Here is a 144,179-nt window from a genome sequence, read left to right as displayed (position 1 = left end):
AAGCGTCAACATGGTTGAGTGGACAGATTTTGAGCGCAGTGCCATCCTTGGGCTGTGGGGAAAACTCAATCCCGATGAAATCGGACCTCAAGCCCTGGCCAGGTATCACTGCATCACTCTCGACATAGACACATAACTGATGATACCAACCGAGTTTATTCATTGCCTTTGCTAATGCTTCTGTTTATTTAGGTGTCTGATCGTGTATCCCTGGACTCAGAGATATTTTGCCAGCTTTGGCAACCTGTCAAGCCCCGCTGCCATCATGGGTAACCCCAAGGTGGCAGCTCACGGAAGGACCGTGATGGGAGGTCTGGAGAGAGCCATTAAGAACATGGATAACATCAAGGCCACCTTTGCCCCGTTGAGTGTAATGCACTCTGAGAAACTGCATGTGGATCCCGACAACTTCAGGGTAGGTTTTGAGTGCGCAGGAATAACAAAAAAGTGCAGGGCAATCGGAAAAACCAGTAACAAAAGGGTGTCAATTAAAGAAAACGGTTGTGTTGTGCTCAGATTAATTAATTAATTAATTAATTGTCATTGGAGGACAACTGTCTAATAATCTGTATCTTCTACAGCTCCTCTCGGATTGCATCACTGTGGTCGCAGCCATGAAGTTCGGACCCGCAGGTTTCAGTGCTGACATCCAGGAGGCTTGGCAGAAGTTTCTGATGGTCGTCGTGTCCGCCCTGGGCAGACAGTACCACTAGAGTCTCATCCCAAATGAACACCAGCTGTATTGCAGAAGATCGCACAGCGAAGAGATATTAACTCAAAGAGCTCATTCTTATAACATAACATAAATACATTTGTGTTAAAAGCATTTTCTTGTTGTTTGTTCCAATTTATTCCACATAACACACTGAAAATTAGCTATAGGCTACTAAAATTGATTTGAATGGTTCATTGGGGCAACTTAGGTTCTGTACAGAACCCTGTTATATATCCACACATTTAGACTATTTTTATAAGCCGAACTTATACTGTGTTGGACTTGGACAGATGTGCAGACTATGGGTGTTAACAGCATGAAGTCATGTTGTAGTTCCATGCTTTACGAAAGTTAAAGAAATGCTAAAAAAATGAGCACCGTTTCTCTTACTGAAGCGGCTCTTCAAAAGAAAGAAAATACGCATTCTACGCAATATCTGTTGCAAATGTAACACTTCCGAAAAAGAAAGAATTAATCGATCAAAAGAAAGAATTAGATATTTCACCAAGACTGAATGCAAATAAATAAATAAATAAATACAAATGGCATCACATAGGAATATCACGTAAGCTTATGACGCTCTTTCAGTGAGCAAAACTTAATAGGTAAAACTTTACAATAAGGTTGTATTCATTAACATCAGTTAATTACATTAGTTAAGATAAACTAAGATTGAAAAAAAATGCTTTTACAGTATTTATTAATCTTTAATAATGTTGTCAATTTCAACATATAACTAATATATTATATTATACCATGTTAACCTTGGTAAATGCATTATGAACTAATAACTAACAATTGTACTTTTATAAATGAACATTTACCAAGGTTAATAAATGCTGTTAAAAATGCTGTTCATTGCAAGTTTATATATATAAAACCTCACTCTCATGCCAAGTAAACAGGGCCTCACACCGACTGTCCAACCATAGATGCACAACTCTAAATGATAACTGCAGACTTACAATGAGCACATCTCGTCACAAAAATGCATTTATCGTGGACATCGTGCACATATTTGTTTAAATTTTTTTTTTATTTGTTTATGAAATTGACGTCTGTTTCTAAACCAGCATGCAGAAGGCTCATTATTACATGTAGAACTTAAGTGCATCGTTATGGGAGCTGTCCAAGTGCTATCTGAGGCTGAAGCTTTCGCCAATATGTTCAGGGACGGAGTGGTCCTGCAAAGCCCTGGGCACCAGAGACCCCGCCCCTTCCCCTGCCCCAACATATGTACCATGATGGGACAGACTTACACAACAAGGCTCAATAAAGTGTGTGTAAATGTGTATTTTGATAGTGAGAACTAAGCACTGTGGTTTCACTTTAATTTAATGTAGACATTAATGTATAATGGTTGGTCATTGCTGGTTTATACACACAGTGTTAATAACATGCAGTGACACAGACAAAGGCGTGCCTACGGGACAGGCAAGGCAGGCAATTGCCTGGGGCCACAAGCTGGGAAAGGGCCCCACATGGGTGGCAATTACAGTAGTTCACAGCAACGACACTTAAAACCAATGATTGGCAATGCTATGTAGACTAAAATGACATTTTCGAAAACACTGCTAGGGCCCCCCATCCATTTAGATATGATCAAATTCAAGTAAGAGCAGGATGCAGGCATCATGAAGAGGACGTCCGATGTACCAATCTGGGAGTCAGAAGAAGGAAAAAATCTGATGTGGAACAGATGGAGGTGATGAGGGCAGAGCACTGTGGGAAATGGAGTCCATGGGGAAACTTCAAAATAAGAGTCCATGGAAAACATGAGGGAGATAGAACGTGACAGAATGACAGGGCTGACTGGTACATAATCTGTAATATTTACTGAATTATGCCTTCTCACAAAAAGATTGCCAACGGCCACGCGAGTCGCGATGGGTATTGTTTACATCAGGAGCACACATCTGACATGCAAATTCACAATAAGAGTTATGGAAATAAACATGTAATAAAGACACACATGCCCATTAAAGCGAGCTCTCGTCTTTTTGACATTGCGAGGCTTTAGCAAACTATGTTCATTAGAAGTTGTTGTCCAAATATGTGTGCATTTAGAGACAATTTTATGGATTCTCATGATTATTTCAATTTTCTTTAGAAAAGATTGGATTGCCATTCAGGGGCAGATTCACTAAGAATGAATTGCGCCAGGTAAAAGCCTTGTTTGCATGTGCTTTTTCGCTTTTAGCTCCCGATTTACAAAATAAGTTATGCAGATCAGGCAACGGCGTAAACACGCCCACAAAATCTGGTCTTGGGCAGATTCTAAGCGCTATACAGCTGAGAATAACGCAGACCACCGTATCTGACCCACCCTGCCGGGACTGTACATCATCACTGTGATTTAGGGTTGCAGAAGGGGGTTGCAAAGGGCCCACTTTATTTTTTTTTGCCTAGGGCCCCCAGAGTCCCAAGAATTGCCTCTGGACACAGATATGAATTAAGGACTTCTTTATGTGTATGTATATTAAACACACATACATCTTAAAACAAGCCATAATACAGACTATTAAATCATTACTCGCAATTATTTGTACGACAATTAAGACACATTTCCTAATTGTGATAGGCTGATAGCCCTACTTCAACTCAAAATAAAACAGATAATACTGAAACAAGATACTTGTACATGAACTACAGCACAGACAGCACAACATGTCAAAAACAGATGTTAGCATCCAACTGTCTCTTATTTAGTTTTTTGTTTTTTACATTTTGTCCCTTTTGACTTTTCCTGCTTTTGTTTTTGGGTGCACCACTACAGTGTTTGTGAACCATTTACTATATATATATTTACTATATATATTTGACTCTGTGAAAGGGATAGCTTATAACCCACATTGTCATGTTGTGCTCTTACTGGCTTTTGGCAACTTTAAGATATTGTAATATAATAGAATCAATTTATATAAATTCATGAACACTTAAGGGGAGCCATATATGACCAAAACACACACAGGCACACACTCATTCATGTGAAGAGATAGACGCTAAGTGTAGTTATGCTAAAATACATCATTGTTTGTCATATATGATTTATATGGTTCATATAGTTTTTATTATAGCATTATATAAAGTTAATTTTTGTTAGGGCCAGTGATTATGGTTTACAGGTCTCTGGAGGCATGGCGTAGCCCTGAGGAGGGGCCCAGGGAACTGTGCTGTACACATTCAAGCTGTTTGTCTATCTATCAATTTTGCATTTGCAGTGCCTTGTTTCTTAGTGTCATGCCTCCGCTGGCCTCTCAGCCTGAGGCCCCGCGAGGTCCCAGATAGTCGACATGAAAATAATGTGAAAATACAGCCAAACATGGAAATGACATGTAATCTTGTCATAGCACTGAAAGTTAGCCCATTAAATATCACATACTGGTCACACATGCTGTCTGTTTAACTTATCTCTGAATATTCCTTAAAGACATGTTCATAAACCACTAGCATGCCCCTGCGTTTTATTCTATGAGCAGGCGGTTATAAGACTTGTGTATCATGGAAGACGAAATCTTTCTCATTCTAAATTGAGCTGTTGTTTATGGGAGTGTTAGATATTTAACCAACCACTACAAATTCATATTCGTTGACCTATGTAATAGAACAATTGTACTAGTGTAACTGGTGTAGTCCACGTTATGAGTTATTATGATGAATTTAGGTAGATACTGAACATCTGTGGTTGGGTCAATTCATGATTTATTCTGATGAAAATAAAAGACCAGTTTTAAAACAGTGTGTAAACTCGCCCTTTGTAACTTTCTCTCCCATACAACAACAAAGCAGAAAGGAGAGAGAGAGAGAGAGAGAGAGAGAGAGAGAGAGAGAGAGAGAGAGAGAGGCATTGGAGTCATGAAATGATTTAACATGGTTAAAATGAGAGAAAGAAAGAAACATACCTGATGAAAATAAAATTAGACTGGTCTTGAAACCATATACAAGATTTCCCTTTGTAACTTTCTGTAAAATAAAAATGGTGTGCTATAGTGAGCATGTGTTTCAAGTTCATATGAGAGACAGAAAATAAAATATTGTTGTAATGTATGGGGAAATAATATCACAAACAGATGAAAACAGATTAATTGTAGCTAAGCATAAGCCTGCTTCTCCATTACTACAAAGCTGAAAAAGAAAAGGAGGAGTTAAGACTGAGAATTGTTCTGCACAGGATTGCAGTCAAAATTAAACAGGCAGAGACACACATAAGGTACACATGAAAATTCTGTGTAATTCTACAAATGACAAATACATGTGTATGTAAAATATACTTTCATACCTGTTACACTAAGTTCTTTTTATTTCGGCCATTTATTTAATCACTGTTTTCACTGCATTTTGTCCAGAAGTTTCTATAGTAATGGGTTTCTTACTGTATTTTTGTTGAATTTTATGTTTTTGTTCTCTGTGGAAAGCATCTTGTAACTCTATACTTTCAATTGTCCTATATGGGTGGGGATCAATAACGTTGTAAACTCATAGGCCTACTGATTTGGTTAATGTTGTCTGAATACACACAGAGAAGAGACATTCTTGGTTGTTATAGATTGTATTAATTGCAACTGCCATTTTAACTTTATGCTCTTAAGTGGCTCAATATGCAGATACATGCAGAGCTGCTGAATGATGCGCTTATCTGTATTTATCAGCAAGAGTGGCAGAGAGAGCTGCAAGGAACTTGTCCACGGCCACGTGCACTTCTGCAGGGAAATTACCTGCAAGAGTCACGAGGATGTTATGGGACAAAGTACGTAGTTAATGAACTATCAATACTTCATGAATTCATAACCTCCAGTATTTCTTATTTGGATGTCTCCTTCACCTCATCAGCCTCTTGAGCAAAATGCTCCATAACAAGAATTGGGTGAGTCAGAAATTAGTGAAACACTAAAGTGAGATGGGAGAATGATTTGTAAACACTGCACTAAAATACATTAGCAATTTTTTGCATAGAACCTCTCACCTTGAAGTTTCCAGGATCTACGTGGAGCTTAGCAGTTTGCGGTACACCATCAGTATGAACAGTTTTACCATGCTTCTTCACTGGGGCAGAGCCGAGAGAAATCAGGCCAATAAACAAAATATGTTTTGGTCTAAGGGTAGACAACAAGCATTCTACAGAAAGAACAAAAAATCTATTTGTGGTATCCTACATAACAGTGATACAAAATGTTTCAGAAGACCAAGACGGTTCAGAAGACCAGAGCGAGGATGAGGCAGCAGGAGACCTGTATGAGAGCAAGGTCAAAGCACCTCTTCGTTGGCCACTGGGGAAGGGACTGACCCAGCGGTGTCTAGAGAGTTCGAAGGGCAGTGGACTTGGATGCCTCAATGCGATCAGCAGTGGACTCAGGCACCGAGACCCATTTCTTCCTCATCAGAGTATTAGGAAAAACTGCTGTGGGGGTCTCTTCTGGTGAGGGAGTATTGTCCTTAGGCTGGGGCAGAGAGAGTGTTCTGAGGCACAGGCTGAGATGAACACACACCACTTGATGGTTCATCTGTTTTTGTATTCAGCTGCCCTCAAGTTCAGGTGTCCTAATCTCAGATGTCGTTCATCACACTACGTATAAAGTGTTAACTTTGAACAGTCTATATATTGTGTTTTTTTAAAAAATATATATATATTATTTAGAACCTAAAAATGTTTTTTTTATTTATTTATTTATTTTTTTTATGTTTTGCTTAAAAGTTTTCTTGTGCTGTCTTTCAAAATTGACACTAGGTTTGATATTTTGTTATCTAATGCATTGACGTTCACACATTTTTAAGTGTGGCATAAGTGTCCATATACTTTTTGGGGGCTCAAACACTGGTGTGCAAAATGTTGAAAGTCATTAAGTAAACCCTAAAACACATTAGCTGTAATCATTAATAAAATATTTAAGCTTCTGCACTTTTTCTGGGTCACTACTCAAATAAGAAAAATTATGACACTGACCATGTTAACTCCTCTAAGGTCAGATTTCCTTGCTAATATTAAAACACACAAGATTGGAACATTCTCAAAAAACGAAAAATATTTTAGCCTATTTTTAAGATGTTTTAATTTCATAACAAAATTCCATCATAAGAATTGTCATTTTTAACCAAATTAAATAAAACTTCAATATTTAGTTGTTTTTATTTACTTTGGTTAAAGATAGCTCAATTAAATCAAAAAACATTTTTTTTTAATGAACACTGGGATAACATTAAGTATACAATTTTTTGCACAAACTTGTCCATGCCAGCTTAAGTGCATGTTTTATTAAAGTATTTTTTCTCTTACCCTTAATGCAAAAACAACACTAAACAGGATCATGGTGGGCAGCTCTCTTTTGGGAGAGGGGTCTGTTTTGGAGACATGAGGGAAAGGAATATCATTAGTAACTAGAATTAAATTCTACTCATTGCTATTCTAAACTGTCATTCAGGAAGGAGACACAAATGAGGAAGATGAATAATTCTAAAGCAATAATATTTTTTTTTTATTAATCTTTTTATCATTAAATATAGGTAAATTAATAAATGCTGTACAAAGAGTACTGAGCAATCTTACAAAAAACTTGGTAGTATTTCTTACATTTATGTAGTAAAGCTTAACTATTAAGTACGTGGAAATAGATTATCTTGCCATTGTCAGTAAAACAGTACAAGTTTTGTGTTGAGCTTTTGTGTTGATAACATCATGATATTCATTATAATTTAATTCATAAATCATACAAGGCATGGTGAATTACAAACTGTAACATTTCTCCCTGTAGCTTAATTGTTCATTATGAATCTGTGTTGGCAATTCAGGTAAAAAAAAAGTCAGCAAATGCAATGCATTTGTCAATAGGTGGAGTATTTCTTTAGACCTAGTGGTAGCCCAGCATTATTTTCTCTCTAACAGAAGGTGGAGCTCTTAGCCTGTGATCATGTTATTCATGGTATCCTGATGACTTATAACCTTTTGAGATGTTTAAGAATAAAGACAGTAACCTAACATCAAGCCTTCATATGCCTTTCTAATGGCGCTCACCATTCTGAACTGCACTGTGGCAGCAGTGGAGTCATTCAGTTTCCTGGGCACTACCATCTCACAGGACCTGAAGTGGGAGACCCACATTGACTCCATTGTGAAAAAGGCCCAGCAGAGGTTGTCCTTTCTTCGCCAGCTGAGGAAGTTCAACCTGCCACAGGCGCTGCTGATACAGTTCTACTCAGCAGTCATTGAGTCTGTCCTCTGCAGCTGCTGAGTGGCTTATTGATTGCCCGCTGCCCTCCCTTCAAGAACTGTACACTTCCAAAATGAGGAAAAGGGCTGGAAAAATCACTCTGGACCCCACTGACCCAGCCCACTTCCTTTTTGAACTGTTGCTTTCTGAACGGCACTACAGAGCACTGAGCACCAGAACCGTCAGGCACAGAAACAGTTAAAACTGCCCCATTAAGCAATAATTATGTGCAATACAGAGCTTAGTCTATTTATATTTATCCAACATACCATACCTCTTCTGCCATTACATTTCCTTGCACTGTCTGTCTATAACAGATTTGTATTTGTACATACGCATGTATATATTGTCTTATTGTGTATTTCTATATATACTTATATTTTCTATTTGCTTTTTACTTTTATTAAATTTTTTTGATTTGATCAAAAATCAAGTCTTGTTTCTGTATTGTATTGTTGTGCACTAGAAGCTTCTGTCACCAAGACAAATTCCTTGTATGTGTAAGCACACTTGGCAATAAAGTTCATTCTGATTCTGATTTATATCGACCAGTTGGTTAAAAGTAATTGCAAAAATGGCTCAGAAATTTTAACTTTACAAATGTAGCATCATTTGTTTGCAGACACCACTTGGTTTAAATATTTTCTTATTTAATACAATGGTATACATATTCAAATTTTAAGTGTGCAAATATAGTTTGGGTCCACTGTATAGTGAGTCAGTTTCTCAGAAAGGGCACTATTGGTGATAAGCCTTGAGCATGCTGTCTATCAGATGGACTGACGGGGGCAGGACCCTGCTGTCTGCACAATCAGACAGTCCATGAGCAGACCCACCCATGTACAACCATGACTTAGCATGACAAAGTGCTGACTCATAGCTCATGCTTCTGATCACGCATGCTCATACTCTTTATCAGTTCCCAGCATGCCCACTCCCATTCCCTGGTACACTACCCCTGGCAGTAAGCCCCCCATTACTCTGCAAATTTAGATGTAGACATACAAAAATGTTCATAAAAATTTTAGTAGTAGTATTTTGAATTGTTAGTGGACACCAAAAATTATTGGACACAAAGTTAAAAATGCATGAAAAAAATATGAAACCAATTGAACATTAACTGTTTGTTTGTCTCTTTCATTTATGTTCAGTTGCTGTCTCCTACAGGCCAATGCAGAAGCTTCAGTCATCAACTGTATGTATAACCTGTCTCGCCGAATTGCCATAGCCCTGCAGCATGAGGAGCGCAGATGTCAGTACCTCACCAGAGAGGCCAAGCTCATGCTGGCAGTGCAGGATGAGGTCACCACCATGACTGAGAGTAATGATCTTATTTCTCTCAAGATCTATAATGTTAATATTTACCAAAGCTGTAACATGATTTTCACCATGCTGTTTACCTGTTACTGCAGCGGATGGTACCTCACAGTCCCCTTTTCGCAAGATCCTTCCCAAGTGTAAATTAGCAAGAGACCTGAAAGAGGCCTATGACAGGTGAGTAGTGTTACCCTTAAAGGAATATCCCGGGTTCAGTACAAGTTAAGCTCAACCGCCAAAATTTGTGACATAATGTTGATTTCCGTAAACATTATTTCGACTCGTCCCTTCTTTTCTTTAAAAAAAAAAAAAAGCTAAAATCTGGGTTACAGTGAGGCACTAACAATGGAAGTCAGTGGGGCCAATCTGTAAACATTAAAATACTCACTTTTTTCAAAGTATAACCACAAGACACAAAAAATATGCTTTAACATAATTTTAGTGTGACAACGTAATGCTGTAAACCCTAAAATGCCTGTAATATCGACGATTTAAACAACTTTACAGCTCAAATAATACATGAGTTTTAACACAAGAATTAATGTAAATGCTTTTATAAAATTATAAGCTTCAAATTTCTGCCTTAAAACCCTCCAAAAATTGGCCCCATTTACTTCCAATGAGGGGAAAGTCAAAATAAATTTTTGTGGTAATCAACATTAAGCCACACATTCTGTCAATTGAGCTTAAATTGTATTGAAGCCAGAATATTCCTTTAACATTATTTACCTAAGTAGGATGTGTTCCTATGTCAAAATCCCTATCAGCCCTATTATCATATAGAAGGGTTAGGGCTGGAGCTATGGGCTTAAACAACATTCTTAACTTATAAATTCTCCCTTATTTTTACGGGTAAATTATGGTTAGGGTTAGAGATATAATTGTTGAATAAGAAAGGTGATACAGCAACATGTGCTATAAACATGACATGATATAGCAAAATAGTGTAACTTTTACATAAATCCTTAAACCTTGAAACTGATAGTATTTTTTTTTTTTAGTGTTCATAAATGTGTTGCAGACAAGTTTGCTTTTGCCCATATTCTAGACTAAACAAAAGACTGAGGCCTATTAAATAGCATTATTACATTAAATAACACTAATGATAATCAGATCATTAGTATGGGCCCAAACATGCGAATTGCCAACACATGGCCAACGCGTGGTCCTGCTGTACATACTTATGGGGCTTTTCCACTGCAAGGTCCAGCTCGACTCGAATCGACTCTGCTCGCTTTTTGGGGCTTTTCCACTGTGGATAGTACCTGGTACCTGGTACTTTTTTTAGTACCACCTCAGTCGAGGTTCCAAGCAAGCCGAGCCGATACTAAATGTAACGTCAAAAACCCTGCAGATCACTGATTGTTCAGAGAAAATCGTCACTACCAGCATCACTGGATTTGCACCATGGGACATCAACCCGCTAGTTTTAAAGTTAGCAACAGCGACAGCAATATCATTTGTTCACACGACTTTCGAATTGTAAAAAGAAATGTCTGTGTGCAAATCCATGCCGTGGTCAATAAACGAGGTGCAGATGTTTCTCTCGTTAGCGACGAACGAAACGACGCGAAACAAAAAAGTCTTTCAGTAAGTTTCTCAGCTGTTGGCCGCACACGGCTACCACCGGACCTACCAACAGTGTAGGGAAAAGTAAAAAAAACTTAAAAGTGACTACAGAACCATCAAGGACCACAACAGCCGGAGTGGTTAAAACAGAAGAAAGTGGAAGTGGTTCGACCAAATGGACACTATCTATGGCAATAGACCAGCAAACAATGGGAGGGAGAGTGCCCTGGACTCGGCGTTGTTGGAGTCCACGATGGAGGATGGTATGTTTTGTTACGTTAACTCTATATTCTGCTTGAAAGCTTCACTTTATTAAGTTGACCAGCTACTGGAAAGATTGCTTCTAAAACAACCAGGCCAATTTAACTGTTACACTTGTGTAAAATTACCATGCAAAAACTGCTTTATGCAGCACAATGAGCTAGTAGCTAACAGCTAGCAGTCGTGCTATTGTTTATGGTCAGTAATGTTTGTGTCATGTTTAAGATGATGTCATGGCAGTAGAGGAGGCGCAACTATGACGATCAGCCTATAATCCCACCCAAGTTAAGGCGGCAAGAAACTGCAGTGGAAAAGTGCCATTAATGTTACGTGCGCTCTTGCGTTGCTCTGGCGGTTACAAACCTCGGACCACAAGGAGGCGAAAGAGTTTTTTAGGTGCCACGAAACCAGATATGGTGGAGTCAACATGTTGACAGTTGAGGAGTGTGTGCTTTTGTATTTGCTAAAAAGACGACAGAAAAATATGTTTGTGTAATCTAACTTGTTCGGCAAAATTCTCCTCAAATTGCTGCTCCGCCATGACAGTTGTTGATTGAAAAAATTAAATCTGCTGTAGCGCCCCCTTGCGGCAACGCTGAGAATACAGCGCATACTTGCATTAGGTTATGAATTGCGCTGAATGAAACAACACAGAACCACCTCACTGTCACAGAAAGGAATTTTAAAATTGTGCTTTTCATGTCTAAAGAAATATATATATATATATATATATATATATATATATATATATATATATATATTCGTTAGTATGTATATATGAAGTAACAGAAATTTGTTTATGCTAGAAACTGCTCTTTGTGATTGAATTTCCTGTAGTAATGATAATAATTTAAAACAAAATCCTTATCCAGTAATCATAAATGACTGGAAAAATCATGGAAATTCATTTGTCAGAAGGTGTGGTCACCTTGCTGTGAGCTTTGGCACTGCATTCCTTCCTCTCTCTCAGTCTCTCCTGTTTCCCTGCATTATCAAGCGCGTTGTTCTACTCCTGAAGAGTAATTCGGACTGCGAGTAGAGTTTACACATTGTGCACTCTGCAGGCCGTATCATGCACTGCTGCTGCTGGACGATGAGAAGGTCTTGTTGGCTCAGCTCTCTCTGGACTGCTCTCCTGCTCTAGTGTGTCTCATCAAAACCTGCTCAGCCGTGAAGAACCTGCAGCAGTTGGCTCAAGACGCTGAACTAGCTCTCCTTCAGGTGAAAGACTATATTCCACTGTCCACTTGTCCATGTTTGATCACACACAGAAAATAGTTAGTTGGTTTGACAAGGACAAGCTGCATTTTTCAGCTTGCAAAAAGGCTGTTCTTTCAAATTTGATGCTGCACTGACATCTACAGGACATTTTTACAGCACCCTTTTAAAGTAATTATGGTGGCTTGATGAAGCCAACATACTGTTATTCTACAAACTTTGTTTATTTATTTATTTATTTTTTTATCCCTTAACGAAGGCCAACATTTCTGATGATAGCTCCTCAAGCTTTTAAACTACATCCACCAAACTTGGTACTGTTCTGAAATAGTGTGCTATGTCTTTTATAACTGATCAGACTTACGGTTTGTGCACAGCTGATGATCAAAAAATCCCATAGACTTACATTGACGGAATGTCCAAATGGAGCAATGGAATGCTTGTTAATTCAAACTCCAACAGTCAAAATTCAAATGTAAACAAACCCGCAAAAAGGCCTTTGATCTGTTTCTCTATCTCTATCTGTCTGATGCTTTATCAGACTATATTTGTGACAGTCTGTCTATCTATCCAGCTAGCTTGCTGGCTGTTTGTCTTACTATAATTTCTGTATAACCATCAAACTTGAAACTTCTAAAACTATTTCAAACTTTCAGGCAAGAATTTGTCTAGCCGGCACTAAAATTTGTGTTGACAAAATTGACCTATCAAGTAAAATTTTGTTTTACATTAATTTTTTCTCTAGAGTCCAAAATGCAATGCATATAACAGTATCAATTTATTCATATAAAGTATAAAATGATATTTAAGCATTCATCTTTCACTGTTGAGTTGTAGTTGGTCCAAGACAACATTAATAATTAGTCTCACACTACCATCTAGTGGACAGATTTGATTAAATCCAAACAGTATTGTATTAAAAGAATGTTATGGGTTCAATACAAGTTAAACTTTAGCAACAGCATTTGTGGCATCATATCAGTTACCACAGAAAATTATTTTGAATTGTCCCTCAAAAATTGCAGTTACAATAAGGCACTTACAACTGAAGTAAGGCCAGGTGATAAATATTAGAAAACACAGTTTCAAAATTATAGCCACAAGACTGTACACATGGATCAAACTCCACTCACTAGAATTATATCTGCAATGCATAATCAGGCCTTCATCCATCTAAAAAAGTATTCTCACTTCAAAAGGGACGATTTAGACAACTTTACAAGACTGTTGAACAGGGAGACAAGTAAAGCAGGTAGACAAGTAACTATATCCACAGTAAAACGAGTCCTTTATTGACATAACCTGAAAGTCTGCTCAGCAAGGAAGAAGCCAATGCTCCAAAACCACATAAAAAAGCCAGACTACAGTTTGCAAGTCAACATGGGGACAGAGATCTTACTTTTTGGACAAATGTCCTCTGGTCTGATGAAACAAAATATGAACTTTTTGGCCATAATGACCATCATTATGTTTGGAGGAAAAAGGGTGAGGCTTGCAAGCTGAAGAACACCATCCCAGCTGTGAAGCATGGGGGTGGCAGCATCATGTTGTGGGGGTGCTTTGCTGCAGGAGGGACTGGTGCACTTCACAAAATAGATGGCATCATGAGGAAGGAAAATTATGTGGATATATTGGAGCAACATCTCAAGACATCAGCCAGGAAGTTAAAGCTCGGTCACAGATGGGTCTTCCAAATGGACAATGACCCCAAGCATACCTCCAAAGTTGTGGCAAAATGGCTTAAGGGCAACAAAGTCAAGGTATTGGAGTGGCCATCACAAAGCCCTGACCTCAATCCAATAGAAAATTTGTGGGCAGAACTGAAAAAGCATGTGCGAGCAAGGAGGCCTACAAACCTGACTCAGTTACACCAGTTCTGTCTGGAGGAATGGTCCAAAATTCCAGCAATTTATTGCGAGAAGCTTGTGGAAGGCTACCCAAAATGTTTGACCCAAGTTAAACAATTTAAAGGCAATGCTACCAAATAATAACAAAGTGTATGTAAACTTCTGACCCACTGGGAATGTGATGAAAGAAATAAAAGCTGAAATAAATCATTCTCTCTACTATTATTCTGACATTTCACATTCTTAAAATATAGAAGTGATCCTAACTGACCTCAGACAGGGAATGTTTTCTACAATTAAATGTCAGGAATTGTGAAAAACTGAGTTTGAATGTATTTGGCTAAGGTGTATGTAAACTTCTGACTTCAACTGTATGTTGGTAAAAATAATGAATTCATGCACTTGCATCCAGGGGAGCGGGAAGATGTTTTGGGGCAGAAGCGGGTGGGCTGTTTGGGGGCGTGTCATATTTATCACATCGTAAAAAAACATATAAAACACAGCAAAACTCCAAAAAGAAGAACAAACAAACATATCGCCCAGAACACTCATTTAAACTGGAGCACGCACACTGTTACATTTGACTATACGTTACAGAAAATATTGAGACAGCTAGCAATTGAAACGTAATGGTCCACCTTAACACGTGAAGTCAGCACAAATTGCTCTGTTTAAAATCGACTGGTGGGCTATTTTACACTTTCATGTAAAAAAGCAAGCCTGTACGGCAAAAAGAAATAAACTTTAAAAATGTTTTTATAAAAAATGAACTCTTGTATACATTGCAGTACACCGAAGGCAGACTTGCAGTCCGGAGTACAGCAGATGAATTTCATTAGGGTCTGAAAGTCTATTCTGTTTGGGAGATTTTAATTTGGATGAATACTAAAAACAACAACAACAACAACAACAACAAAAAAACATCTGAAGTTCATTTTTGCTCCATTAAACTTCTATGATATGCTTATCCCGTTTTTGAGAAAGAAATCATAATATGTAAAATGCTAATAAAAGCATAGGTTTATAGCCTATATAAAGTTATATTAAGTTCTATTTAAATCCTTCCTGAAAGTGTTCCTTTGAAAAGACAATTGAGTAAATGCACACCTAATAAACTTAGAAGGTTTTGCATAAATATATGAAGGAATCATATTTAAAACACAACTCAAAATGCAAGCTTATTTATTGAAACGTTGGCCAGTAAATAAGCTTGTATTTTGAGTTGTGCAGTTATTCATGTTTATCAAGGTGTTTTTGTATTATTTTATTATTTGTGAACCTGCAGAGTTGCGTTCACAATGCATGTTAAAGAGATAGTTCACCCCAAAATGAAAATTCTCTCAATTCTCTTTACTCACCCTCATGATATCCCAGATGTGTATGACTTTCTTTCTTCTGCTGAACACAAAGCTTTTTAGAAAAATATCTCAGCTGTGTAGCTCCATACAATGCAAGTGAATGGTGACCAGAACTTTGAATCTCCAAAAAGCACATAAAGGCAGCATAAACATAATTCATATGACTCCAGTGGTTTAATCCATGTGTTCAGAAGTGAAATGAAAAGTAAGTATTTAAGTCCTTTTTTTTTATTTTTTTTATTTTTTTTTTAACTACAAATCTCCACCTTTGACCAGCCCGACCAGTAGGTGGCAAATGGAGATATACATGAAGAATGGCCACAATTCTAAAAAAGAAGAATGTGGATGTAGAAGTGGAGATTTATAGTAAAAAAAGACTTAAATATTGACCTGTTTCTCACCCACACCTATCATATTGCTTAAGAAGACATGGATTTTACCACTGGAGTCTTATGGATTATGCTGCCTTTATATGATTTTTGGAGATTCAAAGTTCTGGCCACCATTCATTTGCATTGTATGGACCTACAGAGTGGAAATATTCTTCAAAAAATATTCATTTGTGTTCGTCTGAACAAAGAAACTCACACATCTGTGATGGCATGAGGGTTGGGAGGTTATTTTTGAAATGTATTCCACTACAGATTACAGAATACATGCTGTAAAATGTAATTTGTAACATATTCCGTTAGATTACTCAAGGTCAGTAACGTATTCTAAATACTTTGTATTACTTCTTCAGCACTGGTAGATTTTTCCACTTGTTTTGACTATAAAAACTCTGCCAGTTCAGTAAGACAAAATACACATGTTAAAAATACATTCTCTGAAAAACCTTTATTTCAAGTTTATTTCTATTTCTTCTGCTCCAAACTTACTTCAAACTTACTTCTCTGTCTGCTCGTATGAATGTAACACATCATAAGAAAGTGTTTCCCCGCTGTTCAAATGCACTTTGGATCGCTTCATTTATATGTATAAATGTTTTCCATCTGAAAGGACTAAATATTAAATGAAACAAATGACAATAAAATGCAAAGTAATCTCTTCAGTAATTAAAATACTTTTTGAATGTATCTATATTCTAATTACCAATGATTTAAATTGTAACTGTAGTGGAATACAGTTATATTTTGTATTTTAAATACGTAATCCCGTTACATGTATTCCATTACTCCCCAACCCTGCATGAGGGTGAGTAAATGATGAGAGAACTTTCATTTTTGGGTAAACTAAACCTTTAAGCTCAAAATGTTCCATGGAAAAAAGCAAACTAAACTTCAAGCACCTCCTGAGAATATCTTAAGTCATTTGCAGAATTCTCATATACAGTACAAACTATTCTTGCAAACTGTTTTCAGACAACTGAAATATAGAAGAAAGAGTGTGAACTTTTTACATGCTCGTGTTCCACAAGACACGGTCTAAACAAACAGCGAATCAAACACGCGCATCGATGGCTTTTCTGTTCCCTGTTCTTAAAAATATTAAAAAGTGTGTTTCTTAAAGCACGTGTCTTTGTGTCTAACAGCATTTCTTGTCATGTGTCACTCTGAAACATCTTGCAGGTCGCCTGTCACAGTGGTGGGTAGAAGAGCAAAATTACCTGCCACTGCGCATGAAATGCGCTACGCGCATTTGTCCGGTCGTGACTCGCGGGTGCTGATTTCAAACCCTGGGCCACTATTTAATGTATTTGGTGACTTCCCAGCTTCATTGTTTTGTCATTTCCCAATATTGTCGAACATCAGTCAGTGAGCTTCGATATCGGCATCAGGATATTTGTCAGATATCGTCGATATCCGATTACATCGTCCTATCTCCCAGACCTATAAAACAGTTATCACTGCATTTACAGTCCCGTGAATACACTTCCTGTGTCCCTGCTTACATCTTTAAAGAATAGTTCACCCAAAAATGAAAATCATGTTGTTTAAAACTCATATGACTTTCTTTTATTTTAATAAAGTTTTAATACAGTAGCATCTGATAGTGACTCACTTAAAGGGATAGTTCACCCAAAAATTTAAATCCTCTCATAATTGTCTTACCTTTAAGTCATCCCAGATGTGTATGACTTTCTTTCTTAAGCAGAACCAAAGTTAAGATTTTTATAAGCAGATTTCAGCTCAGTTTGTTCATACAATGCAAGTAAACAGGTGCCATCAGGCTGCTGGCTGTTTGACAGTCCAAAAGGCATTTTTAGGCAGCATAAAAGTAATCCACATGACTCCATTCGATCAATTAATGTCTTCTGAAGCAAATTGATTGGTTTGTGTAAAAATTAAATTGATAATTAAAACTTTATTAACTTTAAAATATTGCTTCCTGCCAGCAGTCAATGCATCAGTGACGTAAGTGCAATGGTGCTCCTTTGTACACAAGAGAAATGAACGTCACGTGAGACAAAAATTCAGCGCTGGGTGGAAGCAACGATTGAAATTTAAAAATGTTTTAATTATCAATTTGTTTGTGGGGGCCTGGGTAGCTCAGTGGTAAAGACGCTGGCTACCACCCCTGGAGTTCACTAGTTCGTTCTCGGTGTGGCACATGGTGAGTTGAGCGTGGATGCCGCAGTGGGTGGCATGAAGCCTCCACACGCGCTATGTCTCTGTGGCAACGCGCTCAACAAGCCACGTGATAAGATGCGCGGGTTGACGGTCTCAGACGCTGAGGCAACTGGGATTCGTCCTCCGCCACCCGAACTGAGGCGAATCACTACGTGACCACGAGGACTTAAAAGCACATTGGGAATTGGCAATTCCAAATTGGGAGAAAAAGGAAAAAAAATTAAAAAATAAATAAAAATTATCAATTTGTTTCTTATACCAACCTATCGGGTAAGCCCAAAGTATACTTTGATTTTGACACGAACGCTTAGCGTCTGTACTGTTTAACACAAGCCTGTCAAAGTATACTCCATTTGACGGTGCGCGCTACAACTGTTATAAGACACTATTTTTCTTCAGGAGTTTAGACCCATAAAGGTGTCTTTATAGTCCTTCAGACTCGAGTTATACAAATGCAGGTGCCTCCTGACCTCCACACACATGCACTCACTCCTGACATGCACATCCACTGTTGTTGTTTTTACCTTCGTTTCCTGTTATTAACAGGCGATTACATCTAGCGCTTCTTCGTGACAGCAACAGCTCAAATGCGAGTTTTGCCACCCTGTGGACACACTAATTCATGCAAATAATTTCAGGCGCATACGCATTCTGCGTGTTCAAAGACACGCGGTTTTAAAAATCGGTCTGCACTCACTCAATGCTCGAGCACTCTGCTGATGACAAGATTTGTGCTCAGTGTTCGCGTCTGTCCAAGGTATACTTTGGGCTTTAGACCCAGCCTGAAGCCCTTAAGCCACACATGCAGCGACTTCCAGCAACAAAGCGACTAGTTCTCATTCATTTTCAATAAGAGCTGGCGACACCGACACGAGTGACAGTGACCTCTGGTGATTAGATGTGGACGTGACGAGCGACACAACAAAAGTTTGACTTTATGCAAATGAGGAGTGACTTTCGGGAGCAACAACCAATAGGAGTGAAGAGGATGTCAGTAGAGCTCATGTCATCCGTCACTTTCGAGATAATGGAGTCAAGTGCAGGCAAGACAGAGAAGTTTCTGTGATCGATTTCACTGTTCTATGTAATTCACCTGCAACCACATGCATGGATATAATAAAAACGATGCATTGAAAAGAAACTGTCTGCAATCGGAGTGAGTTTAATTTGTACATTGATAGATCGTTCATCTTACTAATGATATGATGCATTGAGCACTGCTGCAGGTTATATGAAAACATTCTCCCCTGCAGAATCAGCATTTTTAGGGACAATAAAACTGAATCCTTGTCAAATTAGAGTGATATCTTGGTTTTACTGGCAAAATGCCTCATCTGTGATCAGTTTTTCAAAAGACATGGCCAGACGTGCAGTCCACCAATAACGTTAGAGCAACAGCAGTAGAAATGCCCACTAGCGAGTAGCGACTTCACAGTACAGAGACTAGCGACATCAAGCGACTAAGTCGCTGCATGTGTGGACAGGAATTTAGGCAAGTCGCGTGTACTACTTTTTATGATATACTTATGGGTGTTTTTTCAAGCTTTAAAAAGAGTCACTATCAAGTTCTTTTGTATTGAAATCAGTGAACAGAACATCATTTAAAATATCTGCGTTCAGCAGAATAAAGTCACACGGGTTTGGAACAACATGAGGGAGTGTAAATGATTACAGAATTTTCATTTTTGGGTGAACTATTCTTTTAAAGGTGTATTTAAATGTGTTATGTGAAAATGCATCCCCCTAACCTACACTGTAAAAAAAAAAATCTTGTTGTTTAAAAAAAAACAAAAAAAAAACTGGCAGCTGTGGTTGCCAGAATAATTATGTAAAATAGCTTTACAGAACAACCTGTAAAAATTACAGTTTAAAACTGTTGTAATTTACATGACCACGCTGGCACTATAAAAATACATTTACAGTAAAAAAAAAAAAAACATCGTAAACTTGATATTAACTTTCTGAAATTGTAAAAATCTGCTTTTTACTTTATAATGCATTGTTAATCACCGTAAAAGAGCACATGACAACATGGATTTCATCAATAATGGCTCTTCCAGGAGCAATGACCGATAAACATGTAGAGTCAGCGCTCAGTGTCACTCACACAAACACTAAACACCATCAGGGTAACACATGTGAAATTAAAATAATGCAATAAACATGAACTAAACTACATCAAATATAACACAGAACACCCCAATGTAGATAAGTGATATTAAAAATAAGAAGAAACATAACTATTCCCATAAAATATAATGAAATATGATGGCTCATGTAGGGAATTGTGGGAATGTCCGATTATTGTTTTTTACTGTAATTTTAACAATAATTTACAGTAAAAAGTACATGTACTCTCTTGTTAAACAATGTAAAATTTTACCATAAATTTTACAGGAAAATCATACTTTTTACATCAGAAATTCTTTTAATTTTTTTACAACATTTTATTGTAAAATACTGTATTTTCTTTTAAAATATATTTAAAAATAAATTTACTGTGTACTTTACAGTTAATACTAGTTAATCAATTAACATTTATTTCTGCTGCATGTCTTTTACCATTTAAATTACAGACATTTTTTACAATGTACAGTAGTTAAAATCGCATAGAAAACTATAATTATGTAATTTGTACGTACAATTGACGTGCAAAGAGTGTAAACACTTCGGAAAGCCTGTTTGTAAAAAGTGTAATGCCTATTTTTGCAATTCTGTTCCATTATATACTTGACCTTTGAGGATGTATTTTCCGTTCTGGTTTTTAACAAGGGGATTTGACCTTGTGTGTGTGTGTGTGTGTGAACAGGCCCAGCTGATTCAGATGGTGGTGTGGATGCTCCAGCACCGACTTCTAATTCAACTCCATACATACGTTTGTCTGCTTGTCCTGCCTATTGAGGAAGAGCCACCCATAGTCACACGAGTCACAGGCCGAAGTCTGAGCACACCCAGTGCCCTGAGTTTTGGTTCTCTGAGTATGTAGCCCAATCAACTCCAAGTAGCATCAAAGTAACATTTTACACACATGTGAATATGAAATGAATTCTCAGGAGTTTCTCTCCATTTCTCTCTGCAGCAAGCAGCGATGACATGACTCTGACGAGTCCCAGTATGGATGACTCAAATGCTGAGCTACAGACCGGAGGAGACTCTCCTCTCAACAAGAGGAAGACAGAAACTGTGCTGGTCAGCCTGTCTGAACACGAGCGGCAGGCCGTCCTCCGTGTCCCAGCTGCACAGAACCCAGAGAACCTGCGCTTGTTTGCCAGGTGACGGAAATCTGACAAAAAGGCTCTCTTATAGTTTGTGCATTTAACTAATCTAGGGCAAACAAGTAAGAGTTGGTAAATTCAATTCATGTCTGTGAATCAAACTGTCCATTTTAACAATTTGACATAAATAACGAATTTCAGCTATTTGATGGCTATATCACTCAAATCTGATCAAGTCCCTGTGTGGCATTTTTCATGTATTAAAATGTTTGAGTAAAAAATAAATTTTATGAAGTTAAATATTGCTGTTTATTACTTTTAGCGTTACAATGGTGCATATACAGCACCAGTCAAAAGTTTGGAGACACTTATTCTTTGCTGCTTTTCCTTCATGGAACCCGTTTACATCAACAGCAATACACTGATTACTCCCCAAAATCAGCTTATTTAAAAAAGCAGACAAAGCAATAAAACCGCATTTACATTAGATTTGAAATAATTGCGTTATCTTCTGCTTTTGACGTCAAACAATGAAGAGGCATGCACACAACACTTGTGTAGATTGGATAAGCCAGTAAGAATGCTGGTTAAGTTGTTTACAATAATGCAAAATCAGGGTAATGGGCAAAAATCAACCCGTGTCTATTGATTTATTCTTACACCAGTAATGACCTTACACTGATAAAGGAACACAGTTTAATGCATTTATATGACCGCACATGTTTGGCTTATTAAAGGAATATTCCGGGTTCAATTCAAGTTAAGCTCAGTTGACAGCATTTGTGGCATAATATTGATTACCACAAAAATGAATTTAGACTCGTTTCTCCTTTTCTTGAAAAAAAAAAAAGAAAATGCAAAAATCAAGGTTCCAGTGAGGCACTTACAATGGAAATGAATGGGGCCAATTTTTAGAGGGTTTTAAGGCAGAAATTTAAAGCTTATAATTTTATTAAAGCCCTTACATCAATTCTTCTGTTAAAACTCGTCTATTATTTGAGCTGTAAAGTTGTTTAAATTGTCATTTTTGCAGTCATTTTAGGATTGTAGGTTTTGTTGGTATTACATCATCAAAGATGTAAAATTGGCTATAATTTTACACAGAAAAGGTTAGTAAGTGATTTTATCAACTACAATCATGTTAACATGCATATTGTTTATGTCTTGTGACTATACTTTTGAAAAAGTGAGTATTTTAACGTTTACGGATTGGTCCCCATTCACTTCCATTGTAAGTGCCTCACTGTAACCCAGATTTCTGCTTCTTTTAAAGAAAAGGAGGGATGAGTTGAAATTAATTGTTGTAGTAATCAGCATTATGCTACAAATGCTGTTGATTGAGCTTAACTTGTATTGAACACAGAATATTCCTTTTAGTATAATTGGTGTAAAAATGTGCATCTAAATGTGCCACTATCATGAAAATTATTAAATATAGTTATTCTTCCTTGTGCTCATTTAGTAAAAATGTTTTATTATCATTGTGGCTTTTGGGTCAAAATAATGATTCTGTTGTTTTCAAGAAAAAGTTTTAATTTAGGCCTTTTCAGAATAAATTTAGATAAATATCAAAATGTATATTAAATATCGTCAAGAAGGGTGAAAAATAAAGACTTTACAGCAGAAAGACTTCATATCTGAATGACAATTCACCTCTATTCTGTAGTAATATTTTAATGTGTATGGTTTGCAGTACAGCTGAACACTCTCATGTTCTCTCTCTTTAGGCTGCTGCATTACTTCAGAGGTCATCATCACCTGAAAGAGATCATGTACAATGAGAATATGCGTCGATCCCAGCTAAAGACATTATTTGACAAGTTTCGCAGTGTTTTAGTCATCACCAACCACAAGGATCCCATAATCTCTTTGTTCCAATCTCCACTAGAGTAAAAGGATCATTCGGCTTGCTGTGGGAGTGCTGAACCTAGACCAGACGACTGTGTGATGTGTTTGCTTATCTACTGTGGGTTTATAGCTGATTTAGGCTTGAATCATTTGTTTAACCTACTTCAGTGAAATGGCTTAGGCTGCAACAAATGAATGATTCAGTTTCATAAGATGCTTATTCAAAAATCAACGCATAATCTAACGTAATGTATATACACCGATCAGCCACAACATTAAAACCACCTGCCTAATATTGTGTAGGTCCCCCTCATGCCACCAAAACAGTGCCAACCTGCATCTCAGAACAGCATTCTGATTTGATCCCAGTGATGTGGAGCGTGGCATGATTGTTGGTGCCAAATGGGTTGGTTTGAGTATTTCTGTAACTGCTGATGTCCTGGGATTTTCACACACAACAGTCTCTAGAATTTACTCTGAATGGTGCCAAAAACTAAAAACATCCAGTGAGCAGCAGTTCTGTGGACAGAAATGCCTTGCTGATGAGAGAGGTCAACAAAGAATGGCCAGACTGGTTTGAACTGACAAAGTCTACAGTAACTCAGATAACCGCTCTGTACAATTGTGGTGAGAAGAATATCATCTCAGAATTCTATTCTGAGATGCGGGTTGGTGCTGTTTTGGCGGCACGGGGGGGACTTACACAATATTAGACAGGTGGTTTTAATGTTGTGGCTGATCGGTGTAGCTTTGTTGACCAAAGATTTGCCTAATGTCACAGAATGTTGACTTTTACCTCTTGCGTGGTTTATTTGAATAAATGATTCAAGGGTTGTGCTGTGCGGTTTATCCTTGGACAACCATAAAATGGGTTGTTTAAGTATTTACCAAAGCGTCTCCTATTTGGAGGCTTTTCTCTAAAGAGATAGATCATTTCCTCAGACAAACAAGATTATGCCGTGATGATAACTTCAGACCAAAAGACTGTTTGGCCTGAAGGCTTCAGAGCAGAGAAACAAGGATAGGGAAGAGAAAGTGAAAGAGAAATGGAGGGAGGGTGGGTAAGGATACAAGATGCCAAAGGCTGGACGGAGGTTGTAATTGCCTTAAGGTGTTTTCCAAACATCTGTAAAACCAATGAGATCCAGGAAAAACTATATGTTGAAGTTTTAAATTGTTACAAAAACCCACATGCTCGTTAAACATGTTAAAGGAATAGTTCGCCCAAAATCGATTAGATCGCTTCAGAAGACACAGATTAAAACAATTATGGATTACTTTTATGCTGCCTTTATGTGTTTTTTGTTGCTTCAAAGTTCTGATCACCATTCACTTGCATTGTTTGGACCAACAGAGCTGAAATATTCTTCTAAAAATCATCATGTGTATTCAGCTGAAGAAAGAAAGTCTTACACATCTGGGATGGCCTGCGGGTGAGTAAATGATGCGAGAATTTTCATTTTTGGGTGAACCTTTCCTTTAAAAGAGGTAGTTCACCCAAAAATTAAAATTCTGTTATCATTTACTCACACTCGTGTTGTTCCAAACCTATATGTCTGACTTTCTTCCATGAAACAAAAAATTAGATGTTAGGCTACGTGTTAGGGACTTACAGCCTTAGTCAGAATTCACTGTCATTACATCTTTTTTTTATACAATGAAAGTGAATGGTGACTGAGGCTGTTCAGTCCCTAACGTTCTGCCTAACATCTCCCTTTGTATACCACAGAAGAAAGCCAATCATTCAGGTTTGTAACGACTTAATGGTGAGTAAATTATGACAAAATTAAACAATTTCTTACATATTTTATCACTTAACAGCAAAGAATTCGCTATTTCAGCAGACTGTCCTTTCTGTCTTAACCTTTTGGGGCCCAAAATCGGACGAGGGTGTGCGGGGTTGTCAGTGCATCTGGCACTATGCGTCTCTGTTCACCACACTCACACATGGGTGGCCTTTGAGGTAAAAGAGCAGGCGTTTGATGGCTCATTCCCCATGAGAATCAACTCCGATCCGAGGGGCCAACACCACCTCTCCAGCATTAATCGTGTCTCTCTCTGGGTCTCTTTCAAGCCACACCTCAGTATCAGTGGCCAGATCCCTGCGGTCAAAGCAGCATTGTACATAGTGCTTGGCACAACTTGGGCGGACCATTGCAAGGCTCTTTGTTCTTAAGTGTTTTTGCTCCTTCCTTGCATTTGGCTGCTCGCAGCCCCCTCATGACATCTCGACCGCTCAGAGGTTCCAATAAGCGCAAAAGTACTGCTGCCCCCTCCCCTGCACACACACATATACACTGGCGAATAATGGAATAATGTACAGATTTTGCTCTTATGGAAAGAAATTGGTAATTTTATTCACCAAAGTGGCATTCAACTGATCACAATGTATAGTCAGGACATTAATAATGTGAAAACTTACTATTACAATTTGAAAAAAATGTTCAGAACTTCTTAAAATACTTCAAAGAGTTTTCATAAAAAAATCCTCCACGTGCAGCAATGACAGCTTTGCAGATCCTTGGCATTCTAGCTGTCAGTTTGTCCAGATACTCAGGTGACATGTCACCCCACACTTCCTGTAGCATTTGCCATAGATGTGGCTGTCTTGTCGGGCACTTCTCACACACCTTACAGTCTAGCTGATCCCACAAAAGCTCAATGGGGTTAAGATCCATAACACTCTTTTCCAATTATCTGTTGTCCAATGTCTGTGTTTCTTTGTCTACTCTAACCTTTTCTTTTTGCTTATCTGTTTCAAAAGTGGCTTTTTCATTGCAATTCTTCCCATAAGGCCTGCACCCCTGAGTCTTCTCTTTACTGTTGTACATGAAACTGGTGTTGAGCGGGTAGAATTCAATGAAGCTGTCAGCTGAAGACATGTGAGGCATCTATTTCTCAAACTAGAGACTCTGATGTACTTATCCTCTTGTTTAGTTGTACATCTGGCCTTCCACATCTCTTTCTGTCCTTGTTAGAGTCAGTTGTCCTTTGTCTTTGAAGAATGTAGTGTACACCTCTTTATGAAATCTTCAGTTTTTTTGCCATTTCAAGCTTTGTATAGCCTTCATTCCTCAAAACAATGATTGGCTGATGAATTTCTAGAGGAAGCTGTTTCTTTTTTTGCCATTTCTCACCTAATATTGACCTTAAGACATGCCAGTCTATTGCATAATGTGGCAACTCAAAAAAATAAAAATAAATAAATAAATTAATTTAAAAAAAACCACAAAGACAATGTTAGGCTTCATTTAACGAACCAAATAGCTTTCAACTGTGTTTGATATAATGGCAAGTGATTTTCTAGAACCAAATTAGCAATTTATCATGATTACTCAAGGATAAGGTGTTGGAGTGATGGCTGCAGGAAATGGGGCCTGTCTAGATTTGATCAAAAATGACTTTTTTCAAATAGTGATGGTGCTGTTTTTACATCAGTATTGTCCTGACTATACTTTGTGATCAGATGAATGCCACTTTGGTTAATTAAAGTACCAATTTCCTTCCAAAACAGCAAAATCTGTATATTATTCCAAACTTTTGGCCGCCAGTGTATATATATATATATATATATATATATATATATATATATATATGGTAGTTAGCAAGGCTCCACGCTGTCTCCCTCTCATCGGCTTTTGTCTGTGTGTGTATGCTCCAACCTTTCTTTAGTTTTGAAAAAGGAGTTAATGTAATGTGCCAACTTGAAATTTAATGAGAAACAGTTGGAGAGAAAAAATCACCACAACAAAACAGTTTCTTGTAAAGCTAGCGGTAGGAAATTGTGATTACAGACTTCCGGCTCGAGCTCCTGTAAACCTCTTAGTTATGTATGTGAATGTAAATTAGAGAGGTTTCTGGACTCTTACTTTGGCTTGAGACGTTCATGCAGAGGTAGATGCTGTAGATGGGATAGACGTAGATGGTTCCAGGCTCCATGAACATAGCAGTGTTCCTCTCTGAGCGTTTACCCCCTGCTGAGTGGGACGCTTTGTCCTCCCCACCTAAAATGCCTCGGTTTCCACAAACCTTCCTCTGAGCTCAGTGCCATCAGATAGATTCCTCACCAACACCTAATGAAAACAGAAACGAGAAATAAATAAAAAAAACTAATACTTGACCACAAAAGTTGTCCAGCTTTTCTTTTTTTTTTATTATTTCCAGCAGGTGGTGCAAATGTGCCAATAGATAGAGATTCAGATCCACTAAATCACAAATGCTAAGACAAGCATCACCTTTACTGTTTGAACAAACCATTATTTTATCCAAACCATTAAGTATTAAGATTTGATGCATAACTTCCCCACACCTGAATGTAGGGTTGCCAACTGTCTCGTATTAGTCGGGACGTCCAGTATTTTTAGCCTCAGCAAGCATTTTATTTAAAAAACATTATAAGTCTGATTTCCATCACCATAATTTCCACCACAGATTTCTATTAAATACAATATAGAATTTGAGATGTACTGGAAAGGACACTGTCATGGGGATTTTCATGACTCTCAGTAAAAAAAAGAAAAAAAAAAATGTGATGCATGTACTTACACAGCTGGACATTGTTAATAGACAAATACAATCTGAATTTTTTTTTTTTAGCAAGACATTCTACTTTCTAGAAGTTCACAGTGCTAAAAACGCCAGAAGATGTAGAAAGAAGCAATTACTGGCCCTAGTTAATATGACAGTACAATGTAAATGGGTCCATATTGGATTCACAATCAGATGAAATGTGTGCATTTTGCTTCACTCACTTAACCTTTCAGAGGATGGTACAAACGATCGTGCAGGGAAGTAGAGCAAATACCAGGCTGTTGTGAATGATGTTTGTGTTATGAGCTCAACAGAGTGTGAAAGCCACAAGTTGCGCCTCCTCCATACTGACTGCAGGCCGACATGCTGGAGGAATGTTTGGTCATACAGAGGGGGGAAAAACTGCCTATTACCGGTCAGGCCGAATGCCCTTCAACAAGATAATTGCATTCATGCTTCTCATTACACCCATTCTTCTAACAGACCCAAGTAAATTGCAAACAAACAACGGCTAACTGAGCCTGAAATGGAAACTCTGCAGTGTCATACAATGGTTTGGCTAATTTTCTGGTATTTTGGTGGCCTTAATGTTTCCAACAGCCTTCTTTCCATTTAAAAGTTCATTTACATGGAAATTAGGCCTACCTGGGTCCAGTTGACTGTAGTCTATTCAAAAACTTCCTGTGTTTAGCTCCTGTCATTCACACTGTTCAATGGGGCTCTGCATTACTTGGGATTATCGTGACTTTAGTTCCTACAGTGTGTTCACATTACTGAAGTGATATGCCGTCTACATTGAAAATGCAGGTCATTTAAAAACTTTAGAAGCCAAACTGATTCACAGCTCTATATTTGATTGAATAGCACCACATGAACACATTACAATTTATCAGCATTACTTCACTAGTTCCAACAATATTTTGTGGCATTACAGTATATTCAGAGACATTTTCTTCCTCTGATAAATCAAGTCAGAACTGGGATGCTGAACACTGTATCTCTTGCCAAAGAATGAGTATGTGCTTGGGCTATAACTCATTTCTGGGTGTCACTTCGTGACTTCAACACACAGTTCCTGCTGTGAATAATTTTTTAGTCACAGGGTAATTTTTGTTTCTTTTCACCAGCTCTGGATTGCACTCTCAACCCTTTTCCTTCAGACACATGACAGAAATGAAAATACATAATTTCATCTAAATAAATAATTTCAATGAAAATATAACGACTTCGAACAACTCCGTTCTATGGACTTCATTCATTAAAATTTCGTAAATATACGAAATAACTGGTAGCAATTTCTCCCGAAAACTTAGCGGTTAAGAGCGTTTTCTACGAGCAATTTTACGAACGTTCGTTATTTTTTACATGCATTTCCCAAAACTGCACTTAACTGCACTGTGAAGTTAGTGACAACGAACGAGAAAAATTGACCATGGATCATTCAAAACGGCAAACCTCCGGGGAATCACCGGTTGCAAAAACAAAGAAACCCTGAACAGAGCAGAGTCTACAAGCAAAAAGGGAAAGCGACAGAGTCCGTGTCTCATTATATGTCCGTTTGGGACACACTTCACTAAGGGAGCAATGAAAGAAAACATCACTTCCTCTAGTTACTGTAATGGTAGCCAACTGGTAGGTAGCTGTGCAGTGTGTATACCTCACTCCCCTGGCCTCAAGAGGCGCACTAGCAACTGATGCTAGAACCTGTAGCCTTTGGCCTCCTCGTTAGCATGCCCGCCTCCCATGCCAGAGATGCCGGTTCGAGTCCTGTTCAGAGTGGGTTGAGTAGGACCGGTTACAGTGGTGCCGTGACCCAGATGGGAGTGAGGTTTAGCGGGGTGAATGTAATGATAGCCAGCTGGTAGGTAGCTGTGCAGTGTGTAAACCTCACTCCCCTGGCCTCAAGAGGCGCACTAGTGATTGATGCTAGAGGCTGTAGCCTTTTGCCTCCTCGTTAGCGCACCTGCCTCCCATTCCAGAGATGCCGTTTTGAATCCCGTTCGGACCATTCAAGCAGGACCGGTTACATTACCATGACAATGCAGTGCAGCAACTTAGTCATAGTTGCAAAATCGGTCTACTTTCAACTTTATAGTCTTCACTGATCCCTACATGTGTTCACTACTATAGCTACTATTAAACACACTACGAAACTTATTTAAATTACATATTAAATATATTCCATGCATGATGAAAATGTGTGTAATACATCACAACAAAACAAAACAACATTAAAGCTACACTATGTAACTTTTTTTGTTAAAAAATAACTAAATGTATTAATGAGAGAGTGCAACAAAAATCCATCTTCCAAATGCACTTTGATAAACCTATAATAATGATTTATATTTTAGAGCTGTCGGGACGGATTTCACTGGAAATTGCACACATGCGTCATTCGCCCGTGCGTGCTGACGTCATATCCGTGCACAGAGAAAATAAGATCCAGGCTACTGTAGTGCGTGAGTGGTGTGGGAGTAGCGTGAAGCTGAAAGTTAGTGACAACAAATGAGAAAAATTGACCATGGATCATTCAAAACGGCAAACCTCCGGGGAATCACCGGTTGCAAAAACAAAGAAACCCTGAACAGAGCAGAGTCTACAAGCAAAAAGGGAAAGCGACAGAGTCCGTAATAAAACCCGAATCAACATCAGCTTGGCTTTTCAGAGGTGGCGACAACTCCGAGATCTGAAAGAATTTAAAAGCGACCCAGAGATGGCTTTTTTCTTACTCAACAGGTAAGATATTTTATTGATATGTGTGTGTGTGTGGGTAGTGAAATACAATAATTATACTGTAAGTGGTGCAGAACTTTTCACTTGCTAGCACACGTGTGTATTTAATTTTATACGTGTGCAATCATTTTATATATCCTTTAGTCATAGGCTTGCCAAGGACATGCGAGTCTTGAAATGATGTTGACCACTGGTTGGTAACAATGACGATCTCTAAATTAGTTACTATCGTGGTCTATTTGGCCAGAATATCCTGCAGTTATGAAAACTTTACAATGTTTGACCTTATCAGACTAGCAATCGTTATGTCTAATGTTAATGAACATTGCCTTACTTTTGTAACGTCATTTATTTCAAAACATCAATGTTTCTAATAAGTCAAAACAACAGCAGAAGATATGGCACTTACCTGCTCAGATGACCTGTTTTCAAATATCCGTCTTTTCCTTTCTTTCGTTATTTATTTGTCCATTCGCTCTGATAAGATATCCTGTATCCCTGTGTCAGGGTTGGGAGGTTATTTTTGAAATGTATTCCACTACAGATTACAGAATACATGCTGTAAAATGTAATTTGTAACGTATTTCGTTAGATTACTCAAGGTCAGTAACATATTCTAAATACTTTGGATTACTTCTTCAGCACTGGTAGATTTTTTCACTTGTTTTGACTATAAAAACTGTATTTAGTAAGACAAAATACACATGTTAAAAAATTCATTCTCTGAAAAACCTAAATATCTTATGCAGTGTTGTTTCTAAAACAAGATTAATCAAATTGATCTTGTTTTATGGATTTTTAGATATTTTTACAGGAAAACAATACAAAAATTATTATCAAGAATATGATTTTTGCCCTAATATCAAAGGTCTTACTAGAAAAAAAGAAATTATGATCCAACGTGAATTTCCTTGATAAAAAATATGATCGTGCCTGGTAACATGTGCATGTAAAATGGCTAGAAATAGCATTTTAGCTTAGCATAAAGCTGACAATTTACACAAAGTTTATTTCTATTTCTTGTGCTCCAAACTTACTTCAAACTTACTTCTCTGTCTGCTCGTATGAATGTAACACATCATAAGAAAGTGTTTCACCGCTGTTCAAATGCACTTTGGATCGCATCATTTATATGTATAAATGTTTTCCATCTGAAAGGACTAAATATTAAATGAAATGAATGACAATAAAATGCAAAGTAATCTCTTCAGTAATCAAAATACTTTTTGAATGTAACTGTATTCTGAATTACCAATGATTTAAATTGTAACTGTAGTGGAATACAGTTACTTATATTTTGTATTTTAAATACGTAATCACGTTATGTGTATTCCCTTACTCCCCAAACCTGCCGTGTGTACACCAGTGCCTCAAACCACATTTATCCACACAGAGGAGCAGAACTGAAGCACAACCAAAACAAGACGCATGCAGTTTTATTTTTTTACCGCTAGAGGGCCAAAAGTTACATAGTGTAGCTTTAAATTAAATTTCTATAATATGTAATATATTCTATAATATATTTATATATTTTATATATTTTAATATTTCTACTTGCATTTATACATGAACTCGAACTCTCCCGCCATCTAGCTTTAAAATGAAGCTGCGAGGACTCACCACCCTGGGTCACGTGATCATAAACTGTAAAATTATTCCTTGAATTGTCCATCACATGTACTCTTCGCTAACGGCCTTGTGGAAGGGCCCTTCGTGCAGGGCTTGAGTTGCTCACTTTCATTTGGAACACCCCTTTGTGTGGTGTCCCCTTCCCGCAGTGCCCTTCAAGGGCGCAAAAATGCCGTTTGGAAAAAACTATACTTTGAAAAAATAAATGAAAGCAGCATAGAAAAGTTTCTAAAGAAAAGCATTTTTCTTTCTTTTTTTTATTTTTATTATTTGTTATTTTTTAAGGTTAATTTCGCACATTAATTATTACTTTTTTTTCAGTACTTCTTTAATTGTACTTCTATTAAAATGTAGTCATGGCAGTTTGCCTGTAAGAACACCTATGAAGTATAGGTCTCTGCAGAACAGTAAAGGGTGTTTTAAAATCTGTGGGCGTTTCCAAACCAGGATGGGTGTTTTTAAACTATCCAATGAAAGTAGGGTATCTCAGTGTAGAAATCAGTGGGCGTTTCCAAACCAGGATTGGCGTTTCTAAACTAACCAATGAAAGCAGGGAATCTCAATGGTTTGAAAACGCCCACTGATTGGGAAAAGCCCATTTTTGTTCCGCAGAAATATAAGTCCCGGGAGCAGGTGTACATTTTTTTCTGTACCGACTAACGGTTTGAAAAAATTTCATGAATCTGACATTGTACATCAGACCGGCTTTACGAACGATTTACACTAAAATTTGTACTGCTCGTGTTTCATGAATGAGGCCCAGTGACCGTTTGTACTGTAAGTGCCTCACTGTATCTCATTTTTTTTTTTTAAAGGACGGATGAGTCGAAATTAATTTTGTGGTAATCAACATTATGCCATAATTGCTGTCGATTGAGCTTAATATGTATTGAACCACGAATTTTCCTTATGCATTAAGTATACACTGCAATATGCTCATTCTCAGGAAACAGTGTCCCCATAACTTACTATAATTAAAAGGAACAATCACAAATACTGAATATATTATAGATTAAACTCTGTTAAATGTGTAATGCAAATGCAATTTGTATATACTAAAACAGAATAATAAAAATAATAATAACAATAATTAATGTAGTACTTTAGAGTAACGCTTAGAGTTTGTAACAGTAGACAACTATTGGTAGTGGTACTTTGCAAGGCTGTAGGGCAGGGTTCCCCAATTAGTTTTCACCAAGGGTCATATTCTGTCACAATAAAAAACTAAGGGCCACCGCCCTCGATGTTATGAAAAAGTGTTTGTGCTGCTGCTACTATTATTATTATTATTACTATTGTTGTTTTGATTGTTTTTGTCAAAAGAGTCGTGACATAAATATCCTGATATTTTTATTAGTTATTTTTCTCAGTATTAATAGCCTGTTTTATTTATTCAAACAATAATGAACATTTTGTTTGTATACAGAAAAACAAAATTACACAACTTTGCCTGTTGATAATGAATAATGAAAAAAAAAAACTTTAATGAACAATCTGGATCTCCGTGTTCTCCATGCAAGTCAACCATTCCTGCTCATCTCCAGACGGGATCTCCTGCACTTTCCCTAATTGCAAATTCAATTATTAGACCTGTAAGCATTAATATTGTTATTGTTCTTCCTTAGAATAATGAGGGTCAAACTATATCTGTATTAATTGACATATACTCCCCATTCAATGAGAGAAGTGACAGCGACGGACTGAAGCAACCTCTGATGTTGGGACTTTACTCTGCTGTAGCAATCCTACGACACTGATCGAGATGTGCACTTTCCTGGTTCATGATGATATTCATTGTAGAAAACGATGACTCACAGATGTAGGTGCAGCTGGTACCCTGGAAAATTATATACTTGAACCCTTTGTACTGCAAACATGAACCTGGTCTGCTTTTGAAAGTCTGCTTATGGTGTTTTGTCTTAATATACACTATTTAATGTGTATCATATTCTCCTAGCATTAAAAACAGCAGCGAGGTTCGGTTCGGCAATTCGTTTGCACTAAGCTCGTAGTAAAAAATATCCCTGTGATCGTTTCTGAGTTCATGGGCAATGGAGGAGTCAGGAGACAAGGAACAGTCAATGTGAGTATTTTTATTACTCTCTCAACATCGTACAAAACTTAAACAAAAAGGGCTCTTGGTGGCCAAAATACATGTGGCAGCAGGGGCGTGGTCAAGCGTTCGTCCGGAGAGAGAGAAAGCAGTAAGGGTGCATATACCTGAGCCAGATAATGACTACAACAATGACTGTCGTACAGTCGGCGTTGACGTTCTTGTGCTTGGAGCATATTCTCCTGTGTTACCTGACCCAAAGTGTGGAGTTTTGCTCTAAGGTCAAGAACGTATTGAATTTGGTTTTTGCTGTTCGAAGGTCCTTCCTCCCAAGCTTCCCATATGACGTCAAGCACGCCGCAGGGGAAAACCCTGTGGAGGCTTGCGGGACTTCTCGTACTGCAAACAGCAGGGGTTCGAGCCACTTATCCCAATTTTTATCATCTTCGTGTATGAACTTACGAATCATGTTTTTCAAGGTCTTATTAAATCGTTCGACCAACCCATCATTTGCGGGTGATAAACGCTGGTGCGAATCGATTTAATGCTTAATAATTTGTACAGTTCGCATAGTGTACGTGACATGAATTTTGTGCTTTGATCAGTGAGGATTTCCTTTGGAATCCCCACTCGGGAGATAATTTTGAAGAGTGCCTCCACAACACTACGTGCTGAGATGTTGCGCAGGGGCACTGCTTCCAGATATCGCGTTGCACAGTCCACCAGAACTAATACAAAGCGCTGCCCGCATGTAGTCCGCTCTAATGGCCCGACGAGGTCCATGCCAATTCTCTCAAAAGGAATCTCGATCAACGGCAGAGGGCGCAATGGCGCTTTTGGGGTGGCCAGTTGATTCACCAACTGACATTCACGGCACGCCGCACACCATTTGTGTATGCCGCTGTGAATGCCTTGCCAAAAGAAATGGGCCACTATAAAGTTCAAAGTCATTTTGTGACATAAGTGACCAGCCATTGGGTTATAGTGAGCCGCCTGGTATTTCCCGACGGCTCTGTGGTACTAATAGCTGAACTGTATTCTCTTTGGTCTGAGTGTCCTGTGCCACTCGATACAACCACTCTTTGATAATAGAAAAGTACAGGTATGTGAGCGCAACATTAGGCTGGAGCTGTTGACCATCAATTACTTTCACTTGGTCAAAGGTGTGCTTGAGGGACTCGTCACGAGACTGCTCCAGAGGGAAATCCCTGAGTACGGGAATTCCCTCATCTGCATCATCATGATGCTGAGCAGGCCTCTCCAGCCATAGGGTCGCATGTCACACACGACAACACCACTTTGCAGGACCCATCCACGCACATTACCCTCAATAAATTTTTAAAGCCAGGCCAATTGGTTCCCAGAATTAGTGGATGGGTGAGGCAGGAATTAATTGCGGCCTCGTCTCTATGCCTTTTCCCCCTGAATCATATCTCAATGGTAACCACCAGATACTTGCGAATGTCACCATGCACACACCTCACCCTCACCTGTTTATTCTTATCCAATGCCCCACTGTTTGGGAACAACAGGTTTGGGAACAACCCGAATCCAACAAAGCTTGATGTGTATCCCCTTTTACCTTTACCGGAATCCGATACGCTCCCGCCCGATCAGGGGCGGCATGCAGAGCATTAGGGATCTGGATCAGTGTCCCCACCTCCATCACCAGACAATGATCCTGGCAGTGCCCGGCTTCCCCGCAGCTCCTACAGATCGGCCCAGGCTTTCCTACCACACTCATGGGGGCAGTCTCGCCAACCTGGAGAGGAGAGCAGAGGGAGGCAGGGGGAGTAGAAGGGACAGACAAGGGGAGGGGTTTGGGTGGAGCTCCTCCCCTCTTCCGGAACAGGGCGGAACTGGGAGGGATGGGGGGGGAGAGAGAATGAGACACAGGGGGTGGAGAGAGAGAAGAGGGAGAAGAAAAAAAACACTGCATTACTGCCTCCTGGAAACGCCGTCATGTAGTCCTCTGCCAGCTGGACAGCCTCCTCCAGTGACGGCGGGCGGTGGCACTGGACTCACTCAGACATTCCTTGAGGAAGCTAGGAGATTAACTGCTCCAGTACCACCAGATCGACGACATCCATGGCGCCGCGGGTTCCCTCGACCAGCAACCATTTCCGGCAGGCATCCCGGAGCTGTTGTGCAAAGGTGAGCGGATGGCCATGCCTCCCGAAGCTCAGCGATCTGAAGTTCTGGCGACTCTGCTCGGGGCTATGACCAACCCGTTGCTGGATGACTTTTCTCAGGTGTTAGTAATCAAGGAGGCTGGTGGTGGGGAGTTGTGGTCCTGCTATCTGCGCTTCCCCGGAGAGTAAGGGCACTAAGCGGGCTGTCCACTGGTCAGGAAGCCACCTCCATACCTCAGTGGTCTTCCTGAATAGATCAAGGAAAGCCTCCGGATCATCGTTTGGACCCATCTTCATCAGGGTCAGGGGTGGGGTGGGCTCTGGGGGGGTCACAGCACCAGCTCCCTCTCTGACGATCAGGCTCCAGAACACCTGCCGGTCCTCCGCTTGTGCCAGGAGCAGGGCCTGGAATCATTGTTCCAGCTCCAGGCGTAACTCCAAGAGGGCTTGGTGTTGGTCTTGCTGGATGCTCGCGAGGGACTTGATAACTTCGTCCAGCAGTGTAGACTCCATAACGGCGTTATCCTCCAAATCCAGGTCACAGCACCACTGTGATTGTTTCTGAGTTTGTGGGCAATGAAGGAGTCAGGAGACAGCAAACAGTCAATGTGAGTATTTTTATTACTCTCTCAATGTCGTACAACACTTAAACAAAAAGGTCTCTTGGTGGCCAAAATACACAAATGAGTCGACAATGTTTGTAGCACAGCTACACAGGAACAGTCTCTGGTCTCTCTCTCCCATACTGACGCTCTGGTGTGCCTTTTCAGGTCTCCCTCCGCCATCACTATAATTAGAGACAGGTGTTAGAGTTCTCACAACCCAGGTGAAGAGCCTTACCACACTCCCTCTCCCTCAGACTGACACATGACCACGCCTCCCATGCCACAATCCCATAAAAAGACGCTTTACATGCAATAATTTAGTGTACACAAACTTCAGAACCACACTGCTATTTTTATTGCAAGGAAAATATAACAAAGTATTGCAATAATTTAAAAAAAGTAAAGACCGTGAGCCAGTGATTTCTTATTTTTAATATTAGGCCTATGCATCTTATTTTATACTGTACTATACGTGTTATTCTTAATGTTCACTATTGTGCATGTGTATTTGTATCACAGTACCTTGTGTTATATTATCCAGGCATTAATCCAGACATCATAAAAAGAGTAGTTGGGTTCGGGAGTCCATTTACTCATAGCAAAATATAAATATAGTTAAAATATAAATGGGAAAATGTTTATGCAACAGTGCTTTTTACTCATCTCACTTGCATAAAAACACAGATTATAGTCCTCAGAATGCGTCAACACCATGGAAAGAACATAATGAAACAGTTATGCCAAATTAGGTAAATAAATGCTTTAACAGTGTTCATCTAGCACTCAGAGCTGGGCAGGGCAGGAGACAGGGAAAATGTTTGTAGAAGAGCAACAGACATTATTCACACTAGTGCAATCTTTGATTTTTAACGGGAATGACAACGAGGCTGTGCGGGATAGACTCACAGACTCTTCAATGGGTTGTACTGCAGTTAAAAGTGTTTTTTGATGGACAGAACATTGATAAAATATCTGTACAAGATCATTCAGTATACAAAGAACTCCAGACAACATGAATTGTAGAAAATCAGATGTTATCTAGGAGCAGGGATGTGGGGGGGGAGATAATCAAAACTAGCAAGTCCAACCCCCCAGTATTAAAACCATGATCAATGGAAAAATGCAAATGCTTCACGCTGCCAAATCTACGCCCTTGTCTAGGAGCTTTATACAGCTTTATACCATTTGTGCCATTGAAGAGACTGTGGCTGTGTCTCGTTTCGAAGGCTGCATCCTCTAGAGGTCGCGTTTGCGGCCTCAAACGTCATCGAGGCTGTCTAGTTTCAGAAAAGCGAGTAGGACACTCCAAATGTGACCTTCTTTCACAGTCTATCCCTCACAGCCTCGTTGTCATTCCCATTAAAAATGATGGCATTGATCTAACAATGCTAGTGTGAATAAGGTCTACAGTGCAGGGGTGAAATTGTTTTTGGTTTTTATATTTCACGGACTCTTTGAATTTCGTCTGAGGTTAGTCTCACAAAATCGTTACAGATTTGGTGTGAACAGGCCTTTAGTGCGGGCCAAACATTTGCCTCTCACGGGCTGGATGTGGCCCGCAGGCCGCCTATTGAGGAACACTACTGTTGGGTGTTACCTTAAAGGGATAGTTCACCCAAAAATGAAAATTCTCTCATCATTTATTCACCCTCATGCCATCCCAGATGTGTAAGACTTTCTTTCTTCAGCAGAACACAAATGAAGATTTTTAGAATCAGCTGTGTAGGTCCATACAATGCAAGTGAATGGTGACCATACATTTGAAGCTCCAAAAAGTACATAAAGGCAGCATAAAAGTAATCCAAACTTTCTAACTCTTTCTGGGGCTTTCAAGCAACAGCTACCAAACTCGAAACAGATCTTGAGGTTGTTCTGTACTATTTATTTTCTAACTGATCAGAATTATTCGTGTGGATCGGCCACATTATGCTGACTCAGTGACAAGTGGCAACTCCTATCATACATTTTTGCATTGGCTCCAACGTGTTTACCTTCCCTTGTGGCATGACCAGAAGCGTTAAAGGGGTTCAAACCAGGAAGTAATCGTGTTTGCATAATCACTGACCAGTGCGATTTAGAGGTTGCATTTTTCCTTATAATATTACATTTTTACTTCACTTATGGTTAGGTTTAGGTTTAGGTTTGGGGTTTAAGTTTGCGGGGGTGCAGTTTATTAAATATGCATTCTTCTTCAACAGCTACAGCTGAAAACAACTTGCTTCACAACCTGCTTTTGGCACTCCATGGATATTACAACCAGAAATTGGAGTTCACATGCGTCCATACACCCAACAACAATTACCACTTTGGCCACTGTGGGCAGTGTTTAGAATTTCCATAAGCACAGACCGATTTTAGCTAAAGAAATGTCAAGTTACTGTTTCCAATTTTACTGTGCCTTCAGTCTGTTTCATTATAGTCGGTGTTACCGCTGTCTTTGTTCTAAATTGTTCTGCAAGAAATTAATTTCTGTACAGCAATAGTTAAGTATTTTGCTGTTATTATTAACAAAACTTCACATAGATACATTTTGGCAAATGAACATTGCCATAGAAACTAATAATTTCTGAGTCAGACAGCATGAACAGCTCAGAGTAGATTTGCTGAGTTGTCATCTTGTAATTGCAGTAAGACATTCCGAGACTTTATGAACACAGCAGAAGGCTCCAGTCATATCACTGGTCTGGAAAAGCTTTTAATCTATAAAGAGCTGGTCCACTTTCATGCTGGTCACCATTTTGAGATGAAATGAGTTAATAAATACCAACTTAAGACAAACTTACCTCAAACTCTGACAATTTCCAGATAGTGGTATAAGACTATATGCACTCTTTAAAAATACTTCCCATACTCTCCATTTCTCAAAATTATTTGTGTCAGACCTCCATGCGAGTGTCTGTGGTGAGGAAGCACTCAGAATACAAAGTCTAATGTCCAACCACATGAGGATGCATTACATTGCTTAACACGATTTACACACATAGGATTTTTTTTTTCATTTTTTTTTTTCAGGATCAACATTCTTTGTGGTCCTGGAACAACATTACTGTCAACCGATCAGTTTTAAGGGTTAGTCTTAGAGTTAGGCTTATGGACTTTCTTATCAACCAATAATTTCCCTTTGATTATATGGGTAGGTTATGTTTTTTTCCTAGGGCTATGATTGTTGAATTCTGTTCCTGGACCAACAAAAGATTGTGCCTTTCAGACACAAACAAAGTTTTCAATAAGTGTGAAACATTGATCCTATACTTGTGTCCTTATCCAATATCAAATCAAAAGTGCATTTTTCAATGAATGGATGGGAGAATTGGCATGACTTTAAAGGGACAGCATGACGCACAGTGGCTTTAATGGGACTTAAAGATTCAGGTTCTAACTGAGCCTTTCTCCGCAGTCCCAGCTCGTCTGTCATCGGTAACAGCAGGCTGACTCCTGAATGCCTGTGGCTGCTCCCAGAGGACATGACCACCAGCTGTAAAGTTCAGTGAGATTGAAGAACAGAGGACAGCATTGACAAAAGCCTGTCCCAAGTCTTTGAAGCACTCACAATATATTACTGGGCTTCAGTGAGGTAGAGGAGAGTGCAGAGTATGACATTATTTCATATTGTTTTACAGCTCTCTGGGATACTTGATTCTGATAGGTCAATGGTGCCATCTAGTGGTCTGATATTTCTGAGTAACAACCGCACATCCACATATATAACCGCTCATCCAGGTATTGCGAATTTGTGAGTCTTCTTTCAAACTTCTCTGATCACTGTGCGATCTCTGCAAATAAGCTATTAAAATAATTTCAATTCAAATTAATGTTTCATGTCCATTTATTTGTTTATTTGGCAAGTAGTCTTGTAATAGGCTGTATAATGAGGAGTCAGATGGCTATTTTCACAGAATAAACACCAACAGAACTACGATGCAAACCAGAAGTGGAATTTAGCTGTTCAGCTATTTCATTCTTTTCACATAATTACATAATTTCGATGCAAATTAATATTGTAAATCCATGTATTCATGTATTTGGTTAGTAGCCGTGTAATAAGCAGGATTATGTACAGTCAGCCGGTTATTACAAAATAAACCTCTTCAGGGTGATACAAGACCCCTCTGCTTTATTTTTTGATAACAACTGGCTGACTGTACATTATCCCTTACTTATTATACGGAGACCTGGAATACTTGATTCTGATTGGTCAAGGGTGCCATGTAGCGGTCTGATTTTGCTCTGTAATAACTGCACATCCACATAAAACCACTCATCCGGCTATTGCGAATTTGTGAGTCATCTTTCCTGCTTCTCTGATCATTGTGTAATCTCTACAAGTAAGCTAATAAAATATATTTCAACTCATATCATTGTTTCATGTCCATTTATTTGTTTATTTGGCAAATAGTCTTATAATAGGTTGTATAATGAGTAGTCAGATGGCTATTTTCACAGAATAAATATCAACAGAACTATGATGCAAACCAGAAGTGGAATTTAGCTGTTCAGCTATTTCTTTCTTTTCACTAATTACAGTATTTCGATGCAAATCAATATTGCATGTCCATGTATTTATGTATTTGCTTAGTAACCATGTAATAAGCAGGATAATGTACAGTCAGCTGTTATCACAAAATCTCTTCAGGGTGATACAAGTCCCCTCTGAATTATTTTTCGATAACGACTGGCTGACTGTACATTATCCCTTACTTATTATATGGAGGCCTGGAGTACTCGATTCTGATGTGTCAATGGCGCCATCTAGCGGTCTTGATATTGCTCTGTAACAACCTCACATCCACTTATCAGACCGCTCATCCAGGTTCTGCGAGCCATCTCTCCTGCTTCACGTAGCACTCTATGATCTCTACAAGTAAGCTAATAATAATGTGCATTTATTTACAACGTATGAACAGTTTTCTTCTGTAAGGTCAGAAACGTTTAAGCAAAACATTATTGGCACACACAGATTTTTGCCTATTACCCTGATTTTGCATTGAATCTAAACAATTTAACAGTATTCTTGTTAGATTATCCAATGTTTGCACGTGTTGTGCGCATGACTGTTTATGTTTTGAAATTACAAGCCAATGATTTCATGTCCCATCTAAACACTTTGTTTGTGTAAGTACACTAGGGTTGCCTGATTGAATGGTTAGGGTTACTCTCACTGCAGGTCACCGGTCTGGAAGCAACTGAGAGCTGCGTGCTCACACATTGCTGCTCTGATGTGTAATGGTAGCAGAAATAGCAAGGGGCATACTGTTAGCTGGCAATGTGTAAATGAATATGTTTAAGTAACTCAAGAATGCCACATTCCAAGGAGAAATGTGCTCATGGATAATTTTTATGGTGCTATGGCAATTGTCCAACAGTAACCTTCACCAGCTCCACCTCCACCTCTGCTCTTGTACAACACTGCTCTTCAGAATAATTCTGCTCATTAAGTTTTTAGCTCAGCCAGTCAAAAATTATATATTGATGGTTAATAATCCTGCTCTGTTCCTTGAAGCACCCAAACCTAAAAGATCAGAGTGCTAGAAGTGCTAGAATGCACTTTAGAGGATAAATATAATATTTTTTTTATTGCAGCTGTGTATTATGTTGCCATTTTTGTGTATTTTTTTCCCATGTTGTTTCGGTTCCTGAAAACACAACCTGTGTGTTGTGTGTTTGTGTTCTGTGATTTGATTAGGGATGTCAAGCGATTAAAAAAATTAATAAAATTAATACCATGAAATGCTGATTTATTAATATAGCAATATTAGCTTCGAAGAGCATTCTTAAAAGACATTTTTTAAAGATTCAGAGACATAATTGAGGCACACAGTTAAAATGACAGACATTGTGGCAGATGAGTAAGCATTGAATAGACATATTCACAGATAAAAAGTGGCTTTAGAAGTCTATGTGAGTGATTCTCACAAAACCTCTCAAGAAAATGTCCTGGTCCTATTTTACTCCAAAACTGAGTTAAGATATTATTTGAATTGTAAAGTACTAATACAAAGTAGTTCTCCCTTGGTAATGCCATTAATTTTTGCAAATTTTTATTTTTTTTTTAAATCATAGAATAACAACAGCATCTTTTTTTTATTGTAATACAGTAAAAAACATGACTGTGTTACGGTATTGACAGTTCACATTGAAAACAATGGGAATAATAAAAGTAAAACGTCCAAACGCATTACGGTAATGAGAATGGGGGGGTAAAATATACATAAGTGTCCTGAAAATAATATCACAATGCAAATAATCTAAATGTCCTAAATGAAGGCTTCATTTTCTTTATGCAAAATATAATTTCATATTTTTTCCCGTATTGATTTGGGGTTAAATATGACCAGGACATTTTCTTGACTGGTTTTATGAGTATCACCCATATATTGTTTGTTTTATTTTTACGTAATTTGTATGCTTATTTTTATTGTTTTTGAATGCAAGAACGTACCCTGTGTGAATGGCTCTTTACTCTTTCTGTACTGCCTGCTCAGGTGCGACACATTGCTTGTAGAAGCAGTTGGAGCTGGGCTAAAAACATGCTTTAGGGGACATGATTAATTAATTTTTATTTTTTTATATAATAAATTAATTGTACTAAATGAATGTGTTAAATTGGCAGCCCTAGATTTTATATATAAGCACAGTAATAAGGTAATACTTGAAAACAGCCAGGTGATGTCATAACTGGGCCCTCAAGAATAAATTTAGATATAACATTAAAACATAGCATCTGCTGCACAGATGGATGAAGCTTGTTCTGATTCATTCATTGTCATAATGAACATAAATGTATTTTATTTTGCTGATTTCACCTCTGGAAGTTCATAAGGAAAAGGAACTGAAGAATGTGTTATATTATGAACTACACTAGCCTACATTCGTTTTGCAGGAATTAGCATGAATAAAAGATACAGCACTTTTTCTATTGAGAGTCATCATTCATGCCAAAGGTTATTATGTAGTACATTGTACATCTATTTAGAGAACAATGAGAAGGCTACTTGTTACACAGTATCTCATTATATGCTGAAGTGTGCTGGGGTGCATGCTGTCTGCGGTGGATCACTGAGAATGTACACTGATGGCCAGACAGATAAAAATCTGCGTACACAGCAGACTCTACACAGCTGTCTGAATTAGAGTTAAATGAATGGACAGCATTTCAAACAGAGTCCATCCGCATTTATTTTCAGTATAGAACTGGTGCTGTTAGAAAATTAGTGCGCAGAAATGCAGCGCTGATTTATTTGCAAGATAATAAATGCATCTTCGAGCAGGACAGAGATCTCAAGTTAAAAAGTGCACCAAAGGGAAATGAACTAGTGTTTTAAATCTGCAGAAGACATGCAATTAAATGCATTTTTGTTTTTCTATTTTCATGACTTATTTTTCTCGTAATCTCGAAAAATCTTGAGTTATCATCAGAAAAGAAGTAATGCCAGCAAGAATGAATACAAGCAACAGTAAAACATGTCTTTTCCCATACACAATTCTCTTTTCCCATACAGATATCTCAGAAATGGCCATATATGAACATATTATTAAAATTATAGTTCATATTTTGCATATTTGTACATATTCAAATTCCACAAGTATTGGGGAAAATGTACGTTACATACAGTATGTATATGAAAAAGGCAATTTTTGAAATACTGTATATGTTGCATATATGTACAATTATGTGACTTTTTATGATAGTGAAAACCATATATTAATAATGAAAGGCAATGGGGGTCCAAAACAACACTGGACCCCATTGACTTTCATTGTATGGACAAAAAACCATTGAGACATTCTTAAAAATATATCTTTTGTGTTCCACAGAAGAGAGAAATGCATACAGGTTTGGAGCGACATGATCATTTTTGGGTGAATATCCCTTTAAAGAATGAAAGTGGTCTACCAAAATGTGATAAACACGTAATAAAGAAATGAACTGTTCTGCATTATTATACCGTTTCTCTGTAAGAAATGGCACAGTGAACACTGACTGCACAGGTCTGATGCATGGGGTGCTTCTGCTCAGGTGTAGTAACAGGTTTTGCTCAGCAAGAACAAAAATGAGGGGGAACATTGCTGAGATTAATGTTTAACGACATGTGTTCCCACACTTAAAGATGTTAGGGCAGTCCGATATATTTATGACTCATTTTAGGGAAGGAAAACTTGAACTTGTTGGTGCAGGTGTCTGTTTATGTGACATTCATATAAAGATTTACCTACTAAATATTTAAACAGGCAGATCGTTCCCCTCTCTAGTTTCAGAACAGCACCTGCTTAGTGCAGTGGTTCAAAGCGGGAAAGTTGGCAAGATTTTTTGGTATAAGTCTTAAATCATGCATGGCTTGCATCCTGCTATTCCACACATCTGCCTCTTTGTTCTGTGCACCATCCTGCAGTTAGGACTTAAAGTGATAGTTGAGATAGCGCCACTGTGTTTAAGGAAATCAGCCTATTCAATGGCTTACTTATAGCTGTCTCTGGATATTAAGTTGGGATAGGAGGAAGTAACTTCACTCTTAAAGCGCAACATTTACAAATTCCTTCTGTGTTGATACAAAAGCAAAGAACAAATTAAAAATAAATAAATGATCAGCTTCAAGGTCTCTTGCTGCATTAATGAGTCTCGTCGAAACAAAACACTTGACATCCTGCCTATAAAGTAACATAGATGCACCCACCAGACGTTATTTCCTTTAGGCAATCCCATCACTTTTGTGTCAAATGGAAATGGTTATCAATGTTATGCAGTGTGGGAAAGCTTCTCTAGACTCTGGCTAAATTATCTCAAACAAATTCTGTGCAATATATGAGTTCAGATAATAGAGACTGTGGGAGTGTTGTTTTCTCTGGCATACTCTACTCTGTTTGCCTTACTGAACCTCTGCTAAATTTAACCTGATATCTTTGTCTGCTGATGTGGATCCTGGCGTTACTAATCACCGCCTCCATAGTTTCTTTAGCACTGTTTCTTCATACACTTTCTCTCTCCTTCTGTCTCGCTCTCTCTCTCACTTTTACTCTCGCATTATTTTTTAGATACTTTGAAAGTTCTTTCTGATGGCTCATATTGTGTTTTTGTCATGGTTTTATGTGTTTTGTTCATGTTTTATGTTAATGTCTTTTATTTTGGAAGTTTAGTTCCTGTTTTATTGTCATGTGTTCCATGTCATGTTACTTCCTGTTTCCCTGCCAGGTCATGTGATTCCCTGTTTCATGTCATGTGGTCCCCTGGCCATGTGATTTCATGTTTCCCTCCATGTTCATATGTCTTGCTTTCATTGGTTTATTGTCTTGTTACTTTGTTATCAGTTCTGTCTTGTTATTGGTTATCATTGTCATGTTTCTCCCTTGTCCATGTATTTAAGCCTCATGTTTGCCATTGTACATTATCAGGTATTGTAAGTGTAACATTGTTGGATTGGTCAAGTCAAGTCAAGTCAAGTCTATGTTTCGATTTACAGTTGTTGGATTTCACTTATGTAAATAAACCGCACCTGGGTTCTAACTTCATCATCGTCTTCGTCAGCCTATCTTTGCCAGCAACATTACAGAATACCTGACTGCAAAATGAACCCAGCAGTTCAGCTTCTTCATTTATGCCAGGGGAATCGTCCCCTGGAGGAATATGTAGAGGACTTTTGTGCTCTGGCCAGCAGGGTCGATTTGAATGAGATTGCCCTCAAAGACTGTTTTCGCTTTGGGCTGAATGAGCCAATCTCCTCCTTGATGCCAGATGGCCGGAGTACCTACAGCCTGACTCAATATATCGACCTTGCCCTACTGATATGTGGTCCATCGTTCACTGTGGGGGAGGTGGACTCCAAGCCAGAGTTCCATGTCATGGTTGCCAAGCCAGAGTTCCACATCATGGCCGCCGAGCCAGAGTTCCACGTCATGGCCGCCAAGCCATGGTTCCCCGTCATGGCCGCTGAGCCAGGGTCCCACGTTATGGTCGCCGAGCCAGGGTCCGCGTCATGGTCGCCGAGCCAGGGTCCCACGTCATGGTCGCCGAGCCAAGGTCCACGTCATGGTCGCCGAGCCAGGGTCCCACGTCATGGTCGCCGAGCCAGGGTCCGCGTCATGGTCGCCGAGCCAGGGTCCCACGTCATGGTCGCCGAGCCAGGGTCCCACGTCATGGCTGCCGAGCCAGGGTCCGCGTCATGGTCACCGAGCCAGCGTCCCACGTCATGGTCACCGAGCCAGGGTCCCACGTCATGGCCGCCGAGCCAGCGTCCCACGTCATGGTCGCCGAGCCAGCGTCCCACGTCATGGTCGACGAGCCAGCGTCCCACGTCATGGTCGACGAGCTTGCGCCACCTTCTGCCCTTGATCCTGAGTCTGCTCCATGCCATGTCACAGCCACGCCAGAGTCTGCTCCATGCCATGACATAGCAACGCCTGAGTCTGATCCATGCCATGTCACGCCTCGGCCTGCTCCATGCAATGTCACAGCCACGCCTGAGTCTGCTCCATGCCATGTCACAGCCACGCCTGAGTCTGCTCCATGCCATGTCACGCCCATGATCACATGGGAAATCGACATGCTGCTTGTCACATGGGAAATGTTTACGTACCCTGAAATCAACCCCATTCTCCTGAAACACAAACTAGTCTAGTGTCATACCCCATCAAACATTTTTGCATCAAGTTGGATGTATTTACCTTTCCCTGTGGCGCATGAAAGCAACCTCTGAGGCACGGGTTCAGGTCCAATGTAAATCAAAAAGTAATCATGCTCACTTGAACATTGGTGAGCGTGTCTCGGGGGTTGCATTTCCCCCCTAAAATGACATTTTTACTCAACTGACGGTTAGGTTTAGGGTTGGGGTTTGGGTTAGGGTGTAGGGTTAAAAAAAATATGCATTCCTGTTTACTTTATTACATCATTTACTAAAAATACAACTTGCTTTTGGCACCACACTGTGTATATTTTCAACCACTGGGGGCAGTGGTTCAGATTTGTGTAAGCACAGAGCGATTTCAGTAGCAGACCTTGTTGACACACTGCACCTTCCTGGTGTAGTTTGTAACTATTTTCCTTTCTAAGGTTCATACTAGCTGATCCACTGTGCCTTTAGAGGATCTGCTCTCCAAATTGATGGGTTGGGTGGGAAATTCATTTGGCTTTTGAGATTAGAATAAGGGCTACAATGAATTCAGCCAGTGCTAAAACTTAAGCTTCACTGTTGCTTCAGTAAGCAGTCGATTACGTTCTCCTCTACTCCCAGCAGTTTCATCACAGCTGCATGCATTTTTGTTGCACTGTAATAAATTGGAGGCAGATTTAGGATCTCTGTTGATAGTTGCAAAACCCTCCACTGTCCACTGCCATAATATTCCTTCTTTGTTCCAGGTCATCATGCCAAAAGATTCTTTCTCACTCTCACCACCTGGCATTGTGGCATAACTGTACTTTGCAAACACTCTCTATTGAAAGCCAGTTAAGAAAGCAGTATAAGAGGCCCCTCAAGGGAAATATACCTCCCATATCAACTGAATTTATTTAATTAAACCCATCCTAATTTAAAGCTCATTAATGTATAAAGGGACTCTGGCGGTGTTGTGTGGGAAGCTGTCAGATTTTGTGCGGATAGGCAGGCAGCTCTGCGGTAGGGATAGGTGGGGACTACACAGGGTGGGATTTGCAGCTCATGTGGTCCTACTCTGAAACCAAAACAGCTGGCAGACACACACATGCAGCTTATTCATGGGGTGGGGGGGGGGCACCTAAAAAAAAAAAACATCGCAAGAATGTGGGGTCATATATAACATGCAGAAATATGAGGTGAACATGACCAGAAAGGTGAGCTTTGAGGAGTAGCCTTGAAAGGAATAGTTTGACATTTTTGTTATTTTTTACTCATGTTCACATCATTCCAAATCCGTATGCTGCTGTTCCTCTGTGGCAAACCAGAGGATACGAAGAATTTTCATGTCATGACTGCCAAACTCCAAAGAGGATTTTTCAGTGAATGACGTCCTAAATTTTGTAGATGCCATATAAATTTATCAACATATAAAAACGCGTCTTCAAGTGAATTTCAAATTTAAATTTGACCGCCTTACAAATGCATGCCACTGGAATGTTAATATACATTGCAGAATCATTTAGAAATGAGATTGCGCGGGTGTCTGAATCGAGATCGCGGTCCTTTAATACTCCTGAAGTCTCCTGACATGCAGCTGGAGAAGATTATTTATAGACTGTATTGACTGAATTAGACCACAGTATGCACACTGACACAACAAGGCCTTTCTATCTGACCGTGCTGTGTTATGTTTCTGATAACAGCCTCCTTGACCGCAGTCACATCTGAAGCTGCACCATTAGACAGCTGCAATTAAGCCGGAAGGCAGAGCAGTCTGGAGTTTACTGATCCTTCTCTTATCTCAGTAAGGAACTGGAGGTTTGTTTAACTGACACATCAGTCACACCTTAATCTTTAACCTGTTGTTTGCCTAGTTTCCAATCCTACACTCATTGTGCAACTTTTTTAACTATTTCTATTGTTCTTAGTGTTAGAGTAAGAGCTAAGTATTAAACTTCAGCACATAACTCAGTCTGTGTGACTCATTGTGGAGAGATGTACTTTTACTTTTCTTAGTGATCAAACTTACAATTTTTGATTTGCAGACAATAAAATGGGTGAGAAAATCCCATAGACTTACATAGAAGGAGGGATTGAGCCACCTAGAATACCTTAGCAACCACTTAGAATCACTCTATAAACCACAAAAGACACATTAGCAACTGTATAGCAAAATGCATGCAACAACCGCAAACCACTTTTAAAGTTTTAAAGCACCACTATCATTTTCCTTAAAAAAAGTAAAAATCAATTTTTTTCTAGGTGTCTTGGTTGTCCTTTGCCTACAAATTGAGACTTATTCCCTTGTTCTACAGAAACAAATGTACAAGATTTATTATTCATGACAACAGACTGTTAAATATGATAGTTCTGTTAACCAAACTAGGGTCGGGTTACAATGGGGGTTAATCTCGCAAGAGTTTTACAGCATGATGGTTTGTTCACACAAATGCCAACTGACCACAGAAATAGTTCATCACATTAACTTTGGACATGTTCAACTATGTTTGACAACCAGAAAATGTCCAAATAGGCCAACTTTCTTCTTAAATTTAAAGAAATATTATTTTATAATTTAAAGCCTAACAAATGTATTTTGTGTTAGCTTGAAAGGTGTTCTTTTGCTCTCTTCCGTAAAGGGATAGTTCACCCAAAAATGAAAATTCTCTCAACATTTAATCATCCTCATGACATCCCAGATGTGTATGACTTTCTTTCTTCTGCAGAACACAAATGAAGATTTTTAGAAGAATATCTCAACTCTGTAGGTCCATACAATACAAGTGAATGGTAGCCAGAACTTTGTAAAAATCACATAAAGGAAACATAGAAATAATCCAAAAGACTCTAGTGGTTCAATCAGTATCTTCAGAAGCGATCTTCAGTCAATCTCCACTGTAAACTTTCACATTCTTCTTCTGGCCATTTTGGTGATTTGCATTATTCAGGCATATCACCCTCTACTGGGCAGGGAGGAGAATTTATGTTAAGAACTGACTTAAATATTGATCTGTTTATCACCCACACCTATCATATTGCTTCTGAAGATGTGGATTAAACCACTGGAGTCATATGGATTACATTTATGTTGTCTTTATGTGGATTTTGGAGCTTCAAAGTTCTGGCCACCATTCACTTGCATTGTGAGGACCAACAGAGCTGAAATATTCTGTTCGACAGATGAAAGAAAGTCAAACACATCTGGGATGGCATGATGGTGAGTAAATTATTAGAGAATTTTCAATTTTGGGTGAACTATCCCTTTAAACTAAATCCACCTGATTTGAAATGTTGTCACATAATGCAATAGCATTTGTTCTCTTTAGTTTGTGACTTTAGTGTCCATTTACATTTTGAGGTCAGTGGATGTAGCGCATCAAAATATACATTGGTGTTTGTGAATTAATGGCAGATCATTAAACTTCACTTTGTCGCTCCTTGAGGAAAAGTGCTGAGATGCTGTACTGTTAACTAAATCCAGGTTTTCTCATTTTGCGTCAATTTGTTTTTAATGTCTTTAATGCAGAGCAGGGTCTGATTGAAATTACAGCTGTAAGATTTATTTTGGATTATTCTTTTTTTATGAAAAGATCATTTATGATGTGAATAATTGCACATTTTTGTTTCTATGATTCCTTTTCATTTTAACATTATTCAGATTTAATGATTATTGCATTGTAAATGTGATTGAATTGGCACAGTGGCCCATGCACAGAGAGGAAATGAGAAAAATGGAGATAGAGGGTTGAAGTCATGTGTGAATGGCATGATTGAAAGTACTATGAAATTATATTTTGCTTAAAGAAAATGCTATTTTTTGGATAAAAATAAATTTTTCCATTGTGACAATTAAGCACAGTCTGTTAAAAAGAAAAATCTGTATTACATTAATATGAATCTGATGATAATAATTTTTTAGAATAATGGGAATTACAAATTCCCAAAAAGTAAAACTTATTATCTTCCTGTGCATGTGCAAGTGATGCAAGCTCTAAATTGTTATGGAAAAAAAAATAAAATAAAAAAAATATATATATATATATATATATATATATATATATATATATATATATATATATATATATATATATATAATGTCACAATGGAAAATTTCTGAATGCAAATGCAATGCAAAATACTGTATATTACTTTATTTTTAATTTTAATTAAGGGTAAAATTGAGCCTGGACTTGTTTGATTTGCCTCGTGTTCTGTGACTGCACATGCACGCTTTTATTTTGTGCTATGACAGTAAATTATTCGTGTCTGCATGCATGACTCAAACCCTTCCGAGGTCTGGAGCCCTTCATCTTACTCTTTCACCTTTTACACAGCTCTTTTCTTCAATATCTAAGTGCCACATGGATGTCTGATTAATACTGAGTTGTCACTCTTCATGCCTCCTTCCTTTGTAAACCAAGACCAACGGTAACTTCAGTAGGACAACGTTCTTTATGTACACTTCAGAACTGAGATTTGCTCCTGCAGTTTTCAGGAAGATTAACACCAGAGGAAATCCTTTATGGCTCGTCTGACTCTGTTCCTTGTGTTCTTGTGTTCAAGCCTTTTATCTGGGACTGATTGATGGGGCTTCAGCAGAGCTTGAGTGCTCTCCCAGCTTTGCTACTGGAGTCAAATCAGATCCCGTGCCCTGGCCTCAGTCCTCCCTTTGCATCTTGTGCGACCCACAGGAATATTTCAGAATCTATTCATAACTGCTGGCCCATGGTAGAGCAATCAGATGTTCCCTGTGAGCCTCCTACACAATGCATGTTTTTAAGGGGCACATGTACTCTATTTTGTTAAATATTTGTTCTCCCAAAAATTTTAATTCATCATTTACTCCCCCTCACACTGTTCCAAACCCATATTTTTCTTTCTAACATGGAACAGGAGATGGTTCACAGAAAGCCTGAGCTGCTCTTTTCCTAAATGGACATAAAAGCACCATCAGTGTAGTCCATTCAACTTGTGTGCTATATTCTAAGTATTCTGAAGCAATATGACAGCTTTGTGTGAACAACAGACTAAAACAAAGGTCTTTAGTAGATGAAAATCTCCCCTTCTGCTGTAAAGTTTCGAGGTGAAATTTCCACTGTGTGGCGCTAAAAGCGAGTGAAATGTTCTTACAAATGAGTTTCAAATCAACAACACCGACCTCCTTATCTAAAACCTAAACCAAACCGATAGTGTCATTAAAAGCAAATGTGAGGTGAAAAACGCAATTGCTGAAGTGCTTCTATATGACATTTTTGGCTCATATGTTGACTTGTGTGCTCTTCTGGATTTGTACCCCGGCCAAAATCAGTTGTGCTACTGTGCAACTTGATCACACTCAAATAAGCTTGTAAATATAGTTGGCTATTGTAACAGGTAAAGGACGGGCAAGGAGGAGGCGGGAACCAGCTGACCAGTCAACATAAAGTTTTAACGCAAAACTCAACATAAAACATAAACAAACACACACATATAGCGCGGCTGCGTGCATCTCTCTCTCTCTCGAACTGGCGTCTCCGGCTTCCCTTTATCTCGCTCTCCTGCTGATCAGCTGATTCAGCACCAGCCATGCACTCTCATGGCCTGGCCACGCCCTCCTCCTTGTCACACTCCTCCCCCTACCCGATTCAGGCCGGGGCACCACCAGACTGACCTACACCTCCACGATCCCTGGTGGACGGAACCACTCCTCCCATTCTCGGCGGACGAAAGCAATTCTTCCGGCTCTCGGCGGCCGGCAGCAACCCTTCCGTCTCCAGGCAGATGGCCGTGGCTGCTCCTTTGGGTGGATGGCATCGGCGAGGACTCCGCAACAGCGCATCCCTCCTCCCTCCCAGGTTTCGGCACCACTGCAACAGTTAAAGGATGGGCAAGGAAGTGGCGGGAACCGGCTGAACAGTCAACATAAAGGTTTAATGTAAAACTCTACTTAAAACAACATAAAACAAACATGGACACACACAACGCATGCAGCGCTGTCGCGTGCGTCTCTCTCTCGAACTGGTGTCTCCAGCTACTCTTTATCTCACTCTCCCGCTGATCGGCCCAGCCACGCCCTCCTCCTTTTCACAGTTATGTAATGCAATTCAAATATATCACCTTACAAGTCATGTGCTAAATTAAGTGTTTAGACGTCATAACATAACATTGTTTGAGCAGTGCGCAAAGTGTTTATGAATCTGCTGTTTTACTCATGATTTGTGTGAAAGTGAATTAAAGTAATTGTTATAGCATCTCTAATGGTTATTTCTCCAGGAAATTGTTGCCATGCACGCAAGGAACCATGCAAAAATCATTTGGCAAAATTGTAACATGATTCTGCGAGACCAGGTTGGATGTTTAATATCATTGACAACAAACCTGACAGAATGCTAATTCTCAAAATGGCCAAATATAGGAGAATTGTCCGATTAATCAACCCTCACTAGAAGTCACCCAATTTTATTTAAATTTTTTTAAGATGTACTCCTGCTATTGCTCTCGCACTGAGTGGAGTGAGGCAGCATGTACCCCTGAGGCTTTGAGTAATGGCCAACATGCTGATCAGCTCATACTCTCTGGCATACAGTACAGGTACATGCAGCTCCTCTCAAGACTTTGAAACTTGCCTCCTGCTATGAATGTAACTGCATCCTGTAATGTAGTAGCGTAGTAGTGCATGACCTGTCACCCACTGGCAGTACAACAAAAGTTACACATGGGATATTTGCCCTTGTGGTGCCAAAGCCACAGTGCATTAACCTGCTTGTCACATTGAATGGCTGGCCCAAACCCAACTCTAGACTTTCAGTGACACATGGAAAACTCCCGCTGTATGTCCCTCTGAGGATTAGTGTTTGTTGATGGACTTGCTGATACCTGGCAGAGTCCCTGTGGTCTCGGTTAGAGGGTATTCTTCAGCCAGGAGCGGAACAGAAACTCGTGCCAAACTGCAATATCCTGAGAAACCTACCTGGCTCCCACACTTGTCATCACCCTTTGAATCCAAAGCATTTCAATAATTGAACCTTTCCACTCAAAGGCCCCTTTGTGAATATGAACTTGCACAGAAAGTATTCTACACCCTAAAGAAGCTTTTTGTGCTGTAAAATCTCAAATTCAGAGCCCTTCACATAAAGTACAGTACTAATCAAAAATGACATTCATTATTAGTGTTTAGTAGTTGTGTAGGTTGTAGAGTTGAAATCAGCAGGAACATGGTGACACAATATAATATCTAAACGGGTCACGATAAAACAATATTGTGATTTTTTTTTAATGTTTAGTGTATTACTATTCAAAATTGTGATATAAATTGAGCCCTTTTAATCGCTTATTTCTCATTCATCTTCTTTAAACACTTGTGCTTTCTGCAGTATTTCATTGTAAAGCCATAGTACCAAAGGTGCGTAGTGCAGTCAAGCTGTTCGAAGGATCTCTCATTCAAAATGAAAAAGTTATAGACTTTTGATCGAGGAATAGAAATAATTGAGTGACCATTGGCCTAATGCCACATTGTGTGTCATCTCTCTTTTTTCCCCCAAATGTATTAATCTAAAAAATGAGTGAATTGCACAATAAACTGTATAAGCAATAAAGGTTCTGATGGCAGGCACTGATCATGATAAGATACAGATTTCAAATGTCACGAACAATCTGATTTTTCTCAGTTCATACTAGATTTAATGTGGATGGACAATCAGGTCATGAGGCCATGTGGATAAATGAACACGCAAGCCTTATAGCCATTCTGGAAAGTCCCCGGAGGCAAATACGGGAAGAATATCAACAATGTCCAATGAGAAAATGAAATGCTACGCATGTCAATGCAATCTCTGTTTCTTGAATTTGAACTCTGCACTTGAGGAGCAACCTGCTGTCCTGAATTAATAACATCTCAACTTCATCCTCCTGCTCAGGAACCCAACATCAGGGTAGTGATATCAGAATGAATCTTTTCCAAGAAGTCAATAAACTTGAACAACCACAAATGCTTCTTTACTTTGTGTTTAGTCAGTACTCATTGCAGTCATGAAGAACTGAAGATAACAAAAGTCAGTCTGTGAATTTCATTAATGCTGCCCTGATTAATCATTTACTAAAACATTTTACAACAGCAGTGAAGTGTGTGGCTTTGCTAACATTAGTTACATTTCAATGTGTCCCTTTAAATACAGACCATACTTTTTTAAATCAACAAATCTCCCTGATGACTTTGATAATTTAATGTCATATTTTAATAGCTACAGTTTGACAACTGCAGTAATAAGTGCTGTCAGCCAGTGCATGTTGTTACATTTCACTTTCACAATGCTGTAAGAACAGCATTTTTCAAAATTACTTTGTTTTCAAACAAAAGAGATAGTCCCACCCCTAACTCACGCCATTGGTCAAGTCAGTGTAATTATGTTTGTATTAGGAGTGCACCGATTTATTGGCCACCGATCTAAATCAGCCGATCTTTGTCTTAAATCTGTGATCGGCCACTCGTGCCTAGATTCAGGGTCAATCTTTTTTGCAGCACACAGGGACTCTATTGAATGAGCGCTTGCTCAGCCCTTGAAGCATACAGTGTGGCCAAAGTGTGAGTTGTTCTCTAAGCATTTGCAATTCTGTGTGCAATTCTAAGCATTCGCAAATGTAAACTTTCAGACATGCTGTAATTTAGATGAATCTGCTAGTTTGTTTTAAAACATGTGTAAGAATAACATGTGTATGAATATTTTCTAGAGTCATTATGGTAGTAATTCTGACTCACAGCACAGTGAGCATGGAGAGTATAAAGAGACTGCAAACGGGCATAAAAACAAATTAAACAACAAATAAACATTCAAATACAAATCTGTGTTTACGTGATGTAATGTCAGTTGTGACAATCAAATGTGTCAGGTAGGTATAGCAGCAGGCCAGAGATCTCCAAATGGGGGTGAAATCTCCAAAATAGGTTGTGGGTTCCCCAAAAGGGGGCGGGGTTACTCCAAAAGGGGCGTGGTTACTCCAAAACGGGTTTGCAGGAACTCCAAAAGGGGGCGACACCTCCAAAGAAGGTTAGGGCTAGGGAAGGCATTAGGTGGGGCTCCCTATATCTTTGCTGGCAGTTCGGAGCTTCCACCCCTTTTTGGAGCTCTGACTGCAGCTATACTCTACTCCACTGTGTGGAGCGATAGAGACTGTTTGAGCGATCATGAGCACTTTCAGCTTCACTCCCTTCAGCATGAGCGCTCTCGGTGTCATTTAAACAAGTGTGCTCTCCAGGTGCTCCCAGATGCACCTTTTCGATACAGACATCGCCTGCCAGTCCACTCAAGAACACACATTAGCTGAACCAGCCTGAAAACGTATGTTTTTTTAGTGCGATCTGAGCTAAAGAAGCACAATTTATGATACAATTTTTTCCGATTTTTCTGCTGATCTGAAATATGTTCTTTGATCGTAATCTTGACTAACCGTTTTGGAGACTCTTTTCCTACTCAAGTATACAGGGGCTGTACTTTTATGCCGCTTGTTTACATTGAAAATAGCTGCCCGGTAGTGTTCTAAAGATGGCCGCCGAGTGCACAAACTTCCCTTTAAAGGGTCTTTGGTTAAATCAATAAAAGCTGTTTATAGCAACCTACCAGAATAACACATTCAGTTTAAAAGGATAGTTCACCCAAAGATGAAAATTCCCTCGTCATTTACTCATCCTCATGCCATCCCGGATGTGTATGACTTTCTTTCTTCTGCAGAACACAAACGAAGATTTTTTAATCTCTGTAGGACCATACAATGCAAGTGAATGGTGATTAGCACTTTAAAGCTCCAAAAAGCACAGACAGTTATAGTAAAAGTACTCCAGTGGTTAAATTGATGTCTTCTAAAGTGATTGCTATCGCTTTGGGTGAGAAACAGATCAATATTTAAGTCCTTTTCACTATAATTGTTTACTTACTGATGCTCCAATGTGCGTTCATGAGAGGACCGAGTTCACACAGTCTCTCGTGTGACGCAGGCATGTTGGCATGTTCACGCATGAACTGACATGATACAACCAGAAGTGCAGCTCGATTTGTTTACAAGAGAACGCTGTTCACAAACTTCATTGGTTTTGCTTTCATTTTAACATACCATCACGTGAGAGGCAGCGTATCGGAAGTAACCAATTATAGTGAAAAGAAATTAAATAATGATCTGTTTCTCACCCAAAGCAATCGTCTCTTTAGAAGACATTAATTTAACCACTGGAGTCATATGGATTACTTTTATGTTTACTTTATGTGCTTTTTGGAGCTTTAACGTGCTAATCACCATCCACTTGCATTGTATGGACCTACAAAGCTGAGATATTCTTCTGAAACTTCGTTTGTGCTCTGAAGAAGAAAGAAAGTCATACAGATCTGTGATGGCATGAGGGTGAGTAAATGATGAGAGAATTTTCATTTTTGGGAGAACTATTCCTTTAAGATGGGAAAAATATTCAATTCTCAGAATAGTGTGAAAACAAAAAAAAATTCACTCACTGGAACTCCTTTACTGAACACCATTATTAGATAATTAAAGACTTTACACTCTTATTGGATGGATCAAATTAAAATAGCATGCTTTTTAGTGTGTTTGATGGAGTTATGGTAAGATGTAATTTATGAAGTGAATAAATGTAAATTTTCAGGAAAAAAAAGCATTTTCATTAAAACCTGTTCCCTTACATAGTTTGTTAGCTGACACCTTTGTCTACAAATATATGTATTTCAAATTAATTTAGTCTAAAAAAAATAAGATTTAAAAGAATGTTCCGGGTTCAATACAGTTTAAGCTCAATCGACAGCATTTGTGGCATAATATTGATGTAATGAGTAATGATTGTACGGTGAGGTAGGCCTGTTTAGCTTAAGTATTTGAGATTAATTGTACATAAAATAAGTACATATATGTACATATATATGGCCATAATTATTCTGCGCGGTGGGCACTGCCATTGAAACTGACTGCAGCGGAAGTTGTTTTACACGAAGGCCTATTCACGCTGTCAGCTAATGTTTTGGCAGTGCAAGACACACTGAAATAAGTGGGTTTATTGTGAATTAAGGTAGCTGCCTGGTATAAAGGAAGAAAGAAGCATGTGGGTAATTTCACAAGTGTATCATGTGGTCTCTGAACTTCTGATCATGAGCTCATCCACGCCCCCTCAGCGGCTGACAATACAACACGCCTTATCTAAATCTAAGTGAATGAGTATATTTGCATCACTGTTTATGATCAACGTATTAAATATTAAACTCAGACAGTAACTAAAACTTCCCCGTAACAATATCTCACGACTTAAAGAAAGCTGAGAGGAATTCCCGTGTGTCTTTAACAGACCGTCCTCGAGACTTCCCTCTGCTTAGTCACGCCTGTGCGGTCACACACACAGATACTGCCGACTCTCGGTCGACACGGGCGGGGCTCCCGGTCCATGAAACTGAATTACCGGCAGACCAAAACTTAACTTACCCCCCCGAGCTGGTCTCTGTCTGTGTGTCGTGCGTGCGTGGGAATGTGGAAATTCACATTGAACAATCACACGAACTACTCGAGAATGTCTTCTCATTGGATTGTATCACCGAAAGACTGAGATACTTTGACATCTGCGGCTGTATATTCTTTTGCGTATGTTGGCCGCTTAAACGTCGGGCAAAATGAAATAAACATAAACACCTTCGATTATTAACAGGCATCTGGAGATTTCAGCTATTAGGCTTTTCACGTCAATTGAAGTGCTTGTGAATCGAATAAGGGTATGTAACCATCTCTTTCATACCGTTTCATTTTCAGTTTTTGCTCTGTTGGTGATTAATGCATGCCAATGCAATGAACAGACCGGCGTAATTCACCGCAGAGCGTCGTGATAGCAACGCATCTACAGTATCAGCATCAAAATAATGGTTTTTTTTTTTTTTTTCTTCTTCTTCTTCTTCTTCTTCTATTTAACACGCGTGTTATTACGCGTTTATCCGTCCGTCTCAACGCCAAATAATTTTACGGATACTTAACTGCATAAATCCATGAACTTGAACTTGACGGTATCGGTGCTGTTTTTAATCACGAGGCATCTCGTGGAGGCGCGCGCTGTTCCGTGTCTACATACGTGCAGTCCAGTTAACGTGAAATAAGCTTCACGGCCGAAGGGTATTTCATATAGCATGATTTTACAGAACTCTTGGTGTTTTTGCAGCTCAGATATGCGTTTCAAAATGCTGCCATGGATGCATTTGTTGTCGTAGGGGTGTTTACAGTGCTTAACATATGTTTGCCTTTTCCCACACGTATGTAGTCTTGAGTTGCCTTGAGTAATGCAATACTCGAGTAATAGCAAGTCACTTATTTCCTGCACTGTCCACTGTGGCATTATAACGTCATCTGACGTTTATTGATGCCCCTCCTATATTTTTATTTTTTATCAGCAGATAATGTAATTACCAATATTTCAGATGCATGCAGTCTGTTTGCCTTTTAGGGGATCTCTGTGGCTTCGGGCCCTTCTTATGAGACATTTACTGGCCTGCATCTAAATCAGTACCACTGTGAAACATGATCTGTCATGTTTATGCATGCATATTTAAAAGAGATAGTCAAAAATATAAGCAGTCTTAGTTTATTTGGAGAGTGGGAGCTCCTGTTCTGACTTGTGCTGCATGTAGTTGTGCGAGGTGCCCCTGGCTCATTTCCACATCCCGCTCCAGCTTGTGTTCGCAATGCTTTCAAAACATTATCTCACTCTGGGGATCATCATTCATGGTGATGTAACAAGCCAGATTAAGCAGGCCTCGATTGACTGTCGTCATTATGCATCGCAGGTGTGCTCCAACTGGGCTCTAGGTCGGCCCTGTATTGCAGAAAGACAGGGGAGGTTGGTGCTGGAGCAGGTACTGTACGTGCTGCAGGTGCCTGGAAGAAATTGAGAAGAGTGATCATGTGTGGATGAGTCACAGGGCTGTGTGTGTGTGTGTGTGTCTGTCTGAATGACTGTCTGTCTGTCTAGCCAAGAGTGGATCACTTTCATGACATTTCTATCAAGCTTCCCCTTTTAAATACATCTCTGGCATAGAAAAAGTTTAAAGACCCTATGAAATCAAAATTGCAGTTTTATGCATTTTAGTTAGGGGTGGAAATGAGAACCAGCTCTTGATCAGAATTGGACCCATTGGAGAAAAAAAAAAATCTAGGAACCGGATGATGCTCACGACTTTGACAGTTGACGGTTCTCGAATGTGCATTGTTCTGCCAATGTGGACGCAACACTGATACCATTCAGCGGCACTGCAACACCGCTACTAAATCAGCAATGCAAAACATATGATACAGTGTAGAGACTACATTTGTACTACAACCAATGTAGTCCGATTCACGAACAAATGAATATTATGAGTCGGTTCTTTTGAATCTATAGTGTGAAACATACAGCGAGACCAACGTAGCCCGTTTCCTTAATGAATGACTCTTATGAGTTGGTTCCATCAAATCTAAGGCGCAAGACGTACAGCGAGACCAGTGTAGCCTGATTCCCAAACAAATGACTCTTAAAGCCTCAATATACCTCCGTAGAAGTTCTTCTTCGTTCTTTGTTCAGGGGTAAAAAGAAGTTCTAAACAGCCAAGCAACGGTATACTGTTTATCAGATTCTAGGCTATACATTTATATTGAAATAATGTGTACTTACAGGTTAGTGTTTCTTTACAAATTAAAGAGTACTCCAATTAGTTGAGGTAAAGACATTTAAATCTGATTATGCAAAAAAACAACACTGGTATCAGATCTGGATCGGTATTGGCCGATACTGAGATTTCAGACACCGGAATTGGAACGGAAGAGAAAAAGTGGTATCAATGCATCCCTTACCCTGATACCATTGCAAAGATGAGTGTATAAAAGTGTTAATGTGCAGAACAAAGATAAGGCAATGATGATAGAGGCATATCTTACTTTAGACAGATGTGTGAATGGCTTTTGCTGCAGATGGAACATGAATGAATTGGCACTTGAGAAGATTTGAGATTTGATTCCTTTAGTAGACTAAAAAATTTTTTTTTTACATGACATGGTCTTGAAAAATGTCTCTAAGCAAATCATCGTACAGATGTAGGTACATTTGCACCAGCTCGCTAATAACTCTGCACATCGATGTGTTCATGTTGACTCATTTTCACTCACTGAACAACGTAAACAAAATTAGCCATCGGCCTCAAGGTAGGTGGAGCTCCAGGTCACACCTACCAATGACGTGGACCAATGACAGTAAGAAGGTTTAGCAGCCGATAACATTTTTTCCTAAAAGTTTGCCCCAACGAGCTGTTACGAACCACCAAAACGAAATAAAAAAAAAAAAGTATTTTCGGCCAGATTTTCTAAATGACATCACACCCGTTCTTTCTTCGATTTCGTAGGAAGAATATCGAGGCTTTTATAAGTTGTTTTTTTTTAATCTAAACAAAAACTTACAGCGAGACCTGTGGCCTGTTGCACAAAGCTAGTTGAAAAAACTCAAAGTTTCAGAGTAAGTTTCAGGTTGACAAAACCAGATAGATCCAAACCGGTTTAGATTGGGTTCTGCGATCTCAAGACTCTCACTACAAACGTTCTCTGTAAACTCAGAGTTAGGGTTTGCCACGAACAGCCAAAGGGTGAAGCTTTGAGAGAGTCTGCGCGATTTACTTCTCGCGAGACATTCAGTGTGATTTACGTCTCCACTGAAGATCAAGAGATCATTATGAAAATACAAAGAATTTGAAAATGTCCTCAACAAGAAACCCAGCTTCTGCCGCAAAAGAAATGAAAAGCTAAATATGATGTGTAATTGAATTTATATGGTTCTCAATAAGAACACACAAGCAGCATAAAAATCTATATATTTATTTAAAAAGTAAAACCTTTTATATCCATTGAAATTAAAAGCCTAATATAATTTAATAAAGTGCAAGCCATGTCACTTTGTGTGATAGTCTACAATATAATTTTAACCAGTAGGTTTGTACTCACAATAAATGCATATCTAAAGTGTGAGAATCACCTAATGAACACCTCTGCAAAAAAACTTTTCCAGTATTCTCCAGTACTGTATGTATTTGAACAATCGATGGGCAAAGACAGTAATTGTGTGTAAGGAAGTATGTTTCTCAGATATAGAACTGTTGGCTGTATCCATCCGACCCTTTTATCTGCCAAGAGAATTTCAACAACTTTTTATTTCTATAGTGTATATATACATCCGAAGTCTGATGTTCAGAAAGCAATATCAGTCAAGTGGTGCATCGGTATCAGTCACGTTCACCTGACGCTCCTCATTTTATCATGGGTGATTTTAACAAGTGTTCATTGGAGGGAGTTTTAAATTTTCAGCAGTACATAGACTGTGCTGCTCGATATCAGAGTACATTGGATTTATGTTATGGGTCGAGTGAGAGACCAGTCATTAGGTCGGTTCAAAAATGGACTGATGAAAATACTTTACAGCTACATGGCTGTTTTGATTGCACCGAATTGGACTTGTTTAAAAGTTGTTGTTCAGATAATGATGAGTTGGCTGATGTAGTTAGCTCTTACATCCACTTTTGTGAAGAGTCAGTGATATCAAAAAAGAATGTAAAAATGTATCCAAACAATAAGCCATGGGTGACAAAATCACTCAAATATGTTTTAAATAAGAAGAAACAGGTTTTTTTTTATTTTTTATCAAGGTACAGCTTTAGAAAAGCAGCAGGTAAATAAGGAGGTGAAACGAGAAATTAGAAGGGCAAAAATGAAATATAAGACAATAGTAGACGAGAGGTTTATTAGGGGAAATATTCAGTTGGCTTGGAAAGGGATAAAAGCTATGGTGGTGGTAAATAGTAAAGAACCAACAAAAGTAAATTCGGTACAGTCTTTGACAGAGAGTACAGATATAGCGAATGAATTCAACGACTTCTTCAGGCGATTTGGTACATATGATCAAAATGATAAGTGCAACGATTTTTATTTTAGTTTAAAAACAGGGGAATATTTTCAGATTGACAAAGCCTCAGTTTTGAAGGCTGTGCAAGCCACCCAACAAAATAAAAGTCCTGGGCTTGACGAAGTAAGTGGGAGAGTTTTAAAAAGTTGTGCTCATCAGCTCTGTGAAATCAGTCATTTTATTTTTCAAACCTCACTGAAAATACAGAAAGTACCAGCTGTGTGGAAAAAATCTATCATTGTACCCATTCCCAAAAAGCCAAATAGCAGACATATGACAGATTTTAGACCAATTTCACTGACATCATTATTAATGAAGTGCTTTGAGAGAACTATTAAACCTTGGATTATAGAGTACATGAACAATTTAATGGATCCATTACAATTTGCCTATAGGAGAAATAGGAGTGTGGAGGATGCCACTTTGACACTTTAAAATTTTATATATAAGCATGTAGATATAGGTAGAACTCATGCCCGTTTTGTTATTTATAGATTTTTCGTCAGCATTTGATACCATTCAACCACTTCTTTTAGTGGAAAGATTGTTGTTTGAATTTGACATTCCTAAGAGCTTAGTTGGCTGGATTTTAGATTTTCTTACTAGTAGATCTCAAATAGTAAGAGTAAATGGAAAATATTCCCAGGAGCTTCACTCCTCTGTGGGCTGACCCCAAGGTTGTATACTTTCACCCTTATTATTTATCCTATATACTGACAGGTGCAGAAGTCAATATCCAGACAGGCGTATATCAAATATGCCGATGATACAGTGGTGCTAAGTTTGTTAAGACAAGATGAAACAGAGCATGGGTCCATTTTGAACTATTTTCTGGACTGGTGTAAAAATTCCCGTCTAAAAATGTATGTCTCTAAGACTAAAGATATGATGATTGATTTAAATAAATGTTACGGCTAATTTGGTTATTGCTGGTAAAGTAGTAGAGAAGTTTAGCACATATAAGTATCTTGGTACAGTTATAGATGATAAGTTAAACTGGGTGGAAAATACAAATCTTGTATCAAAAGCTCATAAACGGTTATATATACTGAGGAAGCTTAAGTCTTTTGATGTAGACAAATCCATACTGATCATGTTTTACAGATCTTTTATTGAATCAGTTTTAACCTTTGCTATGAACTGTTTTATGGATTACGTGTCAAAAGCAGATCACAATTGCAGTGAGTTGTTAACCTTGGGTCAAAAATTACAGGCTCTCTACAGTTAAGTCTGTCTGCTCTGTGTGAGAAAAATGTTCTTAGAAAGTCGTTGGTAAATGATACATCTCACACCTTGTATTCAAATTTGAACTCCTCCCTTCGGGAAGACGATATAGAGTCCCCAAGTGGAGGACTTTTAGAGGTTCAAGATCTTTTGTGTTCAAATGCAATTTTGATTGTAAATACTTACTTGAAGCATAAGGATACAAGTGTTTATTAAAGTTGTTTTTTTCTTCTGACATCCTAAAGTTATGAGGAAAATGGAAGTACGTAAATACTCAGGTTTTTATGGTTCATGCATGTTTGTGATGTTTTGTGTTATGTTAGTTTTTTGTATTTTAATGTTGATGCTGCAGAAATTGCCCTGTGAATGGACAAATAAAGAGTATTACTTAAAAAGTATTCCTAGGTTCTCAGCATCACGCATTGCATACAGGTACAGTATTTAAAGAAATGCAAAGAAACACAATAATACAGTTTAATATGCTGCTCAAAAGATACAATGTTCCAGGATCTCTCAAATAAACAGTCTTATAAAATCTTAATATGTAGGTCTAATATACTAAAAAGTAATTTATATAAATCTTTTTTTTTTGGGGAGGGGGGGGGGGGATTTTTCTCCCCAATTTGGAATGCCCAATTCCCAATGCGCTCTAAGTTCTTGTTGTGGCGTAGTGACTTGCCTCAATCGGGGTCGCAGAGGACGAATCTCAGTTGCCTCCAGGTCTGAGATCGTCAATCCGCACATCTTATCACATGGCTTATTGAGCGCGTTACCACAGAAACCTAGTGCGTGTGGAGGCTTCACGCTATTCTCCGTGGCATCCACGCACAACTAACCACGCGCCCCACTGTGAGGGAGAACCACATTATAGCGACCACGAGGAGGTTAACCCAACGTGACTCTACCCACCCTAGCAACCGGGTCAATTGGTTGCTTAGGAAGCCTGATTGGAGTCACTCAGAACGCCCTGGATTCGAACTTGCGACTCCAGGTGTGGTAGTCAGCGTCTTTACGTGCTGAGCTACACAGGCCCCCTGTAATTTATCTAAATCTAAATTAATTAATATACAGTATACATTTCCCTGTAAAGGGCACTTTAATTTGGAGCGAGAGATTCAGGGGGAGTGACATTGCGTCAGAGATGTCACTTTACTCACAGCTGATTGGTTAAGTATCAGTTTGCGATCTGTAATCCAGAATAAAACCTGCTCTGGAGCAGGTTAGCCATGTAGCGTAAATTGCTATGTTAAGTTGCTAGGGAAAACTGACCCGTCTTCTTGAGACCGAAAAACCAGAGTTTGCTCAAACTAAACTCAAACTTACCTGGATAGCCACTTAGGGTGTACTCACACTAGGCAATCTGTACTGTGCCTGAGCACGTTTGACCCCCAAAATCCAGTTCGTTTGGCTAGTGTGATCGCTTAGTACCGGGCACAGAACTCGAAACATGACATAAATGATGTGACTGTCCATTTATCAAACATGCCTGCAAAGGGATCACTTTGGTCTACTGCATAGGTGCAGTTTTTACTGGAAATTTGGGCAGACGAGAGTATACAGGAACAACTGGATACAACACACAAGAACTCGGATATATTTGGTAAAATTCACGACTATCTTCGTGCTCGTGGATACCAAAGAACCATTGAGCAATGTCGTGACAAGCTGAAAAAACTGCGGGTTCAGTATCTGAAGGTAAATCTGGCTGCTTATGACAAAAAGGATAAATTCCAGCAGTATGATGCTGTTGACAAGTAGGCATGTGAGAGGGCCTTGTGTCACCGCGCCCCAAACGACTCCAAATAAGCCACAAAGAAAGTAACATTAGAATGATGGACTCCATTTTGCTGTGCGAGAGCACTTTTCTTCCTGTTTTCTTAAAAACAAAAAGTCACATCGTAATGATGTAAGCGTGCTCAGGCCCGGAACGTTAAGTGCAATGTGAGTGCAGGCAAGCGGGGGAGTGGGGAGGGGGGAAATCGTGCTTGGGCACAGTACAAGGCAACCGGGCCTAGTGTGAGTATGCCCTTAAACCATGCAACAGTCCTCATCTTGTAAGACTTCAATCAGAGTAATTACTATGGTTACTGAAATGACAATGTGCTGTTAAAAATACACACTGTAATTTGTGTTTTATATAAAAAGGAATTAATAAAATATCAAAGTGTTAGTGTATGTAAACACCATTTGCAAGAATCGGTTCTGTTAAATGTAAATATTTTAATATGAAATGATCTCATCATTTTGGAACAGGATGGTAAGGGCAGTAAATCCAATAATAATTGTATTTATTGTTTCCAAATATGTCTTCCTCAGAAGTACTCAGACAATTCTTACTTTTTAAAATAAGAATGTCCCCTACCCCAATACTGAAAACCGACTAGTAAAATAAAGTAGCAAATCATGGTTATTTGCTGTAAAGTAAACTAATGACTATTGGCTACATAAAGCAAGGGACAAGCCCTTCAATATGTCCCGGCCAAACGTACTGTTTCATTGGGAAATACGTCGATACAAAGAAAATTGCACGCCTCAAGCAGTTTCATGAGGTCTTAAAAACTCAGTTGCTATGAAAAGCTCTTATCGAAGAATCAAGCTTTGTGTTAGTGTAACAGCGGTCTGGCCGTCTGTCTAAGTGGTGTGACTCTATTTCACTTTGTGAGATGATCATACATTCATGAGCTCTATACGGAACAAAAACAAAAAGAGACACAGTTAAGTTCTTCTCAAGCAGGGCTGAAACCATTAGTCGACATTATCGACAAGTCGACAATAAAAAATTGTCAACAAAAATTTTAGTTGTCGAATAGTCGTTTGATGTCCTTTAACTTAACATGAGATTACATTCAAATCTAATGATGATGCGCGAGAGCAACACTGCCAATGTGATCTCATGAGAACTCGTATGTGCTCTTACATAAAGTTTGGTTCTAGCAAACGTACATTCTCTTACATTTGCATAGACACCGAAACGTACAATATTGGCGTATTGACAGCATGTAAATGTCATCATTTTAGGTATTAACACCTATAGAAATGTACAGATGTTTGTGTACTGTTTGAATGGATTAATATTGAATAATTCATAGAATGAATCAGTTAAATACATTTAATTTATAATCAATGAGATTAGTTAAATGCCATCACATTTATTTAATGCAGTTGACATTATAATATGACATTTTAACGGTTTCATTCAGTTCTGCTGCCCTGTACAACGTTTTAAAGGATTATATCACTTTAACCAAAAATACCCTTTAAAATGTTCAAATGAATAAAAACTCTGTAATCGTTTAATCATTAATTAAACATTTCATTAGAATTTTGTTTGCCATTGGACACAAAATAAATTTTCAGAATATGCCGAAAACAACAATAAAATTAATCCATACATTTGTTAGCTATAATCCAAATCATCAGACTGTTTCTGTGAAGAACAGACCCAAATTCAAGCCTTTTATTCAACAATCTCCATTGCAGCTCACACGTCGCATCCGCCGTAACTGGTTTCTTTTTCAAAATGAAAAAAATGCTGCCTCAAGCATTACGACCAGCGGTTTTATGGCAGTGATGTCGAATGTTCATTGGCTCTCTAGTGTCTCGTGACCGTTTGCAACATGCCGTATTCTGAGATGGATATGTTTGAATGAGGTATCACGGCGGCGTACTGGAGTGCATCAGGAGAAGATTTACAGCGATTAATAATTTAAATTTCACTCTCCACCTCATACAACGCTATTGTATTCCATCAGAGAGCACATCGGATGCAGCGCATCGCCTTTTGGACTACTTTTGTACTGAATTTTGCTATTTTTCTGAATAAATTATTGTGATTAAATTGATCTGCCTGTTATGTGTTTTATGGTTAGGTTTAGGAGTAGGTGTGGGATTAGTGGCTGTAAAATATATATATAAATGAATACATTTTAACAAAAATTATTGCTACTGTACATTTAATCTACTTGTTACATGTTTTTATATTGTTGAAATATGGTTATGTTTAGAGGTTGGGGTAGGGTTAAGTGATATCTATAAAACAATAATAATGTACAAATATATTTATAATCGATTAGTGTATTCAAATATAGTTGTAAAGCATTTTCAATATTCTACATTTCTAAAGCTGTAAATATGCAAACATGTATACGTTTTGGATGCTTTCAAACGTCCATATTGTACGTTTTAGTGTCTATTAAAACATAAAAACATGTACATTTAATGTTACAAATATTAACGTACAAATAGCTATGTATATTGTGATCAGGCTGGCACTGCAGATCACACCTGACTGAGGAGAGGAAGAATTACACAGCTCACAGACCAGATACACTCTAAACTTTCACAGCTTCAGGTGATGTAGATCGCAAAGAATGAGGGAATTATAATGCAGAAATACAAAATAAGTAAATACAGAAGCACTCTCATTGTGGAATAAGTGGAGCTGGAGCTGCCGCTCCGTTGAAGCAAAACTTGCGTGTCGAGCGTCTTTAAAGGAAACACCACGGTGCTACATCTTAAATGCAGTTATATTTAATGCGTTATTGCTTTATTGTTTTGTTTAAGTAAAAACAAATGCAGAAGCATTTCATGTAAATAACTACAAACTCCAAAACTGGCATTTCTCTGTGCGGTCAGCACCTCTTCTGTGAGTTGTGCGAAGTGTCCCGATCTAAGGGGGAGAGATTGAAACTGCACCCGGCTGATGCACACACAGTCACAGGGACGCTCATCTCTGCACGCTTAATGCAGCTAAATTATAACGTGATGGCTCGCGACTTATTTAATCATAATATACGTGTCACTGTGCGTTTTTTATCGTGAAAATGGCAATACACAGCTTTATTAATGAGAGAGTTTTGTTTTTTTGTGAGTTAAAGATGGATTGAAGTGAACAGAAAGGTGAGAGAGGGTAGTCTTCGCCCCATTATACACTGCAGCAAAATACGTTTTTTAATTTGTTTGTTTTTTTGGCTTGTTTTCCAATATAAATATCTAAAACTCCTTTAAAACAATATACATTTACATTAGGAGCAGTACTGCAGAAGAAAAAATTGTTATCTGAGAATGTTGAATATAAAATTAAAAATACAAATATTTTAAAATATCTAAAAATGGAATGACATCAGGACCGTGCTTTCAATGATGCATAAAAAACATGGCAGGTCAAACAAATCGCAAAACAGCTATTAGGAAGGTTTGAATGGAGTTTAACACACTGATATTCAAATATAGCAGCTCTCTGATATAACTACTCAATTCTTCCTTGTCATTTGTGGTTGGACACATTACGTAAAAAAAAAAAAAAAAAAAAAAAAAAAATGTCAGTGCAACAGTAACGTTTAGAGAAGACATGCTAACTAACTTGTTTGGCAGCTGAAATGTCCAGCGGAGGGCGCCAGAAGCGAGTGACATTATTTTGTTATTAGAGAAGTATTTTAGTGTAAATATTAGATGGAGGTTTTAATGAGTAAAACAAAACGTTATAGTGATCTAAAATCAATTGAGTGATAGACACAAAACAAATATCCTTTACCTTAACCAACACCTAAACCTAACCGATAGTGTCCAAAAACAAAATGGAAATTAAAAGTTCATTTTCTGAAGCAACCACGTCATCTTGTGTTGTTTCTATGACACTGTTGTGTAACATGTCACCTTGTGTGCTTGACTGTTCTCGAAACACAGCCTTCTGAGTCTGAAGACCAACATTCTACCAGGTGAGCTACCACGCAAGCTAATCAATTCGGAATACGTTTGTAAATGTAGGTGAGTCTGTAATGCAAGCGTTCAAATTAATAGTTTTTCAAATGATGCGTTACGTTATAGTAAAAGTGTTTTGATATCATAACATAGCAGTGCGTGAGTAATAGTGCGAAAAATAAGTGTTTATAAAGGCATAATCAGCTGTTGTCGTGATTTGTGTTAAAGTGAATAAAACACACAGGTGTTGTAGTGCCTCTAGTGTTCATTTTGAAAATGCACAACTGGATTCGTAAAGGCAGTTTGCAAAAATGTTGTTATAGTAACGTACATTCTACGAGATTAGGTTGGTCATTTTAGTAGACTATTAAGACACAAATACATTAGCAATTAGTTAAAAGAGGCCGTGCTAGCTAAAGGGCGTTGAAGTTTTATAAAACTGTTACTACATAATAAAAATATTACGGACACCATTTTTCAACATTGTTTTATGAATCAAATGTATGTTTCCACTAGAAGACATGACATATACATAATGTATATAACATTCATAATATAGAGCATCATAGCTGATACTGTACTGTGTATTTTAGCTTGTCTAAACGATTTACTGACCAATCAGCATCCAGGACCAGAACTATCATTTTATAATGTACTTTTCAAAGACAAAATGCTCTAAGGCAAAGTCATATGCTTATTCTGGGTGTATAGGTAAAAAAAAATTCACATATCCATTTCTTGTGTTTGTGCGTAAATCCTTTTTCTCTAAAAAAATAAAAAAAATAAAAAAGTAACTTCATCTGTGTGTCTTGTCAGTTTCAACTGACTGTGGTTTGATTTTGTGAGCTCCGACAGATTGTGGGTCACCGCACCCATTGCATTTTTGAGAAGGCATGCTGTTGAGCATTACTCTGTTAGTGCAAATATGATGTAATCCTGCAGGGCTATTTTAGCTTAACCACTAGCTGTACAGGAGTCTCAGGAGACACCTTTACATCTGCCGACAGTCTTATCCTACGCAAAACTACAGGCGTAATTAAGTGACTACAGGTTCTCCAACAAATCAACATGACTTAAGAGAGCTAAAAGGGTTTTAGAATATCGCATCTGGAGTGCTGTTTTCTAAATGTGTTTTGAGAGGGTAGTTTTTCTACAGTTCTTCTGTCTTTGGGAGAGTGTTGCAAAAACAAACTGTGCAATCTTTGGTGTAGAGTTTTATTAAATCCAGAAGCATTGTTGCTGGTGTGAAATGATGTCTAAGTGTGGGGTGTGTGTAGTTTGGAGGGCTTTGGGAATGTTTTGGGTGTTTCCACAGGAAGGACTTTAATAACTCTTGCATTGGGTTTGGTTTGCCCTCTAATGAGACTGCAAATCACTCTATTAAAAGCTGCTATTGTTGGAGAGAGTAGTCACATATTTTTAGGTTTACAGACCTGTTTCAACATGCTTTTTGAATATTGGCTTTTGCATCTATCATACATTTTTGCATTGATTGTTACTGTCTGAGATGTGTCTGGTTAAATTAGTTTAGTTTCTTCACATTTACCATATTTCTTTCTCATTTTATTTGTCTTTGAAATATCAAACCCTTGCTCCCATAATCTTATTGCTTCAGAGGCCTGTGGAGCATTAAGTAAAAATACAATGATTTAAAGGAATATTCTTGGTTCAATACAGGTTGAGCTCAATCGATAGCATTTATGGCATTTAAAAAAAAGTCTGGGTTACAGTGAGGCACTTACAATGGAAGTGAATGGGGGCCAATCTGTAAACATTAAAATAGTCACAGTTTAAAAAGTATAGTAACAAGATGTAAACCACATGTGTGTTAACATGATTTTGGTGTGATAAAATCACTTACAAACCACTTCTGTGTAAAGTTTTATCTAAATTGACATCTTTGTTGCCATGACGACGAAAAACTATAAACCATAAAACCCTAAAACGACGTAAAAACGAAGATTTAAATAACTTTGAATCTCAAAAGATTTACAAGTATTAACAGTAAATTTAATGTATATGCTTTTATAAAATTAATAAGCTTCACATTTCTGCCTTTTAAACACTGCAAAAATTGTCCCCATTCACTTCCATTGTCAGTGCCTCACTATAACCTTGAAATTGTTTTGTGGAAATCAACATTATGCTACAAATGCTTTCAATTAAGCTAAACTTGTATTAAACCCAGAGCATTCCTTAAACATTAATAGAGATTTATTGTATATTGCTATTTAATTCCAATGCCTTTGGCAATCTCAGAGTCAGACATGTGAAAATACAGTGAGAACTGTGAACTAGATAATGCAGCAGGCAACAGCATTAGTTTCCAGGCTGTTTTTTTAGTCCCAGTCCAACTCTGGGTAGGCCTGTGTGCTAATATTATTGCAGTGAGGATGAAGGATGGGTTTTAAATAGGTCGGCAAGCTCCTCCATCTCTATCTTTAGTATACAATATGGCATCAGTCTAAGGAGGCTGCCGACCCTGTTTGTCAACTCTCGACAGAAACTTGATGTCATGTGCTTCACATTGGGGGCGAATCAAACTAGTCTAGACTTTTAGCCAAAACACTTTCCAAAAACTGAGAGTGTTTTGTGCCACTGTGTGTGGCTTGGCCTTTAATGGCCTTTTGGCAGTAGGTGGCTGCATGATGACTAATAATAACTGTCAAGGAAATCCTTTTAAGGTCAGTTTGAATACGTTTCACAATCTGTGCAAACGTACATGTTTTGTTCTTGGAAAGAGCACCTAAAAAATGCAAGGTAATTTCCAGTGAAATATTCTTTTCCCTTTATTCTGGGAATAATCTATCTAACATGATGTCACCATACAATTGCAGATGTGTTGTATGGGGCGTTCAGCATACTTTGTGGATGCCACAGAGCAGCAAGCAGCAACACTCCCTTTTATTAGTCACAACTTGGCATTGCAGTCTGCCCACCAAATGATGCAGATTTGGGAGATAAACACAGAAAATATCAATCGAATGCTTGCCATGTTGACAGTGAGAATCGTGATGCACAATAGAAACAAATCAATGACAGAGGCTGTTAGCTGCTCTGGGATGCAGCCCATTTGCACACTCTTGGAAAAATGTGGCACGCACAACTGCAAACTCATCAAAGCGCATTCCCTGCTTACTTCCATGTGGAGAGCTGACGAGAGCACTTTCATTTTGCTATTGCCTTTCTGTCGAAGCCGTCTGTGTGTGGAGTGTCCCACTTGCTGCCTCGAAACAACTCGATTCTGGTTGGGGGACGTCACACCTACCAAAAATTCTGAAATCTTGCACTCTTCTATCAGAGGTCTGTCATTCACTGATTTTGAATATAAGAGGGGTGACTTACTAAACTACTGCCTCCAACATTTATCCCCAATTACGTGACACAGATTCACGAAATAAGAACAGGATGTGTTTGGAAGATGCTTTTAACCAAAGCGACTAACATTCATGGTATACATTCTATTAAAATGTGTTACCTGAGAATCAAACCCATGATCTCGGCACAAACATAAACAGTTGTGATAGACTGAACTAGGATGCAATTCACAGAGTAACCGTATCCTGTGAAAATGTGTGTAATTGTGTCTTTGTTCCTTTGGGGGTTGCCATAGAAAGTATGTTTATGTGCAGCTTCACTTAAATAAACATTTGGGTCGTTGACAAATAAGGTTTTCCGAGATTATAAAAAGTAGAAATCTTTCAAAATCTAGTTTAAAACACATGTATCAAGTTCATAATTCTTTTTTTTTATTTGTATCCATGTTGGTTTCATAATTTTTTTTTTAAAACATTTATTTAATGAATTAAAAAATCTTAAGTGGTGTAATTAAAATACTTTTCTTGCTCCTGAATACATGTGAGTGTGCACAGCTTAATCATTCATTTAAAAAAAAAAAGTTCATTTAAAAAAAAGCAATACATACACACTGGCGGCCAAAAGTTTGGAATAATGTACAGATTTTGCTCTTATGGAAAGAAATTGATACTTTTATTCACCAAAGTGGCATTCAGCTGATCACAATGTATAGTCAGGACATTAATAACTTGGAAAAATTACTATTACAATTTGAAAAAAAAATTCAGAACTTCTTAAACTACTTCAAAGAGTTTTCATCAAAAAATCCTCCACGTGCAGCAATGACAGCTTTGCAGATCCTTGGCATTCTAGCTGTCAGTTTGTCCAGATACTCAGGTGATATTTCACCCCACACTTCCTGTAGCACTTGCCATAGATGTGGCTGTCCACCTTACAGTCTAGCTGATCCCACAAAAGCTCAATGGGGTTAAGATCCATAACACTCTTTTCCAATTATCTGTTGTCCAATGTCTGTGTTTCTTTGTCCACTCTAACTTTTTCTTTTGGATTTTCTGTTTCAAAAGTGGCTTTTCCTTTGCAATTCTTCCCATAAGGCCTGCACCCCTGAGTCTTCTCTTTACTGTTGTACATGAAACTGGTGTTGAGTGGGTAGAACTCAATGAAGCTGTCAGCTGAGGACATGTGTGGCGTCTATTTCTCAAACTAGAGACTCTGATGTACTTATCCTCTTGTTTAGTTGTACATCTGGACTTCCACATCTCTTTCTGTCCTTGTTAGAGCCAGTTGTCCTTTGTCTTTGAAGACTGTAGTGTACACCTTTGTATGAAATCTTCAGTTTTTAGGCAATTTCAAGCATTGTATAGCCTTCATTCCTCAAAACAATGATTGACTGATGAGTTTCTAGAGAAAGCTGTTTCTTTTTTACCATTTTTGACCTAATCTTGACCTTAAGACATGCCAATCTATTGCATACTGTGGCAACTCAAAAACAAACACAAAGACAATGTTAAGCTTCATTTAACAAACCAAATATCTTTCAACTGTGTTTGATATAATGGCAAGTGATTTTCTAGTACCAAATTAGCAATTTAGCACGATTACTCGAGGATAAGGTGTTGGAGTGATGGCTGCTGGAAATGAGGCCTGTCTAGATTTGATCAAAAATGACTTTTTTCAAATAGTGATGGTGCTGTTTTTTACATCAGTAATGTCCTGACTATACTTTGTGATCAGTTGAATGCTACTTTGGTGAATTAAAGTACCAATTTCCTTCCGAAACAGCAAAATCTGTACATTATTCCAAACTTTTGGCCACCTGTGTATATATATGATGATTTTTTTTGTCATAAATATCAAGAAGTGTTCTTGGGGTTATTCCAGTTGGCCTGAACAAAATGTGTCTTTTCATTAAATCGTCGAATTCGTCGAAAAACTTCACACATTCATGAAGGGAAAGGGGTTTCTCTCTGTTTTATGTTTTTCTTGTCACATGACAAAATGGCTACCTGCATGTTGGTTTCACCACCTCACTTTGTTGTTTTGGAAGTTTTTCAAATAATAGTTTAACCTCCTGAGATGCGGACGAGATTGGTGTGTGCATTTTCCACTTCCCTTTATGATTTGAAACTAGTAGCACCTGATAACCATGCAAGCAAAGCAATTTCTTAGAACAGGAAATAAAAATGTATGTCCTTATATGGGGACAGCGGATCATGTTGTGCAAAATGTCATCTGCAGCCTGGAACTGAACTCCTAACCTGATGTCAAGAGTGAATGCACTTGGCTGCATAGGAATGCTATAGGCAGCTGTATTGCTGCCTAATCAGATAATGGCTTTACCTACAGTGTTTTATATGAATGCACTGATCTCAGAATAGATTGAAAGTCAATTTATTTTCCAAATAATTCTTCTGCCTCCACTTATTTTAGTAATTTTAAAAAAACAAAAAACAGTTAAACAATCACATGAATAACAATCTGCATTTGCGATATGTTCCTTTGTGCTCGGAAAGGATGACGTTTGGATCAGATTCTAGAAGGATGTGTCAGAAGTTGTTTTTGAGTCGGCAGGGCCATTAATTCCACGGGGAGTTGAGTCGTGTTGTTACTGTTTCCATGCTGAGAGACGTGATCGCTGTCTTCGTTGTTTACCAGAGCCGTATGGAGATTTTCTGCCCAGGGTCCCACTGGTCTCCTCTTGCTGTTTTCTTGATGGTTCTCTCTCTCCCAGCCCAAACACTACTTTTGTCCCCCTCCATAATTGTATGTTGTCAACACAGTTCAAGCTCACTTTCAGCTATTCACCCTGAGCACTCCCAAAATCAGTAGAAATTATTCTTACATGGAAGTGATCACTTGCTCAGACCACACTAATGTGAGTGTGGGACTGAAAATGAGCAATCTTTCCAAGATACCATCAGCTTTCGAAACTGGACGACTATAAAAGAGATGACAGACTTAATGGAAGCCGTGTGGCTCCTGTAGTATTCTGCATGCAATTGTAATAGTCTAATGCACCAGAAAATCACCCATTTACTGAAGGCAAAGACTGAAATCGGGTCAAGTCACGCTACTGTTTGGCAGCAAGACTACAGGATTTAAAATCTGAATACATCTGAAAATGTAGACCTGATTTAAAATATTCAAAGACTTCTGTCGCCCACTGATGGTCATTAAATTGCAAACGTGTTTGATATTTCAAAGATATTTCATCTGCAGAAAGGTTCGGATGCAAAAACCATTCTCCTCTTTTCATGTTAAATCCTTTTAAGAGGCCCTGTGTTTTTATCCCATGAGGGTTAGAAACTTCTACAGATGGGATCAGTGGATGGCTGTTTAGCCTTGCACAAAGCAAACTTTCACCTCCATAAACTCGCTTTGTGGTAGAATTGAAACCGTAAAGCAGTGTAATCGACTCACATGCTAGTGGCTCAAAATAGACAGCCTGTCTTAACCACAAGAACCAGATAGAAAGTCAAGCCCTGCTGCCTACTTCCCACAGTTTCACTTTCATGATAACGAGCTTCACCTGTGTTCACCTGTACTTATCACTGTGCATTTGCAAAGTGCCCATGAAAAGGATTGCCTTGACTCTGATAAGGTCATTCCCTTTCCCATGATCTCTGCCATCAGGAGTGGGGGAGGGAGGAGGGGGGTTTGTCTACATTCAAAAGGGAGTAGAGGTTTTGGGTGATACAGAAAACTGCAGTGGGCCCAGATGTAATGTTTCAGCAACCCTACCCACACAAACACATATATAGAAATACAAAGGACTAGGATCACATGTTTTGTACAAGGAAATTAGTTACAAACTAGTAAAATAACAGCCTTATGTCCTAAAATGTGAAACATTATATAGCTACATTTGCTGTTTGAAGTGATGAGGCATAATGAAGTTGGCTAAAAGGTCTCACCATGTAGCACACTATGCCTAGGTCGAAAGAAATTCCTGAAATGATGAGGAAAAAGGTGTTTAAAACACATCAGTCTGGGAAGGGTTACAAAGCTATTTCAAAGGCTCTGGGACTCCAAAGAACCACAGTGAGAGTCATTATCTCCAAATGGAGAAAACTTGGCACAGTAGTGAACCTTCCCAGAAGTGGCCGACCTTCCAAAATGCCTCCAAGAGCACAGCGACGACTCATCTAGGAAGTCACAAAAAAGGACAACATCCAAGGAACTGCAGGCCTCTCTCGCATCAATAAAGATCACTGTTCATGACTCCACTATCATGGAAGTGTGGAAAAACCACTGCTAACCCAGAAGAACATTAAGGCTCATCTGAATTTTGCCAGAACACCTTGATTTTCCTCAAACCTTTTGGGAGAATGTTCTGTGGGCTGATGAGTTGAAAGTGGAACTGTTTGGAAGACAGTGATCCCGTTACATTTGACGTAAATAAAACGCAGAATACCTACAGTCAAGCATGGTGGTGGTATTGTGATGGTGTGGGGATGCTTTGCTGCTTTAGGGCCAGGGCGACTTGCAATAATTGAGGAAAACATGAATTCTGATCTCTACCAGAAAATCCTAAAGGAGAACAGCTGGTCATGAGTTGAAGCTCAAGCGTAGCTGGATTATGCAGCAAGACAATGATCCAAAGCATAGGAGTAAGTCCACCTCTGAATGTCTCAAAAGAAGCTAAATTAAAGTTTTGGAGTGGCGTAGTCAAAGTTCTGACTTGAACCTGATTGAGATGCTGTGGAAGTTCATGCTCGAAAATCCTCCAATGTGGCTGAACAAAAGCAGTTCTCCAAAGAAGAGTGGGCCAAGATTCCACCACTGCGTTGTGAAAGACTGATCTGTAGTTATCGGATGCGTTTGGTTGCAGTTGTTGCTGCTAAAGGTGGCGCAACCAGCTGTTAAGTTTAAGGGGGCAGTAAGCTTTTCACATGGGTGATGTAGGTGTTGGATAACTCTTTTGGTTCAATAAAAGAAATATAAATTAGAAAACTGTATTTTGTGTTTACTCAGGTTGCCTTTGTTTTGTTAATTCGTTTGAAGATCTAAAACAATTTAGTAGGAAAAATACACAAAAAATAGAAAAAATCAGGAAGTGGGCAAATACTTTTTCACAACACTGTACTTATATACTACATATAATGAACATGGCATTTAACATATATTTAATTGCATAATGGATGAACAAAAATATTTGTATTACAAGCGTATTACCAGTTTAATTATATAGAATACCATAGTGAACACATACAATAAAACTAGGGGTTGTGACGCAAACTCCCTTGTAATTAAAAAAATATTAAACTAAATATTAAAGGAATATTCCCAGTTCAATACAAATTGAGATCAATTGACAGCATTTGTGGCATAATGTTGATTTCTAAAATTCTCTCTCTCTCTCTCTCTCTCTCTCTCTCTCTCTCTCTCTCTCTCTCTCTCTGTCCGTCCATCCATCCATCCAAATCTGGGTTACAGTGAGGCACTTGCAATGGAACTAAATGGGACCAATTTGTAAACATTAAAATACTCACTATTTAAAAAAACTATAGCCACAAGACTTAAACAAAATGCATGTTAACATGATTTTAGTGTGATAAAATCAATTACTAACCTATTCTGTGTAAAGTTATCAAATTTTACAACTTCATTGCCATGAAGATTTAACACGTTTAAGCGTGTAATCCTGTTGAACAACTGGGGGGAAAAAACAAAGACTTAAACAACTTAAGAGCTCATAGTACATGAGTTTTAATAAGAATTAATGGAAGTGCTTTTACAAAATTATAAGCTTCACATTTTTGCCTTTATTTTTTCATTGTAAGTGCCTCACTGGAACCTCGATATTTTTATTATTTTAAGAAAAATAAGATAAATTAAGATACATTTTTGTGGTAATCAACATTATGCCACAAATGCTATTGATTGAGCTTAACTTATTTAACACTGATTCACTAAAGGATCAGGTTTTCCAATGCAATGAGAGAGAGCACTTTGTAGCAGAGCATGTTTGAATATTGCCACTCCATGCAAAAACAAAACAAAAAAAACAATGTGACCGACAGCCGTGTAGCATTTTGTACTTATTGGAAAACCAAATTAAAAAGACTTGAAAAGGCTACACTATTTTGAAAACAGATAAGCTACTGTCATGTTACTGAAACATGGAGTTAGTTCTGACAGTTTGCACTTAGTGTACTAATTATTGTACAGTATGTGCTAATCATGTGATTCCCTACACGTTTATATGCAGTAGAGATTTGCACAAAGTATTTTTCAGTGTGAAGTGGGCAGATGTGGTATTTGCTGCTGCTCGGCACACTGAGCATTGCTACACTGGAGTCAGGTGAGCGCTTGAGGCCGAGGCCAAAGCCAAAGCCAAAGCCATACCCAGCTCTGAGTCTGACACATCCTTTTTTATGCCTTACATACGGCTCATGTTGTTTCCGTGGATGTGGCTGACGGCAACATAGAAGAGTTCCAGACATGAGTGCATTTCCTTCTTCCATTTGGATCTCATCAACTCCTCTGCTCTGCACTTCCTTCCCTCACTTCTCAAAAAAGCAGAACTCTGACCTCTGGCCCTCAGCTCACTTGAGGCAGATGTGATGTGATGGAACCTTAGCTGTCCTTTGTGGACTATTGTTTCATTTGTTGCTTTTTTGGAGGCAGATAAAATAAACTTTGAAGTTCAGAGGCTAATACAGTCCAGAATCTTCTGTTTATTTTTAACACAGCAGTTTTTTGCATAAAGCTCACAGAATGCAAATATGTTTGTTTATATTGTAGTTTAATATAATATAATATAATATAATTAGTGCTGTCAGTAGATTACATTTTTTAATCATGTTTAATCTCATGATTTTTCATAGTTAATCGCGATTAATCTCAGATCTTAGAAGTGCTGAAATTTGACTCTATACAGTATATACTTATTTCCTGTCAAAATGCATTTATTTGTTCTTTGGAAAGAACAACACAATAGAACAAAACAATATGTAACAATAATGCTTTATTAACATTTTCCAAACTCCACAGTACAAAGACAGAAATGCACTAAAATAGCAACAATTCAAGTGACATTAAACATTTACCAAAGTCTAACTAAGGATGTTGATTGATAGAACTACTATTCATTGCAATGTGCATTAAATCTCTTAAACCCTCATCCTCCACAATATTTGATGTCATCAGGCTGTCTTTTCACTTTGGATATGAATGCCCATGATTTGTTTCAGGGCAGCAAGCACCGCGTTGAATATGAAAAGCGCGTCTAGTTCTGCTTTTAGCGCTGGCACTGCCGATGGAAATATAATTCATCCGAATTGTCTGGTAATCAACAGCTGACACTTCAGAAGCTCAGCGGCAATGGGTACAAAGTTGAAATTGTTAAATTTGAGCAGAGCGTCAACAGACCCTCCACAGGAGAACAAGCTGTGCAGCAGGCTTTTAAGAATTTACATGCTTATGTGGTAAAATGCTAAATTACAAAAGGGCAAATAACTTAAGGTTTGTCACAAGTCCCATCAGCGTTTGTTTTATAAGTTGTCTATTTTCCAGCACGGACGCACTGTTGTGTGTTTGTTTGTAGTGTGTATATGAGTGTAATGTCCCCGATGAACACATCGCAAGGGTTTCGCCCTCTAACGAGTGTTCAGAACTCACACGGAGCTGAATAAAATATCAGAATCTGTACATGCCTTAATCACAATTAAGAAAAAATTACGCGTTATACATTTTAAATTAATCACAGGTGTTAACGCGTTACAGCTGACAGCGCTAAATATAATATAATATAAAATAAAACAAATTTAAACCAATTAAAAATACTAAATTTTAAATTGCCATTCACACAGAACCTTCCTCCCTAGCTCTCCTGAAGGAATCACCATACTTTCACGATACAAATCATGTTCCATGTTCAAAATACGTGCAAGAACCAATAAATTCTTGTGTGCGATTTCGGGTGGATCATTGCGTATCATGCATGTATTATGAACATGCATATGAAGAATCTTCTCTTCTGATACCTGAAATCTCAATATCGTCCAATCCCCAACCGATACCAGTGTTGTTTTTTTCATAATCAGTTTAGAATATCTATACTTAACTTTGTGATACTATTTGGGGGTACTCTCTTATATGTAAAGAACTACAAACCTCTAACTACACATTATTTCAATATAAATGTATAGCTTATTGAGAAAAACTTTATTGTTAACTAGTCTACTGGATAATGCAGCATCAAAATTAACAGTAATTCCAGAAAAGTCTTCATTAGTCATGCACCTTTAACTTTAAAACACTTTGGCTTTTATTTTGACAGTCGGAACACTCCAGAAAGTCCTGTAAGTGTCTGAATCTGGGCTAGTTCACAGTAGTTTAATTAGCTTAATATTTACAATCTGGTGAAATGCTAGTGTGGTGCCATTTTCAATGCATGTTATAAGTAAACCAAACTATTGAGCTCCTACGTCTGAGATTTTGTTTGTGTGTGACGCTCACATATTGCGCACCGCTCTGAGAGCTTGAGCACATCACCAGCCTGCGGGTGCTATGTATGAGTGTCAACAGAGTTGCATCATTCATTAACACTGCCTACATATTTAAAATCATATCTATGAATTTCTGCTTCCCATTCGCTGAATTATGGTACATATCTTATATCAGAGACAGTGGCTTTGAATAAAAAGCACAAGTCATATGGACTACTTAAATGTTGCTTTTATAGTTCTTTTATGTCATTTTTGGAGCTTGACATTAACAAACATGACTAACACATGGAATCGGATTTACACGATCCGTCTAAAACGTCAGTATCGAAGACGATACCGATCCAGGTATCGTATCGGTGCATCCCTACTTTTCTGTCATTTTGGAGCTTGGCATTTGAATTTGCCATCATCTTTTGCTGTTTAGAAAAGAGTAGCCGGAAAATTCTGCTAAATTACTCCTTTTGTGTTCCACAGAATAAAATTATACAAGTTTTAAACAACAGGAGGTTGAACAGATGATGACAGAAATACAATTTTTGGGTGAACTATCCCTATAATTCCTTTCTTGTTTTTTTCTCCTTGCAATGATGGGCTGTCCCATGCAATGCTGACCTTCTGTTCTGCTTGATGCTCATCAGACTCTTCCAGAGAGCACAATAAGAGCTTGTGTGGCCCGATTTATGCTGATATCATGCTGGAAACTATTAAATGGGAATCGCATGTTTTTGGGCACGATGTGACTGAGAGTCCCTTCTTAGCTCACTTAACAGTAAAGCGTCTGACACACCAACACACAATCAGGCACTTGTTTAGCATGTTGGAGATGTAGTTTAGAGCCGCTCTGTCAGGGATCTGGTTGAAATGTGCCTTGTTTCCCTGTTTGTGAAACTGCTCTCCTGAGAGAAAACTCAACACAGCGGATGAGTCAGATGGAATGGGAAGAGGTCAGACCTCCTGTCAAAATCCTGACACAAACTGAAATGTTAGTGCTACTGAATTGATCCTTTTGACATCCATAGTGAGAGCTCCAGCTCTAAGATGTAAGGTGGGCAGTACAGTTAGCACTAACAAAAATGAACCAGGATATTTCCCTGGGTTCTTTGGACATAGTGCCTTGTTAATACTTTGGTTTTCTTCAAAGCATCTTGAACTACCTTGTAAATACCATGATACATGAGTGATATTAAAAGTTGCTGCCATCATTGTATGATAGTACCATCCCAGTATTGTATCACCTGTAATAATGGACCATACTCAGAATTGGGTGGAGCCCTTGTGGTGTTGGGCCTAAATGTGGGAGTTACCTTCATGTGCATTGGGTTACAGAGATATTCTGCCTCAAGTCATTGGTTTGTTCAGGGGATGGCCTTGTGATGTGTATTTAATGTTAAAATAAACGTGCCCTGATTTGTTTAAGAACGCTGGTTGTCACCTGCTTGTGATTGCAAAATGCATTGTTCTTCAGTTATGTTTGTTTGAATAAGATCTTTTCTCTTTGTTTTCTTTACCTATATGTCCAAGCTAGTTTGGATTTGCAAAAATTATACAATGTTTGCAGCACATATATATCGAATGTCATGTATGAGTGATCCCTGCAATATATGCTGGTTGAAAAGTATATTTTAATTGTTTTATTTATATAAATCTTAAATTGTGTATGACTTTCTTTCTGCCATGGAACTCAGAGGAAGACATTTAGCAGAATGTCCTGGCTGCTTTTTTGTTACTGTGAAAGTAATAGGGGACATGGCCTTTCAAGTTTCAAAAAATTACAACATACATTACAGTATTGTTACAGTAAACATACAAGGCACGGTGGCCCCCTTAAGCACACTAGAGCATAAGGGAGGGGGTGGGGGGGGGTGTGTGGAGGGGGGCATTGGCCTACCATTAATCAAGTGCTGAATCTTTGCTTGGTGCAGGACAATTCTGAATAATGTGAAACAATGTATTGGTCACAAAGTCCTCTTTGCTGCTTGAACTTGTTCAGAACATTGAATGTGACACCTGCACTAAAAACAAGCTAGAACAATGAATTAAACATAAAGTCATACTTGGAAAAACTGACCCGAACCTGGCCCGAAACCTGACGTTTTCTCAGGTTCCTTCAGGCCCAGGTCGGGTTGCAGACCTCGACTGTTTACTTTCATCAACAAAAAAGAGCAGCTAGGTCATTCTTCAAAATATACTTTTTTGAGTTCCATGGTACAAAGAAAGTCAAACAGGTTTGGAATGGCATGATGGTGAGTAAATAATGAAAGAATTTTCATTTTTGGGACTATTCCTTTTACCATAATGTGCACCACAAATGTGTATTTACTATGTGATAAGGTGTATCAATCTGTAAACTGAGTGTAATGGAATTCTGGTCTCACGACAATGGAGGTCGCCTGCCCTGTTATATATCTGACACGTTGAGCTGCAGCTTTAGGCAGTGGAGGAACTCGGGTGGAGCTCATGATCTTACACACTTCAGACACTCTCTAGTCGAGTACACCCACTGTCTTTAAGAAAGGAAGAAAGTCTAGACACAGAAATAGAAGATAAGGCTTTTAAAATGTCAACCTTGAATTCCCTCTCTGTCATCTTGAGGGGGTTTTCCAAAACAATGCTCTGATGTCTAATTTCTGCTGCTAGATTTCTTTGCATCATGGAGCTATTGCTTGTGTCAGTGGAATGAAAGTGTTTTCCATATTTGAGAATAATAGTAAAGTCATCCAAAATTATAAAATTACGCACATAGGATAGGATTATGGGATATGTTATAATAGTCTGGGTTAACCCTAACCCTAATTTTATCTGTCTCAAATCAGCCTTATCTTTTAGCCTCTTCAACCCTTTGCCAAGATTACTCTTCTCTGGCATTCTCTCAACCAATTTCAAAAGGTGCATCCTGGGATGCTTTTTTAACAAAACTCTAACTAGTTCTCATGTATGCTGACCACTTGTTGACTGCTTTTCCTTCACTTTCCATTCCAACCCATTTATTTTCCATTAAAATAATTTTTATAAAATTTTAGTTTAGCAAAAATACTCACAGAATACAGTTTAAGAGCATGAGAAAAAATTCTGTCAAATGTGTCCATACTGTGACTTAAACTTACATTTCTTTGAGTTAGTTCTGCAAACACTGGCAGTGATCCAGACGAGATTTGTTTTTCCATCAGAGTGAACAGTTGTCCAAATCTGTGCTGTATGTTTCTAGAGGAAGCAGACTCTTTGGTTGGCCTGACTGCACTCTGCTTATGTAGCTTAGTCACCAGAGGGAAGACTTGTATATAGAAGATCCAGAGGAAAAAAGGGTGGTGAATTATTCAAGGATTTTGAGTCACTAAATAATTGATCAGGTTGATTATTCGCCCTGCCCTGCAATAGTTTCAAAGTAGAACCAAATTCCAAAACACTTGACATCTTAGATTAACCTTATTCTTACACCTGCCATCCTTAGAAGGCTAGAAGGAATCCATATGTGTTTGGAACAACATGAGAGTGAGTAAATAAAGAATAAGTTTTCATTACTGGTTGAACTAATATTCTTAATCAGGAAATTACTTTGTAAATTTATTGATATTGTTCTCTGGAGTCTTTTACATTAATTACTGAAGTGCTGTGACATTTATATGTGGTTTTGAGGTGAAGCCGAACAGTATGATGTTGAGTGGCACTTATGCAGGGAGTCATGCCTGTTACTGCAGTTTAAGGCCTCCTGAGTGATTGTTAAATATATATGAGGCTATTTCTGGAAGGGAGTGTTGAGAACTGTAAGTCTGCACAATGCTGCGAGCAGTGAAAGGTCACTGAACAATATGGCCTCGAGTCTCACAAAACCAGAGGTGGATGTTTCAGTAGTGATTCTGGATTGGATCATAGTGAGTAACAGCTGATGATGCTTAGTATGTGAGTAATTTGCTTGTGATAATGGAATCAGTCCTGCACAAGGCTAATGCAGCCACCGTGGCATCGCTTCAGTGGAGCGTGAGATATAGAGAGAGAATGTGGGTGTTTACGATAGTTAGCTATTTGTTCCTTCTGTTCAATTCTGCATGTTATTAAAAACAAATGTTGTCTTGTTTTGGTGATCTTTAATCAAAATGTAATAACTTGCTCTTTTTCTGAAACAAATTTCCTTTTTTGCTGATGTAATCACGGCTGGCCTTGCTATAGGATAATAACTTTATAGCCGAATAGCTTTTGATGTGTGATTTTATCAAATTTGCATTCAGTCAGGCTTCAGTCTGGTATGAAACTCCACAACCTAGTCTCATAGAATCACGTTACTATACCTACATGTTTGCAAAATTATTTTCACGTGGCTCGTTGTATGTATCACAGCACATTCCTAGTGAGATGAACACTATAGGCGCCTCAACAGAAATTTATTTTATTCCCTTTTTACACAAATCACGAGTAAAACGTCAGATTATCAGCTTGTATACACTTACTTTTCACCCTGTTCCTCATATTATGAGAGCTAAACTAACTATTGTGCATGACTTTAAGATAATGTCATTCCTGCGACACTAGCGACACAAAACGGAATTACAAAAATACACTTTTTCAAAACAGCTTTCTGAATACGCCCCTCATCTGCCGTTGGACGAACAAAGAGATAGTCGAGAGACTGTTGGTGTGGGTCTAAGCGGGTCGCTCTAAACAAACAGAGAAATTTTCAAAGTGCCACAGAAAGAAGTTTTTGAAAAAAATGAAACTAAGAATGGCTTACTAATAGTTGTCTCTGCATATTAAGCAGGAATAGGAGAAAGTATTTTAACAGAAAAAGTTACATACATCAGCTTTAAGGCAAAATATTTTAACATTGGCATTACAGAACCAACTACATTTACAATCTTGTTTTGGTTGTTATTAAATTGCACGGTGACTTAACTGATAAAGTAGTGCGGTTGCAATGCAAAGGACTGGGGTACAAGTCCTGAAGGCCACGCAAGTTGACACGTGAGCCAGAAGTATCATCGAAGCACCACAAAATTACGTGGTTGCTTCAGCAACTGCCCTTTTCATCTCACATTTGCTTTTTATGATGACACTATCAATTAGGTTTAGGGTTTAGGTAGGGATGCCAGTTTAGTTTATTTAAAACGCGATAGAGCATTAACCTAAAAAAATAATCTGGTTGGCAGAACATTTAACTCGCTTTTAGAGTCACACAGTGGAAATTTATAAAAGTAATAACATTTTGCAAAAATTTTGCCACAGTCATGTACTGTAATTTTCAAGAGATCAGGCTGGAAAAATATCACATTACAGAAGTAAAAAGGGTTGTGGACAGGGTTTCACATTGACTTTAAATGCAGATGATTATACAATTAACTGACCATTTGGTATTTTTGAATGTTGTTTTAGATTTGAATTATTTGAATGCTCCCTATGCGTGCTTTAATTTCTTGTGTGGTGCCTGCTGTCATTTTGAAGGAGGCTCAGCATGCTGTGCCTATTGCACACACACACACACACACACACACACACACACACACACACACACACACGTGCTCTTCATAAATCACAATCGAACACTTTGAAGTGTTTACTTTCTCCTATAAAGAGACTGATGTGCTGGTAAGGCACGCTGAGCAAACTTGGGCGAGGGCAGAAGCTCTGCTCAGCCCAGAGACACAGACAGTCCTGCCCACCCCTGCCCTGATACATGATCAGAGTGTCAGCTGCAAAGGATATTCCAGTGTGTGTTTGTATCCTTAATGTAAGATTAAATGGTTTGGGCTGACAGACTGTCACATGTCACAGTGTTAGTCTGCTGTGGTTGCACGCAGAATTGTAATGGGCTCGAGGAGCTTGGGAGTGTGCAGCCTGATGGGTTACTATGTGGAGTATTTCCATCCATTGAGAAGGAGTGCTGTGTGCTGATGGCCTGCTGTGCAGACCCTGGAGGGATGAGTGATCAGCCTTGCCCCTTTCATTTAAAGACAACATGAAAAAAAAATTGCAATTAGATGGCTTTGGTATTATAAATAGTGCTTGCAAAGGCAAGTATCACTATTATTATAAAACAAACCCCTATGTGCAATTACTTTTCAAAGCGATTAAACTTATGATTTTAGCCTGGTGGATAAAAAAGTTTTTTGCTTGATGACATGTTCTTACGGGTGGGCTTTTGTGACTTGGGACAGTAAGTAATCACCTTGCAAACACTTAAAACACCCTAGCAATGGCCTAGCAACCACCAAAAACATCCTTTTCTGACTTTAGCCAGATACTAATCTATTAGAACACTTTATTGACCACTTAGCAATGCCTTAGCAACCACCAAAACAACCTTTTTTGATTGGGACAGCAAGAAATCACCTAGCAACCAGGTAGAACACCCTAGCAACCACCAAAAACACCCTTTTTGGCTTGGGACAGCAAGTAATCATGTAGCAAACACTTAGAACACCCTAGCAAGCACCTAGCAATGCCCTAGCAACCACCAAACGCAACCTTTTCTGGCTTTAGCCAGATACTAATCCCCTAGCAACTACTTAGAACACTTTATTGACCACTTAGCAATGCCCTAGCAACCACCAAAACACCCTTTTTTGATTGGGATAGTAAGAAATCACCTAGCAACCAGGTAGAACATCCTAGCAACCACTTAGCAATGACATAACCACCAAAAACACCCTTTTGTGACTTGGGACAGTAAGTAATCACGTAGCAAATACTTAGAACACCCTAGCAACTAAACAACCACATAGCTTTGTGCTAACAAACACACAGAACACTTAAGCAACCTTAGAGCAACGCCCTGGTAACCACCCTCAAAAGCCTAGCTTTTGCATAGCACCAGTCGCATTTTCTTCGGTAAATGGAAAGATCTTGCTGGTTAATTTTCTTAACAAAGCCTTGGCTACGTCAGCGGAAAAGAAATGTCATCTCAGAGGCTGAGCAAATTATAACATTTTGATGAAAGATTTTGAAAACAAGTTTGAGAATAACATTCCAAGTAATTTATTAAGAAAGTAAATGGGGTCCATTTTGACTTTAAACCTTTCAGAAAATTCTTATTTCTGCTGTGTGTCTGAGTAGAATGTGTCACTTGTTTATCCTTCACAAGAAGAGACAGCATGTGCAGAAGCTTGAGTGAGCTCAGCGTGGCACTGTACCCTTGATTATGTCATTCTGGCAGCAGTGTGCAGTAGCGGCAGAGTCACCTGGCTCTGTTTCGCTTTCTCTCCTCGCAGAAGATGGTCTTTATTTTTAGACTCTGTTTCAAAACTTGTCCACAATCCTCCAGCAAGCTCCTCTGTTGTCAGCCTCGTAATTGGTGAGCTATAAAAAGATGAAAAAGCCTGAATCTGCACTTTATGCACAGAAATACTGCCTCAAGATGGGCTCCAGTAACACAACAGCATGCATGGAAACAAATTTTATTGCTCAGAGATTACTCTTTCACAGTGCAGGAGACTTAAAGGAATATTCTGGGTGCAATACAAGTTAAGCTCAATTGACATAATTTTTGGTATAATGTTGATTACTTTTACTCTTCCTTCCTTTCCTTTAAAAAAAAAGCAAAAATTGATGTTACAGTGAGGCACTTACAATGAAAGTGAATATAGAATTTGTGTTCTCAAACCAAAATGTGCTTCTTTTATAGTGTGACTATCACAACTGTCTGTCTCGTAGCAGTCATGATTACTTTTAATTGTGCATGTAGAGATATTTGAACAGTAGATGTTTACCTGACACAGAATTCCAATCAATACAGGCTTATTCAAGCTGTCTTATTCAGATTTCTAGAAACCGGAATATTGCCTTATTCCAGTTAGGACAATAATACTTTAACATGGCAACTGCATAATCAGAATATGACTAAATTTTTTATTAATCAGAATGGTCATGTTCATGTCAACATGGTCATTGTTGAAACTCTAAAGAGATTCCTACTGTAAGATCTAAGATTCCTAAGGAGAAAACTCGGAAGAAAATTTTGAGAAACAGACTTGAACAACGACTCCTTTTATTCTCCCTTCAGTCCCATTGCTGTCTCGTGGAAACAATTGGAATATTAAAGAGATCTCATTTGTCACTGCATGTTCTTTCATACAGGACTGTTAATTTTAATATGAACTGTGATTTGCATGAATTATGATCTCACTGATTGTGCACATATCCACATGTGCTCTTTTCTTCAGGACCATTGATTTTGTAAGGTCTCTGTATAAAATATATTTATGAAGCGCTAAAGTTTAAAGTACAACTGTCAGTCTTGTTTGGGTGTACAGGGGGAATTCCTTGATTTGTTGTTGGGTGATGTGTTGAGACTAGGCAGATCCACTCGACACACTGCTGGTAGTGTGTGAGAGGAAAGGAGGAGTCAGCCTGGCATGGGCGGAATAACAGCGCTGGCTGCTCTGCAGTATGTGTGCAACTGTGGGAGTTTTAATTCTCTGTGACTTGGGAAAAAAGACATTACATTATAAATGTTGCTGCATTTGAAAGTGGAAGAACTGTGGGTCTAAGAAATTCAGCAGGAATGGGGAGAGAGAAGAGCTTTGGGCCAGGATGTGCTGCCTTTAGGAAGGAAGTGTCCAGTGTTTCAAACACAAAAATAAATGAGGTCATCCATCACTGTGTTCACTTGCTCCCTCTCGTTTAATCTCTTCCTTCAACCCCCAGGGCTCTCTCACCAAACCCTGCTATCCCACATAAACACACACAGAGTTGCACACCTGTATCCATTAAAATCAATGCTCAGTTGGTCACAGGAGCCCCTGTTTAAAAAGTCCAGCTTAGACCCGTAGTAATTTCCATGCTGGTTTATGCAGGATAGTGCTGGTCTAGCTGGTGGACCAGTATTGACATGATGTTCACCAGCAAAGCTTGGTTAACCAGCATGATTTTTCTCGTGAAGCTGGCTGACCTAGAAAGTCTTGCTGGTTAAGCTAGTTTAAAATCCTGTGGGGGCACCAGCACACTATCATCCAGACCATTACATAATGTATGCTGGTAACCAGCTATGCTGGTCTTTTCAGCAGGGTGTCAGTTTGCTTTCTAGAAATGTCTTGGAATTTTCTCATGGGTGTCATGACAGTTGCAATTATAAATGTAGATCAGGCTCCACATGGAGTATCAAGGAATACAAGCATTAGTTCAAAAGAGAGGACGGCAATATAAACTAGGTAGGTAAGGTTTTAATGTTGGCTTGACAAAGCCTTGTTTGAAAGTTTAAATTCTGGAGTTTTGACAGTTGAAATTTGAAATCATGAATATTCTGTGACAGAGTCTTGGCCCATTTGAATATTCCGTCAATGTAAGTCTTTGGGTTATTTCATACACTAAAATGATTATAAATGACAGTAAAAGCAGATGTTACAACAGTCAGATGAAACAGTCGGTTTATTGAACGTAACTCATTTTCTTACTGAAGCTGTGTATGGACATATACTTTCTACGACAGACCTCAAGGGGATAGTACACGATCACACACATACACAGGACAAAGTTACTTTATGAATCTCATCAAAATTCAGTCTGTTGCCATTTTTTATGTTCACGCACTCACGCAGTACTCTGTTGTTATTTTGTTGATCTCCATGTGACAGGGAAGTGGAGAGAACTTTTGTGTGTTTGTGTGTACTTGTGAGTCTGTGTGTGTCTACAGAGCTCCGGTTGAAGAGAATGAGATCACAAACACAACATTCCGTAAGTCTGTGACATCCTCAGCGAAAATAAAGTTGTTTTGAACCGGCTAGTGTCACCTCGGCTTTAATATACTGTTATGAGAAGGATTGTGTGTCGCAGTGTCGAGTCGGGTCTGGTTAGGACACGGTGTGACAGTGGGAATTAGTTTTCTTTCACGGTTTCTTTTCATTAGGATGTGGTATTAGCAATACGATCATAGTAACCAAAGGTAAAAGTAAAACCATGATAACATGGAGAGTAACCATAAAACAAATTATGCAATTTTCCATTCCAAGAAAAACACATCCCAGAATTAAATTGTATTCCCTCATTACACTGATATATTGATTTAAGTTCATGGTAAATATGTTTTAATGTCTGTGGTGTGTGGATTGAAAGCCTTAGATACAATTTCTGTCTGTTCATGGTACAGATTCCTCCTTTATTCCTCTTCAATGCTTTTTAGAATGTCTGGTACATTTTATACCATTTTAAACTAGTTTAATCATCAACACATAATGGGTTTTCATAGAGGTTTTAAACAAATAATCAATGCCGAATCCACCTTGAGCCGCGCTGACTAATCAGGGTAGAGCTGTTTCCTTTCGTGTTTTGAATGTTTGCCGTTTAATTTTTCTCATGCACAACAAAAAACGACAGTGCACAATCAGAGAGTCGGGCAACTTTGTAGTCGCACCAGTGCGACCTTTTGCAAAGTTTAATTGCACTGTTAGGAAATTGTTAGGATTTAGTCGCAGTCTAGAGCCCTGGCACTTCTATCGGTCAATTTTGATTTTGAAAAATTACATTTATTTACTGAAAAATATTTCTAAATTCAAATTACACTTAAAACTAAGTGGTCAAAAAATTATACCAAATCCAAACATTTTACTCTCTACAAATTCTGCCCCTTTTGCAGTGACTTAAAAATCATGATTTTTTTGGTCATGAACTTTATTAATCTCCAAACTGCATATGTAGGATCTAAATTTAGACTTTGTGCTGAAAACAGATGTGCTTCTAAAACATCTTAGCGGATTTACCTATTTCTCAGGAAAATAGCAAATTGCGCGTTGTGCCACTTCATTAACATACAATACACCTACAGTTTACGTGCATCCACCCACAGATAGACAAGTGCAAACACTCCCACCCACGGCAAGAAAATTGTGCTCATAATAAGCGCTCCTAGAACATAGCTCTTAAATCTCATTCACACTTGCATACATTCAAACGGGTCCTTCAAGACACATCACTCCTGTGGTGTAGTGGTGGCTGAATAGGTAGGCATACTGTGAATTTCACAATTCACTCAGCGGAGCTGCGGCATTGTGTCAGTAGATTGAAAAGTACGGGACAATAGCCTACTTGTTTTTCTGGCGGCCATTCGTATCATCGCTCATTTTAGGTGAGCATACGCAAAATTTATAGAAAGATAGGTGCGCATACAGCGTATGCTTGCCTATGCGCTAGACTACACAAGTGCAACACAACAAGTTTGATGTCAGCTAATATTTGGGTGAACTATTCTTTTAACTTTGAATGTTTTCTGTAGATTTTTTTCAAGAACAATTGTATCTGGTTTGCCTGATTGTTCTATATTAGGCCCAAATGGTGGAAATTCTCAGAAAGGAAGTTTCTATTAGTTAGACCTGCTGGTGTTGAGGGTCTGTCCTGAGATGTGGAAACAGAAGGCCTGCTGAAAAGTGCACAATGTGCAGTTCTCCACCTTCCCTCCCCAGAAAAACACACCACACACACACACACACACACACAGACACAGACACAGTTTTTGTGCTACATTGCATGCTACTGTTGCCCGCTTGAACCATGAGCCTTTTTGTTACTACAAAACCTGTCACGCATGACCATCAATTGCCACTCATTCATGAAGTTATTTTATTGAATTATGGCGTGAGAAGATCCCAGACATCACAAAAGAGCACAAAGCCAAGTATACAAAAGACAGCTGTGTCGTATTGGCGGACAACTCAACAGCCATTCTTTCTTCTTTCTTCTTCTTGCTTGTTAACCTATATCTTGAATTCCTTTTTTAATTAGGCAGACACAGCACCTGCAAAGGCATTAGTCTGACTAAATGTTGAATAAAGTACCTTGGTCTTTTGTAAACATCAGTCAAGTTTAAAATGTATCTAGGCCTATACTTTTGTTTTTCAATGGATCATGTCTCGCAACAGGAAGTTTTAGCTTATGGCAGGCTTTCGCCTGTGGTAATGTGAGGGCAGGAAGCTAGTCATGAACAATGTAATGCTGAGAGATGAAAGCTGATATTTTCTTTCTCTTGATGTAATCGGACAGTCAAAACAAATCACTCCATGTCTATACATAAAAAGCTTGGATTTTAAAGAAAAACAGGTTTGCGACACCACATGTGGTCCATCCAGGAAGAGAGAATTGGAAAACTCTGATGATCCCTGCTTGAAAAACAACTTAAACCAGACTAAGCTGGTTTGCTGACCTTAGTTGGTTTAAACTGGTCTTAGCTGGTTTAAGCTGCTCTCCGAGTCTGGCCATTCTGGTCTTCAGCTGGTCTAGACTCCCAGCCTGAACAGCTAAAAAGTCCCCAAAAAAGCTCTAAAACCAGCCAACAGAGCTGATCATCCAGACCAGCTAAGACAACCAAACCATTTTAGGTTGGTTTAGGCTGTTTTTTTTAGCAGGGATGTTATCAAAAGCTTTCTCTCTAGAGCAAATGAAATATGAGTTTTCTCCAGACAAGTGTTCCCTTACAGCTGTCTTAAATGTTTGACATTGTAACATTCTCTACTTTCTTCGTAACTTTGATGCAAGTGACCTTTTTTAAGCTTTTGAGTAGGGCAATTTCCTTTTTTGTTTGGGAGCATAAATCTGCCTGAGAACCTTCAAAGAAGTCTTGTATCCTTTGGACAGCAGCCATGTGTAGAAATCAATATGCAGAATCCCTCCACAAGGATATCAGTCTCATTTAAGGAAATCCTCCCCATGACCTGCCAAACTATCTCCTCAGCTGTAGAGGATATTGAAAAATCCTTCATAAAATGTCCTAATTAATCCAAGTATTAACTAGCAGTACAGTATATCACCCATGGTGTAGATCTGAGGTCTTCAACCTTTTTCAGGCTAAGCACCCCTTGGTGGATAGAGACTGTAAGTGTTGCATTTTAAGGACTATAAGGCGTATAATAACATATGTAGCTTAGAAATAAGGAATTTGTGGAATTCTGTTAATTCTTCAGAGCGAACTTAATGCTGTTTTCCTAAGTATGCTCATAATGTGAAGGAAATGCTTCATAAAGAGAGATTTATTTGCGCATCATACAGACAAGCTAGTATGAATATTTGTAACTGTACTGTATTAGACAGCCTTTGTTGTAGCATACAAACTACAGGACTGCAACTCAAATTGTTTATGACATGTTCAGAACTTCATTGGATTTATGGCAAAGGCAATTAATTGCCCGCCAATGAGCATGTCACACTAAGCAACCCAAGACTTAGCTTGTAGCAGTGTAGACCATGATTTAGCCCAAAGTACAAAAAAAATAATAATCTTTTACCAATTCCCAAAATGTGACTCAGACAGCACAATTGTGGCCGAAACCACTCAGTGTGGACTAAAAGCTCATGATGATGTTTGATGCAGAATTTAGATATGAGAAGAAGCAGATGTGCTATACGATAGCCTGCAGGAAAGGCCTCGGGCACAAAACATGAAATCTTCCTGTCAGTCCTTGAGCGAGAACAGAGCACCATGACCGTTTAATGTCTGTATCAGTATCCATGTTCACCTCATTAATATAGCCACTTAATCAAACAACAGGGCTCCTGCAGGCTGAGTGGAGCCCACCAGCCCCAGGTCTGCACATTGCATTGTGGAATTGTGATAATTATCTTCTACACCCCTGTCATTTGACTCCAGCCCCTGCAGCAGTGCTTCTTGAGAAGCTAACATGCAGAATGTGCCACTGCCTCTCCCACCGGCTGGATTTATGTTGCAGATGCCTAAGGTTAGTGTGAAAGGGGCTGATGTTACATTGCTAGCAATTAATTCCCTTGGTTTCTCTTTCACATCTTAAACATTATAGCACCTACCTATTATAGAAGCATGCTTTTAGGCAAGACTTAATGTCAGTTTCTCTAGCCTGTGCGTGCACTGACACTGTGGCATCTGTCACAAGGCTGCACATGTCTGATATCCCCAGGAGAATACAGTGGGCAGAAGCTCAACAAGGCCAGCTGTGGGTTATGGAACACTCTCCAGTGTTTGCATCTTCTCCCATAAATACAGTCACACACTTTTTAGCTGTGTAAACAGCTGGGCAACTGCAAACACGATGACATGTTTACATTATGAATTTAGCTGATGCTTTTACACAATGTACACTTACTGTATTACAGGGACAGTGCCTGCGGAGCAACCCAGAGTTAAAGAGAGAGTTTAATAGTCCCTTCCACATGTTCCAGTCAAATTAAAATCTAAAGTACATGACTGTACATCAATAATGATTAAATTAATGGTTTTGCAATGTAAGCTTCTTAAAGTACTGTATGTAAATACATTAAGATAGTACTATATAGACTCCAGACACTCCAACTGGGGCTGTCAGCAGGGCTTAGAAACTAAATTAAACATTTTTACTTAAATATTACCGATTTCAAAATAAAGTTGAATTTTAAAGGCATTATTTCAGTTAGGGGAAAAAAGTCACAAGACATTTATTGTTTGTATTGCGAAGAACATACCTGGCTGTTAACAAAAGTGTACTCCATTTGAACTTAAAGTGCATAAAATTGTAAAATCAAAAGAATTAACCACTTCATATTCTCAAATCTTTAGTAAAAAAAAAAGTAAAATGAGAAAAGAAACGCTTCAATAAACTCTGTTAACTTAGTGTTGCAGTGTATAATGGTGTCACAATACTAGCGCAGTACACATGCTTCAATACACTGGCGTTACCACCGTGTTTTTCATTGATTACAGTTGTATGTATGGTAGTAATATTCCCTGATAGTTGTGGTTCTTGGTTGAACTCAAGAGACGCGTTCGAAATTGAACTTTTTTCCTGTGTTTTAAAATGAATTGTTTATGTTGCGAAACGCACATAAGACGCAACAGCAAGACTCAACAGCCAAAGACTTCCACCTGAGCCATTAGTCGGTGCTTGGCATACATCTAAAAATTGAATGGGTTTTTGCATTCGAATGTGCATTGTTATCCTAAATTCAATGAATATTAGAATTTTGAATTTTAATTTCACTGCTTTAACTCCCAACTTCTTTTTTTACCAGGCAAAAGTTTACACATTAGTACATGGGTTTGCTCGAGTTTGTGTGATACAATTAAAATTTTGCGTATAAATGAGGATGTCAGAATGTGACACCATTGATCAAAGACCATTGATGTGGCACAATCTGCCTTGGCTTTTTTGCAAAATCTCACAAGGGCCATATCATACAATCTGACAAGCAACCATTATAAAAGACCTCTTTTAACAGTTGTACACAGCTTAAGGCGATTTGGGTTCTGAAGTACTTGAATGTCAGGATTAGATTTCTTTAATGGTTCTGATGGGATATTGAACCTGGCATGTGGTGCCTTTAAGTTCTCCACACAGCTCTGTGGTGGCAAACCAGTGGCATGACCCGACAGGGGTGTCCTTAAAGCTGAGGCTTTGTTCCTGTCTGCTCTGTAATCCTGCAATCATCACAGTGCATGCAGACTGAAAGGCCAGTAATGATATCAGACCACATTCCTCTTCAGTAGGCAGGCACTTTCTCATAGACAAGGAGAGCGTTTAACCACGGCACAGATGCAGGAGTTCTTTCTTGACTGGGGGCCTGTTGATAAGCAACTAATACATTTTACAGTAAATTTACAGTTTAAACTTACACTCTGATTCTATGAGATTCAGGATTTATGAAATTCTGTGTAACTGTTAATTTCTGTGATTTGATTTGTTTCACAGTGGCTTCCATCATCACTCCATCATGAGGGCTAAATAGATTAGTGTTGTATTAAATCTGTTTTGCTAAGTGTAACCAAGAACAGATTTAGAGGCCTTTCTGAGGGGTGAACATATAGCTCAGAAAGCCTTTGCTTCTAGATAACTCCCTTGACATACATACATACATACATATATATATATATATATATAATAAATGGGTTTCAGAAGACTAAGTTGTGTTTTGAGTATTTACACAGTTAATTATGATGGTTCTAACAATCGTTAATCATTCTCTCCATTCTTCTTTTTAATAAAGGCAATTAAATCTTGCAATCCAAGGCCTTGCTGCACTGCAAATGATCCCCTCTAGACAAAATGAGTTCTGAAAAAGAACTCTGTGTGTTCCAGATGATTACAAGAACTTTAAATATGTGTAGTGGAGCCCAAACCTAGCAGACCTCTATTGAGCTGCCTATGTAGGCAGCATTTCAACACAATAAGTGCTTTCTCAATGCAATGACTATTCCAAATGGTGAGCAGCATACAGAAGTTCTATGTATATATGTAATTGTGTATGCCCCATTAGCTTAGTAACCAAGTTCCAAATCGGTCATTTATGAGATTGTATTTCAGTTACGATGCAGCATTAGATCATGCCCACACTAATTTGATTTCTATTGAAAGCTTTGTTTTCAGTTTCCTATCGTCATCAAATATGCAGTTATGAAGAGAGTTTTCGAAAGACTCGATTTTCGGTGGAGGAAAATGCGTTTCGTAACAGTGTGGATGAGAGGCTGGAAACTGGTGGTTTTCTTAAGCTTTTATTGACAGTTTCTGTACTGATTGCACACTGTGGTGTTCTGGAACAGTCCGCACAAGCTGTGTAGACTAAAGCATGGGAATATGCAGCAGGAACACAAAAATGGTGGCCTCTCTCAAAATTCCTGCTCAGCCACAAAGCAGCACTTTTAATGAGAGGGTGGTATAAAGTCAGTAGCTTTAAACTTAATCTACTGACAATAAACCGTTCCACCCCCACAGCAGAAACATTTACTTGTCAGTTAAGTGGCTCTGAGTGTGAGTAAAAGCAAACATATGAGAAGACTGTTATTTTTACAGTTTGTGGTTTACTCCTCGGCAGCAAAATGGTTTACTTTTTTTGTCTCAAACTTTATCTTGTGGTTATTTCAGACTGCCATCTTGTGGCATAGCAAGTGCCTTTACTGTAATTAGACAGTAGACTATATTAGAATTAGACTTTTACTGTACTGCAGTATGCAGTGTGTGTAATGTGAGTAGTATGGAAATTTTCTCTATGCATGCATGCTCTGGTTGTACACTTGGATGTTGACATCATCTGTGTAACTTGCAACATGCAAAAAAATGAAATTTTTTATTACTATTTGATTATTTGACTGTCAAAAGGTAAGAAGCAACATTGCTGTCATGACTGCTAAAAGTTTACAATTTCACACAAAATTGGATTAAAATGACCATTTAAATGGACACCACTCATTGTATTAAACATGCAACATAATGAGGCCAAATGGCAACAATGTAACATAAATGTTAATCATACATATCATATACAGGTGCATACTGTGTCACATACTATTTAAAAAAAATATAGTAGGCAGTATACAGCATATGCTATGCAGTAAGCAGTATGTTAATATTCTATTATTCTGTGTAACTATAGTCTTTCATAGGCTTAACTTTGACAGATTAACTGCTTGAACTCTTGAGAATTCACATCTCTTTCTTTATCTCTGTGTCTGTCATGTAGCTGGCAGGTGTAAGGAGAGGTAGGCAGCATGGCTGAACCCAGACGAGACAGCACCAGCAGCTTGCAACGCAAGAAGCCGCCCTGGCTTAAACTGGACATTCCTGCAGCTCAGGTGTCCCTGGATGAACCACACACTTTTGTCCAGGTACGAGAGGTGTTGTATACCTCCACCTTCTTTTTATCTCGCACTCCATACTGTTCTTTCCTAGCCTAAGCTGGTTTGATGGTCTTAGCTGGTCTCCCAATCTGGACAAACTTGTCTTGCATTTGTGAGTTGCTCAAGCTGGGAGACCAGCTAGACTAGCTTAAACCAGACTGACAAACCACACTTTTTTTATGCTGAGTGAAGCTCTGATTTCCAATCCTGTCAATGTCCCTCTGTTGCAGCCAGTGAAGAGGCATGGTTTCCATCGCAGTGTCAGTATGCCTGTGGAGACGTCCCATCTCCCCTCCCCTCCACGTGACCTCTTTGACCCCCGGCGAGCCGCTTTCCAGCGTCAGTCTTCAATCACTCAAACCATCAAGAGGTAAGTGAGGTATTACGTCTGGTTGTTATGGACCTTAATATACTCTTTCAAAAGTTTTAGAGGTCCCGTTTTTATGGCACTATTCGAAAACCTTAAGAACTGCCTACTGTCTACTAACTGGCATTTTAAGGCATCATAGCAAACGCTGTTCCAAAAGGTAGCTGCCTTCTAAGATACCTGTTTCCAATCAAGGTACAAAGTATAAAGCAAGAGAAAGGTCAATTTTCTAAATACAGTTTGTTCAATAAATAAAATATATATAATAAAAAGGATCTAATGCATTCAAATTTAATGATTCATTTAATTACAAATATACTATTTTACCTAATGTTGGTGTATGCTGTTTACTTTTATGTTATCAGAGTACTGCGTTGTTAGCTTTGCATTATAAGCCAAACCCTAATGAAGTCAACTGTTGAGTCTACCATTCACTTGGAGAAGTGCTTTTTGATTGATGCCTATGAGTTGCATTCCAATTCTCTCATTTATAATGTTCCTTATAATTTAAGGTAGGACAATGTCTTAGAAGGCAGCTGTATATGTAGGTAGGAAACAGAATGGCAGCTCGCTACACTCAAAACAAATTACCGTTTTTCTGAACATGATTCAGTATATATAGTGGTTCCACATGTATGAAATTAGTTTTCTTAAATTAAATTTACCATGTTATTTCAACTTAATACTTCAAGAAGAGGGAACCTAACTGAATTAAATAAACCCAACAAAATGTAACATGTCAAAATAACTTGAATCAAAATCTTTTAGTGATATGCTAGCTAGTGACCGTAAATGTTAGCATGCTAAGTACATACCAGGGGGGAAGCACTACTAAGTACAACTTTGTGACTATGCTATGGTTAGCTCAGTAATTGCTCAGTGGATAAAGCAATATGCCAAATATTCCAAATGTATTGGTCCTCATTCTAGGCTCAAGTTCCACTTTTTACCATGATGGTAACCCCCAAAACAACAACATAACAGAAAATCTTCTGTTATGTTCTGTTATAACAAAACATTAAAAACTAACAAGTCTCCCCCTCATATTCATCACAACCCAAATAGATTAAGTAAATCTGACAAGACACTTTTTTAATTTAATCAAATCAGGTAATTTCCCTTTACTAATTAATTTTGTTTTAACCTTGTTACAAGAGTTGTACTTGGTGAAATGTGCATAAATTTAGACAATTATCTTACATTCTTTGTTTCCATCAGTGATTTGTGTGTGTATTTTGATTCAGTAGTATTAGAGAATGCTGTGGCACTTTTTTGGTTGTAAGCTGATTTTCCCTCTTATGATTTGTTTGCTGAGATTGTTTTGGCCTGAGATGTAATGAATGTGCATGTGAGTCCATGTGCTGGAGGGTTTGAAATTCCTCATTCCATGGCTCCATTCTTCATGATAACCAAATCTGAAAAGAACCAGTGTCTGTGTACTTGCTGTTTACATGGTTTCTTTTTGGACGATGCTATTTTTTCAGCCTTGTCCTGTGTATTTATGCTCACGTGTGTGTGTGTGTGTGTGTGTGTGTGTGTGTGTGTGCGTGTGACTAGCACATGTCTCCAGCATTTTCTCGCTTATTATCTCCGCACACTCTAATTAAAGGAATAGTTCACCACAAAAATTAAACTTCTGTCATAATTTACTCACTATCTTGCCATTCTTAATGTGTATGGATTTCTTTCTTCCACTGACACAAAAGGAGAACTTTCTAAGAATATCCTGACCGCTCTTTTTCATATAATGAAAGCGAAGTAGACATGAAATGGTTTCATTGAAACAGTTCATTGAAACTGCAGTATCATTGAAACTCAGTCCCCCTTTGCTTTCATTATGTGGAAAAGAGTGGTCAGTATAATCCTAAATTCTCTTTGCGTGTTCCATGGATGAAAGAATGTCATATGCGTTTGGAATGACATGAAGGTGAGTAAATGATGACAGAAATGATATTTTTGGGTGAACTATCCCTTCAGGTCTGCACGCTCTAAATAATAAGCCCAATTGTGGACCGATAACCCTCCAGCTAGAATGCTCTGTTTCTGCTTACCTTGCTTTCTGGCACTGTTAATCTGTCTTCCAGCTGTTCTCACACTCCTTCACTCTTTTCTTTTTCTCTTTTTCTCTCCTTTCTTTCATTGTCCTGTTCTTCCTCTTCACCCACCCTCCGTCCTCTCGCCTGTCCATAGCAGCAAGAGGGTGCACTTTGAGAGGATTAACACTGTGCCCATTAAGGGTCACCGCGCAGGGCGCCATGGGTTCAGAAGGCATCAGTCCCTCTCCAGAACCCTGCTCAGGTACAGACTGCAGGAGGCCTGGCGAGGAACCTCGCACACACAGGACACACAATGAGGGGGAATATAATTCACACGTCACAGAATGGTACTTAGTTTGGTTTAGCTTTTGAAGTTGTAGTTGTAGTAGAAGTGGTTGTCATATGGAAAAGTAGGGCCGGGGACCACTAGGGGACCTCAGCACACTTCCAAAGAGGCCTCGAATTTCTTTATCGGCATGTATGGTTCCATGAAGGACCTTTAATATCCATGGAACTTTCCCATTGCACAAAAGGTTCTTTAGACTATAAAATGGTTCTTAAAAATTTTTTCTTTTAAAAACTTTTCACTGAAAGTTTCTTTGGGGAACCGTAAATGGTTCTTTTATGGCATTGCTGTAAAAACCTCTTTTTGGAGCCTTCATTTTTAAAAGTGTGGAAAAGTCATGGACATCAAAAGATAGGTCGAAAGGAAAGTCACCCTGGAGTAGAGATCTGGGTAGGGTTGCACCAGCTGTGCGAAAGGTTTCGCTTAAATTTGGGCATAAAGTTCAAACTAGAGCTTAGGAATTACTAGTTAGTTAGTAACTAATTCAGTACTTAATTTGCACCACCTGTTCTTAATGAAAGACTTAGCTAGTATGTCGTAAGCTCTCCGTAAAGCAACGCATAGTTGTTTACCTTTATTGATCCAATAAGCAGCCTTCAAATTTCTCAACAGAAGTGTTGAAAAGACGTGCTTTTCGGATTTATCTTATCACGGTTGATGTTCAAACCTTTTTTGTCTCACATAACTGTTAATGGTAATAAATTACACTTCACTTGAAATACAATATATAAAAAATAAGTAAATAAGCCTAAAAGAAATAATAGGCCTATAATTAAATATGTAAATAATATGCAGGTACTGTATCTAACAAATAATATCTAATCAATAAGAGGTAGTACATAAATAATTAACAACTGGAAAAATGTAACATTTATTTAATTGAATATATTTTGTATGTGTTCTTTATAACCGTGCATCAAAAAAAGTGCATAATTTAGATCATTTTCATGCTGAGGAGTCGCCTAAGAAGTCGAACGAAATGAGTATAAATGTCAGCATTATCATGTGTGTCTAGAGGATTGAAGTCTGCCGTGCAACACATGAGCTTATTGGTGTAATTTAATCCGTTTTTATTTTCATTCTAACCGTTACTGGTCGGAGGCTTCTGTAAATTTTTACTTAATACATAGGATTAAGTTTCACATAAGTTTAATGGTGCAACACTCAAATATATAGTAGTGCATAAATTGTAGCTTAGTACCCATTTACGCTACAACTAGGCTAAGTTGTATGTTACGCAGTGGTGCTGCCACCTGCCCCTGCTACCCGACTTGAACTCCAGTGGGACCCGACAAACTCTGGCTAATTTTGGTCAGTTTTTGAATAACGCTGAGTTTGCATTGGGTTTGGGTTTGTAATTAATGGGGAAAAAATCACATCCCCTCAAGCATTAAATATGGGAGAAGAGGCATCCCATACGGGATATCTTCATTTCAGCCCAAATATGGAATGTCTCTGCTAATATGGGAAAGTTGCCAACCCTAATTTCACCATAGCACAGAAAGACCCATCAAATGAAACATTTTCTAGCATTATACCTCAATGGATGACAGTAGGGACAAGGATGTAACCAAATATTCAAGACTGGGATTAGCAAATGTAAAAGTTTAAGAACCGGCAATTGAAAAACCCATGTTGATCGACCACTATACTGAATATTGAAGGGAATGTGTTTCCCTCAATTGTCTATACAGTGATTACAGCTCTGGGATGGGTTCATTTTGTGGCATTGTCCAAAATCATTGAACATGTTTCAAATGTTTTTTTGCATGGTTTGAATTCAGTTGTCATGCCTTACATAACTCCAACCTTCTGTCTTTTGTTAGAGAGGAATTAGGATTCTTCTCTCGACTGTTGCAAACTGACAGGCTTTCACTGTCTCTGACCGTTAAAACAAAAAAATTCAGCTCAGCTCATTGTAGCCATTCTTCTCAAGTGAACTGAGCTTATCACAGAATCATCCCAAGCCTGTCAATAAAACCTACATACTTCAAATTGCTTTATGAGCCCACGGCACATTAATCTATATTTTTACACACTTTGACGCTGTGCCCGGACTGGCAGGGTTTATTTGTTTTCCTTCAGATGAAATAGAGTAAGCCGCAATTTGAGTTGTGTTTGTTGACAGAGCGTCAACTCTCCAGTGAATCAGAGATAGGGAGATTAGATTAGATTCCAGGTGTTCCAGTGAGTTCTATTAATAGCCACCCAAGCATGATGTGAAAACACACTGGTAATGTTCCAGGACGATGGTAAGCATTGGGAATCTTAATGATACAAAAATTAAGGCCACATCCACATATACAAAATGGGAAATGCATACCGCTACATTACTGTAAGTTTAAGTTGCATCGAACGTCATACAGTACTCAACCCCTCTGGAGGTTGTTGTGACTTTCATTGCACATGTGGGTCTAAAATATGATTTGTCTAAAATATGGTTTGTAAGCATGTACTAAATATGTACCATAGTTACTTTGTTCTAAACCCTTAACTGTAATAACTTCAGTGCTACATGAATGATGCCTCAAATTATGTGGCTTGTTGAGAATTGTCATAGTGATTGAAAAAAAGCCAAATCATGGTCATTGTAAAATGACTCACTATTTTACTCTAGTATCACATTATTTTGTAATGTGTCGTAAGATATGAGATAAAAACACATGTTTTTTGTGGAGGAGGCTGTATTTACTGAACGTCTAGCTCAGTGTATTTACGTCATGATTGCATCAATTTATCTGTTTGACTGGCACATGAATCATATTTCAACTTGCAAAATGTGTCTGCAGTTAAACCATGAAGATGTGCTTCAGATATTAACCTAGTTTATGTAATGGCAATGCCAAGTAGCTGTGCAGAAAGGGCATTAGTCTAGCTGAAGCATTAGTTTGCACTGAAGCATGTCTGGGCATGTCCCTACCCTGTTTCCTTAGAAGTTTCTCACAATTACCTCACCCAACTTTCGTAAATGTCATTTATACACAGCTGGGAGGAAGCTTCCATTGCAGTGTGCACAGTTATTGTACAAGGACACATCTGAGTGTCTACAAGCACAGCAGCAGGGATGAAAGCGAGTCAGGAATCACATGCGTGTGTGGTCTCTGTCTCCGGGTCAGTGTACTGAAGCTAAACGCATTGTGTTGATTGCTCTCAGAGGCACGGCAGACTGGTTCGGGGTCAGTAAGGACGGCGACGCCACACAGAAATGGCAGAGGAAGAGCCTGCGGCACTGCAGCCTGCGATACGGCAAGCTGAAACCTCAGGTGATCCGTGAGATGGAGCTGCCCAGCCAGGACAACATCTCTCTGACCAGCACAGAAACACCTCCACCTTTATATGTACCCTCATCTCAACATGGCATGCAGAAGGTACAGATTGCTACACATCATCATTAGGATTTGAGTACCAGTCAAATGTTTGGACACACCTACTTACTCTTATGTGATTATATTATTATTGTCCACATTTTTGAATAATAGTTAAGTCATGGTAAGGATGAAATAACACAAATGGAAGGATGGGAATGTGAAATGATCACTCTGGAGCTGCAGGAAAATGATGTCCTGACAGTGCTGACTATCCTGAGCTGTGACTTGATTTCACTGATACTTTTGATTGGCCATCAATGGAGAAAGGTGCTTTTTGCAGCTAGATGATGTAGTTATGTTCCATTTAAAAATATTTTTTATAGAAATTCCTTTGTACTAGGCACAGTTTATTTCGCCTACAAAACTAATTTCATGCATTTAATCATAAGCCTTTAGATTAAAAGGTTTTAAAGTGTCATTTTGGGCACTATGCTGTATTGACCTGTTTCATGTGATGTCACTGTATGATTGTGCCGCCATGTTTGTGACCAAAATTCCATATACCTTCAAGGTGCTGTGCTGTGGGATATGACAAAAGCGTCCTGCAGGAGTTAAAAGTAGCTCTTACATTCATACAAATGGGATCAACGCAGAGGTATTGTAATTTTGTGACCAAATCAGATCAGAAAACAATACAAAACATTTGTAACATCTGAACGAGAGATGTTTATAGTGATGTACCAGTGGGCGTGTGTACTCACCGGTCACACATCGGACTTGCCGACGTACAGTGATGAATCGTGGATAAAATAAATTTAAATGTCTGCAATCCAAGTCCAATTTGACAATATTTGGGCTGTCTTCAGACCTGTATGAACTTTTCCTGGGACTTGGCATGGATCAAAAGCAATTTTTTATGTTTTTCTTGATATTGTTTTGTGGTTGTTTTTCCATTCATCGGCATCAATTCCTCCCGCTGATGGTCACAAATATGGCAGCTGCGTGGGAAAAGTGACGTCACTGAAACAGGTCAATATCAATCATGTGGCATATGTGTGAAGAGTGAAGACGATAGAACAGTTTGCAAATCTGCAAAAATATATATATATTTTGTTCAAAAACAACGGTGAAGCAAGGCACATACAATAAAAGTAAATGGGTCCAGTACACAAAACATTATATATACGCTGTTTCAAAAGTATAGCCACAATACTTAAGCATAATACGTGTTAACATGACTCTAGTGTGATAAAATGGTTTACTTACCTTGTTTGTGTAAAGTTATCCAGTATTTTAACTCCCTTTTTATGTTGATGTAACGGCGGTAAATGTTGGTGTAAATCCCAGAAATTTTGGCATGATGTAAAGTATACCAAAAAGAGAGCTGACATGAATTTGAGTTTTCGGTTTTCATCATTTTCTTGTTTTTGAACAAGCCATCATGTTATCTGATCCATTATCAGATGCAGCATGAGAAGATGCGATGGAATATGTGCACCGTCAACTGAACAGCTTCCCCAAATACACAGCTGCTTCATGTTTGGAGCACAACAGCGGGCGCCCAATGGAATGTGGTTCATACTTACGAGTGATTTCGATCTTACCACGGTGTTTCGTGTAAAAGCCCCACGCATTTCTGTTACCCGAGTGCCTGCCCTGGTCAGCTGCATGATCATTAATGAGACAGCGCAGTGATTGGATGGAAGCATACCCTCTCATGAACAATGTGGACAAACGCTCAGAATGTGTACTGTCCTACCAATCATAACTCAGAGTTTACGCATATACCTCATTTTTGAGACACAGACATTACTTCAACTTTTGTTTTTAAACCCGAAGAACGAAATAGCTCAATAAAAGAAAAAACAACAAAAAAAAAAACACTTTCTTCTTGACAATAAACATAATGAGTGATTTCATTGTTTTCAATGATGTGTAACTTGTACATATCTGTTAACATTTAAAAAAAGAAAGGTGTTTGGGGTTTCATGACCCTTTAAAGATTCTGAGAAACGTAAATTCAGTCAAGTGTGTCCAAACCCAACTGGTTTGTTTGTGTGCACCTGTTTTTTAGTGTCTTATGTTTGATTGTGATTAATCACCAAAAATGTCCAATTCTTTTGAGAAAGGATTCTTTCAATCATAATTCCTCTTTCAAAAAATGCGTTGAAATGCTTTTGTTCAGATTGTGGACCCACTGGCACGAGGGCGTGCATTTCGCATGGTTGAAGAAGTGGATGGCTACAGCGTCCCTCAAACTCCCGTCACACCCGGCGCTGCGTCCCTCTGCTCCTTTACTAGCTCACGATCAGGCCTGAACCGCGTCCTTTGCAGACGCAAACGTGAGTCTGTGGCCAAGATGAGCTTCAGAGCAGCTGCAGCACTGGTCAAGGTGAGCAGGGCCCTTGGTAGGTTATGGTCAATTAAGTTATTAATTTACCTTGGAGCAAATGTCCTTATGAAATTATATATTGTTGTTTAATCCACAGCAAACACCGCTCAAGACTTATTGTAGGATTTGAAAAACAAGTATCCAAATATATATCCTTTCTGGGTTCCTAAAGTAACCCTGCAAGAGCATTTTACCATATTTTAGTTAATTTCTGTAAAACTGAAACACACAGGACATCCATAGACTTGCTTTACATTAGAAAAGAGCAAAGCTTGATCAGTACTGGTTTAATGCAGGGCTTAGTGAAAGGTCAACTGAGGCCATTTAAGTTTAAGAGAATCTGTAAAAGAGGTCGGAGACGGAGCTGGTATTCAAGTTACCACAAAACAAAGTTTCTCTTTGCATTCCTCATCATTTTAGTGATTTATTCCAAGTAAATAGTCAGTTTCATTCAGTGTTACTCAGGAGTCTATGCTGATTGATTATGTGGTTGTTTATGTGTATTTTCTAGGGTCGCTCACTGCGAGACGGCACAATAAGGCGTGCTCATAGACGCAGCTTCACACCTGCTAGCTTCATTGAGGAGGATGTTGTGGACTTCCCTGATGAACTGGATACATCTTTCTTTGCTAGGGTAATCAAACCATGCTAAACACATCAGTATATATTCACATTACTATGTGGCCAAAAGTATGTTGACACCCAAACACCTCATCCATATGTGCTTGTTGAGCATTTAATTTCAGAACTTTTGGCATTAAGAATAGGTTTGTCCACTACAAGCAGCTTTCACTTTTCATGGAAGGCTTTCCACTAGATGTAGGAACATGGCTCAAAATCTGTGTTCCACTTCAAGCCAAAGGTGTTCAGTGGGGATTTCAGGGGGAGGCTGAACTCCTCTACACCAGACTCCACATTAGAAATCATTTATAGACCTTGATTTTGTCATACTGGAACAGAAAAGGGCACTTCCCAAACTGGTATTAACTATTAACTGTTGTTAATTAGAAGCGGGTGTTCACATACTTTTGGCCATGAGGTGTTTATTTTTTGTAATTATTAATAAGCCTAATATTTGATTATTCTGTGTGGCCACAGGACATTCTGATGCAGGAGGAGATGTCCACCTTTCATGATGAGGTGTTTGAGTCTCCATCAGACTCCACCATGAAGGACATAGATAGCAAACAGCTGGACGAGTCTGAGCTCACTGGCAGCGTGCTGGACAAAAGCGAATTAGAGAAGAGCCACTTAATGCTGTGAGTTTCACACCACAAGGATACCACAAGGCATTGGAAGACCTGTAGAGATAGAGCTATTTTGTTTATACTGCAATATATCTGTGGTACGATTTTAAAGGGATCGTTCTCCCAAAAATGAAAATTCTCATCATTTACTCACCCTCATGCCTTCCTAGATGTGTATGACTTTCTTTCTTCTACAGAACAGAAATGACGGTTTTTAGAAGAATATCTCAACTCTGTAGGTCCATACAATGCAAGTGAATGGTGGCCAGAACTTTGAAGCTCTAAAAAGCACATAAAGGCAGCATAAAAGTCATCCATAAAACTCCAGTGATTAAATCCACATCTTCAGAAGCAATATGACAGGTGTGGGTGAGAAACAGATCAATATTTAAGTCCTTTTTTATAATAAATCAACACTTTCACTTTCAGAATGTGAAATAATGTGAAAGTGGAGATTTATAGTAAAAAGGACTTAAGTATTGATCTGTTTCTCACCCACTCCTATCATAACGCTTCCATTTTTGTGTAAACTATTCCTTTAAATAATCCAACATCAAGCAGAAAATTGTAGTCATGGATTGTAGATGTTGTATGTTTGGAGCTGACACAAGGTGGACCTAACAGTTCTGTTAACTGTCCTGGTGGTTTTGCAAATCTCAGAACGGCAAATCGTAAAATATCGGGCAATTAATTGGCTTGGCCAAGATATTAGTCTAGAACTATATACAGTACAAATATGTATACAGTCTATAATTCTGTCCGTATTCTTCAAACAGGCCTCTAGAGCGTGGCTGGCGGAAGGTTAAAGAAGGAACATTGGCACCCCCTAAAGTCAGACTGAGGCAGGAGGTTGTGAGTGTGAATGGTCAGCGGAGAGGACAGCGCATTGCCGTGCCGGTCAAGAAGCTCTTTGCTCGAGAAAAAAGGCCGTATGGATTGGGCATGGTGGGAAAGCTGACCAACCGTACATATCGCAAGCGCATTGACAGCTATGTGAAACAACAGATAGAGGACATGGATGACCACAGGCATGAATAATCACATAAATTCAATCTCTAACAATCTCTTCAGTAATATTTTTTGGGTAACACTTTACAGTAAGGTTAATTCGTTAACAGTAGTAAATGCATTCGGTATTATGAACTAACCATGACATTTTTTTTTTTTTTACAGCATTTATTCATATTTGTTAATGTTAGTTAATAAAAATACAGTTGTTCATTGTTAGTTCATGTTAGTTCATATTGCATTAACTAATGATAACAAAAACAACTTTTGATTTAAAAAATGTATTCGTGTATGTTGAAATTAACATTAACCAAGACTAATAAATGATGTAAAAGGATTGTTCATTGGTAATTCATGTTAACTAATGTTAACAAATGGAGCTTTATTGAAAAATGGCAAAATATCGGCCAATTAATTGGCTTGGCTGAGATATTAGTCTAGAACTATAAACAGTATATATGATGTACAGTATTCAGTCTATAATAAGTGTTATCATTTTTTGAAACAATGATAATGATGATATTTTGTGTTGTTTTGTTTTCTCTCATTTTTCAGGCCTTTCTTTACATATTGGATAACGTTCGTTCATATACTGATCACTATTTTGGCATTGTGTATTTATGGCATTGCACCAGTGGGCTTCTCTCAGCATGAAACCGTCGATTCTGTGAGTACTGCTATGCTTTCTACATTTTCCTTGTGTCCCTTGTTCTGTTCCTGTTTATAACCATCTGCTGTTTGTTTTTTCTCTCTAAGGTTCTTAGAAATAAAGGCGTTTATGAAAATGTCAAATTTGTGCAGCAAGAAAACTTCTGGATTGGACCAAGTTCGGTGAGTTGTTTCTTGCGAAAGCCAGTGGGCATAGAGTTTGAGGAGTGCCTCCACCAGGGTCAGAAATTAAGGGTGGCTCAGGGCAAAAATGGCAGCAAAAATACCCATTATATATATTATATTCAAAATGTAGGTGCAAAAAATGCCCTTGTAATGAATTCTGCTGTTTTTTTTATTTGTAACATCTGGTGTAGTTCTTAATTTTCTAAAATCCTCCTGAGACCCAGCATGACTGCTGTGAGCATTTTCCATTTCCCTTTTTGATTTGTGACTAGTAGCACCTAATAAACATGCAAAAAAAAAATAAAAAAAAATTATAGAGCAAATAATTTTCCTAAAAATGTATGTCCTCATATGGGGACAGCGGGACTAAGCTGTGGAATTTTAAAGAATACTAAGCTAAAGATAGTCAGATTTTGTTTTCATCAAATTGTTTATTATGTTTCCAGGAGTGTTGGTTATTCATGTTTTTTGAGACATTACAGACATTACAGTTGATTTTCTGTAAAGCTGCTTTGGAACTATGTGTATTGGGAAAATACACAAATAAAAATTATTTGACTTGATTTGACTTTTATGTTACAATGTTTCTTTCTACTTTGGCAACAAAATCACAGTGTTCTCTCTTTGCACTGTCAATGTATAAAATTATACAATATAAATTCTGAATCTAAGTTCTGGTTATCATGGCATGTCTGCCAACCATGTTGAGTGGTCCAAACATCATCTGCAGCCTGAAACTGTGTGTGTGTGCTTGTGAATACACTTTGCTGGATAGTAAAGTTATAGGATGCTCCCTTGCTCCCTATTTAGTGAATGACTTAACCTCCAGTGTGCTGTCTGTCCGCATTGATCTCAGAACAGTTCGAAATGCATCTTATTTTCATCTTAACTCCATGTAAAGCCTCTGAAGGCAACATTTTCCATCTTTTAAATGCACCCATTGATTCTCAGTGTGATAATGCACAGTAAATATAGGTTCTCTTTCGTGGAACTCAAGATGTGCATGATTGCTATGGGACACCATCCGAGTGTCACGTGGTCTGAAGCCCTTATACAATTACGGCAATTTATTGGCTGATGGCGCTTAAGCGACACCCCCTAGGGAGCTACGTCACGGGCTCCATAAAGGCACTCGTGTTTGTGTCTGAGAAGGCGTGCGAAAGGACACCGGAATCCTCCTCGTGTTTGTCGCCCTCCCCCTGGGCAAAAGTGTGGGTCTCGTCAGACATGCTCTGAGGCCTAGCTCAGCAGCCATTTTCTGAGGAACAACGCGTGCGAGAGACCATGTGCATCGTGAACCACCGCCATTAAAAAACACTGTATGAGAGAATTCGTCGTTGATGGTAAGGAAACAAAATGGGACTTTTTCTGTGTCGTTCTGGGAGAATGTGCATGAATAAGGCAATGGAGGAATGGCCTCGGCCTCTCTCTCCCCTCCCCATTCGAAGTGCTGCTCACGGTGGAGGGGATCATGCATGGACCGGTGAGCATTGCCGCAGAGGGCTGGAATAAGATAATTTTCCCCAACTGAGTGATGGCAAACCAACTCGCGAAGTGCTTCGTCAGTGCCATTATTCTCTCGGGATTATATCAGGAGATGCAAGGTATTTTAACTCATTTTTATTTAGCCTGTTTCGTGAATCACGTGGGCCGAAGAGACGCACACTGCTATCTTGCTCGATTTTTCGATTGTGCCATGGATGTTGCTATTTCAGACAGCTGTTGGTTCTACACACGATGGTTTTGCAGTCCAACCAAGCGCAACGCGTTAAGGAATGCCTTTGAGTTCACCGGCTCCATTTGGACTTTCCCTCTATTTACCGACCGCAGCTCGTGCTGGGGAAACGAGTTGGTCAAGGCGATGCTTTTGTTTGCGAGGGTGATAGACAATGGACTTTGTGCCTCCTTCTACAAATTGTGTTTAGCAAACTCTTCCCCCCCACATGTATCGCATCTTACAGGTGAGCACTTGGGGTTCGTATTGACACTGTTCAGAGGACTGCAGTCTTCTGACCAGCCGAAGCCTGCTAAAGTATTTATTGATGAAGTGGAGTTCACTATCAAGTCAAGTTCACCGTTCTTCATGCCTCGAATGCTCGAAATTGTGTCAGTTTCCCCCGCAGCTTGCACTGGGGAGTGATTGCATCCCGAATTCTGCCTCTGTCTCCATGACCGAGGATCTCGAGACATGCATAATAGAATTTGATTTTCAACAAGCACAAGTGTACACAAAACACACAGTCACACAAGCACCACACGCTGTCCCCCCATATTAATGCTGGGGCCATTGTGGATGACCAGCTTGTTCACACATGTCCCTACTGTATACACATTTCAGGGCTGATTTTATACATACCTAGATAAAATAAAGGCAATTCTCCCTACAATGTTCCCTGTTTAACATGCCAGGCAAAATATTTTATTCCATGAACATTCCTGCTGTATGCACACTTCAGGGTGATTTTTATACATGCCTAGATATAATAAAGGCAGTTCTCCCAACATTCTTCCCCATTCAACATGCCAGGGAAGATGTTTTATTCCAAGAGTGTCCCTGCTGTAGACACTTCAGGGAGTTTTTTTTATACAGTTTATGCCTGGACGTAATGCCGGCAAAACATTATTTGCTTTCATTCAATCGGATGCAGTAGCGAAGGCACAGGGGTCTCCTTCCACTGTACCGCTGATTGTAGAAAAGTAATCCAAGAGCGCCATTTAGTGGTTACACTTTGCGCTACAGGAGAGAGCCATGCATTAATTCCTCTGTCTGCCTGTCTAGCAGCTTGGCAGCAGTAGCAAAATGTTTTGAAATGAGCATGGTTATATACAGGTGCATCTCAATAAATTAGAATGTCGTGGAAAAGTTCATTTATTTCAGTAATTCAACTCAAATTGTGAAACTCGTGTATTAAATAAATTCAGTGCACACAGACTGAAGTAGTTTAAGTCTTTGGTTCTTTTAATTGTGATGATTTTGGCTCACATTTAACAAAAACCCACCAATTCACTATCTCAAAAAATTAGAATATGGTGACATGCCAATCAGCTAATCAACTCAAAACACCTGCAAAGGTTTCCTGAGCCTTCAAAATGGTCTCTCAGTTTGGTTCACTAGGCTTCACAATCATGGGGAAGACTGCTGATCTGACAGTTGTCCAGAAGACAATCATTGACACCCTTCACAAGGAGGGTAAGCCACAAACATTCATTGCCAAAGAAGCTGGCTGTTCACAGAGTGCTGTATCCAAGCATGTTAACAGAAAGTTGAGTGGAAGGAAAATGTGTGGAAGAAAAAGATGCACAACCAACCGAGAGAACCGCAGCCTTATGATTGTCAAGCAAAATCGATTCAAGAATTTGGGTGAACTTCACAAGGAATGGACTGAGGCTGGGGTCAAGGCATCAAGAGCCACCACACACAGACATGTCAAGGAATTTGGCTACAGTTGTCGTATTCCTCTTGTTAAGCCACTCCTGAACCGCAGACAACGTCAGAGGCGTCTTACCTGGGCTAAGGAGAAGAAGAACTGGACTGTTGCCCAGTGTTCCAAAGTCCTCTTTTCAGATGAGAGCAAGTTTTGTATTTCATTTGGAAACCAAGGTCCTAGAGTCTGGAGGAAGGGTGGAGAAGCTCATAGCCCAAGTTGCTTGAAGCCCAGTGTTAAGTTTCCACAGTCTGTGATGATTTGGGGTGCAATGTCATCTGCTGGTGTTGGTTCATTGTGTTTTTTGAAAACCAAAGTCACTGCACCCAGTTTACCAAGAAATTTTGGAGCACTTCATGCTTCCTTCTGCTGACCAGCTTTTTAAAGATGCTGATTTCATTTTCCAGCAGGATTTGGCACCTGCCCACACTGCCAAAAGCACCAAAAGTTGGTTAAATGACCATGGTGTTGGTGTGCTTGACTGGCCAGCAAACTCACCAGACCTGAACCCCATAGAGAATCTATGGCGTATTGTCAAGAGGAAAATGAGGAACAAGAGACCAAAAAATGCAGATGAGCTGAAGGCCACTGTCAAAGAAACCTGGACTTCCATACCACCTCAGCAGTGCCACAAACTGATCACCTCCATGCCACACCGAATTGAGGCAGTAATTAAAGCAAAAGGAGCCCCTACCAAGTATTGAGTACATATACAGTAAATGAACATACTTTCCAGAAGGCCAACAATTCACTAAAAATGTTTTTTTTATTAGTCTTATGATGTATTCTAATTTTTTGAGATAGTGAATTGGTGGGTTTTTGTTAAATGTGAGCCAAAATCATCACAATTAAAAGAACCAAAGACTTAAACTACTTCAGTCTGTGTGCACTGAATTTATTTAATACATGAGTTTCACAATTTGAGTTGAATTACTGAAATAAATGAACTTTTCCACGACATTCTAATTTATTGAGATGCACCTGTAATGGCGGCTTGCATCCCATTCTGGATTTGAGACGTTTGAATTTCATTCTAATGAAATTTCAATTCTGAATGTTGACGCAGAAACAAATAATGTCACAAGTACAGCCGGGGGACTGGTTTGTAACAATTGATTTGAAGGACACTTATTTCCATATTCAGATTGTGCCGAAGCACAGTCGCTTTCTCAGATTCACTTTTGGGGACAAAGTGAACCAATTTTGCACCCTTCCGTTTGGACTTACTCTGACACCACGTACTTTCACGAAATGCATGGATGTTGCTCTGACACACTTGAGGCTTCAAGGCATCCACGTTTTGAAATATCTCAACGATTGGTTAGTGTTAGCTCACCGGGATGTCATTCTCAGTCATTTGAGCAATCTAGGGCTGTGAGTGAACCTAAACAAGAGCATCCTGTTGCCAAGACAACAGACTATGTTTCTAGGTATGGAGCTAGACTCGCAGGTGATGCAGGCGCATCTGTCTCCAGCTCGCGTTCTGTCATTACGGCAGTATCTAGCGACGTTCAGATGTGTTCTCCCTGCAAGAACATTTCACAGGCTTTTGGGAATCATAATCACAGCGTCCGCTTGGTTGAGGTGCTGTATATGCCAGTGGCTGGATTGACTCCAGACAGTGTCTGGAGATGTTCATAGTGCTGCTCGTGCCATGCTGAGACTGGCATTTTGCATTCTTCTGTGGGCACAGAACAATGTACTGTCTCTACAAGCCATACATGTTCCGGGCCAGTTGAATTTAGGGGCGGATCTCCTGTCCAGACAGGGTCTGTTACCCGGATAATGGACATCACATCCTCAGATTATGGAACAAATCTGGAGGAAGTTCGGCAGAGCGGAAGTGAACCTGTTTGCTTCGAGCAAGACATCGCACTGCCACCTCTGGTTTTCTCTCTCGCCCTTGGCACTGCTGGGCATCAATGTGCATTTATGGAAGTTATGGGTGTTTCCCCTCAACGGGCACTCTTTTGAATGATGGTTTATTCCCCGCTGTGGTTGATACCATTCTAAATGCTAGAGCTCCATCAACAAGGAGGCTATATACGTTTAAGTGGCGTATTTTCGTTTCTTGGCGTACAGCACAAAGTGAAAATTCAGTTCACTGCCCTGTTGGTTTAGTGTTGGAATTTTTTGCAGGAGAGTTGCGGGGCCGGGGTTACCCCAGCAACGTTTAAAATCTATGTTGCCGCTATAGCGGCTGAATGTGTGCTTATCAATGGAGCCTCTGTTGGTAGACATTCTCTTGTCTCTCGTTTTAATGCATGGGGTACGCAGGCTTAGACCTTTACGTCCTGTCCACGTCCCTTTATGGGATTCATCTGTTGTGTTAGAGGTGCTCTCAGGTGCCCCATTCGAGCCCTTGAAAACAGTTATTGGTATGTTTTTGTCTCTTAAAATGGCCCTGCTAGTGGCATTGGCTTCGTTTAAGATAGTCGGTGATTTGCATGCCCTGTCGATCAATCCCTTGTGGTTATTTCTACGTCATTTTGCTTGCAGACCATTAATTTTCAGGCTTTCTCTCCTCCCCCATTTGAGTCGGAGGAGCATGAAAGGTTACAAATGCTTTGCCCAGTTTGGGCGCTGCAAGTTTATTTTGACCGTGCTAGCCAGTAGCATAAGTCAGAACAGTTGTTTGTGTGCTTTGATGGCCGCAACAGAGGTGTTTCGGTGTCCAAGCAAAGACTGTTTCATTGTTTTTTGATGCAATATTGAGTGCTTACAAAGTGCGCGTTTTACCTTCGCCTTCAGGTATTCGAGCCCATTCTATGAGGAGCATGGCATCCTCATGGACTTTGGCTAGAAGTGCATCCTTGGAGGACATTTGTATGGTGGCAGGGTGGTCCTCTTTGCATTCATTTATTCGATTTTATAATCTGGATGAGGGTTTGACTCCTGCTTCCCAGGTTCTCTCTGCTGGAACAGGATTAAATTCATAATTCCTTTAATTTAGACACTTTAGCTCGCTTGTGTGCCACTGTATGTTTGCCACAGGGGCTTAGACATTTGGCAGCTACTGTTCGCATGGCGTGAATGTATTTTGTTCCCATAGCGATCATACACAGCTCAAGTTTCACGAAAGAGAACGTCTCGGTTATGTACGTAACCTTGGTTCCCTGAGGGGAACGAGACGCTGTGTAGCTGGCCATACTCTATAGCAGCTACATGGGCAAACTGCAAATCTGACTCTGGCGTGAAAATGAGCGCATTTATGGAGCCTGTGATGTAGCTCCCTAGGGGACATTGCTTAAACAAGAATGTATAAGGGCTTCAGACCACTTGACACTCGGACAGTGTCCCATAGCGATCATACGTAGCGTCTCGTTCCCCTCAGGGAACCAAGATTATGTACGTAACCTAGACAATTTCTAAGGGGACAATAGCCAAATAGTCCACTATAATGGTCATTGGGTTTAACAGTGTGCCGTTTCACGATAAATCGATAAAAATTTTTAAATGACATATCAGATGAAACTAGAGACTCTAGTCTTTTGACTTAAACAGGTTTCAGTGTAAAAACATAGTGAGGTTTCTTACCAGATGTAATTTTGTTGCCGTTTCTCCCCAAGACAAACTGTGATTGGCGACATGTTGTTTTGTCACATGACTCCTTTGAAAGTTTAACCCTTTAATGCCAGCCTATAGTGTCCTGAACTGAGATCACTCAGTTTAAACGAAATTTAAGTCCAATACACGCTGAAGGATGCAGGGCTAATGTCCTGGTTATACATATTATGACAGAAAATATCAGTAGATGTTGATTGAATTTTTAGGGTTAGAGGTTATCAGTTCTCCATCTTGAGAATTTGTATTAGTCCAATGATCAAACTGGAGTCAACGGATGAGACACAGTGTGTTTTAAATGGTTAGAACAAAATATGCCCTCATAAAGGTAAAAAAATTGGCCCTGAAAATCAAATCCAGGGACAAAAATTGCCCCTTAATTAAAAAGTTCATTTCTGACACTGGCCCCCACCCAGTAGCTACAGCTGAAATTGTTTTATTATTGTTTGAACATGAGAATAAAACAAATAAAATTGATGATTTTTTTAATTGTTTATTGTAATTTAATATTACAAGTAGAATAGTGTAGTTATGATTAAAGTAATATATGATTACTTTTTAAAAACACTAGATGTTAGCTTTATTTTTTTACATTTCCATGATTCAGAATCTTCTCGCTGCATTTTTACATGCTGTATCAGAATCATTTTGCGGTTGTCATGACAATCAGTGTGCATCTTGTTTTCTAGGGTGCCAGCAATCAACTTTCAAACTTTCCCAATATTGTAAAAATTGAAATTGCATTAATTGTATAACCCCACCCCTCAAGCACAAAAATGAAACTCTACCTATATCTTTAGGCAATTATAGAATATAATTTCATTTGCATGAATTTCCTAGTGCATAATATAGAATCATCATTGTCCTCTTCTTATCAGGAGGCCCTGATTCACCTGGGAGCCAAATTCTCACCTTGTATGCGAAGGGACAGGCAGGTACATGAACTGATAAAACAAAAACAGGATCTGGAGCGAAATTCAGCTTGCTGTGTGCGCAACGACCGCTCTGGCTGTCTTCAGACCTCAGAAGATGAGTGCTCTGTACGTACAAGAGCCGTAAACTATCTAGATTTTACATTTGTTCACCCAACTGAGAAGCTGTCAGGCCACTTACCATTCTACATCTTTCTCTCTCTTGTTCAGAGCACTTTGGCTGTGTGGGTAAAATGGCCCCAGCATCCCAGCGTACCCCAGCTGGAGGGGAAGCCCCGGCAATATGGCTCTGTGTGTCATCAAGACCCCAGGTGAGGAAATACTACAAAATCAGTCAATACTCCTATTAATCATTTTCATATAGCAATCATGTCTAACAAAAGTGCTTACTGTGTTTTTGGTAGGACGTGTATAGAGCCAGCCTCAGTTTCACCTCACGAATGGCCTGATGACATCACCAAGTGGCCGGTAATTATTGCATCAAAGTGGTCACAGTGTTGTGAAACATAGCTTATCCACTACCAAAGGAGTACCATGGTATTACAGTTTTTTGTTGCTGTTGTTTTTTTATGCACCGTGATAGTTAACTTTGAACCCCTTCTCCACCGTCGTGACGCAATGCAACATGAATTCAGATGAATGACATCCCCTTCCTACTGTATAATTATTACACTACACAATTATTTCAGACACTGAAATAATATGATTTTATTTATTATTTTCATAGGAGTGAATTAATTAATTTAATTAATTCATTACTGGTATGTAATTAAACAATGACTTGTAAAGTTTTACATCAAAGGTTGTGATGACATAAAGATGATAAATTATATTCCTGCAGATGTTAAAATATGTTATCAAGACATGTAAACAAAGACTGTGATGTAGCTGTTTGTTTGTGGGAACTTTATGCAGTAACATAGTTTATATTTCAAAGAACCATGGTATTACCATTACTGTACCATGGTACCGCCCCAGTACTTTTTTGTAAGGGTCTGTTTGATATACGTTGCCCTAACATTAAACAAAATATTACAGATCTGCACCAAATATAATACGGGGAACCACACCAATCTGCCTCATATTGACTGTACTATCACCGGCCGGCCCTGTTGCATCGGCACTAAAGGGAGGTGAGGACAACTGCCAGTACTGCATCAAACCCTTCAAACAAATGATCATTAAGCAGCCCTTTTACCTGGACTTGTTTAGTGGACATGAATATATACAGATAGTTTTGTGTATTTTCAGAGGGAATGTGGGTTTTTTTGATTATCTTTGCAGGTGTGAAATCACCTCGAGAGAGTACTGTGACTTCATGAAAGGATACTTCCATGAGGAGGCAACGCTCTGTTCCCAAGTAAGCATCAGTTACCAGAGAAGCCTAGTAATGAATCGAAGATGTATTATGAGTTGGTCTGCATGGAATCTGTGCCTGCAGAATTCCTCAGAAGGTTTCTTCATATGTTTCAGCAGAATCTGTTTACTCGTACCCCCACTCCTTGTGTGGTCTTTTATTTTAGATTATATTTATACTTAAGTTAATTTGATCATGAAAGTGTGCATATTATGTATGTGCTTAAAGGGATAGTTCACCCAAAAATGAAAATTCTCTCCTCATTTACTCACCCTCATGCCATCCCAGATGTGTATGACTTTCTTTCTTCTGCAGAACACAAACGAAGATTTTTAGAAGAATATTTCAGCTCTGTAGGTCCATACAATGCAAGTGAATGGTGGCCAGAACTTTGAAGCTCCAAAAAGCACAGAAAGGTAGCATAAAAGCAATCCATAAGACTCCAGTAATTAAATTTGATGTCTTCAGAAGTGATTTGATAGGTGTGGGTGAGAAACAGATCAATATTTATGCCCTTTTTTACCATAAATCTCCACCTTTGACCAGTATGCCGAAATGCATGAAGTGCAAAAATAAATCAAATAAAAAAATACTTTTTTTCCATACAAGATAGGGATTTTATGTGTTATGTGAGTTTATGTACTTTATGGAGCTTCAAAGTTTTGGTCACCATTCACTTGCGTTTTATGGACCAACAGAGCTGAAATATCCTTCTAAAAATCTTCATCTTTATTTGTGTCAGCAGAAGAAAGAAAGTTGCCTGGTGTCCATCAACATCAGAGACAATAATGTTGATAGAGATATCTAATAGAATTTAATGAAAGTAAATCAAATGCACAAAAAATGCATGAAGATTTATTTTACAAAACATTTACTCTAATATTGTTCAAATCTCACTTTTGAAATTGTTCATTATCTATTGACAAATTGATTTCGAAACTGACTAGGGCAACTACCACTAATATACTAATTGGCAAAGTGGGTATGGTTATATGATCTCAAAATGGCCAAATATCGGCCAATTAATTGGCTTGATTATATTGGTCTCTCATCACTAAATAAATTGCTCAGCTTAACAAACTGTTTATTAAGTTTACATTAAGTATCAAGTAAACAAATAAACAGATGAATGGCCATTTAGTTTGCTAAAATTAATCATAAAGAAAACAGTTAATTGTACTTTATTTAGCTGATATAGGGAACAATAATGATTATGATAATATGATAATAATGATAAATTCTTGCACATTTGTCAAAGCACATGGATTAGTTCTTTGCCAGGTCTTTACAGAGCTAACCCTCCAAAATCAGTTCAGGTAACAAACGAGTGTTCAGCTCTCTGGCCTGAAGGTTTCACCTCTTTTTATGACTCACTCCACACTGGGCTGATGAGGCTGTATGAATAGTATCGGAAGATAATTCTACCTTCCACTAAGTGCTCTGTAATCACCATGAAGGTTGCCATGCTAATCTCTTTGGTATTGGCAAAATCCGTTTTTCATCTGAGAGGGCGCTTTGATTGCCTGGGTCTGAACCATGTGCCAGCATCCAGGGTTTTAACTAAAGACTTAGAGCTAAAAGTGTTACATGCCAAAGTCTCAAGGCTGAAAGCGCAATTCAGTTTATCTTTGGCAATATTTCAGGGTGTTTGCTTAAGATGTTTCTATTTTGGAGATTATTAGAGGTTTTCTAATCTAAAGAAATGTCTGCCAGGTGCACTGTATGGATGATGTGTGTGGCCTCCTTCCATTCCTGAACCCAGAGGTCCCAGATCAGTTCTACCGCCTCTGGCTGTCTCTCTTCCTACATGCTGGGTGAGTGACTGGAGATCTTACGGCTCGTTCACACCAAGAACGAAACAAAACGTTGACATAAAGGTCCATTCACAACAAGAGCGAAATGAAAGGAGCACACTGATCATTCGCATGCTTTAATGAAAGATACAACACATCCAACAGGCTTCACTCACTTTAAGGGAGTGATATGGTGATACTGTGTATTATGGTATAATAATACAAACCACACCTTGTCTGTGTAAGACCTGACAAAAAAATGTCCTGGTCATATTTAACCCCAAATATAAATTTGTATTCCCATTGCTTTCAATGATGATTCTCATTACCGTAAAATAAGATGCTGTTGTACTGTTTTATTATTATTATTAAAATCGGCAAAAATGAAAGGCAGTTGCGAGGAAGTACTACTATGATGTATAAATAAATAAATAAATAAATACTTTTTTTCCCCCTCATTTTTGTAATAAGAATACCATATGACCATCTTCTTTTGCATTGCCATAATGAAAAAATCTTAACTGCCCAAAAAATTGGCTTTATTTTCTTAAAGCAGAATTAACAATTAAAATGTTTTAATCAAATTAATTACATGACATGCTGATTGATTCATCAGAATAATCACAATCGCATATGTAATTATTTGCTGAGAGAGGCCCGCAAATAAGCATTGTTTAATAAAAAAAAACGTATAATAATTCAAATAAATATAATATGGAGGGCCTATATTAAATATAATCATTTAGATATTCAGATTGAATTATATTGCAGTATTGTGGCAGACAAGAAAAGCATTGATTAGACAATAAAAACAGCAGCTTTAGAAGTAAATATATTGTTTGTTTTATTCCCGTATCATTGAACAAGCTTGCAGTCGACAGGAATCTATTTTGCAGTTGAGCTCCAATCTGTCCTGTACTTACAGGATGCATTCTTGCATTCCGTCTGCAATACTTTTAATTGTCGTTCTATGTACATGTGCATCAGACGGATGCGTCTCACTGGTTTTCAGCATAGTAAACGCTGCATTTATAGGACACTGTGTCAAAAGTAGTTGAAACTTTGAAAATTGTGTTTCGAGATCCAGCTGACAAGAACACGTCCTGTGTGACCAGCTCTCGTTCTGTGACTGCGCTGCTTGTGAGGTTTGTTAAGGAGCGCTGACTGCCCCCTGCTTACGTGGCTTGTAAAAACACATATACTCCTATGATAGAAAAATATATACTTTTATTACAGAATTTATGTACAGGTCAGGTTTTGTGAGAATTACCCATTTTACTGTGGTGCTGAGATATAGCTGGGCTTTCCCAGGACCCCCTACTCAAAAGAAATCTGAAACAAAGTTCAAACTTGAACTTTTACATTGAAACAAAACAACTGAGAACTGACAATGAATTATCCTGAGCTATAAAAGGGCAACCTGTGAGCAATACTATTTACTATTTCATGCTGCATTTCAGAATATTTCAGATGCTGTACAAGCTGACACATATGATCAGATAATCTGCTTTAAGAAACAGCTGACACTTGGAGATGCTTCTAATTTGCCTTGTGTGATCTCTAGTATCAATTTATGAGAGTGCTGCCCTTCTGAGAGAGATGCACTTTGGCTCTTTGCCTTTCTTAAGAAGGCTCAGTAGATTAACGCTCCTGCACGTGCCGCTGTCACACACCTTGACAAGCTCTTAGCGCCCTGTCATCACACTCTCGAAATGTCCTTGAACATTCTGAGGTTGGACTTTTAGTGGTGCCTGCTGATGCAAGCATCACTATTACTGTTGCTCATACCATTTGAAACATCACCATGTCACACATACATTTGTGCTACGGACATGAATGATACAAATTGTATGGCTTGTTGAGAAGAGGTGTGCTAAGACTTTTTGAAGGAATCACATTTATGATTTTCACATGGTGGAACTTTTCTTAAGACAATATAAAAATCTCGTTAGTTATTATTATATTTCCCAAAAATATAAAAGGAAATGGCAAGTTGTCATCGTTGTGGCGGCAAGTTTTGCATCGGCAAGCCCCACTCTAATTTTTTCAGAGAATGTAAAAATCTAATTGTGGTTACTGTTGCATGTTGTTCACATTTTTTGGCCATTACACTCAAATTTCTGTCATAATAACAATATTTGTGGAGAGTCTAGCCACGTTTTATGAGGCAGCTGACAGGATTGTAATTATGTCACAGACGGTGGAAGGTTGACATTATATCTTGAAATGGTATGACCTCTGTAACCATGTCAGAAAGTTGTGGTGTGACTGGAATGAAAACACTGATTCTTGAGATTAGGGACCAAACTTTTTTTATATACTAAATTAATTTGAAGTGGATATATTTGTAGACAAATGTGTCTGCTAACGAACCATGTAAGGGAACAGGTTTTTATAAAAAAAAAGCTCATTTTTTTTTATTTTTTTTTTTTTTTTATTTACTTACTTTTATTCACTTCATAAATTACATCTTAATTTGTGTCAATTCCGTCAGACACTAAAAAGCATGCTATTTAAATTTGATCCATCCAACAAGTGTGTAAAGTCTTTAATTATCTAATAATGGTGGTCAGTAAAGGAGTTAAGTGATAAAATACATTATTTTATTTTTTTCCTGTTTTCACACTATTCTGAAAATTCTGACGGAGTTGACAAAATGTAATATTTGTCCATCTTCACCATGCGTTGTACACTGGATCTGTTTAGTTTTTTTTTCCTCAGTTGAAGCTGCCTCTATAACCTAAACCAAAAAGTCGAAATGATTCCACAATTCTAACAGAAATTATCATAATGGGAATGATGGAGTTGACATGTTGAAGCTGTGATCGCAGAGATTTAAAATATTAAAAAAATAGAAAATGTACCAGACCACGTGTCCTACTGTTACATCCACCATAAGCAGGAAGTGGGAGAAGGGTCCACAGAGTTATAGCTGACCATGACATTGTCCGATTTATTCAGGATTATACTAAAATCTGATGCAAAGTGAGGACACAACTTTGATAGACATTTTTTTTATTTTTTTTTATGTAAAATGTAATTTAAAGTTTACTTAATGTATTGTTTGATATCTTGCAGATCCATTCCTTTCATTTGATATTTATATTTATGACTTTGTTGCATTTTTAACACTTTGGCAGTTTTGTTTGACATTGTGACCTCTTGCTGAGGACATGTTAAGTTACATGTGCTTCCAAGTACAGAGCATGCACTTACAACATTCTAATGAAATTATTTAAAATTATAAGTAATGAAGCATACACATTTCCTTTGGATTCAACTTTTCCAGTATTTTTATTATTATGAATTTCTTGATTTTTAAAATAAAGTTGACTTTTGTATGTAAGACATGTTTTGTCCCTTATTTCAAGAATCAGTGAAAAATATGCATTCAAATCCATTTAAGGTATCAGAGCAGTTTATAAACAACATGCTTGAAATGTTCTTTCTGTCCCCATCTGTTTTTAAAACAGGATTCTGCATTGCCTGGTGTCAGTATGTTTTCAGATGACGATTCTTCGAGACCTGGAGAAGTTGGCTGGGTGGCTTCGGATATCTATCATCTATATCCTGAGTGGTATCACAGGAAACCTGGCTAGTGCCATCTTCCTTCCCTACAGAGCTGAGGTGCAGACTGCCTCCACACTTTTGCATACTGGATTCAGGGTTGAACACCATTCACAATTAAATTGAGAATGCCTTTTCAGTTCTAGTTGAATTCCTGAATTTGAAAGCAATCTAAGGTAGCAAACAATATGCAGAATTATAATTCGATTTTAAGTTGATTTTAAGAGAATAGAATTCAAATGGAATGAAATTCAAAATTCACATAACTGCTGTATCTTTAAGTTCTAATGCATTTCATTTTTCAGTGTTTATAGACGTTTCTACAACTTTGGGCACTTTTAGCACTGTGGATTTCTAGAAAGTAAAATCTTAAGACATTTTTCACTCTCTCCAATAGTATAATTATAATTAATTAATTATATTTTTCTTTATTTATCACATTATACATTTGCACATATACAGTGAAATTCTTCTTTTTCACATATCCCAGCTAGGCTGGGGTCAGAGTGCAGGGTCAGCCATGATACAGCACTCCTGGAGCAGCTAGGGTCAAGGGCCTTGCTCAAGGGCCCAACAGTGGCAGCTTGGCAGTGCTGGGGCTTGAACCCCTGACCTTCTGATCAGTAACCCAAAGCCTTAACCGCTGAGCTACCACTGCCCCCCTGTAGTACATGCATCATACAAGTTTGTCAGTTTTGTCATTTTCAAAATTCCCACCACAGTGTCTTTTCCGACACATCTCAGATTCGATGTTGTGTTTAATAGAATTGCTTCGTGGAAATTACAGTGATGGAAATTACATTTTTTACATTTTGGAAATAATCATCCTTTGTCTTGCAAAGGCTAATTCTATAGCTAACATTTTAGGGATCATAAATACACTTAAATAATATTTTCACTGTTGTTGCGTAATTTGGAAAAATTAATAAAAATATTCCAACAATATGAAAAAGAAATCCACTAATATATTATTAATAATATTATTAATTGGGGGCCAAAATAGTTTGGTGCGGTGGAAATGACGCCTCAAATGTGGGACAGTCGTAATATTTGAAAACTTTTATAGAAATGATTTGCGCATAAATATTGAAATGGTTTGTTTATTTAGATTATCATAGTTTTAAACATTTAATAATTTCTATTTTATAATGGATTTTCATAGTTTTGATATTGAAAGTCTGAGTCTGGAACAAGGCTAAAACAATAAAATTGAAAGGTATTTGAAAAGTATTAAAAGTAAAAAGTGATGGCCTGCCAAGTTAGTTTTAATGAGACTTTCAAATAACAAAAAAGGAAAAGTTGAAAACTGTTTGTTTTTCGTAAAAATCAACCCCTGGGAAGTGCTGTAAATTTAAGCATTTTGTGGCACTATTAAAATGTGTTTTTAATTGTATTGGTAGTATTGAATTTAGTTTTGAGAAATATATCTAATCAGTTTAAATACATTTTATTCTACATATAAGGAATAAATAGGTATTATTAGTAAAAAATGATGATGATCACGGATGGTTTGCTGTGGCGACCCCCTAAAGAAGTAGTCAAAATGTATGATAATTGATGATAATGATGATAGTTATTTGTTTTGCTGCAAAACTTGTGTTGGACTAATGAAATTCCTCTGTTGTGTTAAATTGCAGTTACTGTAATTCAGTTCAAATTCCAACTCATGAATTGAAAGTACACCAATTATTACAGTCTGAATTTTGCCCAACCCTGTTATGTACAGTACTGTATCTACCAATGGCACTGATGGTGTCTATATGTTCGCTGTAACCTTGCCTCAAACCCCTTTCACCATCTCTCTGTCTCTCTAGGTGGGTCCAGCTGGCTCTCAGTTTGGCATCCTGGCCTGTCTGTTTGTGGAGCTAATTCAGAGTTGGCAGATTCTTGCTCAGCCCTGGCGGGCCTTCACTAAGCTATTGTGTGTGGTGCTCTTTCTGTTTGCCTTCGGCCTGCTGCCCTGGATCGACAATTTTGCCCACATCTGCGGCTTCATCTCGGGTTTCTTCCTCTCCTTCACCTTCCTGCCCTACATCAGCTTTGGCCGCATGGACATGTACCGCAAACGCTGCCAGATCATCGTCTTCTTGGTGGTGTTCGTGGGTCTGTTCGCCGGACTCGTGGTGCTCTTCTACGTGTATCCCATCAAGTGTGAGTGGTGCGAGCTGCTCACCTGCATTCCTTTCACCGACAAGTTCTGTGAGAAGTACGACCTTAACGCGCACCTCCATTGAGGGAGGAGAGGCGGGGCTTCAGGGACAGAGGGAATTGATTGGATGATGATCTGCATCTGCCAATCCCCTGTGTATCCACATGAGTTGCACTTTGTCTCTCCCAAATGAAGCCCTTTCTGTGAGCTCAGACAGTATGCTTGTGTTATTTTTTTTTTTTTTTTACTCTGTGCAAGTTTGAACACAATGTTGACCATTATAAGGACTGAGAATGCAGAAGAATGGTTTTTAATGCACCCAAAAAGTTTTATGTAGTCAGTTGATAAGGGTGTCTGATAATCATACAAAAACAGGGTCACCTTCGCCCCCAAAAATGTTCTTTACACTACAGTGTCATAATAAAAGCACTGGTACAGCAGATGGAGAACACATCTTCTCCAGTTTGATCATTGTACTTTTTATATTTTAGCATGTCAGGGGTAGGTTTGTCTGTGTTTAGTCGACCTCAGAATCCAGGGACGAAATCTGTACCTTTGGTGCCTTGATAAATGTACCTACTACTGCCATATTTTCATTACACGTTGATCACTCAAATTATATTCTTTTATTTGTAAGTTACTTCAAATGAAGTAATGTTTATAATGAAAGTAGTGTTTTAGCTACTCAAATTACTCACTTGTTACAAAATACAACTAAAAACAACCTGCACCTCTGATGTCTGTCTGTCTTTTTTCATGCCTACCATGCACTTTTCACTCCAAACGCACTGTAAAAAAAATTGCGAGGTAACCTAAAAAAAAATGTATTTTTACCTGACTAGATTTACCCTAACAAATTAGGTTATACCATGAAAGTAACATTTATGGTTTAAATGAAGTAGAAAATGATCCTTGAGGTAACAACTGCAGGTTACTAGTTTTACATTGCAGTTTGGAACTAAGTACAGGGTCCCCACAGTTATAGAATACCTGTAAATATCAGGGAATATTTAAATTATTATTATTTTTTTTTTTTAAATCATGAAAATTAATTGGTAAAATGGTATGGGATCCCATTGTTAGGATGGATACCATGGAGAATATAAACAGGGTTCCCACGCATCCTGGAAATCTTGGAAAACCTGGAATTTTGCAATGCAGTTTTCCAGTCATGGAAAATGAGAAAAATACCTAAATGTCCTGGAAAATAATTATTTGACCTGGAAAATATTTGTTTGTTTGTTTGATTGTGTTGCTGACTAGGTTTTTGTAACATGTACAAGTATTGATATGGTGCAAATTTTTCCCGTTCCAACACTGCTGTAATGTTAACTACAAAAACATTTAAATTGTTAAATTCAGATAACGATGATGGCCGGAACGCAGAATGTTTTAGAAAATTAATTCACACCTGGAGGTGGTAGCGTGGTGATGTGGCCTTTACACATTGGTATGTAAATTAATTTGTAATAAAATAAAAAAATTCAACGATCAGAGTCCGCTTATACCACCGTTACCACATGTAGGGCCCTATGATTTCCTCAATGCGGAAAATGTGGATGTAATCACTGAATCCAGTCATAAAAATTGCATTAGTTATAAAATGCAGAATGTCACGGATTTTGACATTTTTGGGATGAAAGTTAATGTTTGTGATCTAATTAAATAAATATATAAGCTGCATGTGCTACGTGCTTCAAAATGAATGTGTGAAGCTGGCTGCTCATATGCTGAAAACACCTCATCATGAGCTTCACGCTTGCTCTGTGTGTGTGTATAGCAGATGACAGTGAGCAGAGCACTCTAAAGCATGCAGCACATACAGACTATTTATTTATTTTAATGAACTTCTAGCTTTTTAGGGTTTAATAATCACAGTGGGCCATGAGGCAAACTGCTTATCTGGAGGTGAGAAAGTACCGTGAAAAACACACAAATGGCAAAATAAAAGCTGTATTTAAATGAATGAGAGAAATGGGGAAAAAGATCATGTTTAATGCAATTAAATAATAATAATGTATTAAAGCAATATCTCACATCTGTGATGTTCTGTCGTGCAGCACTTCATTTGACAAAAATATCTCCAGTGTTGTTTCGGATTGTGCTGTGAGGACTTGGACTTGGTAAAAAAAACAAAAAAAAACATAATTTGATCAAAATAATGCAGTGTTATGTTGGAAAATGTAATTTATTAAAATAATTATATTTTCATTTGATTAAAGTTTTAACAAATTAATTTTATTAGACACCATTTTGATGATGAAATATAATAAAACTGGAGAATACAGAATTTTGAAAAAATAACTCGTGTGTTTTTGCCTAAATATTACAACCATAAGGCACATATAAAATTCTACCTGGAAAAAGGTTCCTTGAAAAGAGTGGAAACCCTGATGAACTTAAAAAGCTTTGCTTGTATCCAAAACCCCACAGAAATGAAGCCTTCCCACTGCTGTGCATTTAAAAATGCACATTGAAAGACTATAGATTTGTAATTGAATTATTTTTTTATTGATTAAATACATATGATATGATTAATGCCACATAGAAAGTTTATGGATATTCTAACTAAAGTTTACATTGCATGAAACAAAGTTCATATGGTGTATAGAGAAACTGCATTTCAAAACACATTGTCACATGATTTTATTCTAAAAATTATTCAACATTCAACGGACTACTACTATCCAAAGGTTTATACAGTTATAAAAAATACAAATATTTGACAAAATCTCAATTTTAATAGGAATGATATAAGATCCTGATTGCTTTTTGAATGGTTGAATTTTTGTGTTGAGAATTTTTGCCTGAAGAATATATATATATATAAAAAATACAGTCCTAGATTCTGTAATCTTAATGCATTGTTGCCTTTGTATAGCCAGAACATTAGTGCTTTGACCTCTTAAAATGAGTGCATAGATAAGTCTCTGGTTCTTTGCTCAGATGGTTGTAGGGCTTTGAGTCCTTAACTATGGGTAGACCTCAGAGTCCAGAATCTAATCATGATGTCCTTTATCAGGATCTGATGTGCCTTAACCTAAAGCATCTAACATCCGCTGTTCCGTCGTGCATAGGCTTGACCTCCCAGTTGATATTCCATCTCTGTAAAGGTTAATGTCCCCACAGTGATGGCGGAGGGACCCTTCTCCTTGAAGCCAGCTTTCTGGTAGAAGGGCACCAGGAACTCCTCACAGACCAGCAGTGCCCTGCGCAGGCCTGGCAGACAGCGCAGGTACTGCAGATAGCGCCAAAGCAGGATGGAGCCCTTGCCCTGCTGCCGACAGTGGCGATGCACAGACAACACATGGATGTGTACTGCTTGAGAGTCAGGGACGTGTGTATTCAAGGCCTCCTGGATCAGATCGTCAAAAGAAGATTAGAATCTAAGTACAACATTAAAAGACCATTGAACTGCAAGACATGTGCTTGTTATCTGCTATGGATGGGTGGTGTGATGTGTTTTAATAAGCTATATTAGCCTTATATATATCAGCTATATAAAGCTTAACATTAATGACATTAAAACCATGCAATAACACAAATGGAAATATGGTTATGTTGTGACCAAAAATGTTACACAAATTAAAACTCTCTTATATTTTAGCTTCTTCACATTGTGGCCCTGTACAAACTCTCAACCAGCTTCATGAGGTTTCACTTCATTAATGGTCAAATTCCTCAATTTCAATCAATGTTTTTATTATTATTATTATTATTATTATTATTCAAATGTTTGTTTTGTAAGGAAATGTGGTCACAATGTATATTTGTCACAAAATTAATTTCAAGCTTTTACACAATATTATGAGAAAGAAATGCAGTCAAGTATATAAGGGATCTATTTATTGTGTGCATTTACCACAACTTGTGGGTAGATCGTTCATATGAGACGTGTTTTTAAATATTTTCAAAGGTTGCAATATAATTTCTCACCTGTTCAAGTTTCTCTTTGTCCCAGCCAGATCCAATGATGAAGGCTACCAGCTGGCCCTCTTCAAACCACCCAAGAGAAAGTTCAGGACACTGACCCAGGAAACTGAGTACCTCATCAAGGGTGAGTGGACATTCTCCGGAAACAGAGACAAAAGCTGCAGAGAGAGAGATGGGAGAAATACAGCGGTGAGTCAACCCTCCTTTATTATACAAAACAAACGGGATTATCCGCAGATCAGCACGGTTGATCTGTTTCACTGCAATCAAATAAGCCTGTTGACTAAACTCTACTCTACTAGTGTTCGAAGTGAAGAACTTGGGAAGTGCTTTAGTGAGTTTAGAGTTTAGTGTCAATATTTTATTGATTTTATCTTATTACCAGTAGTCAAATTAATCATAATTATATTAAAATGATAAAAGTAATTAAAAACTATTACTCAAAATGTATACTATTATTATAGTATCATATAAATAGTATCTTATTAGGCTCTAGTGTGTGTGTGTGTGTGTGTGTGTGTGTGTGTGTGTATTTACTATGCTTTATGGGGCACCAAATGTAAAATAAAGTGCGCTGCAAACAAATACAAAATTTTGCCAGATTTAGCCAATCCATCTTTAAAAATGTCACATTCTTTATACATACAAATTAAGTAGATCTTGTGCCTTGGTCACTAATGTTGAATGTGGTTGCAACTTGCAAATGACTTAAGCTTAATTGAAATTAGAAAAAATTGAACTCACTCCCATTTGTTTGGGAGTGGGGGATTATAAACAGAAATATCCAAAATGTTCTTCAGTAACACTTAGCAATAAGGTTGTATTTGTTAACATTAGTTAATGCATTAGGTATCTTGAACTAACAATAAACAATATTATGCTATAGCATTTTTAATATTAGTTGTTAATTTATGAAAATAAAACTTTTTTGTTTAAAAATGTGTTCATCGTTAGTTCAACTTCACAACAAAATTCCTGAAAAAAACTGAACTGAGTAATCATTCACAAAATCAAATAGTATTTTAAGTTTAATTAATTAAATTGATTAAAAATAACAATTCAGTTTAATAGAATTTTGTTATGAATTTGAAATGCATAAATCTTATAAATATACTAAAATATTTTTTTCGAGTGTAAAATATGTTGAAATTAACATTAACCAAGATTAATAAGTGTTGTTAAAGAATTGTTCATTGATACTTTATGTGAACTAATGTAGTTAACTAATATACTGTTCTTTGTTGGCTCAAAAGTCCAAATGTGCAAACTCAAAGTGCTCTGTGCATAATAAAAAAACTTAAATTTTTTTTTTTAAAAAAGACAAATGTTTTGGTGTCTTTATACTCTAGTAAATGTAAAACTGAATTTTAAATGTAAATCGCAAAGGTTTATGTAAACTTGAATTTTAAATCTAGCTACTAAAAACTAAATCTGGAATTAAGTAAATTCAGTGACATCCCTGCACAGCGTCAATCTATTGCTAACTAAGTTAAACTAATGAGCTAAATACAACTATTTCCTCGAGACATTGTGCCTTCTTCACTGATGGAGCAAGTGGGTAAAGTTCAGCAAGCTGTAAGAGCTGCTTAAACTAAATTCAGCACTGAGCTTCTATATTTTGCTTAGACCTATTCCAAACACACTAGGTTTGCTGACACTCAGAAATTGTCAAAGAAACTGCTTACCTTCTCTTTCTATCTCAAATACACTGATGGCATCCTGTGGCGTGAGATTACGGAACTCGCTGGCAGGTAATGTATGTCGTCGCTGGCGTCGAGGGCTGGCAACGCTTAGTGGTGTCTTCAGAAAGAAAGGCTTCAGGAAGGGTGAGCTGACGACCTGCGGTGCCATCACACTTCACACTTTATAACTTAAGTTTTGGATGACAATACTTTTCACAATACTTGTTGCATCTAACGCAGCTTCTTTGCCTCTTTACTGCTGATTGTCCTTACTGTTGTCCCTCACTTTCAAGTTGAAGGACACTGTTGTCGTTCTGTTTGTAGATTTGTCCTCCTGCCCTCTTCTGTGTTCTGTTTGAATCTTATCGTTCTACCTTGACACTGTCACCTCTCCTCTTCTTTAACCCACCAGAGTGAGAGAGAGAGAGAGAGAGAGAGAGAGAGAGAGAGAGAGAGAGAGAGAAGGCTTGCAAGAGATTTGTATGGACAGCTCTCAGGCAGATTTTTACACCACCAGGGTTACCCAGACATCTAATTAAATGGGAAAGTGATGGTTTGACACCTGGCTTTTGTCCTCAGCAAATCTGTTAAAGGGATAGTTCACCCAAAAATGAAAATTCTCTCATCATTTACTCACCCACAAATGAAGATTTTTAGAAGAATATTTCAGCTCTGTAAGTTCATACAATGCAAGTGAATGATATGTGTGAGTGAGAATATTTAAGTCCTTTTTCACTATAAATCTCCTCTTTCACTTTCACATTCTTCTTCTTTTGTTTTTTGGCGATTCACATTCTTAGTACATATCGCCACCTACTGGTCGGGCTGGTCAAAAGCAGAGATTTATAGTAAAAAAGGACTTAAATATTTATCTGTTTCTCACCCACACCTATCACATTGCTTCTGAAGACATGGATTAAACCAATGGAGTCTTATGGATTACTTTTATGCTGACTTTATGTGCTTTTTGGAGCTTTGAAGTTCTGGTCACTATTCACTTGCATTATATGGACCTACAGAGCTGAAATATTATTCTAAAAACTTAAAACTTATTCCCCTTGGGATATAGGCTAATATAGGCCAGCCAGAGATCTATTTAATACCACAGCATGTAACCGAAAGCTAATTTGAATGTTTAACCATTTGTACCCTCTGCTGTTCTCCATGTTCATGATTGTCCCATGATGTCTTCTCTGATTGAGAACTTTAATAATCATTCTGAGTCATAGGAGCGTTCAGACATTAAAGTATTGAGTATTAGGGTTTTAAAAATGACACAAGACAAACTTAATATATCTAGGTTACTGGACCCATGAGAGAAAGCCCTGTCGTAATGTTTGGCCTCAGCTGAATACACAGGAGGAGTTTATTTCATTTAAGATGACTTAACCTTCAACAGTCCCTCAAAGTAGTTTCAATAATCTCTCCAGCTGCTGTCAGACAGTTAATTACCTCAGGTGCACTGAGTCCAGTTACATCTGAACTACTATTAGGGGAGACCAGGTCTAGCTGTCACATGGGGAAGTTGTCACAAGGTTTATATCTCAGTGATAAGCTTTTAGTAAAAGGTACAATTAAACTAAATGTTTCTCTAGCAGTAGTTTTGTATGTTGGTTTCAAATACCCTCTTAATTTAGAACTTAGAATAATATTTTCAGATTATATAATATTGAAATATATAATACTGCCAACACTAACACTGCTCAGTGACCATAGGGCTGTGTGCTCAGAAGGTGACTTGCCTGTTTCTAGACAGAACTGGGACTCTGTCAATCAGCAGGTGTTTGTTGGTAGAGGTCAACCGTCCTAATGCACACAGACAGACAACAAACATGTTGAACCATGACAACTTTGCTAAATTGTGGAGAAAAGGGAGATATACAGTTATACTGTAATATCATCTTTGCTCTGTTATTAATCTCACTCTAGTTAGTAAGTTTAATACACTTAAAGCTCACTTTCTCATATCCACATTGGGTAAGAAGTTCTGATATGAGTTATCAGTTGTTTCTGAACTTAGCTTTTGAGTGTTGCTGATGTAAAAGCAATGCTCACCATAGTGGTTAAGTAATTCCTTAGTTTCACCACTAGAGTGCACACTACTTTACACACTTACTCAAACCTAAAACTTCTGAGAAGTTTTAATAAATCTGAATTTTGTACTTTAGTGTATAGGGGTATACTGTCTGAGGTGGTTAGTTACGGCCCTCTGTATACCAAAATATATGGGCAGATGACCATTTAAAAACCTCAAGAGCACCACTGGTTCCCTATCTGTCACTCACTTGACATTGTGTCGATGTAGTGACACTAGGGGTCGCCCTTGGGAGCCCCAAACACCTCTGATCTTTGAGAAAAGGCCAATGTGAATTGGCGAGTGGAATTTGCATGCCACTACCCCGGACATACAGGTATAAAAGGAGCTGGCTTGCAACCACTCATTCAGATTCTTTCTTCGGAGCCGAGTGGTTGTGTTTCAGCAGGCTGAATTCCTCCGCCGATCCATCCGAGACTCCCGTCCAGGGCCTGTAAGCTTACGTCGTCACTGGCGACTAAGGCCTACGTGCCGCTGGACAGGCCTCCTCCGCCCTGCGCACCATGGCTCTCCTGCAAGTGCACCAAGCCAAGGCGCTGAGAGAACTGCACGAGGGTAGTTCTAACCCGGGATTGATGCAGGAGCTGTGCTTGGTGACTGATCTCACCCTCCGGGTGACGAAGGTCACGCCCCGGTCTCTCAGGCAGGCGATGTCCACCTTGGTGGTCCAGGAGGTCTTTTGGCTCAACCTGATGGGGATGAAGAAGGCTGAGAAGGTATGATTCCTTGATGTCCCCATCTCCCAGGTTGGCCTATTCGGCAATACCGTCAAGGACTTTGCCCAGCAGTTCTCGACAGTTAAGAAGCAGATGGAGGTTATCCAGCACATCCTGCCGTGGCGTGGATCAAGATCCCGCACCCCGTCTGCTCGTCGCCAAGGGCTTCCCCCTGCGGCAGCAACACCAGCTCCGCCGCAGCCCACCCCAGGAGGCCGGACCCGGCGTGGAGCCACCCGCAGGAGGCAGACACCACTGTCCACGACCCGCCGCTAAGAATCCGAGGAAGTCTTCGAAGCGCCCCTGAGACGGGCGACCCAGGGAGACGGAGACCTACTACAGACCTGGAGCTGGTAAACAGACCACTCCATCCCCCGGTGGAGGGCCGGGAGGAGAATCCTTGTTTTCCTTTTCTTATGATTTCGCCCACATTTTCAAGAAAAGAGCAGTTTCCTCACTTCCTGGGTCACACATTCTGTGTCCATGGCCATCGTTATCACGACCGCCGGGCACCGCACATTTATGGCAGGCATGGCGCTCCGGAGGCGGGCCCCCCACCCCCACGCACCCAGCTGTGGCACAATTGCACCCACGCCAGGATGGTCAGGGAGGACAAGGAGCAGGTCGTCCAAGTAGCACCTTACTGGCCCACCCAAACTTGATTCTCAGACCTCACGCTCCTCGCTTTCTTTCTCAGGGACGGGGTATCATCTGGCACCCACGACCAGACCTGTGAAATCTCCATGTCTGGCCCTTGGATGGACGTGGAAGACCTAAGTGGCCTACCGCCCGCGCTGGTAGACATGATCACTCAGGCTAGGGCTCCCTCTACGAGGCGCCTGTATGCCTTGAAGTGGCATCTATTCGCTAAGTGGTGTTCTTCCCAATGCAAAGACCCCCAGAGATGCACAGTCGGGACAGTGTTTTCCTTCCTGTAGGAGAGGCTGCAGGGGCGGCTGTCCCCCTCCACCTTGAAGGTGTACGTGGCCGCTACAGCGGTGCACCATGATGCAGTTGACGGTAAGCCTCATCAGGTTCCTTAGAGGCACGAGGAGGCTGACTCCTCCCAGACTGCGTCTCGTCCCCTCGTGGGACTTCTCCGTGGTCCTTCTCCGTGGTCCTTTGGGGTCTATGAGGAGCTCCATTTGAGCACCTGGAGTCAGTTGAGCTAAAGGCACTCTCCTTGAAGACTGCAATCCTGACTGCACTCACTTCCGTCAAGAGGGTAGGGGACCTGCAGGTGTTCTCTGTCGGTGACACATGCCTAGAGTTCGGTCCAGGATACTCTCACGTGGTACTGAGACCCCGACCGGGCTATGTGCTCAAGGTTCCCACGACCCCTTTCGGGATCAGGTGGTGAACCTGCAAGCGCTGCCCCAGGAGGAGGCAGACCCAGCCTTGTCATTGCTGTGTTCGGTATGTGCTTTGCACATCTATTTGGATCGCACACAGAGCTTTAGACGCTCTGAGCAGCACTTTGTCTGCTTTGGAGGACAGCGGAAAGGGAGTGCTTTCTCCAAACAGAGGATCGCCCACTGGGTCATTGATGCCATTGCTTTGGCATACCACCCCCAGGATGTGCCACCCCCCTTGCGGCTACAAGCACACTCTACTAGGAGTGTGGCGGCCTCCTGGGCTCTGATCAATGGCGTCTCTTTAGCAGACATCTGCAGAGCAGTGGGCTGGGCAACACCCAATACCTTCACGAGGTTCTACAATCTCCGGGTTGAGCCGGTCTCGTCCCGTGTTGTCAGGTATGAGCAGGTAAGTTGCGGGACTGCTGGCCAGGTGTACTGCTTGCGTATAGCACCTTTCCCCTCCCGGAGGCGAAGATATGCGCTTTTTACCCCCAGTCATGTTCACGAAGTCGTGGACCCTGGATGTACTTCCTCCTTAGCCCTGTGGCAGGCGAGTTTGCAGAGAAACTCGTTGCCGGCCCAGTAAGTGTGCTAACTTGGCCCTGTACTGGGGTAGGTGCTCCACATGCGCTGGTTGCTCATATGTAACCCCGTGTTATGTATCTGCCGCGAGACGGTTCCCCCATTGGTGAACCTGCGTATTCCTTGGGCAGAGGCCCCTCTGCCCCTGGTCGCCATGTTTGTAGAGCACCTCCCCCCCTGGGTAGGACCTACCACAGAGACTTCTCCACATGAGACACTGCCGACAAGACTCGGTAAGACCATGTGACGTATTTCCACACAATTTCCTCCCCCTCAGGCAGGGTGTGGTCTCTGCGGTGTCTTCCCCTTGGGAGTGACACCCCCTGACGTGGACACTATATGGCCCCCAACTGAAGATTTTTCCATTGGGGTGAAGAAAGAGAAGAGGCCGTGGCTGGGGTTGGGGCAGCCAGTCCCCATTTTCTGGCCAGTCGACTTGTCCCCGAGGTGCAGTGGACGCTCCATACGACGCTCATAAGAGCGTTGGGGGAGGTTACGTCATGGCCGGGTGCACTGGCTACGAGGCACACAATGGTCTGCCCGTCTCACACCGCCAGTTCAAGTAACACAGTTCAGCTAGTTGTGGCATTTTGTATAGGGACCCTTAGTTTCATTACATCGACACAACGTCTCGTTCCCTCCATCAGGGAACGGAGGTTACGAAAGTACCCAGGACATTTCACTATCTCAGAAAACATGCAACCTAAGCTTTACTATAAGTTTTGAAATGAACATAAAGAAACACGTTTCACTTACCACACACAGTTTCTTATTTTATTTTTATTTTTAAAAGAGAGACAAAGTTAAATTTGTAAAAATTATTTTATTTCAGATTTAGTGTCCTCTATTGTAATCCTCCCTCCAGCTCTCTCACCCCACTAATGTTTTCATAAATTTAGACTCAGTAATGGTCCTTTTTTGTCCACAAATGACATTATATTGTTTTCTTTTCTAACCTGAAAGCATAAAGTGCAGTTTGAAAACTACATATAAAGACAGGTGTGTCAGAATGTCACATTTTATAGCTGTGAAATTCTCTATATCAGTGGTTCTCAACTGGTGGGTTGCGATGCAATAATGAAAAAATTATAATAAAATGCATCTAATCATATAACCGTGCATAGTTAGAATAGCAAAATAAATGGTCTTATCAACTATTAAAAGAGAGAAAACGCTTTCCATATCTTGTGTTGTTTGTACACATTCATTAATCACAGTTCGGTTACATTTACAAAATTGTCAATTTTCCTATTCATGTTAATAATTTTGCACATTGTTGAGATTACTCAGTTCATTGTAAAATTATTAAATTTCAATGTTTGGTTTTAAGGATATTTTTGATTAGTACGGTTTTGATACTGTATTGGGTCGCCACTTGAAATGTAAAATCTTGATTCTGATGCAAAACAAGTTAAGAACCAGGGTTAGAGTTAGGTTAGGGTTAGGGTTAGGGTTGGGGTTAGGGTTAGGGTGGTGTTAGGGTTAGGGTGGGGTTTGGGTTACAAATAAAAACATATCAAGTCAGGGTACAAAAAATTTAACATTGAATATACCCTCTCTTGCAAATGTTGAACGAACAGAATTGCTGTTTTCTCTGAGAATAATTGTAACACCATCCAGTCTGACAGTATCAAACACACATGACCTGTTGAAATATTTATTAATAAACTCACTTTATACAATAGTAATATTAGTAATGATAGGAAATCGTGAATGTTGATAAGGCTATCAATGTAAATTAAAAAACTTAAAGACATTAAAATACTGGACATTCCAACTTATTTCCAGGGACTTTTTGGTTAATCTTAGACTGACTTTGTTCAGAGACAGTGCCCTAAACCTGCTTTCATTTGGTAGTAATTCATTGGAAATGCTGAACTTTGCAGTCATCATGCGCCGTCTAGCGTCTAGCAACTTCCGGTTCGTGATTCCTGACCCAAAAGAAGCCAAAGGTTTTCTGAAAACTCATGTGCCTTTTTTTGCTATGTTAGATTGCTCGCTACTATTAAAGTTTAATGCGTAACAATGAATAAGCCATTTATAGGTTGTTTTTCCTGAAAATCAATGTGGCGCTTCAGTCTGTTTTAGACATAGCAACCAATGGCGAGTTTAGAGTGGGACTACATGTTAGCTCAACTAATGGAAAACAAGGGTAGGGTTTAGGAAACCTATCTGAAAACATCATCATCATAATTTTATTTTATTTAATTTTTTTACATTATTTTGGTCAGTCTGTTTGGTGCTGCTTTTACATTGAAATACTTGCTGACGTTCGGGGCTGGAAGGAGGCATGGGCAGGGGTGGGCTGAGCCCACCCAAACGTGAGTCTTGCCCACCCAATCAAACATTTGGGAAACACGGTTTTAAATAAAATATATGTATTTTTTCAATTTGTTCATTGGTTAAAAGCAATATGGGGGCAGGCTGTGTGTTGCAAACATTGAAGGTGGGCTGTGGACTGCCCGACCAATCACAAAACAGCACCAGAAACGTGTAGTGTTTTTCTATTTTTGTCATTGGCCGAAAGCAATGACACACTCAAGAAGCGGCTGCTGCAAACCAGAGAGTCCGAGACATCATGCGAGCGAGAACAGTAATAAGAGATATTTTTGTGTAATGTACAGGTTTTTAATGCCCATAAAGAAGCCTGGTGCTGTCTCAGTGTGCTGTGACCATGTGGCTGCTGTTAATGTATCACAGGCTCCCTCTTATCAAATATCTCCCTCCATATCAGCTTCCCAAAATCACGCTGCAGGTGTTTTTTAAACTACTCTATTTTTGCCATGAAAATAACCTTTGGTGCTTACATGGCATTACTTTCCATTCATCCATCCATCCAAATTCCTGTGTTTCCTGAATTACTTTACATATAGTTTCGCTGGTAAAAAATATCAATACCCTTTGCTACCCTACAAAGACCATACTCGTTAACTAACACTGAAATGGAGTAAAATGGCTTGAATTATTTTGATGTGGATTTTGTTGTTATTGCATTTTCACACAATGTTTACTCTGAATTTCAGCATTGAGACAAACTCGTCTGTCACCGGACAGATCATAAGAGACCTGTTTCAGTCAGAACTCAATTTTGCATTTTGCCTTTGTAGGGCAGTATCATTACTTATTACATTTCTGTCAAACGAAAAGAATTGTCATCATTTAATATTATATAATTACTTCTTTAAGCAGTTCCCATCTGTCAAATTTTAGGATCTTAATCTTATATGTTATTGATCTCTCCATCTAATATATTTCCTTTCACTCCATCCTTATTCTCCTCGATATTATTTCTCTCCACTCCATCCTTGCATTCTTGGGGACTCTAATTTGTCTTTGTAATTTGCTTTAAGGCTGTAATTCTAATTGATCTAAAGGTGTGTTGCTTTATTTTGTTTCTTAGTAATGGAGGTAGTATACTATACCTCCATTACTTCAATCTTATGAGTCAAGTCAAATTTATTTGTTTAGCGCTTTTCACAACAGCTGTTGTTTCAAAGCAGCTGTACTTGAAATTATGCTATAACAGAAAATGAATGAATATAATGCCAATAGTAGTTATCTTTAGAACTATTAATGGTTAAAATGAGTAAACTATGTGCGTGTGTATGATTATATACAATGTTTATCAGTTTATTTCAATATATTTTTTAATATGGGGAAAAGAGTAAAATATAGTTAAATTGGGTCTTATGATCTTGACAATTACGCCATGTTACACCAATTAAAGACATTAAATTAGTAGTCTTGAGTAACCCCTCCCCCATCCCCCAGCCCACCCTATAGTTGTCAGAAGCTGGGCCTGTTGACGTTTTAGATTCTTGTGAGGTAGTAGCTAACTGGTACCTGCATTTTTCCCCTCACAGAAATAAATAATGTACTAATACCCTTTGTTGGCTAAATCTGACAACAAATTCATTTTTTTGTCAGTTGGCTTACTAAATGTTGCTACTGTTTAATGCCTATGTGTGCTAAATCATGAACTACTGATCATTATCTTTCAACACAATTTATCTGTAGAATTCACACAAAGGAGATCGAGTGAATTTAGATATTGTTGAATAGATTAGCAATGTGCCATTACACAATGCAACCATGGCATATCAATATTTTATACATTGTGCTATTAGCACCACAATAAACGTGTCTTTATTTATAGGTAGCTGGAGATGGCATTTGAAGCTAAATGTGGGAAAAGTTAGCAGTAAAATGGTAACTAAACTGTAAATACTCACTTCTAGTGGCACATATCAGTGATGAATGAATGTACAGAACTTGGCTAGTTGAGATAAAATTAAAAAAAATAAAAGAAATTAAAAAGAAGTTGGCATGTCCTCTAGTCTGACATACTATACTTCAACCGCATTTTGCTAATTATTCTGTGATTGTTATACATGCAGCTTTTATGACCATAATTGTTATTTCAGAATTACAAAGTTGCACTGAAGTGCATTTTAGTTACAGCACGACTAAAAGTTACACCAAAGTATATGTACCTGTCAGTACATCCTTACTTTATATTATCACTTATAGTACTTTATATGTGGGTTAAAAAAAAGCAATCAAAAGTTGAACTTGCAACATTTTCAACACTTATATTCTGGGTTCAATGCAAGTTAAGCTCAGTCAACAGCATTTGTGGTATAATTTTAATTACCATAAAAAGTATTTTCAACTCGTCCCTCCTTTTCTTAAAAAAATAAATAAATAAATAAATAAAGCAAAAATCAAGATTACAGTGAGACACTTACAATGGAAGTGAATGGGGGCCACATTTTTGAACATTAAAAGAGTCACCGTTTCAAAAGGATAGCCACAAGAAATAAAGGACATGTGTATAAACATGATTTTAGTGTGATGAAATCACTTACAAACCTTATCTGTGTAAATTTATAGCCAATGTTACAACTTTGTTGCCATGACAAAGCATGGATGCATGTCAACAAACCCTAAAATGATGATTTAAACAACTTTACAGCTCAAATAATACATGAGTTTTAAAGAATTAAAGAATTTTAGAATTAATGTAAGTGCTTTTATAAAATTATAAGCTTCACATTTCTGCCTTTAAACCCTCCAAAACTTGGCCCCATTCACTTCCATTGTAAGTGCCTCACTGTAATTTCTGCTTTTTAAAGAAATGGAGGAACGAGTCCTAAATTAATTGTTGTGGTTATCAATATTATGCCACAAATGCTGTTGATTGAGCATAACATGTACTAAACCTGGAACATTCCTTTAAATACAATAACTTGTTCCAGATAAATACAGTACACAATGATTTAAGCAGAACTCCTAAAGTATATTATTTCATTACGAGTACTTATTTTCTAAAGTGCTCAAGTGTACTTTTACACATAACACGGTGGCATAGTGGAATATTTCAATGAAATGGCACATTCTCTGAAGGAGATAAAATAATATGCATGTTCCAGAGATGTGATAAATCTTCTTACATAAATGTTATCATGCAGAGCTTTGCAAATTAATTAATTCAACACCATTAATATCAGTACAGAATGTTGTTTTTACATTTGTTTAAATACATTTACAGAGCAGCCTATAAGTACAAAGAGATATAATACTGATATAACAAAAGAGAATTTAATGTTTTTCTAAATGATCACAGCAGTTCAAAAAATTGATTTGCATTAATGTTCAGTATAAGCAATACTGGATTTATAATATCAGCTAAAATTATTTGCTCTTCAATTAAACTTTAAAGCTAAGAACATAGGTCTCACATCTAATGCTTAAACGTGGTCAGGTTACACATTTAAAGATGAACAGCTGATTTACACAAGAAAAGCACAGCTATGGGCACAAGCTATAGCAACACTTGCTTTGTTATTTAAAGGCACATATACCTATATGCATAGTGCCACAAGACACAGCATGTCTGCATGTGTGAGGAGAACAATGAGATGTCATGCATCTTATGACTCATCCAACCAGCAGT

At 38.7% G+C, this 144,179-nt stretch overlaps 5 protein-coding genes, 1 long non-coding RNA gene and 1 pseudogene across 10 annotated transcripts in view; 3 read left to right on the top strand and 4 right to left on the bottom strand.

The window, feature by feature from the left end:
• The window catches only part of LOC127449984 (hemoglobin subunit beta-like), an 892-nt gene extending 66 nt beyond the window's left edge, over positions 1–826 (top strand). The window contains exons 1-3 of the mRNA XM_051713657.1: positions 1–102; positions 193–415; positions 582–826. The exon at positions 1–102 is cut by the window's left edge and continues 66 nt beyond it. Coding sequence (XP_051569617.1) covers positions 11–102; positions 193–415; positions 582–713 — 447 coding nt within the window. The 5' untranslated portion in view covers positions 1–10 and the 3' untranslated portion in view covers positions 714–826. The remainder of the gene's footprint in view (positions 103–192; positions 416–581) is intronic.
• Positions 827–4,690: 3,864 nt separating this feature from the next.
• LOC127449992 (uncharacterized) lies at positions 4,691–9,404 on the bottom strand. Of its 3 annotated transcripts, XR_007898888.1 has the most exons (4): positions 7,722–7,979; positions 6,987–7,048; positions 5,679–6,153; positions 4,691–5,430 (listed from the first exon to the last, which is right to left on the bottom strand). It is a non-coding gene; the product is annotated as an uncharacterized LOC127449992 (long non-coding RNA). The 3 variants fall into 3 exon arrangements; XR_007898889.1 differs by lacking the exon at positions 7,722–7,979 and adding an exon at positions 9,318–9,404 and having other exon boundaries at positions 4,691–6,153; XR_007898887.1 differs by having other exon boundaries at positions 4,691–6,153.
• LOC127449973 (GATOR complex protein NPRL3-like) lies at positions 8,887–24,403 on the top strand. Its single transcript, XM_051713642.1, has 6 exons — positions 8,887–9,238; positions 9,330–9,411; positions 12,129–12,285; positions 20,867–21,035; positions 21,137–21,329; positions 23,000–24,403. Exons 1-6 carry the CDS (start codon positions 9,061–9,063, stop codon positions 23,163–23,165), a joined length of 945 nt encoding a protein of 314 aa, XP_051569602.1. The 5' UTR covers positions 8,887–9,060; the 3' UTR covers positions 23,166–24,403.
• A 298-nt stretch (positions 24,404–24,701) lies between these two features.
• LOC127450614 (DNA-3-methyladenine glycosylase-like) lies at positions 24,702–40,271 on the bottom strand (annotated as a pseudogene).
• Positions 40,272–58,724: 18,453 nt separating this feature from the next.
• LOC127449950 (inactive rhomboid protein 1-like) lies at positions 58,725–128,587 on the top strand. 2 transcript variants are annotated; one of them, XM_051713598.1, is made up of 18 exons: positions 58,730–59,120; positions 99,376–99,520; positions 99,763–99,902; positions 105,436–105,649; positions 107,775–107,981; positions 108,493–108,615; positions 109,080–109,240; positions 110,005–110,256; positions 110,792–110,903; positions 110,993–111,067; positions 118,938–119,099; positions 119,202–119,302; positions 119,396–119,459; positions 120,030–120,124; positions 120,276–120,351; positions 122,062–122,162; positions 125,615–125,768; positions 127,523–128,587. In XM_051713598.1, exons 2-18 carry the CDS (start codon positions 99,404–99,406, stop codon positions 127,940–127,942), a joined length of 2,574 nt encoding a protein of 857 aa, XP_051569558.1. In that variant the 5' UTR covers positions 58,730–59,120; positions 99,376–99,403; the 3' UTR covers positions 127,943–128,587. The 2 variants fall into 2 exon arrangements, with proteins under 2 accessions (XP_051569557.1, XP_051569558.1); XM_051713597.1 differs by having other exon boundaries at positions 58,725–59,120; positions 118,938–119,302.
• Positions 128,588–130,488: 1,901 nt separating this feature from the next.
• Positions 130,489–133,881, bottom strand: LOC127449977 (serotonin N-acetyltransferase-like). The gene is made up of 3 exons (XM_051713646.1): positions 133,476–133,881; positions 131,794–131,948; positions 130,489–131,212 (listed from the first exon to the last, which is right to left on the bottom strand). Exons 1-3 carry the CDS (start codon positions 133,639–133,641, stop codon positions 130,907–130,909), a joined length of 627 nt encoding a protein of 208 aa, XP_051569606.1. The 5' UTR covers positions 133,642–133,881; the 3' UTR covers positions 130,489–130,906.
• A 9,929-nt stretch (positions 133,882–143,810) lies between these two features.
• Positions 143,811–144,179, bottom strand: part of LOC127449959 (E3 ubiquitin-protein ligase MGRN1-like) — a 21,441-nt gene continuing 21,072 nt past the window's right edge. For both annotated transcript variants that reach the window (XM_051713616.1, XM_051713615.1), the window contains one exon: positions 143,811–144,179. This exon is cut by the window's right edge and continues 1,507 nt beyond it. The gene's annotated coding sequence lies outside the window, so the exon portion shown is untranslated.

Source organism: Myxocyprinus asiaticus, chromosome 13 (assembly GCF_019703515.2).
Source record: "Myxocyprinus asiaticus isolate MX2 ecotype Aquarium Trade chromosome 13, UBuf_Myxa_2, whole genome shotgun sequence".
Lineage (NCBI taxonomy): Eukaryota > Metazoa > Chordata > Actinopteri > Cypriniformes > Catostomidae > Myxocyprinus > Myxocyprinus asiaticus.
This window is presented reverse-complemented; position numbering and strand designations above follow the sequence as displayed.

Bases quoted from the DNA above. Each gene is read 5' to 3' on its own strand.
- LOC127449973 (XM_051713642.1), top strand. From the start codon at position 9,061: ATGTTCAGTTGCTGTCTCCTACAGGCCAATGCAGAAGCTTCAGTCATC. The intron at 9,239-9,329 runs GTAATGATCTTA...CTGTTACTGCAG, and splicing joins GGTCACCACCATGACTGAGA to CGGATGGTACCTCACAGTCC. The intron at 9,412-12,128 runs GTGAGTAGTGTT...TGCACTCTGCAG, and splicing joins CTGAAAGAGGCCTATGACAG to GCCGTATCATGCACTGCTGC.
- LOC127449950 (XM_051713597.1), top strand. From the start codon at position 99,404: ATGGCTGAACCCAGACGAGACAGCACCAGCAGCTTGCAACGCAAGAAG. The intron at 108,616-109,079 runs GTAATCAAACCA...GTGTGGCCACAG, and splicing joins ATACATCTTTCTTTGCTAGG to GACATTCTGATGCAGGAGGA. The intron at 109,241-110,004 runs GTGAGTTTCACA...TTCTTCAAACAG, and splicing joins GAGAAGAGCCACTTAATGCT to GCCTCTAGAGCGTGGCTGGC.
- LOC127449977 (XM_051713646.1), bottom strand. From the start codon at position 133,641: ATGGCACCGCAGGTCGTCAGCTCACCCTTCCTGAAGCCTTTCTTTCTG. The intron at 131,949-133,475 runs GTAAGCAGTTTC...CTCTCTCTGCAG, and splicing joins ATTTGAGATAGAAAGAGAAG to CTTTTGTCTCTGTTTCCGGA. The intron at 131,213-131,793 runs GTGAGAAATTAT...GATCTGATCCAG, and splicing joins ACAAAGAGAAACTTGAACAG to GAGGCCTTGAATACACACGT.